This window comes from Melospiza melodia, chromosome Z, assembly GCF_035770615.1.
Source record: "Melospiza melodia melodia isolate bMelMel2 chromosome Z, bMelMel2.pri, whole genome shotgun sequence".
Taxonomy (NCBI): Eukaryota; Metazoa; Chordata; class Aves; order Passeriformes; family Passerellidae; genus Melospiza; species Melospiza melodia.
Genome location: NC_086226.1, coordinates 48,575,046 through 48,719,224, shown reverse-complemented (window position 1 = coordinate 48,719,224; position 144,179 = coordinate 48,575,046). Strand labels below are relative to the sequence as shown.

At 37.7% G+C, this 144,179-nt stretch overlaps 1 protein-coding gene across 23 annotated transcripts; it reads left to right on the top strand.

The window, feature by feature from the left end:
* Positions 1-42,123: 42,123 nt before the first annotated feature.
* Positions 42,124-136,602, top strand: MPDZ (multiple PDZ domain crumbs cell polarity complex component). 23 transcript variants are annotated; one of them, XM_063180655.1, is made up of 50 exons: positions 42,124-42,149; positions 50,159-50,229; positions 50,685-50,851; positions 59,104-59,325; positions 60,372-60,511; positions 62,325-62,538; positions 64,491-64,619; positions 65,860-66,063; positions 68,735-68,849; positions 71,233-71,321; positions 72,966-73,161; positions 74,456-74,554; positions 76,465-76,544; positions 77,246-77,392; positions 78,616-78,783; positions 79,756-79,941; positions 82,732-82,941; positions 85,355-85,471; positions 87,979-88,137; positions 90,927-91,214; positions 92,121-92,244; positions 95,266-95,464; positions 98,325-98,366; positions 102,915-103,019; positions 103,806-103,898; positions 104,397-104,574; positions 106,656-106,766; positions 107,294-107,377; positions 109,900-110,001; positions 111,189-111,260; positions 113,922-114,084; positions 114,638-114,834; positions 119,640-119,731; positions 119,996-120,086; positions 120,432-120,512; positions 121,055-121,147; positions 121,240-121,314; positions 122,671-122,848; positions 123,617-123,762; positions 124,079-124,162; positions 124,269-124,462; positions 124,718-124,865; positions 128,144-128,230; positions 129,590-129,686; positions 130,092-130,135; positions 131,201-131,323; positions 132,111-132,215; positions 132,333-132,445; positions 133,460-133,583; positions 134,348-136,602. In XM_063180655.1, exons 2-50 carry the CDS (start codon positions 50,214-50,216, stop codon positions 134,492-134,494), a joined length of 6,438 nt encoding a protein of 2,145 aa, XP_063036725.1. In that variant the 5' UTR covers positions 42,124-42,149; positions 50,159-50,213; the 3' UTR covers positions 134,495-136,602. The 23 variants fall into 23 exon arrangements, with proteins under 23 accessions (XP_063036725.1, XP_063036743.1, XP_063036729.1 ...); XM_063180659.1 differs by lacking the exon at positions 42,124-42,149 and adding an exon at positions 42,247-42,305 and having other exon boundaries at positions 74,456-74,545; XM_063180666.1 differs by lacking the exon at positions 42,124-42,149 and adding an exon at positions 42,247-42,305 and having other exon boundaries at positions 91,092-91,214.
* The last annotated feature ends 7,577 nt before the right edge of the window (positions 136,603-144,179 follow it).

Genomic DNA, 144,179 nt, shown 5'->3' with positions numbered 1-144,179 from the left:
GATGGAGAACTATAACATCTTCAAGCTTATGCTCAGTCTTTACCTCAAGAGGTGATATCAGCTCCCTCTGGCTTCTGCAAGATGAACACCTTTAGGTAAACTGAATGATGCATTTGACCATAGTTCCATCAGACACTGCACAAGACCAGTCTAACATATTCTGAATATTCCATGTCCCTCTCTGTCTATCTTACACTCCGAAAGCTGATGCTAAGCCTTCCAATGCTCCAGGCAAATCATCAAATATCTGTTCTCCCCACAGGCACCCAGACAAAAATAGTCATGGACTGCGTTGTTGATCCTGCTGTTTGTCTGCCTTGGAGATAAAACAGTTTTTGCAGATTCAGAAGTGATTTTGTTCTAAGCTGTGTTTAAACATAAGAGAGGGTTTTTGTTTGTTTGTTTTTGCTTTTTTGTTTGTTTGGTTGGTGTGGGGATTTTTTTGTTTCGTTTTGTTTTTTGAGCAGAACAATCAAAAGAGGAGTTAGAATAAAAATTATGATAGTTTGAAGACCATGATGTCAACCTATTTAGTGACACAATGCTTTAGGGAGTTGAGACAAGCACCTTGAGGAACGAAGGACATTTTTTCTTTTTTTTTTACCTTTGAAGTCCCTAGCAAGTTTCTTCCATGTAAAAATTCAGCCTGCCTCACCAGGCTGAATACAGCTGCAGCTTTATTTTGCAGTTTTTCCTTTGCCACTAGACATCCCTATAAAGTGCTCATTCACTGAGATATTTCTGCTCTGTTGTATTAGACCACTTACTAGGCCAGTTGGCTTATGATGCTTGCCAATTGTGAAGTTTTCCTCTAACTATTGAAAAGACTCTTAGAAAAAAAATTGAGACCTGTTTTCTTGCCCTACCCCTTTGTCATAGATCCCACCAGGCATTAAAAACACCCTAAAATCAAACAGCTCCTAATCTAGCTCAGGCTCTTGAGTACTAATTTGTTAAAAATGAATGTTTTTAAAACTCTTGTCTATATCAGCTACCATTGAATAAGGCTGAAAGGAAAGCAGGCAGGCAGTGATTTACACAGAAATCACAACTGATATTTCCAATATCTGAAAGAGATGCTGACTGAGATATCATCAGGCTTATTTCTTACCTGTCAAATATAATATAGGAATATATTTTTAAGTACAGCATGGATGTAGAACCTGGGATTTATTAAGTTGAGCAACTGAGCTCACTTTGTGGATCTGTGGAAAGCCCTATTCCTCTAATTATGAATCTGCTCACCAGGAGGCAGTTGTCGGCTTTGTCTTACCTGCAACTCTCAAAATGTGTGAGTTTTTTGGTGCATGCTGGTTCAGTACAGCTGACACACAACAGATGGCACAAGGGTATCCCTAGTCAGAGGGTGCATATGTGCTCATCCCCAAAGTCAAATCTGTGTTGTTATAAAACAGGGAGTTGCCAGGCAGAGCCTATGAACATGTCAGCAAGGTGCTCAGAGAAACTAGATTACTAACTTTGCTTTTTTTCCTGTGGCCTAAGGGATGCTGTAGTTTAACCAGCTGTGCTGACTCATTAGAGGTTTGCTTTCAATTCTGCCATTGTTCACTGCAACTAAAAGTATCAAAAATTAGGTACTGAGGGACAGCACAGCGGGCAGCTTTTAGTTCTTGGCTATTTTACAGCATCTAGGAGCAAACCTCTGCAGGAAGCTGAAGGGTGAGAATTAAATTTGGAACATACCTTGCAGAAAAGGTAATTTGACTTGCTTGCAAAGAAGTACCTACATAGAGGCATTTCCCATTCAAAAAGAGCCAAAGACATTCGTGACTTAAAATTTACACGGAAACCCAGGTTACTGCATGTAACCAGGAAGCAGGTGCTAGTTTTAAGCAAACCTCAGGGCTTGTTTAATTGAAGCACATCTGGTCTTTAAAAGCCAGCCCAGGTGTTTGCGTTTTAATTGCACAAATCTATCCTGCTGCCCCGTGTTATACCCCGGAAAAGTCAGAAGTCAACTCTGAGATAGCTGCACTATAAATACAGGTGTTGCTAGTTGATCACGTGCTGGTCATGAAATAACAAGTTCAGAACTATGCCATTGTCTCTGTTTACGCTTGTGGTTCTTCACCATATTTAATTTCAGAAAGATACTCTTGTTACTTTTCTACAATTTTGAGTTCCTTTGATTTTATAGTGTCAGCAGTATCTGCTGTGATCATAATTTCGTTCTATGGCTTGGCAAAATGAGTGTCATTGATATTTAGAGAGTTTGTGAAAATTCTTCGGCTATTTTTGGAATCCTTTGTGGACTAAGCTGGAAAATATGAGAGAAGGAGAAAAACATCTCTAAGTGCAAAACTTCTGATAGCATGTTGGGAAATCAGAGAAGTAAAGAGTCGTGATTTATTTGATGAAGATTATTAAACAGTCCTAAAAATAATGAAAGATAGATACATTAAATAAAATTCAGTGATGAGCAGTACAGCTGCTAATGGAACTAAAATTCCTTGGATTAAGACAAAAATATTCACTAAACCTATTTGAACCATTACTATGTACTTGGGAAGGAAAAGTGTCTGTCTAGAGAATCATTTGGACAAGAACAAAGCAGGTATTTGTAGGGAATACGGGAACACAAAAAATTGAAGGCTGGAAATAAAAGGAAAAGTTGATAGCTGTTTTAGTCAGAAGGATACTTGCATGCTGCCAAAGACTCCAACCTAAGAACCTAGAATAATATTTTAAAAAACCCAGCTAGTTTATGGATCAAAAAAACCCAGAACAGTGAGGTATGGATTTTCTGTGGATCCCTTAGTAAGGGGACTAGGGATTGTGGAGTTTTAAATCATCTAGAAAGTTAGGATATCAATGTTAAGCTACACTAACATTGCATGTTTGAAATGGGTTTTTCTTGCTTTCAAGGCTTTGTTTGTTGGGGGCAGGGAAATTGTAGGATATTTTTTTCTTTAAGTTTCAGCTCTTGAGCTGGCCTTCTGATTGCAACATATTTCTTGTAGCATCCTGTGCAGGTGGCATACTTGGAATTGAGCCGATTTAATAACTGAGGGATTTAAATCAGATTTAGAGATAAAAATAAGGATAAATTAAGTTAGGTATATTTCCTTCCTGCCTTTATCTATGTAACACTTCACTGTAGAAAAAAAATTATGGAGGAATGAGGCATTTTCAGATGAGAGTAAAGCATCCAAGAGATAAAACCATAAGTAAGGAGGGAATATATGTTTTAAAAAATATACTTGTAAAAAATGTATTCTCTTTTCAAACCTGTCCTCTTCTGATAAGTAAAGCCAGGCGAAGGGAAGGTTTCCTGTTGAATTTAGACATGGCAGAATCATCTTGAGACAATAAAAAATGCTTCTCACAGGAATATAAATCACTAAATGCATGAAACTAAGAGAGAGTCTAACAAAATCAGATGATGTTCTAAGACAAATAAATACATTTTATGGCTGAGAGAAGACAGGGGCAGGATGAGGAGCTATGCTTACACGAGAAGTTTCATGAATCTGGAGAATGCCTGACAGGCACTGAGAAAAACCAGGACTGTTTTAGCCATGGGGACCTCATTGTGAGGCTTTGACAGCACAGCAGGCTTTTTGAAAAGGATAGAAGCTGAAGTCAGAACCAAATTTAGAACCAGATTTAGGTTATTCAGCACAGTTATCATCCCAGTGACAAATGTGAGAACCGAGCAAGCATAAATACAATGGAAGGTATTTAAATTTGGATGGGTCTGAAAACAAAAGCTTGATGAGGTTCATAAATGTCAAATGAACAGATGGAGCTGAGAATGAAATCAGCAGGGAGATAAGGCAGAGATTGCTGTGTGCAGGGGTGGAAAACAGGAAACTCCAGTCGGTGGGTTACAGTGTGAGGATAAGGGATGAGGGACTGCCAAGATAAGAGCTGAGACAAAGGCAGTCCTAGGGCTGCAAGGAAGAGCAGAGGTCAGCAAAGTCAATTATGGGAAGAAAGACCCCTGTGCACCAATGCTGGGGCCGGACAGGCGGGTCAGGAGTGGGATATGTGTGGGATCCAGCTCAAGCCAGGGTGCAGGTGAGTTTCCCTGCAGATCCCTTTGGCAGTTTGTGTGTGGGATCATTGCATCCCCAGGTTTCATCACCAGCCTGTGGAGGCCCACGTGTCTCTGACAGGATGCTCCTGCCTTACACACACCTGTTGCTGTGGGATAGATTTATAAATGGCTGTGCTGCCAGAGCTCCTGGAAAGTAACAACACTTGGCGGACTGTGCTTGCATTCAAGGTCTTGTGCAACACAGCTGTGTCCTGCTCCCAAGGGCCACGTTGTGCCAGAAGGTGGATAATAAACAAACTTGCATATTTTTGTCCTGGTGAGATGAGGCCTTTTTTGGGGGGACGGGTTGGTTTTTTTTGTTTGTTTGTTGGTTGGTTTTGGTTTTGGTTTGGTTTTGGTTTTAAAGAGAAAAAGGGAAAAAAGAAAAAAAGGAAGTAGCAACTTTATTTCCTTTCAGGCCATTTGCTCCTCAACACCATGCCGTTTATGAGGATCTCTCAATCTCTTGAGATTCACCTTTAATTTTGTGCTGTCTACCATAAAAATTTAGCCTAATGAGTGCATATGCAATGCAATGAGCTGCTGGTATAGAATCCTCCCAGGGAAATGACATCTTCACTGTAAAGTTGAGCTACCTATAATCCCAATGAGCGTCTGGTCTACCTTGATGATGCTTTCCAGTAAGAAGCAGGCTACCAGCACAGATGACTATTGGGGATGGACACCTGTAATTTTCCTTCATGTGGAATGCAGCAGGTTTCAATGGGATGTTTGCTGGCTCTGAAAATTAGGCTGAGTGCACAAGTATATATTGTCTTCTCTCACAGCATCAAACAGCAAGGCTTTGTCTATGTGTTTATTTACTTTACAAGCAGACATACAATTTGTAGATTATATTTATTGTTTGGTTGGTTGATTTACTTTTACAGTCTGAATGACCATAGCACAAAAAAAAAAAAAAAAAAAGAGATGAGGGTACTGTTCCAAACCTTTACCTTTAGAAGAGACCTGCAAAATTTAAATTAATTTTTCATCTTCATAATAATTTTTTTACTTTATTCTTTTTTACTGTGTTACAACCACATTGCTTGAAAATAATCTGGCCAAAGAATAAGATGGTCATTAACATCTCTAGATTTTTTAACCAAGTTAAAATACATTGGCTATGAGCATAGTTGTTTACTGTCTTTGGACACTGTCTAGGAAAGAGTACTTAATTCTCAAGCAGCTTGTAAACTGTACTGTTATGCCTTCTGTGTCTTGGAGAATCAGATATGATTTTACACGCCTCAAAACTCAGCAGGTAAGAAATTAGGATACCACGCTGATGAATGCTGCTCCTTCACACAGTTACAGTACTGAGGCATGGTACTCAAAGCCACTTATTTTATTTTATTTTCTCTTTTTTAATAAACATTAAATTGCAATTCTGACAAAGTGCCTGTTTTTTAAATCACACACACAAAGTACAGGAAAATAAGACAGAAATAAAAATGTGCTTAATAACTCCAAACACTTTTGTGTCTAACTGCTTCTGACACAGGCATGTTTCTTTTAAGTAGTAGTGTATTAAGGCTTCTGTGATATTCTAGAATAATCACTGTATATTGTGACAAAAAATTAAGTAAAAAAAATGTTCTATAAAATGTTCTATAAATGTATTTTGCATCCAGATAAAAGCATATGTAGATGAAGGCTGCCCCAGAGTTTCTATTTCACTATAAATTGTTCTAGTCCAATATTTCACACTCCTTACACTCATTTCAAACTGAATTAAAATTCAAATTAGGATTAACCACCCATTGAGTCTGGCACGACAATAGAAGTAGTCACTACTTTTTTCCTACATGTTATTAGCAGATGGAATTTGGGTTAAAGAGGTTTACTTAGGTTACAAAAATATGACTTTTAATTCTTGACTACCTGCTTTTTTTCACTTTCTTCCCAATGACTGAAGTTTTCACACACTGCTGTAGTCCAGGTTGATCTTTATTCAATAAATATTTTAAATAGTGAGTTACAGACATGATGAACAAATGGAGAAGTGACACAGTAGGATGAATAGATTAGTTTGATTTGCTGAACTGGAGTCTAGTACTGGGAGAGAAAAAGAAGCAATTTCTCATCTACCAATCTTTCACCTTTAATCATTCAGTCAAAACTGTTAAAATTGGACAAAGACAACAAATATTCACAGATGTTTACAATGTTTGTCTTCACATTTAAGAGAACCTTTTCCTTCCTTTTTTTGAATGGTATTTTGAGTGGTTGTAGCAAAGGAATAAAGAAAATATTAAAGTCTGAATTATCAAACACAGAATTTAATGGACCAAATAGTGAGTTTTAGTACAGCCAAAGTTTCAGATGGTAATGTGTGAATGGATGGCTGAAACTTGCATATTTCAGTCAACATTAAACACAAATACAACATTAAATACAACTACATAAAATTACTGTTATTATTAAGTTGCAGAAGGAATTTTGCCAGGTTAATCAGGGTATCTGCTCATAAAATATTAATAATGAGATTATAAAGGTAATTTATCATATATACAAATATCTTCAGTAGTTTGTAGCTACAGTACAGCTGTAGCTGCAAAACATTATAGCCTGAAAATGATATGAAATAGTCTGACAAACTGCTTTATTTAAGTGATATTTGATTTATATTCAATAAAATCCCAATTGTTTTTAATAAAGATGAATTTTACCTTTGAGACAAATGCAGTGTATTATTTCCCCCAAACTGCAAGGAAACTGTGGCACTACTGGCACTACTCTGTGTTCGTGAATGAACTGTTTATCTTAATCTTCTCATCTTAAGAAGAAAGCACTGATTAGGGCGTTGCCTCCTGAAATGTGATTGAAGGCCTCATCAGAGACTGCATGGATGTGTAAGTATGGGCTGAGCAGTAACGCAACACTGGGACAAGACAGAAATAATGGGACGATTAAAACAGAAGTTTGAGAGAGATTTACAATTATTGTTTTTATTGTATTACGCATGATTTTCAACTGAATTGTTGTTGTCATACATAATTTCTTACCGATGTGTAAAAAGGTGAACTTCTTTTGAGTTTTAAGCACAACAGAAATCCCTAGCTAGGAGCTTGGTCAATTTATAAGGAGTTTCCTCCCTTTGCAGTAATAGAGATGCATTTCTAAATCTGTTCCCTCCTTTCTACTACCTAGGTTTCTGCATTCCTTTTTAATTCCTTAACAGCTAATTCTCAGTGAGGACATATACAATGTAGATTCGAGTATGAATTGTATAAGCTGTGACTGGCATCACCGGAATTGTGCAGATGGAGGGAGACTGTTTTTGTGGAACTGTAAGTAGTATCACTGGGAATTGTCAAGGGAAGATTTTGTGACCACATGCTTCTTTCCACCTTTTTTTTCCTACGGGTCATTATCGTAAAAGAAAAATAAAACCATGTGTCATTGGTAAAATCAGATTTAGAAACTAATTCTTTCTATAGTTAACATCCTATTTTACAATGAACCCTCATCTTTCAAGTTACCTCTTGCGCCAACTTGAATTTTTTTCTGAAAAATTTGCTAAGACATAATGTTCATAGAATGATAGAATTGTAGACAGTCCCCTAATTTAAAATTAAACAAAACAAATACCCCACTAAAACTGATTTCCTTAATTTTCTCTTGGCAAGTCTGCTACATTTCTATAGAATTACATCCAGTCCAGAGAACAAACTATGTAGCAGCACTTTTCTTCCAAGCATTCATAACTTCTATTGTCTTTGGATAAAATTTTCTCTTGTGCAATGAGCCTGTTTGGGACCTTACATTACCTTACATTGCATATAATATTTCTGGGGTGAGTGGTTAAACAGGACAACAGTCTTCAGCAGCATTCTGCTAATTTTCAAATTGTCCTAAAGAGCTCTTGCTTGCTCACACATGGAAGAGAAGCTTTAATATCCATCATTTGAGAACTGAGAGCTTTAACTCCTGCTTCAAGAATGAATGGTGTGTCGTCACGAGAGATAAGGCCAACATTCTTCTCCTGTATCCACGGGCATTACACATAAATTGGTTTTCAACTTAACCTTGCTTTCCGTTTGCACTCCTGGCTCATTTTTTGCATCAGATTATTGCTGAAAGCTACACATTTTAAGCGAGTATCTCCAGGTAACCAAAAAAGACTGAACTTGCAAATGTGTAATCTTTTCTGTGATGGTTGAACACAGATGGACTTAACATATTCATCATCGACTATGCGGCATAACATGCAAAATGCAAGAATGAACAGTAGATATGACTTTTAAAATATGTAACTCTTCCTTCATCAAAGTCCAAGAATTGGTTTGAGCAGCATCACAATATCATAGAATAGTTAGTGTTGGAAGAGACCTCTGGAGATCATCTAGTTCAACCCCTCTGCTACAGGAGATTCACCTAAGGCAGCGATGTTTGATGGCCACTGGCAGGGGTACTGACTGCCAGGTGAGATGTTCCTTTCCATTATCCATCCACAGCTGAGCTAGACATTAGCACAATTACTGCATGAATTGCAAGGCAGCTGAAAGTGGGTCACAACCCTTGCACTGTGAATAGGATCTGTGGTCTTGCTAGAAACCATTCAAACACATAGACTCAAGACGGCAATAGCTGGCTAGCCCTAGTCTTCCACCATCCAGTAATATGTTTAAATGGAGAATTTGGAGGATGAGTTGAGCTAGCTGATATTCTTCAGCGTAATTCCTGCACCTCTGACAAAACCTGAACAGGACAATGTTGGAGAATTTTGTTCAGACATGGCTCATAGAAAGGCCATGATCACATACAGCTGGTTAAAAAGTAAAAGGGAGCTGTGAGCAGCAAGTTCTCAGGCTTTTCCCTTGAACAGTAAATGCCGTGTCCTTGGCTAAGTGATGAGAAAAGTGTGGTGAAAAACATGGAGGCCTTGGGAATGGTCAATAACAAGTCAGCAGCAGGATGAGAAAAACAAGTATTAGCCTCAACAAGAAACCACAGGTATTGACAACAAAGGAGGGGTTGGCGTGTAATCTGTAACCAATGATGAGCTCAGGTTTTGCAATATGTATGAGCTTAATTAACACTACTATAAAAGTGTGTAAGCTGGATCAATAAATCAGAGTTCGATGCTCATCAATCGGATGGTCGTCTCCCTTCACCTTCCTCAGGACAATTTGAATTTCACATTGCTAAAGTTATAGAGGTCCAACTACTTTCTGGCAGGTGAAGTGCAAAGCAAGAATTGCACACAGGAATTTGGGAAAAACTTTCCCAGAATGCATATGATTGCAGGACTTTTGTGAATGGCTAAACTAAGAAATTTGCCAAATGAATGTTTTTCTACAAAGTATTTGCTTGTTTCTATTTAGTCTTATAAAGCTGGTTAGCCCACTTGCCTTCCAAGCTCACATTGTATTGTGGACCTACAAACAGACTGAAAATGGCTAGCTAGTTAGAGACAGATGGAATACAGGGATTTTTTCTTGTTCCTCTTTTTTTTTAATTGAAAAAACGGGTATCCAAATTAGGTGTTCAAATTACCATGACCAACTCATGTATGGTATTTGCATGACTTGCTAAGGCTTTTGCAGGTTTCAGGAAATTCATTTGCCTTTCGAAATGGAGACTTCAGTGTTCAAATAGAGCACTTACCCTTCAACTCAGTAGGTGCTTGATGGAGCTGAACAGCTGCACCAGCTTGAAAAGAGTTACTATTGTGCATTGAACATTATGGTCCTGAAAGCAAGAACTGACTGCTGCCAAACCACATGGCTCTTCACATTCACTGCTGGTAAGTACCCTCCAGTTCAGAAAGTGATGCTACCGAGCATTTTTCTCTGGCTTGCTTTTCCCCATGGATATATACCTCTATGGACAAACCTTTTCTCCTGCAGTTACCATCCTGGAGCTGGGAGAACTGCAAAGGATGCTCTCATGGGTGATACACGTGGAAGATACAGTGCTGACCTCTGATACACTGTCACCTACTCCTTGCTTTTACTCTGGCTGTAATCCCTTGATGACACCACTGCTTAGGTACCATTAAATACTCACTATCTAGTGCACACAGTCCATCCAAGGACATTGTATTGCAACGGTTGGCTCATTTTGAGTGCCAAGCGCAATAGTGCTCGTCACAAAAAAATAGTGCTATATTCAAGTGCACTCCACGTAGTTTTCTACATGCTCTTTAAAGTATTGTATTCTAACTAGGCAGGAGGCTCATGTCTGATGGTGACCAATGCTGGCTCCTTGCTCTGCCGGCTGGCAGGTGCGGGTAGTCCTGTGGAGGCAGCACAATCAACCCCTGTGGAGGAAAGAGTCCTTCACACCACTCAATGGCAATCTCTCCTGCCAATTAAGGGGATTTGTGGATGAAGTCCAAGGGGAATTGCAACCCATTTGGCTTGGCTGGGAGAATGAAGGCTCTGGTCTGTGCAGGCGGGGCTATAGAGAGCGATAAAAGAAAAGAGCTGTTTGCAAACAGCTCCCTTTTGGGAGACATAGATGAGCTGGAGGCTGTTTTAAGCTTAAAAACAAAGCAGAACTTTTGAAAGGACAAGGAGAAATTTTTAACACTTCATCTCTTGTTACACTAGCAGGCACTTGGAGCAGAGTACAGCATAGTATTTTTAAATGCTCATGTCTCCATTACAGTATATAAGTGAAACTTCACTGAGAATGTGTGCACTGTTCATTTGCTTTTTGGTCATAATGACATGATTTTGACATTCACATCATGAACACAAGTCTGGAACAAAATACAGCATCAAGGCAGATGAATAAACAGCAAAAGTAATGTCTTCTGTGGATGTAGGAAGTAGAGGGGAGCCCCAAAAGACTTAAGTTGCCCTCTGTGTTTTCCACTATCAGTCAGAGCAAAGTGAAATATCATTTAGTGATTTTAACTGTATGCATGGAATGTATCTGGAAAACGCAATATTTGACAGTCTTACCCCCAAAAAGGTAGGATTTGTGCTTTTTGGACGTTATATCTTTACACTAGCTCTTCTGCTGTTCAGCATCAGAAGAGCTGGGCTGTGCTTCTTCTCAGGTAACATCGTGGGTTAAGTGAAAACCAAGTAGAGAGAGAATTAAGACTATATCTGCCTAAAATCAGAAATGTTATCCCTCCTGCTCATTTTCACAGCTTGGCTTAGTCAGTGAGGCTGTTTTGTAGTGGTTCTCTCTGATAGATCAATAATCATTACTACTATATGTTTTACAAAATGTGAGTTTTGAGATGGCTAACTCAAAAAAAAGCCTTGCAAAACCAGGCATGGGTATGACAGTTTTTGCATGAACTGTTTTTTTTCACTTTAAAATACTGCAGGTATGGCTCACTTGCCATGAATCATTGAACCCGGTGCCTTCCCTTATGCAGTCCTGCCATCAAACTACTCTCACTCTCATATCTAGCAAAAATCAGTGGAAGTAATTTGTCCTCAGTCAACCCCAAGATGTTCTGTTTCTCAGTGGCAACATTTTTGTCTGTGTGAATGAAGGAGTAAAGGATATAACCTGCTAGTGGTTCTGCAGATTTAATCCTGCTTTCTAAAAAGGCTTGTCTCATTATATTGAATTTCAAAGTTGAAGAAAGTTGCAGTGCATAGAGGATGAATAGAGTATCCATTACACATTTTAAAAAAAATGAAATGGTTTTGCAATTTTGTGTCTTCCAGAGAGGAATTCTGCATTGGCCATCCCTACAAAAAGGATCTCCCCTTATAGTGATCTCCATCATTTTGGCTATTGAGATCTCAGAAATCCTTTTCTATTCATGGTGAGGAGTGGTAGCATAAAAATAGTATTTTAAAGAGTTAATCATAATTTTATATCTCTATCATACTTGTATGTCTCTGTTGGCACCAGGTACTAGTAGAATTAGGTCTAGTGTTACATTCTATAGTAGCATATCTTGGCTTCTAAGAGAAATACAGCTTGTATATCTGCTGTTAAGAAACAGGATGTCCTGACACAGGACCTCTAGAAGGTATCTGAACTGCTCGAGGATGTGCTTGTGTGCAGGAAAACTGCACTGTGAACACAGCATGGAATCAGCTCCTCAGAAATTCCTAACAGTGATCTTCAAATGCTCTTTGCTGCCCTCTTCCTCCACACATCCATCATCAAGAATGAGATTACTAGATTTTTTTTTTCCCTATTGAAGTGCACTGTTAATTACAGGATTATCCTGATCACTCCAGGACATGTAGGCAGCTGGTCTCACTGCTGTGTGTGGGTAATAAACACTATGCACATTTCCTGTTTCCTGATCTCACACTGAGTATATTTATAAGTATGTAGATTTGATGGTTGATTTCAACATTTATCATTGTTTCCCAGATCATTTCCGTCTTTCCTTCTCCCCAAAGAACATTCCTTCCTGAATTGTATCAAAGTGAAGTACATTTCTGGGTGGTGAGCATTTGTTTCCGGACAGGTAACACCCAGCAGAAACAGATAACTCCATAGAGCTGATGTTTTCAGCATGCAGATATTTTTGCAGAGCCTCTAAATCCCAACACAGCTCCTGCACATCCTACTAATGTTGGCATAAAACCAACTCATTGGCAGCTGGTATGGATCAAACTTTTTTACTGTTCATTTTACTTTGAGCTACAGATCATATGGCAGTTAGTGGTGTGCTTAAATGCAAAGAAAGAACAGAGATTGATCCAGACAGTGAAGTTACATCTAATCCTTCATCTTCGCCTGTACTTTCAGAGATTCATCTAGTTTTATTTCATGTCTGGCATAAATGTGATGGTTCTGCATTGCACATTGGATAATGCCTATGGCACTAACAGATGTACACAAGTTTTGTTTTATTGGAAGCTTTATTGTTATAAGCTCTACATATTATGTTTTGTTCTTTTTTGGGATAGGATTTTTCATACTCTTCAAGCTTGGGGCACTCATTTTTTTATCTTGTCTTAGGCAAGTTCTTATATTTAAAAGACAATTATTTTTCTCAAAATAAGCCCTGTTTCTGTAGAAAAAAATCTTAGTATTGGCAGAAGATGATATTTTGATGACAGTATCCACTGTCTTCTTTGTCCCAAGTAAGCTCTTCTTGTGTGGATGTGAGCCAGATCAACACACATTCATGACTCTGTATTGACCTGCTCCTGGAGGTACAGCTTTCAAAAAGAATTCCATTTGCATTTCATTTCACTTGGACAGTCTTGTTGTGGGTCCAGCTTGGATATTTAACAGTTTTTTGCCCATCTTGGAGATCTGAGAAAAGTCCATTTCATAAAGGTCACTGATTCAAATTTGTTCAGTACTGCATTCTGATTTAATTGATTTAAATTCCACATGAAGGACATTTTAGGCTATTAGTTTTCTCAAAACTTTTAACAGTCAGCCAACTTGCCTCTTCCTACTCCTCCCCAAAAAATAGTCTTCTTAACTTTTCTGTCCAAAAATTGCAAAGTAGTACTACTAAGTTTTAGTGTCAATTTTTCAAGTAGTGATGCGGAGGTGTTGTGTCTAGGTGATTATTAAAATTCCTGAAACATTTGATAAAATCCCTTCTGAAAAATATTTTAAAATTTGTGCAACAGTCAGTTTAAACCAACAAACATAAATGTAGAGCAAAGAAAATTTACTCTTGCTGGAGGGGGTTCTGGCTAGGGTACAGTTAAGTGAATTGGGCATACACAGGTTCTGGAACCTCACAAAATGTACCTATGGTTGCTGAGAGAGCTGGCCCAGGTCATTGTGTAATGACTCTTGGTTGTCTCTCCAAGGTCATGGTGATCAGGAGAGATCCCTGATGATAGGAAGAAAATAAATATCACTCCTGTCTTCAAGAAGGGCAAGAAGGAGCATCTGGAGAAACACTGCTCAGTCTCACCTTAATCTCTGAGATGATTGTGTACTAAAAACCCTGAAAACTTTTTCAAAGCATATTGAGGATAAGCAGAGTATTTCAAGAAATCCATTTGGATATATAAAGTGAGATCATGTCTGACCATTCTTGTAGTCCTCTACAATGATAAAAAGTGCTTTATGGACAAGGGCTGGGGTGGGGGAAGAAGTAGATGCTATTTAGCTTGATTTAACAAGGGTTTTTCCCCTATCACAGAAAATGCTGACAAACTCAGGAGGTAGGGGCTAGATAAATGCACAGTGAGGTGAATTGAAAGCTGTCAAAATCTCTTTACTAGACAAAGAGATGTAAAGGCAGCAGGAGCTCCAGCTGGAGGATAATCTCTACAGGTTTCCTACAGGAGTCAGTAGCTGATCCAACACTGTTTAATACCTGTTTTAATGATCTTAATGGTGGGACATGGTGCACACTCAGAGTATTTACTGAAGATACAAAACCAGGAGGCATGGCTAATTACATCAGTTGTCCTTGCTGCCATTCAGAGAGACCTGGAAACTTCACTGCAGAAGTGGAATTCAAGGAACTCCACGAATTTAAAAGGGTGAAAAGCAAAGTCTTTATCTGGTAAGGAACAATTCCATTCAGCAATAAAGACTGGGAGCCAACTAGCTGGAAGGTAGCTTTGCAGAAGGGGGTCCTGGTAGACACTATGCTGACCATGAGTCAGCAGTGTGCCCTCCCATGTGGAAATCCGACAGTGTCTGGAACTTCTTTAGAAAAAGTGTAACAAACAGGCCAAGTGATGTGATCCTTTCTCTCCAGTCAGCATTGTGAGACCATCCCTGGAATGCTGGATCCAGTGCTGGGCTTTCCTGTACAAGAAAAAAAAAAGACATACTATGGAAATTACAGTGAAAGGTCACTAAAAATTTGCTGTACTGATGCATCTATCATATGAAAACAGGCTGAAACTTCTGAAACTCTCTGCCCTAAGGAATAGTCAGGAGACACTAATCTATGTATATAATGTGTGATGGGGCACTAAAGAAGATGGAGACAGACTGTTCTCAGTTTTGATCAGTGACAGGATGAGAAGTGATGGGTACAAACTGAACTGAAATGCTGTAAATACTGCTTAAATATAAGTTTTAAAAAAACTTTTTTTTTTTTTTCCTTATGACAATCTCAGTTGAACGCTGATGAAGAGCCCACAAAGGCTGTGGCGTCTCTGTCTTTGGAGATAATCAAACCCTACTGGACATACTCCTGAGCAATGTGCTGCAGCTATCTCTGCCTCTAATACGGAGAGGTGGGACTGGGCCCTCTCTAGGGGTGCTGGCTAGCCTCAGCCACAATTTGCTTCCAAGATCCTTCTACTGGAAGGTGCCTCTGACCACAGCACAGATGTTGGAACTAGGTGACCTTTAAGGTCCCTTCTAACCCAAAGCATTCTGTGATCCTGTGATTCTTTGACTGAGACAATTAAATACAATCAAAAATAGTTTTTCTTTAAGTTTCTGGTAAATAAAAGAAAATGAAGTTTAAGAGCTGGTGTAAGTGTGTGGAAAAAAAAATTATATGAGATGAAATTATTTTTGGAAGTTGTTTCTGACCACATTAATTACAGTGAGAGAGGCAGCAGTGAGTAAATTGTAAATTCAACTCCAAATGCTGTCGTCTCTGTATTACAATTGCGAAAAAATACTTCCTTGATTGAAAAGTCCTTCTTAAGACTTTGACATTCTGCATTTGAGACCAAAGATAATAAACTACGTGCAAAACAGAAGAGATACTGTGTGTCCTTTTAGTGACTCTTCCCAAAATGCTCATTGAATGTGTTTAAGAACAAGATCACAAGATTCTGGTAGATTACTTCTGTGTTAATGTCAGCAAATTGCACATTCTGAGAAGGTGAAATTCTCCCCAAACTACAGTGAAATTATTGCTGCCAAAACTGGGTTGAATGCTTTCCAAATGTATTTCCAAATAAAACTCCTCCATTACTCACTTGGATGTTGATAAGCAGGCCAAATTTAAACTTTGGGGCTTTAAATGCAGTGAGCTGATTTGCTACATTTTCATGATGAAGGATTTTTTTTCTATTGTGTTTTAGCTACTAGAGGACATTTTCTATATTAAGAAATAAGTTGCTTGTCCTGGCTTTACTAAAGTTATCAAACTTTAGGTGATCTTACATTGAAAAAAAAGAAATGGAAAAAAAAATTACTAAGATTAATTGCCTTCTCAATTAAACTGGTAGAAGAAAAGGGTCATAATTTTGATCTATACTATTGTAACTGAGAAGATTATGCATTTTTCATTTGGAAATTTATTGTGAGTGCCTAGAAATCTAGTTAGCCTTTCATCCTTTTTTTTTTTTAAAGTGAAACTTGATCTAATGATTAAATGTTTAAGTAAATTGACTCATGACCCTACCTGTATCAAATACAACTTGTCAGGCATTGTGTGTATAACTTTGTGAGTGGAAGATTCTACTGAGTAAATGTAGCAATAAAAAATAAGAATATAAATTCAAATTATATAATTAGGAAAAAAATAGTAACCAGTTATGCACGCAATATTTTTTTATTTTTAACTCTCACTGTACTTCACAAATTTACATCTCTTATGGGTCTTTGATGCCTACCAGAACACTCTTTGCCAGATTTTGCTTTTGTGCTACTTCACTGACTCTTAGAAAAATACTTAGGAATTCATTTAGTCCCCTATGGGACACCTTTGGAAGTGGAGAGGGCAGTTGACTTTATACTGTCATTCACATTTAGCTGTGAAATTTTTAAATATGGAACACTAAATCACATTATACACGTCATGTGCTTATTTAGATAGTATGTATGGGTGTTTATGGATCTGCTGAAGACCAAATGGCTTCTCAATGACAGTTCTGTACCCGGCAAATGACTGTAATTTTCAGTCTCTGTAGATGCATTGTTTTCAATAATGGCAATCTGTGAAAGAAGGGCTTTTTAATTCCAAATATAGTGAGACTTTCAGGACGAAAAAGTGAAAGGTAGAAGGAGAGAGATTGAACTAATCCCCTCTCAAAAATGGAATTGAAATGGGGGAAAGGTCTTCACAGAAAAGAAGAATACTGAAAAATCTCAAAACACTTTGAAGAAAAGACTAGTGAAAGGCTGAGAAAAGGCTTTTTTCCCACTATTTAAGAGGGAAAAAAGCAAATTAGAATAAAAAAATCTGCCAGATGTCTGGAACAGAAAAGTAGGATGAAGCCGAATGTCCTTAATAAAACTAACTCTAAACACATATTGGAAAAAAAATATATCAAAGAAATAGATAAAGGAAAGACAAGGAGGGGAGGGAGGGAGTGGGGTGGGGGGGTGGAATTCAGGGATTGAGCTTTTATAACATACATACTGTCTGTCCTTGATTTACAGAATGACCACACAGAAAAACCTCTTTTCTTTAGATTCCCACAGTGCAGTGAACCTGCTAGAGATAGATCTGAGATCCACATCTGTTCTGTGATCTCAAACATAGCAAGATTTTATAAAATTTTCCATCTATCCATCATATTCTTCTTATTTGCCCAATGGATGAGCTGGGATTTTAGCTACACCTGGACACGGGCAAAAAATCTCCTGATCTATCCCTGCTCTTTCTTGACCCTTGTCCTTAGAAAATGCTAGCACAGCTTTTTGAAGGGCTGAAGTGAATTCTTATAAGGAAGTTTGCTGACTCTAATTCTGTTATGAAAGAAAACTGTTTTGTAGAAGGAGGGGAAAAAAGGGTAAGGAGACAAAACTGTGAGGAGACATATTTCATGTGAAGCATGTGGGAGAAGATTTTGGGGTCTGAAGCAGAGTCAGCAGGGAGCATCCCCCAACAGTATCATGCCCACTATATGGAGTTAACCACACAGTCTGCTGCTGCCACATCTCTGTACCCGTGCCTACTTTAGCATGTGTCTGCTCTCTTTTCTGCTTGCCAGGCTCTGATCCATAAATCCTCATCCTGATAATAGAGAATTATCTTTCTGTTCCTGCCTAGCTCCCACCACTTGCTTTCTCCAAAACTCATATGGAACTCTGTCCCTTGCTGCCCAGGTAGGCAATTTCAAAAGGATATCAAGTTCCCAGTCTGTGGTAAGAATCCTGATGCCAGCAACACTATAAAGTATTCATGAAAGCATCTGGAGGGCAAAGGAGCACGGCTGTAGGAGGAGGAAATGGGAGAGGGGTGAGGAGGAAAGCGCATGCAGGGCAGGCAGGGTGTGAGAGATATGGTTAGCTGTGGGAAGAAGACCAGGGAGAGGAGTTTTGTATGCTCACAGTGCCTTGCTTCACTAAGTTCAGTGTCATTTTGCACAACTATTTTCTTATTTGTTTGTTGTGACAATTTTCTGCTGCATTATATGCGTGTTTTGATTATAGCTGATGGGGCACACACCAGTCTGCTAGGATCCCTGTGGGCTAACTTTTTTATTGTTTACAGCTGGCTATGGATTCACAGGTAAATACAGAGCAGTTTTTGAAATGAAATTTCTTTTTCTTTTCAATATCTTCTCCACATAACTGAACCCGATATTTAAAAATATAACAGTGGACTGAATTATTTTTCACATAAAGATTTTTCTGACTTTCCTATCAGTGATATTGTCCCTGTTGGCTGTGTCTCAATATTCACCTCTGTCAATGTTTATGGCATTGTATATAATTTGAGCCTATGGAAGTCTGTGGAATATTGAAGTAGCATCTCAGACCTTTCTTTATCATCTGTTCTGCTTTACGAATTTCTTTTCACAGCCCCAGGCCAAGAGGGTTTAAAAAAAACCCAAAAAGTGTGTCTGTTCCCTGCACTGCTTGTGTAAAAACTGAAGTGATTAATCTGAAATAAAATTATTTTTATTATTATTGCTGTCACAGAGAAATTCTAACTATAGTACAGCTTTATGGAAAGATCATTCAGCTATGCCATAAATGTCCACATACAGACAAGCACTGAAACAGAAAGCCAAGATTTAAAAAGATCTACCCTTGCAAACCCTTTGTGTAGCTCTAGCATCTGTTCTAGGCATGCCTGCCATTGGGGACCTCTAGAGGCTACTCATGGCTTCATCCTCCTGTGCGCTGGCATCCATCATACAGGAGATGCAGCTGAATACTGCACCATCTGTGGGACAGCCATTTGCTCCCATGGTGCATACATGAAAGTCCCACAGCTTTCCCATTCTGGACCATATGCTGCTCTCATTTATATCCCATGGATTTGGAACTGAGGCATAATGTAAATGGGAAAGCTTAGTTGTCAGGATCTGCTGTTTAATTTATGCAAAACTGGGACATTGTTATTCTGCAAATCATATGGTACACATTTTAGGAATTCATCATTTACATTAAGATGGGGGTGCCCTCAAAAGTAGTATGTATGTGAAGACACATATCAGAATCCCAGAATTCACACCCAGATTTCTATTACTGCCTTGCCTCCAGACTTTGTGAGGTTCATTTCTCACTTTTGAGTTAGATCATTACAGACACAAAGACAAAATTTGCATCTGGGCTAGGTTTCCAAATGCCTTCAATGTTTGGTTGTATCTGTACTTACCAGTCAGTAACTTTCTATTCTAAAAACCTCTTTTTGTCAAAATTATATGAAGACTCTACTTTCTGTCTTTTAAAAATATGTTTTATTCATGTTTTTGTGAATTAAAATACTGAACTGGCTCTACCATGGATGTGAACTACATAAATCTGCGTTTCAAGTCAGATGATGTGTATTTTTTTTCTTTTTATGTATTTGCTTAATGGGTCTGGCCAACATGAACAGCCAAACTCATCTTATTACTTCCATCAATGCACACTCATATGCAATTCTATTACTTTCATGATGCATACTTTCAGTATGTTTAATTCTAAGTATTTTAAAGTGTTTGTACCTTTGGTTGATGCCAAGCTGTTGGGACCATAGCACTGCAGTCCTGAAGGCACCACTATGGAGAATGAGAGGAAACTGTGAACGCTGAACTTTGACCAAGCTAAGCTTGCTCACTCTTGCATGTGCCAATCTTTATTAGTTCAGCATCTGGTACTGGCTAGAAAAGAAATAAAACCAGGAGGCTGCAACAGGACAAGTTCCACATTGTATTTACTATCAATTTGTTTGTCCTTATGCTTTTGTCAGAGGACATGGCTTTTCTTCTGTTGCCCTGAATAAAGGCTAGTGCGTAATTCACCAAACTGTTAGAATAATAGAATCATAAATTATCCTGAGTTGGAAGGGACTTACAAAGGTTGTCAAAGTCCAACTACTGGCCCTGTACAGGACAACCATCAGAATCTCACTGTGAATCTGAAAATTATGCCCAAACTGTTCTTGAACTCTTTCCCCCATGAAAGAGGGGAGCCCCCTTGGGAGTCCATTCCAGTATTCAACCACCCTCTGGATGAAGAATCTTTTCCTGATATTCAACATAAACCTCCCCTGACACAACTTCAGGCCATTTCCTCAGGTTCTATCACTGGTCACCACAGAGAAAAGATCATTGCCTATCCTTCCTCTTCACCTTACAAGGAATTTTTAGACTGTAGTGAGATCTCTCCTCAGTCTTCTCCAAGCTGAAAAGACCAAGTGACCTCCACCACTCCTCATACAGCTTCCCCTCAAGGCCCTTCACCATCCTCATTGCCCTCCTTTGGACACGCTCTAGTAATTTAATGTCTTTCTTATATTGCCATGCCCATACCAGCCCCCAGCACGGGAGGTGAGGCTGCCCCAGCTCAGAGCAGAGCAGGACAATCCCCTCCTCCCTTGCCCAGCTGTGATGCTGGGCCTGATGCCCCCCAGGGCAGGGTTGGCCCTCCTGGCTGCACTGCTGACCCATGTTCAACTTGCCATAAACCAGGACCCCCAGGTCCCTTTCCAGCCCTGCTTTCTAGCCTCTCATCCCCCGTCTGTCCATACATCCAGGGTTGCCCTATGAGTGGTACAGAATCTGGCACTCTCTTTTCTAAACAATATGTCATTGAGGTTTGCTCAGCCCTTGAATTTATGAAGGTGTCTCTGCAGGGCCTTTCTGCCTTTGAGAGTCAGACAGCTCCTCTCAGTTCGGAGTCATTGGCAAACTCAAACTCAGTATCCTCTCAAGTCCTGCATACAAATCATTTTTGAAGATGTTAAAGAGCACAGAGCCAAGGGTGGAGCCCTTTGGAACCCCAATAGTGACAGGTCACCAGTCTGCTGTCACCCCATTCACTGAAATCCCCTGTGCCCAACCCATGAGCCAGTTGCTCACCCGTTTCACGAGGTGTTTGTTGTGCTGTGCACACAACATGTTCTTCCAGGAGGATACTGTGAAAGTATTGAAAGCTTTACTGAAATCCTAAAAGATTACTTATTCTGGCTCTCCTTGATTAGCTAGATATGTTACTTTGTCATAAAAGGAAATTAGATTTGACAAGCAGGACTTTCCTTTCATGAAGCCATGCTGGCTCTGATCAATACTCGCCTGTCCTTCAGGTGTTTTCTAATGAATCCCAGAAGAATAATCTTCTCCATAATTTTACCAAGCATTGAAATGAGACTGACAGGCCTGTAGTTTCCAGAATGGTCCTTCTTGCCCTTCTTGAAAACTGGGACAACGTTAGCCAGCTTTCAGTCAACTGGCATCTCTCCAGAGTCCAAGATTATTCAAAAATCATTGAGAAAGACCTTGCAATGACACTGGCCAGAAGTTTCAGTATTCTCAGATGAGTCCCACAAGCCCCCATGGACTTAGAGGGATCCAGCTGGAACAGCAGATCCTGCACAGGGCCTAAGTGTGCTTATCTTTTTCACAGTAATGGTCCTCCAGCTCAGGGCACTGGGACCCCCTTAGTTGGTCCTAAGTGTTGAAGACCTAAGCAAAGAAAGCTTTGGGCCTAGGAATTTGGTACCTAGATGCTTTATGGAATTGAACTGCAGTGCCTTCCTCCTAGTACCTGTCACGATTGCAGCTAGCTTGTAACTGCCAAATAAATTTGGTTGTATCTGTACTTATCAGTCAGTAACTCTCTATTAGACCTTCAACGTCAGCCAGCCTAGAGGTAAAACAGGTCCTCATATGAGGTGGGGATTCAAATCCAGGTTGGATTCAAATCTACACAAGGATCTCACCCACTTGTTCTTGCCTAAGCTGCAGACATCTCACTGGCCAGGAACCTGGGCTGTGAGGAGATCAGACCAATCAGTGGTTTAGACCAGGGTGTTTCAAACCCCCTATATAAATTAGGTTGGAAAAATAAAGATTGCTGCTGTCACATGAGAATCCTCTGGTGTGTGCTGTCTCTGTCTCTGACCCACTTCCCCCTTGGAACTGTTATAACAGTACCAAGCAAGTATTGCCTCTACCACTGTATCACTGAGGCAAATAATTGGAAAACCACTGTTGACACCAGATGGCACATTTATGTCTGTTGCTATGAAGAGCTTTATTAGGACAGACTGCCTTTTGTATTCCATTTGTGGATTTCTCTGATAAATCTCACTTTAAGATCCTCTTCAGTAAATGCAGTGATATATCAGTCTTCAGAAGGAAAAAGAAATTGAAGAGCTGTTACCTTCCTTATGCTACTTCTCAGTTCCTTTACTTTTTGCAACACCACCAAGTAATATAGAGGGTAAGGCGCAGAGCCATCCATTCCTGCTTAGCTTAGCCTTTGAATAAGCTATCAGTGGTGCATATCTCATCAAATTATGTCAAGTATTCATTGCAAAGCTATATAAATTGAAGAATCTTGCTATCTTAGGGCAGTGAAGAATTACTATGCTAGGTTGCTATGGGTACTTGCTGAGTTCCTAGAAAGAAATAAGCGAGATGAAGGAACCAACTTGCACACATTGTTAAAGTGATGCTACCATCTGGTGAGCTATCATTTTTCACAGCATAGCATCTTGATACTCGTCAGCAGCTGAGCAGGTACTTCAAAGGCTGTGGTTTGAGCTCAGCTCACATGTGTCTGGAAAGGTGCCTCTAAGGACTATGCTCAGGACAGCTATCTTTGGGTCAGATAGGGTGCATCAAGGAAAGCATTATTTCAGCAGTGACCAAGGGAAACATGTGACTGTGAGATCTTAGATGGGTATGATATTATCATGGAAATTTATGATTTCTCTACCGGGATAAATTTTCATACCTAGTGTTGAGATCAAGCCACCAAAGGGGTATTAAAGCCACTAAAGGTTATGAAAGATATCAAAAGATCTTGCACATGTAATAGCATGAAGATCTTGATCTTACTCTTACAGTGCAGGCAACACAAAATGAACATTAATCCAGAAAATATTAGCAAAGTCTGAATGCCTATATAGCCTGACAACTGAAAACAGGCAGCCGCCTATCAGTTTCTAAAGATATTTTTAAGTAAAAACTGATAGTGCTTAATTAAATGTAGCCTTCCCTCCCTAAAACTCTGTACTTGTGCAGTATTGTGTGAAATTTATCTTCTGCCTATGGTTCTAAACCTGCGTCTTTCTTTTCAACTTTAGTACAGAAGGGATCACATTTCTCCTTGAATTTTATCAAACTATCACTGACTAATTTGAGTTTAGCTCTTCAGAGAGTAACAAGTGGAAGCTGCTCTTTCACAGGGAGGAGCCCTTCTCATGTAGTATTGCTGTGTGATTGATAGAAGTACTGGAGAAATGGGTGAAAGGCTCTACAGTATTGTATATTATGTCCCATTTGCTTTCACAGGTCTGATGATTTTAAGAGACTAGTGCCTTCATACAGAGTATTCTTTACTTTAATCCTAACTTCATTTTCCAGGCTGTGTACTAACTAGAGTGTCTTGGGTGCCTGATTTCATCTCTTTCTTGTTCACATATCCAATCAGAGAACTTATTTTCACTGAAGCATATTCATCCCAAGCTGCATATTATGTACTTTATAAATCTTAATGTCAGCTGTCTGGTAGCGATCAGCAATGTGGGACTGACTATTGGCCTTCAGGAGAACTGGGGAGACTGTAAATAATACAGTCTGTTGAGTTTGATGAAGAGATGTTAAGCTATATATGATTCATAAAGCCAAGAAGGATGTTAGTCAATAATAGACCTGTTCCTGATTATCCTAGTGTCTTTATACAGCATTGTGCATTTCTCAAATAATTCACAAAATATTCCACCTCATTACAAGAAACTGATATTTGTGTACAGACAGGACACAGATAACAGGAGTCAGGGAGATGGGAGCATGTAGCTCGATGAAACATCTACATTTCAACTTGCTCTGTTTTGTATTCCATTGTGGGAGTTCTAACACAAGTTTCTAAAAATCCAAAGAAGTAGAACAATTTACTCATAATGGCTTTATTTTACTTGACAGTATCTTGTAGTAGTTACTTTAAGGGTCTAACTATTTAACTGTTAATATTTTTTCTTCTCTCTGCTTTTCCTTCTTTGGTTTCAGGTAGACATCTTCATGGATTTCATTCTGCCATGGGCTTTGAAGTGAGTTTTGTGTTTCTCTGTCAACAGTTAATGACATCATGAACCTCTAAATGATCATGAAGAATCAAATTGTCTGCTAAAAGTATCATGACTAGCATCAGCTATTGCAGGAAAAAATAGAGAATCACAGTCTTGGCATTTGAAAACTTAAAACAAGGAAGAACAGCATGATAAGCTATTTTAATTTTTAATGATATTCTAAACTTACCTGCCAAATTAACTAACTATATTAGCCACCATGCAGTTCACTCAGCTCTGGACTCTACCTGGAAAGATCAGAGAAAACCGCACGTATCTTTAATAAATTGTAGCTGTGCCTTTGGATGGATAATCCTAGGTTGTGTTTGGAAAAAGTCAAGTCCCAATATCTATTTCTGTTAATGCTACATATTAATGTACATTCAATAGGTTTTGAGGAGAAAAAAAGGAAAATTAGAGAATTAGGGTTGCTGTTCAGAAAGTAAAGAAGATGCATCTGACGTTTTTTGAACAAAAGATCCCTTCAAGCTTCTGAAGCTATAAATGAAACGTTGTAAGAAAAACAGACTCAGTATTTTCCCAAACCATCACACTTTTTCATGATGTAACTTTCATTAGTATGCTTTTATTTGTCTGCAGTAGTGAATATGAAGAATATATTCTCTTATAGTTGAGTTCAATGGTTACACTGACATCTACTGGTAAAATAATATTTTTAAATATTAAGTGTAGTATTTAAGGTAAAAAATTACAAGTCACATAAAAAAATTAAATGCCACTTGTGGTGTAAGAAAACATAATTTTGTGCAAGTACTTATTTCCTTTGCCCTTTTTTTCTTTTAAAACAACTATGTTATTGTCCTTGCATCTTGCTAATAATAATGGAATATATTTTAAGAATCTTTATTTTGATTGTAATTAAATATAATACATATATATATATCTGCTATAGATGTCTATGGATATCTGTTATGGATTTATAATTAAATATACCACACAATTTGGCTGCTTGGACTGGTATTTTTAGTAGGTTGATATACTGAGCAATTTGGCTGTTTTTTTAACACTCTATAGTGATGCACTGAAAGGGAATGGGGATGACACAGGATAATTTCAAAAACAAATTTCATTGCAATGACATAACAGCTATACAATGCAAATTTAACAGCAGACATGGTTTTTCAAAGTCAGGTGTAAATAGCCCTAGTTATGGCATCAGAACTGCTGTGTTATGACTCTGACAGTAGAAACATCCTGCACCACAGTGTGTACATGAGCACAGAAAAACAACAAACCCTCTCCTGCCATCACATCTGATGAAGTTGTTTTGACACTTCTTGGATGAGTTTTTTAATCTACAACTGCCCAAACACACCATGAAATGGAGTGCAATTCCATTAAAAATGAACATGCTAAAAAGCTGATAGTCAGGGAACAGTATACATGAATATTCACAAGTCGTGTCCTTAAAGCACAGAAAGACAACAAGATAGAACTTTAAAATGTAATAAAATTTCCAAGGGAACACGTCCTAAGCTATTTAAGACAGACTGACATACTGTTTTTTATATCTTTTAAACATCAATCTGTAACCTTAAAACAGATTTATTTATTATATTTTAGATGCTTTCTTCCTCAAAATCTGGGAAAGGATACATTTTAAACAATATTTCCAGCTGTATCTCTAAAAATGTCCAGTGTAGGGAATGTTATCTGATTTTGGTTGAGCCCTCTGATTGCATACCAAAGTTTTTTATCTTGACTGGATGAGGAAGACACATTGAGTACTCTGCCAGTTCAAGATGGGGAAAAAAAGACTAAGAAATAAATTCCTCTGAGATTTAATAGGAAATTTATATGCTTTGTCTCTCTACTATTCTTTGGAACAACTAGCGGAATAGTCCACTTAATAGTGAAGTTGCAGGTTTGTGGAGCAGCTGTTGCTTGATTTCTGTCTATGTTCATCATTAAATCTACATGCACAGAACACCAACATAACAGAATGGAGGACTATGCTAAGCTGGATGGAGCAACGCTTAAAAGGGCTGAGTTAGGGTTTACCCGCAGTCACACAGGAACTAGAATTTTATACACTTCTTAAACATACTTATAGTTTTTATCATGTGGTTTGGACTTTATCAAAAGTATAAGAAGTCAGTGATGAAGGTGCAGTAATCTTGATAAGTGATTAGATGCTTATTTTGGGAGGTGAAAATGCTGACAGATATCACAGAATCATAGAATTAACTAGACTGAAAAAGACTTTGAGATCATCAAGTCTAACCTATGACCAGCCACCACCTTGTCAACTAAACCACAGCACTAAGTGCCACATCCAGTCTTTTCTTAAAGAACCTCCAGGAACAGTGACTCCACCACTTCCCTGGGCAGACCACCCCAATGCCCAATCACTCTGTGATGAATTTTTCCTAATGCCGTGTCTAAACTTCCCCTGGTGCAGCTTAAGACTCTGTCCTCTCATTCAGCCAGTGGTTACCTGGGAAAAGACACTGACCCTCAGCTGGCTACAGCCTCCTTTCAGGCAATCATAGAGTAATAAGGTCACCCCTGAGCCTCCTCCTCTCCATGTTAAACAACCCCAGTGCCCTCAGGCATGCCTCATAGCACCTGTGTTCTACACTCTTCATCAGTCTTTCTGCCCGTCTTCAGACGCATTTGACTATCTCAACACCCTTCCTAAGCTGGAAAGTTGATTATCAGTAGCTTTAAATGTGAGGTTATTTTGAATGTGTGAATATATCATTTTCTTTTAAATATCATAACCAGATTCAATAAATTCTTTATGTTTCAGTAATTACAAGAACACAAAACTCACTGAGTTTGCTCAGAGAAACTGCTGACCAATACCCACTTTAAATGTTTCTCCTCTATCGTGTGCAGCTTTCTAAAACTACAGAAAAGTACAAGCAATCTGGCTGAATCTAAACATCTTGACATTACATGCTCTCATTGTAGCATTAGAACAAGGCATTAGGAGGGTAAATTTATATTAAATTGCTATTATTTTTAAAGTAATTTAAAAAATAATTGGAAAGGTGTGTAAAACACTAATTTGTTCTTCTTATAGATAGTAACAGTATGAAAGCCAGCTTTTATTTGGGGCCATCCAGCTAAATATTTCACAAATATTAGTTAAAAATATAGATCTTTTGCAGTGTTAATTAGTGAGAATTAGATTGTTTTTATGATTTTCAATGCAAAATAATCCTTACATACAATTTCATAGTCACAAAGGCTGTGGTAATGGAAAAACAAACTGATATTCTGGGCAAATAGTGAATTTATTTAAGGTATTGTTGTCATCTTATTGTAAATCTCCCACACCTTCTTGGTGATTTCTCATGGCCAGCTCCTCACAGCACTGACTCCTTCTTCACATCACACCCAACTATCTCCAGCTCTCTCCTCCACCAGCTAACCCACTCTTTTGTAGGACTCATATTCCAATTGGACACAGCTGTGCCCTATTAAAGGCAGGCCTGTTCTTAATCTTTTATGATTAGTACAGCTGCAACTCCCCAGGTGTGAGACTACCTTGTGCACTATTTTCTTACATTCTATCCCCCACAATTCCCCCTTTTCTTTTAATTACAAAGTTGCAACACCTCTGGAAAGATATGTTTGAGTGAATTGATATAACATATTCACATATCTCACTTAGGACTAACAGTATGCAAATGTTCAGGCAACAGTCACAGCAAGAACATATGTTTCTAAATTCTGATTTAGTTTTGCTTTTCACAGTCTAGAACATCAACCTAAGGCTTTTTATAAACTAATGTTGTTTTACTATCTTTTGCAGGGCCCTTTGCAAAAGATAGTAAACCCAGTACGAACATCTTTTGCATAATTTCCATTTAACTTCAGAACACATCTGTGTGCTGACCTTGATTCATTACCCAACTTACATTACATATCATCAGAAACCCTTATACTTACACTTCTAAAATATTGACAATATCAATAGCTGTACAATTTTATAAGGCAACTCACAAGAATAAGTTAAAGGCTATATTTTAGGCTACTAGCAAATCAAGAGTTGCATAATTTTATCAATAGCTATACAACTTGAACAACATCGATCCAGTATCTGTAGAGTGTACTTTATGCTTATGGAATAAAAACTTTTATACTTATACCAAATCAAAGATTAATAGTTGCAATTCACAAACAAAACACACATGTTTCATCAGCAAACAAATACACCATACTGAATGATAGAGCTACTCTGTCTCCAGCTCCAACTGCTGTTTTAATAATTCTCTTCTTCCTTTTCAAGTTCTTTGTTCTATTAGCTGGTAACTGCAAGTCTCTCTTGCCCTGCTCTGTTTTCCATGTAGATGAAACCATCTGTTCTTCACTTGATATGTTATTTCCCATTGTGTCCCCAGTGGGTCACCTGTGCCCCAGGTGTCAAAATCTGTCAGGTGCGGACCAGGCAGCATTCCCTTCTGCTCTCAATGCTTCACGGGGCTCCATCTCCCATCACTGGGCACCTTGCCCCACAGCCCAATCCCAAATCACATCAGGTTACTGTGGAGATGGCCACCATACAGTTTTAGAGGGCTTCTCTTACACATTGCCTGTGCAGGTCTGACTCTGCCTCTCAGAGCTCGATGTTGCTTTTGTTACAGAGCTCACATAGCAGTGACTTAGCAAACCTTCCCCTGTACTCCTCAGGGGCCATGCTATTGCTGAGGCACCGGCTGCTGCTGTGGCCATGCCATTTGCCTCTTCTACCACACAACTTGTGTCCTGCTGCACACACTGCCATTCAGGGGGAATCTGGCACAGTCCTGGGTCCCCTCTGGACTGCAGCCATACCTTGGCAGGGGGCTTGCTCCAAAGCACCAAAAAAGCAAAGTGTGTAGCATCCACTCTTCATATACAGCACTCTTCTTCTTGGGAGTGGTGCCTCATACATTGTCTAGACTTCTAGGTGCTCAGGTCTGCTTGGCTATAACTCATCTGGATTTTTAGGCTCTCAGGCTGCCTGACTCCACCATCTTATTTCTCTTAGGTCTGCAGTCATCTTTCTGAATCACCTTAGGATCACATCACTTAATATTTAAGTACTTTTTCCCAAACCACTGCAGGACCATGTCAGAAACACGTCCTTACTGCTCTCTCTACAGTTCTGTACCCAAATTACCATGAGATCACGTCAAGCTTACCAACTGTTGCCATCTTATTGCAAAAGCTGTATACCTTCTTGGTGATTTCTCATGGACAGTTCCTCACAGCACTGACTCCTTCTTCTTCACAGTACAGCCAACAAACTCCAACTCTCTCCTCAACCAGCTAACCCACTCTTTTGTAGCACTTGTGTTCCCATTGGACACAGCTGTGGCCTACTAAGGGCAGGCCTGCCCAATCTTGGTGATTAGTACAGCTGCAGCTCCTCAGGTGTGAGACTACCTTCTGCACTATCTTTGTTTTCCTACATTCTATCCCTCCACAAGGTATTATGGAAATGCTGGTGTAACTAGAAAGCCTAAATATTTGAAAATGAGAATTTAACAATTTAGACTTAGATTTAGAGTTTAGTCTAGTCTAAACAGACCTAGAGATCTTTTATTTTCCAGCTGTAATTGTACAGAGACAGACCATACTCTTTTCACAAGGAGACAAGAGTGAGAATAGTGGTAAGTTAGTACAAATGCTTTTAGAAACTTCATATAATTAGATAAAACATTCAAATATTTAAATTAATAACTTTTCTATCACATGCCTTATGTATTGGAAAATTTTGCCCCCTGTGGCCAAGCTACCGTGACTTTATCACAGTAGACTTGATAACCACATTTGATGGACTTTCAGTAATCAAAGCAAGGCTTCCAGCATGAACCCTTCTCAAATCACTGATGTTGTGAAGGTAATCCTTGGGAAGATAGCCCAACTTTTTCTGTAATCTGAGGTGTCAGATTTTAGATCTTTTAGAATGGGTCCAGAGGAGGGCCACAAAATTGATCAAAGGGCTGGCATATTTTTCTCTGAAGAAAGCCTGAGTGAATTCTGATTGTTCATCCTGGAGAAGAAAGGGCTCTTAGTGCAGCCTTCTAGTAATGAAAGTAGAGTTGCTTGGCAAGATAGAAAGGGTCTTTTTAATTGGGCCTGTAGTGAAAAGACAAGGTTCAAGAGTTTAAAACTGACAGAGGTTATGTTTTGTTTGGGCATGAGGAATAAATTATTTATAAGGATAATAGGACACTAGAACAAGTTGTCTAGAGAAGTCATGACTTTCCATTTCATTTCATGTGTGCTAGTACTTGCAATCGAAGAGGCCATGAACTTTTGTTTTCCACTTTCCCTTTTTATCCTCTTCTGCTCTATAGTGTTCCTCAATCAGTGTTGGCTCCCTGTATGCAAAAACTGAAGCCACTATTACAGCACCTATTGCAAGAAACATTGCACCAGTCAACTAATTTGTACATTTACAATTTCAAGAATTTTCATTACAAACATGACAATGTAATTTACAGCATTGTAAAACAGTGATATGAATTTTTCATTCCTTGCAGCACATATTTCATAGTTCAGTGTGTTTACATTATGCAACCACATGGGTATCAGGAGCAGGATCATTACATTAGCACAATGTCTAATGTACATTAGCACAGTGTCTAATCTGGGCTAAAATGCTCCATTGCCCAGAGCTAACTAGCTGAGTCATAGAATTATAGAATCATAGAATATCTTGGTTTGGGAGAGACCCCCAAGGATCATCAAGTCCAACTTTTAGCCCTATAGAGGACATCCCCAAGAGCCAAAACACATCTCTGAAACCATTGTCCAAATGATTCTTGAACACTGGCATGCTGGATGCTGCACTACTGTGCAACTAATGTCTCTGGTATCGTCACAGACATATTTTCTGAAAAATCCTTTCGCTAGGATCTTTTCTCCTGAGAAGCTGGGAAATTTCATCTTCTTCATGTTTTGCTACTTTGGAATGTGATTTAGAGAGTTGTTTACCCAGCATGTGAATTGTTTTTACTTGATGACCAATGACAGCCAGCAGTGTCGTGGCTGTGAGCAGTTACAAGATTTTATTTTTTTTTCATTCCTTTCATTGGTAGCCTTCTGATGTCTCCTTTCTCTTTCTTTAGTATAATTTTAGTATATAATTTTCTTTTAATGCAATATATACCATAAAATAATACATTAGCCTTCTGAAACATGGAGTCAAGATTCTCACCTCTTCCTTTGTTGGGGCTGCCTGCAAATTCCACATGGTGGTATCTCAGCCATCTCTGAATACCTGAAGATGGGCTGTCTCTGCAGAGCAGTGCCCCCTGGCATGTGGGCATATCTGAAGTGCTAGGTAGCAGCAAGCAGTCAGGCCCGATCACAGCAGCAGCTTGAGCCACCATGGAGACAAGCTCTGCAGAGAGACCACTAGGGACCTGAATTCTTTCCTGCTCTACAGACTTTTAATTGGTTAACCAAGCTGCTGTGATGGATACAATAAAGTTTAATGCCACTCTTTATCTGACACCTGTTAAATGTATTCCTTGACTCCTAGCTTCTCTTGGGTGTCCATATCATTTTTTTTAAAGTTTGAATAGAAATTAAGAAACCCTTACCTAAGCCATCTGCCAAATTAATTTGTAGCATAAATCTATTTTTAAAAATTCTTTCAAGTTTGTATGCCAAAAGTCTATCAGATTTATTATTTCACTCCTTGGGGAAATGCTTACTGAGATTTAAGAGGTGTTCAAATTCCTAAGAGTTTGCATTTCCCCCCCACGCCCCAGTTTTAGCAAGTGTCTTCAGTACCTCTGGATTACAAGGCACTTTTGTTCTCACAGGAAATTGGATTTCTCAAATCTCTCATCAAGGCTGAAAAATCACTTATGTTTTGCCACTCATGTAAGAAAAGTACACTTACAAGCAAGGCGTGCCTGTCACTGCTGCACTTGGAGCACAAGCTACAATCAGACTGCTGATGCTTATGGCTTAATGAAAGCCTGAGGCAGCAGACAGTCAAAAGACAAAACTGGCATTTTTTCTCAAAGCTGATTATAACTAGATATAAAAATACAGTTTTTGAATAAAATTGGAGAGGCAAAATAAGTCTTATTACATTATTCAGAAGGTTACTTTTCCTGTTAAATAATTTCAAGGATTTTCTTTATAATTCACATAAAAAAATCAAACAAACATGTTAAAGATGCTATTTTCTAACTAATAACAGAATATTCTGAGTTGGATAGGACTGACAAGGATCATCAAGTCCAACTCAAAAGTGAATGGCCCATATAGGGACCAAATCCAGGATCTTGGTATTGTTACCATCATACATATTAACATTATACCAACTGAGCTAATCTCATTTTCCCAAAATTGCGAGCATAATGTGAAATAAAAGTCCACTTGGATTTTCCAAAAAAACCAACGTAATGACTTAATGACTGTAAAGTTGCATCCGGAGCAAATACAATTCATTCAGTTTCTTATAAGTTTTCAAGTATGCTAGATGTCTATGACCTTGCTATGGCTTTCGAGGTCTTCACAGAAGTACTGAGGTATAGGCAGAGGTCATTTGTTTTCTTGGAAAATGGTGCAGGCCCTAAAGCAGCCTTAGCAAGGAAGAACACAGACAACATTACTCAGATCTTTCTCGCTTGCTGGATCGAGGCATTTCCTATTACTTCAGATTTATATATTACAAAATTCTCTGGTTATTTAATCCCTGAAATAAAGGCTTGTTCCTTTTTGTGTGGAGAAGGCATCCACATATACACAGATTAGCTTCATGGGCAGACTCCCCAGCTGGAGTGTAGCAGACTTGATCAATTATATTTCCTCTTCTTGCTACAACTGAAACTTCTCTTGATCAAGGACTCTACTGTGATGTTCCTAGAAGGAGTTAGGTAAAAGACTTTTAAATTCAGATGTCCATAATGCCATATATGAGGAGTATGATATCAAATAGTCTTGGTATCAAATGCATGAACTGTGCCCAAATCACCATAACAATAGGGTAATATAGGTTATTTTTTCAAGAAATTTAAGTTTTAACCCCTTCAAAGAGGGATGTCACTTAATTTGCCTGTGCTAAATTCTTTCTCAAAAATGAACACATAGGATTCCATTTGGTCCTTGTGGTACCTGTACAGGAACCTATCTTCTACCCAGAGAAGTTTGGGTACAGTCTCCGAAATCAGATAGAAAAACATATAGTTTAAGAATTCTAGCAGGATTTACCTAAGGGTAGACAAAAAATATATGAGGAAATAAAAATGGACTCATCTAGGTAAATTTAATATCCCACATATAACACTGGTGGCTCTTAATGTGTGAAAACTCAGGCACCAGACTTGGATGGGGCTGGGTATTGGGTGAGGCAATACTGGTAGCCTTCTCTAGGTACTCACACAGATCTGAAGAAAGACTTTTGAATCTCTCCAGCTTGAATTAATTCTATAAGAATTCTTTCTTTCTAACTTTTCTGAGAATAGTTTTAATATGCAGGTCCATAATTTATTTCTTTACACTGGAATGGAGAGTGACATTATAAGTAAAAGCACCTGCAGAAGAAATCTGCAGTAAGGGTGACCTTGGAGGCATGGATGTCTGGGAGCCCCAGAAATGTTCTTGCAGTGAAGTCCACATGAGTTGTCATGCATTAAGATTCTAGAAAAGGAGGACACATACAATGACCTGGAAGAGAGAAGGAGAAAGGCTGACTGTAGCCTCATGAGTGTAATGATGCACTCTGAGTTGCAGGGCAGGGGGTTATATACAAATTAGTGGGTCTCAGTTTGTGTACAGCTAGTTTATGCAGAGAAAAGTCGTAAAAACTATGAGCATTTTTCTACTGAAGTTTCCTCCTTACATCCAGCTTACAAGACAGATAGGGAGGTGTAGAAACATTTCTCTTGTCGGAAGCAGCTCCTTTCAGCTGTTTGAGTAGCATTTACAAACCAGTGTTTATCATGCATTGTGCACTCTTCATGTTCAAGAAGGTGTATATATGCTAAGGCAGCACTGGATTGTGAGTCAAAATAGGTTTAATGTTTCTGTTTTCTTTACCTTCATATGTTTCTGTAGTTGCCTGGGTATTTATAGTTTGTTTTCTGAAGCTCTAGTACTCAAATAATAGAGGCATGAAAAAGAAAAGCATGAGAGGAAAAGAGTGATTTTTTGCTTAGCTGTTTATTTTTGGAAATGACATTATTATTATTCATTCCTCCTACATACAAATTAGATTCAGAGTTCAAATATTATTAAGAAGAGACTTAAAATTCATCACTTTGCAGTTGTCTAATCCATTTCCTCTTGGCTTGTCCCCTTGGCAACAAAAATTAAAGGACAACCATATAATGAAAAAAACAAATTGCAGCTTATCTGAGCCAGTCTTTGCATAACGCATTTTGAGATTCTGACTGGATGTAGGCAAATGTTGTCTCAAGTTATAAAACTGAAGGAAGTCATTATAGCCTTGAGATCTCACCCTGTGCTCTGCACATTGTATGAATACTTCAAAGGCTAGAGAAAACAACAAAAAAAGCAATACCTAGCCAATAAGAACAGCTACACCATCTAGTTAGAAAACAAACTATATTTTGCATACAAGGTTTTGAGTACTGATAAGTAACTGATTAACTCCTGAAAATAAGGGATTGGGTGGCTTGGATGGAGTATTGATTCTTATTTTTACTTATATTGCCAGTTTCTGGCACTTAATGACCAGATGAGGGCAAATTTGCTCATTGAATTTCAAAGTTTTTAAGACCTCCTTATGACAATATCACTACAAGAAGGAACCTTTATCTGTAAGAGAAGCAGCTGACCTAAACCAAAGTGTATTTTAACAGAAAAAAGGCATTTACTGAAATAGTTTCCTTCTCTAACAGAGCTTTTTAATGTTGCAGTTGGACTAAATCTAAATTTGTTTCATTTGCTAGAATGATTTTCACTTAGTGTTAAATTGCTATTTAAGAACAACTAAAATGAAACTTCCATTTGTCAGATATTTGTATTAATAAGCTTATTCCAGAAACACCAACCTTTTTTACATCTTCTGGTCTGCTGAAAGCTCTTTTCTCTCTGTGTTTTTTCATAGTGTTCTTAGTACTTTCTGGTGGCTTGTAGGAATGGTGAACTCCTTTGCAGCACTTGAGTACGCACAGAGGAAGGAAAGACCTTCAATGTATCGAAGCAAACTGTAAGGAATTTATATCAGTCAACCTTACTGAAACTCCAAAAGCTTTGGCCAGTTACAGACATGCTTACTTATATCTCGGCCCATAGTCTGTAGCACATTGCATCAGAAGTTTCCTCCTTACATCCATCCAGCTGAATAGGGGATATCCTCAATAACAGAAAGGTTCTCCCCACTCTTCTTCTTTTTACAGGTGCTAATCTTACTAGACAAAATAGTTTTGATATAGCTTCAATAGCTATACAATAGCTAATAAAGCACAATAGCTAATAAAGCCTTTTTCCTGGGAAGTTCTTCAAAAAAGCAGAGTAGCCTTCCTTCGACATGTCATCTGCCATCCATAAATGACTTGGCTGATGAGCAATATTTAGTTTTCAAGTTCACAGGCAGATGGATATATTCTTTGCATGTTTAGATTCTGGACTCTCCGTACTTAGAGTCCAAAACACCAAAACACTGGTGTTTGTTTAATTCTGGTAATTCGTAGACTGTAGTAATGACATTTTCAATGCATCTATGTAATGGTATGAATGGCGGTTAATAGTAGGGGTAAATACTAATAGCTTTACTTCTGACCCAAAGCTCACCTATTCCATAAACAAGATGAAAGGACACAGATGTACATTTCTGCCTCTTCTCTACATGTAAATTAAAACTAAAAACATGCAGAGCCATGTGGAATCAGGTCTTCCAGAAAAGCAGTGGAGCAGGGTTGTTTGCTTGGTCTCTCTGTACAGAAAATGACTTGGCAAAGCTAACTGTAAAACTTTATTGCTTTCTCAAACAGACTACAGCTCCAATACTAGTCCATTACTGGGACAGTGTAGTGATACCACATTGATACCACTTTGGTTTGAAAAGACAGGTGTATGCTAAGAAAGGCAGAAGTCTTCCTTGAAATGGAAAATTTAAACCCCTTCCCTCTGAATTATTATTATTTTTAAATTAAGGGGCTCTTAGGAAAAGATATGGGAATATGAATAACAGTGCTTTACTAGGAAAATTAAAAATACAAATGTAATAATACAAAAAAAAAAAAAGAAAACAAACTACAGACAGAGTCTGAATATGGCCTGACACCCTGTTGGTCAGGGTGTTGATAGGTTTTGATAAAATGGTGGTTGATAGGTTTGATTAAATGGTCAAGTTTTGATTAAATGGTGGTAGTAATCTTTTTGGAGTGATAGATGTGGTTTTGTTGAAGCAGTGATTTTGTAGAAGGCTGTAGTTTTCTTTTGCAGTTCTGGTGGTGGTGTAGATGGGCCTGGTTTACTTCTGGAAATCTAGTGGAGAAGACAGCTATTCTTCTGCAAATCTAGTGGGAAAAGACTGCCCTAAGGTTCTATCCAGGTAGGAATGCTTGGCTCCTCCCGCTGGGTGGAGTATCTCACAGTGGGATGATACGATTTTATCAGTCATGCAGTGAGACTCAATGGCCCATCAACAGAAGATATTTCTTGGAGGTAGGATTGTTGGTGGAAGAGATAAAGAAAACTGCCTAATGAACAGAAGATAACCACCTTACTTCTAACAGATGGCAAATGTACAACCCAGCTAAATCTTTCAACCTAAGACATGGTCCAATAAGTAGAGAACTATTTATCCAAAATGGGTAATATCATGAATCTTTCTGGGAACAAAAGACCTAAGATTGCAAATTCAGAGATGTACTTTTTCTTAAGATTTCAACACTGAACATCATTGAAAGCAAAACGTTTCTTCAATTTCACATTTGGATCAGAAGCAGAGACTTGAATGCAATCTGCATCGTACACTGAACAGGGCAAGATACCAGACACTTTGATTGGTTAAATAGTGCATGCAAAGGTAAATACTTTTTGGACAATGATAAAATGCAGAGCCATACAACAAATCATTCTGTACATATTGCTGTGCTTTACTTTAGTTTTACCAATTTATCTGTCTATAAACTCCTGAACTAGACATGTCAGGTTCCTTCCATTCTAATTGTTTTAACTCTAAAGAATATGTCATGCAGGACCTCCCAATATTGCTAACACAAGAATTGCTAATAATATATTGCCCTATCTTTTCAAATATTGGAACAACTGTTGCATTGACAAGTATACCAGAGCACATGTTGCTCTGGACATCTCTTGAAAGACTTCTGAGGAAAGCTTTTAAAATTAGATTGTCTGAGAGTGGGGTCTGTCAAATATGTGGTAATCTCTAGCAAAATACAACATTTTAAAAAACCAAAACCACCATAATCTGACAAAACCAGACTCTCCTTGTAGGTATTATGTGTCTGAAGAATTATGATAAGGTCAATATGCTTTGTCACTTATTTGGCTTCACTTCTCCTCTATGGGGAAGGCCTGCGGCATTAAACAATCCTGTTTGTGTGTAAATAAATGCCTTTTTAATTTGTCATAATTGCAAGTTGTTTTGTAGTTATAAATAATTAATGTACCTTCTATGATTTTTTTACTCTGTTTTACCTTACAGAGCATACTTCCCCTTCTATTTGTATGTGTAACCTCCAACAGCAATAATAACAGCTACGAAGTATGTCCGCAGGGAAGACCATTCCCAAAGAAACTTTAAAATGTAAATCTATGCACCATTCTTGCCAACATGCATGCTTCTGTAAGTGAAACTAATATTTGCTACTTGCAGCATAATAATCCAAAACCTGTAAATTTCAAAGAGAAGTTATGAGAAAGTTTCCAATTTTAGCTCTGTATAACAACATACATGGTGCTACCTCCAGTAACAGAAGCAACTGTGTAGTTACACCATCTGGCTTTCGAAGTGTAACTTCTATGTTGAAATGAAGAAGAGTGTTATATGTAATACTGAATGCTTCTGCTAGTACAACTTATTCTACTCTTAAGAGCTCCATGAAAAAAGATGGTGATCCATCCTTGTTTGGATAAAGACAAAATGCATAACCACATACTTAATATATTTAGATTAGCAGCTATAAGTTAGGATCATAGTTACCTTTGATCTCAGATTGGTTTTCTTTACAGCTTAATTCCACTTAATGCAATGGATTACTCTTGCTTTATAGAGCCAGGAATAAAATTTGATCTATAATAAATTATTACCATTCTCTAAAAAGAAAAATGGTAATTAGTGTTTTTTAACTTGAAATTTAAGCAAATGCTGTAATGAAAAGTATAATATTGTGTCTATGTATGCATATATACATATGAATATACATTAAGAAAATTATCCTGTAATATTGAAGAGTAAGGCTATAAAAGAGAGGTACATACAATTTTTAATCAAGGTAGTACTTATGAAAAGTGTTTATTGGTCCCTTTTCAGGTTCATTTCTAAGTTCAGGGATGGAATACTTCAAGCATAGATAAAAAAATTATAAATATTCCTGAGTCCTTCCTCTCAGGGTACTTCTAGGTCCCTAAAATATTTATTCTACCCATTCTGCAGTGGAGCATGCAATAACAATGCCCATACAAAATATGATACACACAGTGATGAAACTAAACAATTATTGTTATGAACACTTTTTTTTAGGGAATAAATAGTTCTGTGTCATAAATGTAACCAAATGTGTTTCATAGGCAAAATCTTCTCAAAGTGAAGTTAGTACTTGTGACTCAGAGCAGAATCAGACTCTTATTTCATTGGCTAGATCCTGTTCCCATTACTATTTTAAAAGGCTGCATCCCCAACAGCATCCTAATGAATGATTTAATGGACACATAGCCTTGTTTCTGGTGACCCTGTTATATCTGTAAAGACTTCTTTTTTCAGTTTACTTCTCCTTCATGTTTTCCAAAAAATCTAAGCAGTGAATCATTAATATAAATATTTTATGTATTTAAGTAAATCAGCAAGGCAGGCATCTCATCCAATATTGATTTGACCATGACTATATTATAAATTGACCTGAGAAATGAAATATATCAGAATATTAATATTAGAGAACATAAAATGAGGGTTTCTTAGATCCCCTTCATCTTCTCCTTAAGTTCTTTCTGACAGAATATTTTTGTAGTCATAGTAATCTTTTGAGGAAGGCTTATGATATAAAAAATTGATTGCAATTTTTATTTACAATCACTTGAAAACCATGTGTAGACAAATCAACTATTTGTAGCTTGTTAAAACATTTAGCCTTGAAATACAAAGTAGATTCTCTCTTCTCACATTTGAAGGATCCCACAAGATTATAGAACACCAATGGCCACACTCCTTACAGTAAAAAAGCATTGACATAATTTAAAACATTGTGTGTCATTGTACCTGATGTAACCCACACTAACAAAATCATTGATACGTTGTGACACTCTTTTTCTAGGGGGAGCTGGAGAGGTCCTATTTTATAACAAAAGGAAGAAATAATTAAATATGAACGGTGGATGTCTTTCAAATTAACTTTCTAAAGCTGGTAGCAAATATATCCATGAGACCAGTTGTGTACTCTGAACCCTAAGAATTTACTTTGCTATTTGCTAGAACTGTGCCTGCATGGCTCTTCATCAGTGTCATCAGCTACTGTGTGCAAGAGGGCATTAGATTACTGTGATGCCAATTCCCATTACAGTTTCATGTTTATTGTATGTACAGTTGTATGTTTACTGAAAGGGCTCAGTTTCTCTGTACAGCTGGGTTGGCATAAATATACTCATGCAAATATTTTTAATACAGGCAAGGCCTAATGGAGCACAATGCTCTGAACTTCACTATCATCTACTTAATATATACTCCAAGGATTTGACAAAATCTGAATAGAATTTAAAATGTATGTCTACTTTAGAAAAGCAGTCTGTATGTTAAAAAATTTTCTGAAAGGTATATCCCATACAAAGCCAAATTGCACTGGGAAGAATTATTACACAAGTGATGCTGTTGTACAACATGAGTACTGCTGCACTTTTGACCATTTTTTTGTCCAAATAAACTTAATAGAATCACGGCATTTTGTTTTAGTCATATCCCATAGTTAAATCCTGAGCAACAGGAAAAATAACAATAACATTCTCATCTTGTACTTATCTAATCAACTGTGGCTTATTCATTGCACAATGATACATGGAAACAAAGTGTAACTTATCTTTTAAATTTTATTCTGGATTTAAGAAAGGCTCATGTAACACACAAAGTTGGTGGGACAGTTTCAGAGCATTCAATGTCCTAGCTATAGCAGAGCCTCTGTTTTTGATTAAAAAAGCAATATGCTTTTAGCACATGCCAGACTGAACAATGGAACCTGTGAATAAAATCTTGAAAAGTACTTTTCTTAGTTAAAAAGTGGAAGAATTATTGTTAAAAATATATATTATATAATATAAATATATATAACATAAATACGTATAACATAATATAAATATGTATATTTGAGTATTCAGCAGAGGAAAAGGCAGTTAATATTTGGAGTTTTTCAATCCACCAGCTGTAATAAGAGCAAGCAAGAGAAATATTCCTTAGTGATTCAATCTTTTTTCAGAATTTAGTTTTCCAAATAAAATAATAAAAATAAAAACAACCAAAGCATACAATGTACAAAGACCTGTGTTTCTTAAAGTTAACATGTAAAGTGGTCTGCATAAGAAAGTGTTGGTACTGGGATTGCATTTATTGATACTATTGAAAATAGATAGGGCAGTACTCCATTCTAGCTTCATAACATTAGGTTTCTTTAAAATTTTTGTATGAGCAAAAAAAAAAAAAAAACCAAAAAAAACCCAAACCACCAAACACTCAAAGAAGCCCATCAACCAAACACCACCACCACCCCTCAGCCACAAACTACTGGAACTTATGATGACACTTAAGGTTAACCTCTGTTTGGAAAAAGAACCAAACCACGCCAGAAGGCAAGAAGCAGATAAAAGCTCATGGAGCCTCTGCAGAGGCAGAGAAGCAGCCAACATGCCCAGTGGAGCAGCCGTTGTCCATCTGCAGGGGCTTTACCTCAGTTGAGCTGCCTGAGAGCATTGACACCAAAAAATAGTCTTATGTAAAGGAATAGGGGAAACCAGGACCCTGATAATATTAGTAGAAGCAATGTCAACAAATACCAAAATAATACCACCTTCAGCTGAGCTTATGTTTTTGGGTATTTTGTGGTTGCTGCAAACATCTCTACATTATGTCCTTCAGTCTTAGACATATATATGTGAAACACATAGCATCTTCCTTACTTCTAGTTAACACAATAACCAGCTGCTGCATTGAGGGAAAAGTCATCCCTTTATAAATTCTAAGACTTTATAAATCATTTTGTCTAACTTTATCATGTGTTGCTTGGTGATCTTGGTTGTTTTGTTTTTTTCAACATTTCCAAACATTTCCCATTTTCCTCCGTTCCAGGCCAGGCTCATCTTGTTGCACCAGAAGGGGTACGGCGGTGGCTGGGCTGGCAGCAAGCGGGGCCAGGCCCGGCCGCAGGCGGCACCGCACCGCTGGAGAGAGGCAGGGGCCAGCCTGCCGCCTTCACTTCGCAGGCGAACCGGAGAGCTAAGCCGGACGAGCCCGGCCTCTCGGTGTCATCCCGGCACGGCGTGCGCCCCGGCAGCCGCGGGGAAACCCACTCGGCGGGAAGGGCCGCGAGGCCACAGGCCGGCAGGGACGGGACCGGGCACCCCGAGCGTGCCCCGCTATCCCCCGGATACCCCCGCCCACCGTCGCTGCGGGCGGCCGCCCAGCCCGCCCCGGTGAGACCCGCGGGCGGGGGCTGCCGGATTAGGTTTCAGGCCGCCGGGGCGTGCCCGAGCGCGCTGCCCCCGCGGCGAGGCTCGCTCGGCGCCGCTACTCGGGGGCGGGGAGGGCGGAAAGCCGGGCCGGGCGGCGGGGCCCACCGAGCCGCTGGGGTAAGCAGGGTGCTGCTGGGCCGGGTGGCGCGGAGCGGGGCGAGCCCGTCCGAGTCGTCCCGCGGGGATGCGGGCCGGGAAGGGCGGGGAGGGTCCGCCGCGTCGCTGGAGTTCGAGCTACCATTTAAAACGCGTTTGCCTCTCGAAGTTTTATTATTGTTCATTTGATCCGAAGGGTTTTGCCGGGGGGGGGGTGGGGTGGGGGGGGCTGGAGGAGGAGAGAGGCCGTGGAGCCGCGGGCCGGGGAGCTGAGCCTGTTGCTGTGTCCCGGCACATCCCCTCTTCCTCCGCCTCAGCCGACCGCGGGCGGCGGGAGCGGCTGTGGGGGCCGGGCTGGGCCGGGGCTCTGGCTTGCGGCGGGCGGGCGGTTCGCGGGCTCTGGCGGCCTGGCGGGGCGTCGTCCTCACGTAAACAAAAGCCGAACCTCCCCTGACATCTGCAGGGAGCCCTGCTGCCCATTCACGCATTCTTTATTTATCCCCCGCGGGCATTTCGTGACGGGAGGCGGTCTCCTCATCTGCCTCCGCTGCCACCGACCTTGCTAGCGGCCGCGGCCCGCGGCCGGCACTTGTGGGCGGCGGCGTTGGCTCTCGCTCGCAGCCGGAGCCGGACCGGAGGCCCCGGCGACGCTGGCCGTGTCCTCGGGCTCCAGGCGGGGCGGTGGCCGCGGTTCTTCGGGACCTGTTGCCGTGCGGGTGTCGGCGCTGCCCGCAGGTCGGACCCCGCCAGCAGCTCCCCGGTAACAGCTTTGGCTGGGTGGAAACGGAGATGTGCTCTCGGATGAGTCTGGGTGCGCAAAGGAAAGGGATGGTTCGTGTTTCGTGTTCCCCCTTGCTGCCAGCACCTCCCTGTGTTACTGGAAAGAGTATTAGGAGGAAAGAAAGAAAAAGAAAAACTCACAAAGCCGACCTTTTGAACTCCGTGTACAGCATTTAAGAGGTTTGATTTGCCGTTTGGCAGAAAAACGTTGGTTATAATTTTTTTTCCTTTTTCTTGATTTTCCTTTTGATTTTATAAACACTGCATCGTCCAGCTATATTTTTGTGTCCTAATACGTGTAGAAGATTTTTTTTTTTAATTAAAACTGCTGGATAGGAAACGTCCTTACTGGCTTTGGTCCCTGAAAGGGTGTTGGGAGTCTGTCGCAGTAGGAAAGCAGAGATTTACTGAGATAAAGAGGAAGGGTCTGAATTCTGCAGTTGCGGAACTTGTATTGTGTGATGCCCTGTGGTTTCCGTATCACTTCTGCGTTTCCCAAGGAAACAGCAACTCCTAGGTAGGGAGGAATAAACTGGAAAAGGGGAAAGTGGTAAAATACTTTTTGGGAGTGTTACTTGATGCTTCTGTGGAAATTGAAAGTAGTTGTAACACTAGAAGAAAAGAATGCAAGTGGAAAATAACTAAGGACATACCCACCTTAACAAGCAGCATTATTAGACAGAGAACATAATTTAGAAAAAAAAAATTATCAATTTTTAGTTGCCGATTTTTATGTCTCCTATCTTGTTAACAGTAACATGCATGTAACATTTACTGATTAGCTGTGGTGTTTCTAATGGTTTCCTTAGTGCTTTGAAGAGGCTTTCACTAGGAACTGGATACATTCTCCCCCCTTCATGTGGAAGTGCACTAGGAAAGTTAGATAGCTGTCAGCACTACGGAAAGAGAGCTGCACTAGGTAGATACTAATGGATCTTTTCATTCTGTCTGGCCCTGGTGGGGCCCTGGTCTGTGAATTCTCCAGGCAAGAATGCCTTACATCTTCTCAGTCATGCAGATAGCTGTAGATGGTTTTGTTTTAACAAGTAGCACTTAATTCAGCATATTGAGAACTATTGTAAAGACCTTTTAAATCTCTGCTCCATGTTTCCAACACAAAAAAAAAAAATTAAAATTTTGTGAAGCGCATCCAGTACCCTTTCTAATTGGCTTTATATTTGAGCATCCTGGTTAAGCAGTTTTGGTTAGTATAATGCCATGCTGGGAGAATACTGTATTATTGTTGATAAGGACAGTCTTCTTTCACTGCTGGTGTTCCTGACAAGTCAATAGGAAAATATGCTATTTTTGTCTTGGCAATAATAACATATTTGTTTTGTAGGCTTTTCAGACCCTGTCCTTATATCTGAAACCCCTCACACAGTGGTCTTGTTAAACAGTGTTATGATTTAATGTATAAGTCACTTGTTATTGTCACAATACACAAAGAGAAATTTCTGTTTTCAGTTTGTAGGGAAAATGATGACTCTTTGTTGATGCTTACTAGCAGCTGTTTGGAGAGGCTTTGTGTTTATTCATTTATGTATGCCATGTCACCTCTGTGAAAATCCAATATACATTGAGGTGCAACTGTTGTAAAATCTATGCTTCATCAGGTTTAATTGAATTTAATGAATATGGTTATCATTTGCCTATGCTTGAAAACATAAAGAGCCAATATTAACCATGCCTGTATTTCAGCAATTCAGTATATTCACTGGCGTCCCCTATATTCTGTATATGCTAAAAGTTGCTTTGCACTTCCTGAAACTAATGTAAAAGGATGCCAATTGATCTAAATTTAAGATATTTACTGAAAAAAAAATTTTTTAAAAAGATGATGCATTTGTTTCATTAACAAAAAAATCCCCAACAGACCCCACCAGAAACACCCTACCTTCTATGCTGTTATTTTTGAAATGCTCTTTGCAAATCAGTTTTAAATACACTATATCACACACATTTATCAGTAGGTGCAATCATTATGGATAGTTTAGTTGCATTTCCCAGTTGCAATTATTAGCATGTCAGTTACCATGGATATTATATCTTATGCTGATATTATGTTACAGAAAATTATTAATTATACACAGGGAACAGATTGCCGGTTCATGGAAAAAGATTTTAAGTTTCTTTGATACATTAGAGTGATGCATACAGAAGATTAAAAGTAGTTGAATGTTCAAAATTCTGTTTTCATAATTAATTCAAAGTATATGGTGTTGTTCATCAGCTCTCTCACAGAACTTTTCTTCAACATATGGAACCACTACCTCTATATGCATTTTTGATGCATTCGGCATTTTGCTAAATTCAAAGAGGCTAGTAATGTTTTTTCAAAGTGCTTAGAGTCTTAATATAGGCTGTGCAATACTGCCTTTTTATTTCTGCTTTGAATGTTTCAGAACAATTTTCATTAGCATAGCTATCAAATGTAGATGTCAGGCATCTCTTGTTTGCTTGTTACATTCCAGGTAGTTGATGGAAATCTGCTTTGTTCCTTGTGGAACAGTGCACGTTAATTTTGTTTTTTCTTTTTGTTCTCTTTTTCCCCGTTGGTCATTGCTGTCTTGTATTTATTTTCACACCCTTTGTGTGCTTAAAAAAGTACTGTATGTAACAGCAAAATTGCATTGACAGAAAAGTAGCTAGAATAAAAACCAGAAAAGCATGAGATCTTTGAATTCACTGTGAATAGTTTCCACTGCCTTGATTTTCACAAGACTGCTCAGTGTCTGGGGATCCACCTCAATTTTCCTCCTGGGGTTAGTAGCCATCTTTAAGGAGGTAAGTGGGGAAAATGAAGAGCTCTTAAAATCTGCAGGCAAGGCAGAAAGTTAAGCAGTAATGAGCATCTTCCTCTTCCTGTGTGGTTTGGTTGCTGTTCCCGCACGACACGGGTGCTAACATGATATGCCTATTGGAGTGATAGCCAGAAAACTGGGGAGGAAGATGGCATGGGATAAAAATCATGTACTAAAGGATATCTCTAGCCCACACAAACACAGGCCGAAGTGTTGGATTAGAAGTTCCAAAATACTCTCTTTAGCAGCTATAAAATGCATGTTGTGGTTACCTTGCTGCTTAATTGAAATAGATTTAATTTTAATCTCATGTAACTCCAAGCCAGAGTTTGGGCCTAGAGATCGCTCTTAAGATAGGCATTTCTTCTGTATGCTCAGAGTATTTCAAGTAATGCAGGAGCTATGGGGCAAAGCCTATTACTATGCTTTCTATCTTTGGCATTGCATGCTTCCTAATCCATGCTATGACCATTAGTTTCCAAGGTATTATCTAAAATGGCTTTGTGAAGCAGTAGATGGAGTATCCGTCAATGAAACAGAGTAGGTTTCCTTGTAGAAACTAAGTGATGGATGTGAAAGAATGATCAATGGAAATGCGTTGCCTTACTATTTTCACAAATCTTTTGTCTGTTTAGCTAAATGCCTTCTGCAATTGTAGTGGAAAGGAGGTGATCAAATAAATTTCAGAAGTTAAAAAAAATTCTGCCACCTGTGCATTTTAGTGTTTCAGAAGTGGACAGATAGAAACCAGAGTTGCAACATGCCAGCTGTTTTGTGGCAACCAATATTATCAAAGAAGGGTAGCACGAAGAGTGGCAAAAAACCCCATTTTTGTTTGTTAGTGTTGGAAGAATCAAATTTCAAAAGTGCAAACTTGAAAGGGATCATCTTTAACTTTGGTTTGTTCTTAGAGTGAATATGGTGTGTTTGTCACCTTATACCTGTCTAAAATTCCTTGTGTTTTCTATTCTAATGTTCTAAAAGAACATTAGGAAAGTGAGAGAAGGTGGTGAGGTTTGATTTTTTCCTTTTTTTTTTTTTTTCTTTTTGGTTTGTTTGGCTGTTGGTTTTTTGTTTACATCACAGCTTTCAGCTACCTGTGTGTTTTGAACTTGAACATAGATTTAACTTGCTATTTGTTTAACTGTCTTTCTTCGATTTGCCTATAAAGTCTTGACTCAGACAGCCTGTGTTCTTATTACTGTGAAGAGATTAATAAACTTCAGCACTGAAATACAAAAATAGTTAAATCTACTTTGAGCTAAGCTACTAAGCTCTTTGAGGTGTGAAGATTGTTGTATCCTGTATAGAAGGGTTGGTTTTGGCTTCAGGTTCCTGTGATACAGACTGCCAGGAGATTGCAAAATGAGGAAATCAGAACTAAACTCCCCATTAGAAATCTACAAACTCCCCATCTAGAAATCTGCAATCAGAACTAAACTCCCCACTAGAACTAAACTCCCCATCTAGAAATCTACAATGCCATTATAAAAATATTCAGTATAATAGAATTAGGCCTTTCAACAAGTGATCATGCATTCCACTCTACTTCTCACTAGCACATTGTTGCTACTTAGAAGCGAGCTGGTTTAAGGGCCAGTGTGTCCTGTAGTGGGTGGTGGTGTTTATGGATATGTCTCTGCAGTGTATTTTGGAGAGATGTGTGGTTGCTTCTCCAATACTTCACTGTGTTAATGTGCCATTAAGCTGGTGCTGGCAGATCCCACTTGTTAGCATTGATGTGGCACAGCAGGAGCAGTCATGTGTCCATTTGTCCTTTCAGAGTGCAGGTGGAGCAAACAGGGGTCAGCTTGGCCTGCAACACTGTAGAGGCAAACATGAGTGCCTCAGTGCATTGCATCTGCCTCAGAGGAGGTGTCTGAGGGGAAACATTCTGATGACAGTTTTGGTCTTTCTCATGCTTATTGCTGACTTCGACAAAAGCATTAAGCTGGCCAGCTGGGAAGGGAATTCCTACTAATAGAAACCCAAATAAAGTGAATAAACGGAGAGTTCAAAATAGATTTGCTGATACTAGCATGGCACTAGAGCAGTATTCACTCCTCTCTAAAGCATGAGATAAATAGAAAGTAAGTAATGAGTGTCTTAGCAGAGCTAAGGACTTCTTTTCATTGCAAATTACATGGCATAATCTCAACCTATAGATATGTTTAGGACTTGTGTCTGCTTGTAGAAACCTCTGCTATAAGTTGTTAGAGTTCATATCTTCAGAATTACATCAACACAAAGATGATTGTGGGTACTGTCACTTGTAAAATTTACGTTTCTCAGCACAAGAAGAATGAAATTTTAGTCAAATTGAGTCATAAAATAAAACAATATCCAGCTACCCCAAAAGGTAGAGACATTTTACAACTGCATCTCTTCTTGAGGTTCTTGCAAAGCTAAAGCAGAACAGTAACCTTCTATTTTTTCCTGAGTAGTTTCATCTGTTGAACATAAGATGTCATATGCTTGTGCATATAGTGCTGTGATAAATAAAATAACTGAAAAAATACTAAATTTCTGATTTTTTGCACGGCTCTCTGGTTCCATCCACTACACAGCCCCAAGGGTAGGTATTGAGAAAGAAATGGAGCAGTGACACAGGAAAGAACTGCTGTGATTTGCATAGGTACTGAGGAAAACATCTACAAGCATGGTATAAATACCTCTGATTTTAAATAGTGGCTATGAATAGAAGTGATAGTAGTTTTTAATCTAGAAAGAAAATAAGGGTGATAAGGGTTTGGGGAAGTCAGCTTCCTTCATAACATTTAAATCTCATCCAGCCCTTCCCATGTAAAATAGACTTTGTTTTGTCCTGTTTTATAGAGTGACAAGGTGAAAAAACAAGATATTTGGGTCGTTTTTCAGATCTGGTAATCACATTTTGGGATTTTCCTTGCCAAGTAAGAAAAAAATTATAAAGGCTTATTTTTATTTAAAAGCATAATTTGGACCATGGAGTAACATTACTTTGACAAAGTCAGGTTAAGGGGTTTAATAATAATCCTAAAAAGGATGATCAATGATTCTGTATCGATGTATTGTCAAATTCAAATGCAGTCTTCAGAGAGGTTATGTACTCCCCATTCTTTTACTGGGCTGGACTGGGCTCTGAGTAACCACATCTAGTGGAAAGTTCTCTGCCCATGGCAAGGTTGGAATTAGGAAGCTTCAGGCATATTTAAACTAGGGAAGTCGTACCCATGGAACTTGAAACCATTTTAAATCCATTTGGTTTGCTTTTTCTGCACTAACTGCAAACAGTATAGGCTTGACAAAATGATCAGATTCTATAACTAATGATCCTGTTAGGCTGTCTTATTTAGTGATCTGTCAACGTCATTCCTTTTCCTCTTTTTATCCAATGTCTCAAGAAAGAATTACTTTTCTTGAGTGCTTTGAGATCACAGTTCTGCATGTTTTTAGGTTCTCCAGATTCAAGTGGGGATGCTGTACTGTTTTTTTTCCTACTATAAAGAAAACAAACTATGAAAGATAAAATCAACAGTTCATACACCTGCAATGATATTTGAGCTCCTCACTTCTCACCTATCCATCTCCATCAAACATGTTCTGTCACTGCAAATTTCTGAGCAATTGCAGATGTACATTTTTAAAAAGGCCCAAACAACCCCAAAAAGCAGCAAAAAAGAATAAGGAAAGCAATTTCAGAATTTCTTCCTCCCAATGTGGAATTTCCTTCCTGGAAACCCACACTTAGAAAAACTCAGGTATCATCCACATCTGAGTGTCAATAGCATTAGATATTAATAGTGGAGGCTCTAGTGTGAGAATCCTACAAGCTTGTAGCCTTGTGGTTTATATGACTTTTCTTTCAAAGGTGATTGTAAAAAGTGTGCTTTGGCTCATGCGCCTGAAATTGTCAACACAGAGCTTGAAAACTGATCCCGCAGGGAATGTCTTTTGTGAATCACTGAAAAGGAAAGCAGTGAAACTGTAAAATTTCAGTGGCAGCTGTGATTCATAGTGTCTGATTAAAACAGTGCAGGACATGTTGTGCAACAGTAGGCAGACAGCTGCTTTGATATGGAAATGCAAATAAGTTACAAAGTATATTCCTAAAGCAATTTTCAAGAAGATTTTGAACACCAAAGTGAGTCAGAGTTTGACTTTGAGGTTATTTTAATTATCTGTGAAGATGTTTTTTTTGTGGATCGTTATTTTGCAGTTTATTGCTTTCAAAAGTCAACCTTTTTTCTTTCCCTTCAGAGCTTAGTATTTCTATAAATGTGACCTTTTTTTTCTTCTGTTACTTTTCAGGGAAGTATTTACAGTCTCTTTCCAGTTTTGAAATAGAAGCTGAGAAGCAGAGAACATGTTGGAAACAATTGGTAATTTTTTTTTTCATTTGTATCACGATATTTTTGTGGCCACATTGAGTGTGTGTGATAGATTTGGGATATCGGTGTATACTGCTGAGAAAGGTTTTGAAAAAAAATAATATACTGTGCTTAGAAATGCTGTTGTGTTTGGGCTTTTGTATTTGAAAACAAAATTTGTACAATCATATGTTTAATGTATTTGAATTTGAGCCTGTTGTCTGGATTTCATTTTAATCTTTTCTTGAATTAAAAATTTGCATGGAAAAGAAAGATGTTTTCTATTATGACTATTTATGCCCCTATTTATTTGCAGTGGACTGTAGCCACAGTTCCTGTAACTGGATTTCAATGAAGGCTCTTTCATTTTGTAACTCACTTCTTGATGGACAAAAATACAATTTTCATTGGCTTCTGATTTATGCAGTCTAGAAACTGGTGCTGACTAGGAATGATTATTGCTACAGATACTCATCGGGCCCTCCAGGCCATGGAGCGCTTACAGACAAAACTTCGGGATCGAGGTGACGTTGCAAATGAGGAGAAACTGAGCCTATTAAAATCAGTGCTGCAGAGTCCTCTTTTTAATCAAATTCTGAGCCTTCAGACTTCTGTTCAACAACTGAGAGATCAGGTAGGACAAGTAGTCCTGCAAGGGCAAGGGGAAACTTGCTAAGGTAATGCAAATATGTTTGTGTTTCTGCTTTTTGAACAGTGAAGTAGCGTAAACTAAACATCTGATCAAAAGGTTTGGGGACATACCACATGGACTTTTTGGGAAGCTATGTTTTGTGTATGTGATTTTTATGTATATGTGATTTTTTTGTGTATCCTTCTTACTTAAAATGTGCAGGGTAGGGAAATGGTGATATGGTTGGGGGGGGTAACATAAAGCTTTTTTTCTCTGACCTTCAAAAGGAGCATGTTTTCTATGAGGTCTAGAACTTGTTTCCTAGGAGCCTTTTATTGCTCCTTTGTGTCTTACCCTGCTAAAATAAGGACGTAGAGGGAAGCTGTAGAATGGTTGACTTCTGAAGGAAATGAAGATCTATTTTGTACTTTGTATAGGAATAAAAGATCAAAGAGAAGCCAGAGCTTTTGCCTCCTTTTTGCTTGCTCAGGGTATTAAGTATTAATTTTCTGCATGTTTTCAATGAGCTTGAGAAAAGGGTCAGCAACTTGGCTAGATTGACTTTATTTGTTGCTATAATTTTCTGGTCAGCAGAATAAGAATTTGAAGAATATAAAAAGTAGTTCAGTAACTGCATTAGGACTAAACTATGTATCTGCCTTTGCAAATTGTCATTCCTGTTGACTCCTCCAAGATGGCCAGCTCTGTCGGGTATGCAGAATTGCTGGTGGGAGGGAGCAGACTCTGCGCATGGACCTTATCATCAGTGTGGAGCCTCATCTGGTCTCTGACCAGACTATGATGAGACGGATTCCTCACAATCCTCACAGTACTTCAGCTGTGCGGCAGAAGAATGCACTGTGGCCCTTTATTGCTTCTTGTGGGTCATCTTGATGCTATTTTGCACAGACAAGAAGTAAATTAGAATGGTGTCTATGTTGTATTCATCACAATGGTTTTCAAATTTTGTCTGTTTAATATTTAGAGACTTAATGACATTGGAGTAATTTAAAAAAATCTCAGGAAAAAAAAGCTGTCCTGAGGGTTTGTTTGCACTGCCATTTGGAAATGAGAATTTAACAGTGACATCCAGAAATTGTGTGAATTACATGGCGAAGACCCTAGGAACATGTAGTAAGAAGTAAAAGTATGCCTGAAACTTTAATAAAAATTTTTTAAATGGCAAATTAAATTTTCACTTTTGGACATTAGCTATGAAGTTAAAGGATGGCTATCTTTTTAAATACACTTTGCTAAATTAGACAATGAAGCAGGAGATGCTAGGATGGGTAATTTAAGGCATGTATTTTTTAAAAAGCAAATAATAATTTCACTTTCTGTCCTGACTGCAGGTTTGTCTGTGAAGTAATTTTAGTGCTCTGTGCATGTTGCATGGTATGTACCCTGTTCTGTTTGACAGGGGAGCTATTTGGATGTGAATTCCCTTTTTTTTATGTGTGCTTATATGAACACTTACACATGTAAGTATATGTTTCCAGCATTCTTAGATTTTGTCAGTTCTTCATCTTATATTTTTTCTGTAGAATTTCTTCCCTACAATTTGACATGAGATTATTTGTTTTTATTTTGTGGTAAATATTTACAAGGCATACTGAAACAGGACACAGAATAAAAGCATAAAATAGGTAGTTATGTTAAAAAAACCTGTGTTTTCATAGGGGCACTTTTGAGGACACCACTCAAGGACACCCTTTTCACAACTGTAAGGGTACTGTGCTCTTGAAGCTCTTAAGCAACAGGTTGATGAAAACTGCAAGGCATGTGAGTAGTGACCAGGTTTTTTTGGCCAAGCTGTGTCAGAATAAGGAGAGAAGTTGTATCCCTGCAGTTGCAGTCAGAGCCCTGTTCGAGACAGGATGACCAATGGTGTTGACTTGTGCAATGACAAGATGTTGCGGCTTCTACCCACTGGAGATAAGGATGGCTAATTTTTTTATGTTTAATGATGAGCTGCAGTGACAGTTTAATGGGCATTTGCTTCTTTTCGACGTGAAGTGTGACAGTCTGTTTAACTGCCCCTCTCTTTTCAATGAGTTTTTAAGCAGCTACAAGACTACTGCAAAATTCTTGAGGAGGTCATCTTTTAGGACAGTGTAGTTTGAAAAAGGGGAAGGGAGCAGGGAAGACAGAATGGCAATTTACTTTACAAGTCAAACAGATTCTTTGCAAGTATCCCAGCAGATGTAGGTCAACCAGTGAGACTTCATTGTGGACCTCTAGGGTCATCAATAAACTTCAAGGTAAAGATGTGTTCCTGGCTTGAGGCATTGTGTCTTGAAAGCACAGAGATGATAGTGAAAGTCCTGCCCTCTATTTGGGCAGTATGTGGACTGGGTGGTATGTTGCTTTATCTTGAGGCATGGTCTAAAGTCAGAAAATCTGATGCCTTGATTCTTATTAGTAGGCTTTAATGTTGAGGAGTATTTTTTTCCCTAAATGAGTGAACAGGGTTTGTTTGTACGGCTAAACTGTCATTGTGAAGTTAACTGAAGTGGAAAAGTCTAAGCACAACAAAGGGATGTTTTTTTGTGAATTACTGTTTTGACTTCAGAAGTCTCTTGAACTGGGGAGCACTGAAAGAAAAAACTATTTTTTTCTTGTCTCTTTCTGTCCTTGTTCTTCAGTTAATGCTTGTTTTCTGACGTTGAAGAGCAGTCTTGTTGTTTGAAGTTAAGACAGAGACAGAGAAGAAAAATAGAGATTGTGGTGTTTAAAATATCTTAATATTATTTTTTTTTCTTTATGAAATATTTTAAAGAAAATGATTGGACTATGTTAGCATCCCTGTCCTGCTTCTTTTCTATTCCTTTTTGTCTCTCAGTTGTTCACCTCCTCCTCTACACCTTGTCCTGTCTCCTTTCCACTCAGAGCTGTGCCAGAACAAAATATCTAGTGGTTGGCTCAGATGGCAGGGCTGCATTTCTCAGTTTTGGGGTTTTTTTTGGTTTGATAGTTTGTTTTGTTTTGTTGGTTTTTTGTTTTGGATTTTCTTTGTTGGTTATTGGTTTTTTTTGTTTTTCTGTTGTGTTTTTTGGTTTTGTTTTTTTTTGTTTTACTTGCGAGTTTGACCATAGTTTTTTCTTCACAATGTAGTGGTGGGTAGCAGCTGGGTGTCTGTACAAGGGAGGATTTAGGGAAGAAGTGGGATATTGTCTTTTTCTGTTGATGGTGAACACTTAACATTGTTAACTCAACTCTGTCGTTTGGACAACTAGAGATTTTAGTTCATGTTTTGAGCTCCTCTTGGCAACAATACTGTTTGTGCTTTTAAATGAAGTGATAACAAGAAATGCTAATTTGGGATCTACTTCATCTGCTCCGTGGATGGAGCCATAAAGGTGCAGCGAGCAGCGTGGTGCTGGTGCCAATTCCTGTTCCTGGCAGCTCAGGGCCCTTTCCTGCTGTTGTGCATGTTCTCCGGCTTGTGCTTCCTCACTTCCAGTGTGATTGCAGTTGCAGCTGGCCTTCTTGCTACTCAGGAATCTTGCAATCAGTCTTGTGCTTCTTGGGGTGTCCAGGGTTGCTGCACAGTGGATGCAGTGCAAAAATACTGAAAATTTCTTTTTGTTGAATAAGTTGAGACCTAGAGATGTTGAGGACATTGCTTTAAGTTTTGGTACAGTACAGACATGGATTGTGTTGCTTTTTTTGTTAAAGTATTTTGAGCTACTGCCTGTAAGCACTACTTGATTGTATTCTGTGTCTGTCTGTGTGACTAAAACATATGTTTTGTCATACTAAGTGGTATTTATGATTTTTCCTTTTTATCTTATGCAAATTTTGTCCATGCTGGAGATGTTTATACCATAAGGAGAAAGCCAATCAAGGAAAAACAGCATAAGCAAGCTTATAAAAAAAGCAGTAATGTCTCATTCCGTAAATATACAGTCAAGGGGCTATAAAGCTTTTTTTAATGGAATTATGGTAGTTTGCAAAAGTAGTGCAATATGTAAATTAAGAAAGTAGTGCAATTTGTAAGTTAAGAAAAATATATCATTTTAAGATTTGCGCTTGAGGTTTATTGCTCCTTCTGGAATGACCTATACTGCTGTGGTTACCAAGAATATATAGCAGTTGCGCTCTAGTTTTTCGTGCTATAAACCTGGATTTCGTGGGACATGTGGAAGAGAGTGGTCATCACATTTCTGCTTATAAATATGTCTTGGAATTCCGAACTTCTACATTAAGAACTACCGTAAATATCACTATAAATGTTTTAATAGTTCTTAAGGTGTAACTATGTCTGTTTCCAAAGAGGAGATGTGAAATGTGAGGTTTTTGCACACACACACACAGAAAACTTTATTCTGTTAACAGTTTAACTGTTTTTTAGTTTTATTGTTTCTTGGAGTTTTAGAGGTCAGATGAAATTTTATGTGAGGTTGGCTTCATGCACTAAGCACATTTTCCATTAAATATGAGCTGTGTTTGTTTAAAAAGGGTGTAATGAAAATGATATGTTGCTGTCAGTTGCTATTGATGTGACTGTGTTCAATACTGTGTTGTGGCTCTGCTGTTGTACTGAAATTTTGAGGAGAAGATTTGAGGACTAGGTATTTCTAGTCTGAACTGGAAGGTTATTTTTTCCTTTTCCTGCAATGTATATAGTATGCAAGATTTCCTTTCAGTGGTATTTTAACCATTGTGCAAATAAATATAATCCAGTTTTTTCAGAATAGTGGAGTTGTTACTGCATTATGTGTATTAGAAAAACAAGAACAGTTTCCATCTTTTGCTTTGAAAGACAATGGGAAAAGTCAGTCTATTCCTGTATATCTATTCCTGTATATCTGTATACTCAGAAAAGTATGGAGAAAGGATGAACTTTCAAATGGAGGAAATAGCCACTGTATTTGCCAGTTTGAACAGGACTTGGTCAGTGAAAACATGCAATATAGAAACTAAAAAAAAATCATCGGCGTGAAACAACTACTGCTTCAGCATGAGAATGTGCAAATTCTCTACCAGGGAGAAATCCAGAATTCCCTAAGGACATTGCCCTACCTTTTTTGAAAAAGTCCTTCAAACCTGAGTGGAGAAAAGCATGGTGATACTGGATAGATGTTCAGGTGGAAGTTGAAGTGCCCATCATGATTACTCTGCTCTTAGAACACTGTAAACAGTGCAGTGAGCTACCTAAAGCAATCAATCCACTGTCCAGTAGTACTAGGAGAACATACTTAAATCACAGTACAAGTTTGAGTGGTACAAGTAGTATTTTGGATTCAGATTAAGCATGTAATGCTAGTCATAATGGCAATATGTCATACTCTAAAACGTTTTATTTTTGATGTGTAGTTCCATTTGTTCTTTGGTGATTATAGATACAGAGAGTCTTTTATGGTATACTAGAGAAAAACCGTATCATAATGCAAACACCATTTATAACATCCATACTCTTGTAAAACGGACATAATTTTGTTTACTGTGGTTTGATGTAGATATTTATGTATGATTTTTCTAGTGCAATTTGCTCCCTACACATTTGTGTGTAAAGAAGTACTTTAGATACATGAGGAACGTAGGCTTTTTATGCCAAGAGGGGTTTCACAAACTGGGACTGTCTCTGCATTATCAGTCTGAAACATTGTGTGGTGTCGTAGAATAAATTCAAAGCAGGGGGCTCTCAGCTGCAGTCAGTTGCTGTGACATAAAATTCTGTTTCTCTCCTTTTTGGCCAATGTGGCTTGTTTTTTGTAAAGTAGAAGGTGCTCTAGCTTTCTGTACATTTCAAATTTTGCTTTTAGCATTGTTACAGAATTTTCCTTTTTTTGTCTTAGAAACTGACTACACACTCTACTCAAAGTAGGGAATTTGCACACAGTTGGGTTTTATAAGACTATCAGTAATACCAATGACTTTCTACTTCTGCCACCCTGAAATGTGAAACATCCAGAAGCTCCTGGATGAAGGAGCCCTCAGGACAGAATAATGCAGTTAGAACGGTGCTAAATGAAATTGCAGATATTTAATGTATTTTTCTCTAGGTATAATCATACTGATTGAAGTCATTACCATGCTCAGCTGCTGAGCCTGGCTTACTTAGTTTGAAGTTACCACTCCAAAAGCTGCACCAAAGTAGTTTAGTGAGCCCTCACTAATGGACATTGGATAAAATTGGTAGTTTTTACTTGTACTGTTCTGTTCTTTGTTTAGGCTAACTTTGCTGGCTTTGCCAGAGCAGGTGATAAGTTCTCTAGGGACTGCTTTGACCAAGAGTGCTCTGAGGATGGTAACTTACAGCAGAAAGGGTAACTCTGTGCTATTTTCTGCAATGACAACTGCGATTTAGAGAGAACTTGAATCTATGACTTACTAACATTTGTGATACCAGACCTGTATACTATGGCCTTTAGGTGCACATGAAAGGTGGTGTGTATCTCATATACTCTTAGGCTGTTTCATATGAATGGTTAGGTGCCATAATTTTAGATACTCCTAGGATTAATGATTTCACCAATGACCAAATTTTGTGGGAATAAGCATAGCAACAGTCTCTATCAGAAGATTTGAAGATGGAGGAGAATAAGAAATAAAGCACATAACTGACCAAGTTCAGCTATACAGTTTTATACATTGAAATGGACAACACTGTGAAGGTGGAAGTGAATTAACCTATTATACGGCCTTATGCAGATAAGAAACGCAAGTATGTTGTAGACTTTACTAGTTTCAAATCCATTCATATAATGTAAGGGGAAGTCTGACATTCTCAAAAGGGTAGAATTTGATTACGTCTCTGTGTATTGTTACGTGTGATGAACTGTGAAACAAGGCTTATCTATCTGTGCATTACAAGCTTTCCAACACAAATGTATGCAATCAAAGAAAGTGCATATGTGCACATTTTAGGTGTTACAATTTGTTTGAAACATAACCCAAATGATTCCTCACAAGTATGGATAAAGAACATAATTGTTGGGATATAAAAATCACTGAGTTCCAAACATCCAAATTTTCTTCTTTACAGTTTTTTTAGGTCAGAGCTGACTTAGAAATGCTAATGAAAACTTTTCTTTTTAATGCTGACTTGTGGTATTTTTTCTTTAACTTGAGGCCTTCCCAGCCATATAAGTTATTCAACAAATTATGTTTGTTTTATTTTCCTAAGACACTCAGATGAGATGAAATTGTATGATGGAGAACAATATTGACCATTTAATAACTGGACTGTTGGAGAACTGATATGATAAACCCAATAGATGTAAAATGCTTGAACAATTGAGACTGGTGCAGTAAATATTTTAGAATATATTTACTGTTTTGAAATTTTTATTGATACTTGAAGTATAAAGTACGACTTAAAGGAAGGGGAACCTTAGGTTTCTGTACTGTGATGCAGAATGCTAGAAAGTGTGCATTGTAAAACTATGAAAAGTATTTGAAGTTGCAATATAATAGTTAGTATGCCAGGCCAGTAGGAAGCAAATTTATCTGGAGTAAAGCAGTACCAATTGAAAGTCAACAGACATGTGAGACAAAAGACAAATGAGGGTTTCTGCTTTACCTGAGCTTTATATCACCAGCAGTTATTAGATTGGTTGGCACAGATCACTGGGAAGAGGTGATTTACTGTGGCTGTGCAAAACAGAGGTTTTTCTTTTCTGTTCTGAGAAAAGTGGCTGTAAAGTTTGTGTAAATGTATGATTGTGACTTACAGATCAGCCTGGTGATTTCAGACTTGTTCACTAATCTTATATTTAATCCTAGCTCATGCAGATAGTAACACTGGTAGGTGTAGTACATAGAGATGCAGAAACCCTGACCAGTGAAATTTGTTCTCTATGTAGCTGTGTGATTTACTTATTTTTTCATCAATTTTTGCATGCTTCTTTTTAAAATTGTAAAACAAGTGATAACATTTTTTGTTTTGTTTTTTGGGTTTTTTTTCATTAAATACTAATGTTGTAGGAAACCTTTGTTCTTGTTTACCTCTAGCATAGTGATGGAGTACTTCAAGATGCTATCGTGATGGGAACAAATGAATTTTAGACAGAGTATTGAAAATAATTTTAAGTTATTCTAATCAATTTGTTTTGTGGTTGTAGTGTGCAACTCAATTGTACTCAGTTGGGTATAAATATTGAAGGTAATTTTTCTCCTTAAAATGTCTGTTTAAAATTGCAAATTGGAATTTCAAGTGCTTTTGATGGTCAGTTGGCTTATGATAATGTCCTTACCTAAGAAGGTTTCTGCTGTGTCTATAAATCTGTGTTGCCTTCAATCTTTTACAGGTAAATATTACTCCTTCCATACATTCCAGTGGTGAATTCCCTCAGCTTCTCCATCATGGTGTGAACATGGGGTCCTTGCCACTTAATGAGTCATATTTGTTGGCTCAGCAGAATGGCAACCCAGCTAATGTGTTAGAAACATCAATGAGGTCCATTACTCCTCAGATTAATGGGAAATTCTCCAGTGATGACTTTGAGCAGCTGATCAGAAACATGTCCCAGGTAACCCTATCATATAATAACTACAAAATATGGATTACTGATTATATGAAGATTAAGGTACACGTATATTTATTTAAAAGCAATTGAGTTCCTGTACGAACCACAATACCATTTATGTATAAATAAAAGTAACCTTTTAGTTTGAGAAACAATTAGTAAGTGAGAAAGCAGTTTAAAAACTAGCCCTGACATAGTCACTCATGAGCTACTGTCCTTAGCTGACCAGTGTGTGTATTACAGATCAGTATGCCATTATTTTTTCATGCACATTGTAAAACTGCTGCTCTGTGCATGAGGGAGATACTTTGTCAGAGCCTGCTCTTGTATGCATAATTAACGAAATCTATGTGTTTCTTGGAAATAAAATGGAAAATTTTGACCTTGCTGTGCATTGTTCTCTAATCTTACTACTTTTCTGTAGTAGGCAGAAGTGGTGCACGAGTCCCTTCAGTGGCTGGAGCTGGGAGAGCCCAAGCATATTTTCTAGGATTTATCGAATTAATCTGTAAGAGAGCAGGATAGGAGAAGCCTAGTGGTGTACAGGAGAGCCTTTTTGCATAGTCCAAGTTTTTTTCATCTGTCTGAAATTCATCTATTTCTGGTTTTGCTTGAAAGTGGTCCTGTGGTCCTGTACCCTCTAAAATATATATATATATATATATATATATATATATATATATAAATTAGTATATAGTATATATATAGTATATATACTATATATATATACTATTCAGTCACTACTAAACCAAAACTTTATATATTTATCATTTTTCCCTGATTTCCTCTTCTGTGCTGTAATAATATTTATTTCTCAAACATTTTCTGTATGATAGCAAGAAATTGGAAAGGAACAACTGTGTTTCAGTTATTAGCTTGTACAGTTTTGCTCAGCTATAGTTGTTATTAATTAGTGACAACTTATTTGTTTCAAAAATTAATTTCCAGTTGTTTGCCACATTTATTGTTGCTGCTTTTCAACATATTTAACCTTTGTTCATTTTTAACCTTTTAACATTTGTACACATTTTTTAACTTTTGCTGAACAGGGTCGTCTTGTTGAGACAATTGACCTTATTAAACCTCTAAGTGGTGGTCTGGGCTTCAGTGTTGTGGGACTCAAGAGTGAAAACAGAGGAGAACTAGGAATATTTGTGCAAGAAATCCAGGAGGGAAGTGTGGCACATAGGTAACATTACTACTGAATATTTTACTATACCATGTGTGTATGTGACGCTGCAGTTCAGTTGTGTTACTGCTGTTATTTTTGTTATTTTGTTATTTTTGACCTTCTGGTACAAGGACGTGTTTACATGTTTCTCTCTTCACATTCTGAGCATCATCACAGAGGTAAAATTACTTGCCACAATTGATATGATGTTGAAACATTATGAACTGTTAGCATCATATGAACTGTTCTTATTTTACAGAAATTACAGATGGCTTTCCCTGGGATTTTTAAATAGGGAAAAAGAGGGAGCTACTGTTCTGTGTCATGTCTTTTAAAGTAGGAATACATATTTTGCCATCGTTGAATGCACTGAAGAACAATTTGATGCAAAAAAATCAGCTGTATCTGGCAGTGTTATTTGTTAGGTAGAGTCCCATTGAGCAGGTGTGAAACCCAGATTTGACATCAGGCAAGTCTTGATCTAAAGTCAGGGATATTCACAGAGATACTCAGCTGATATTACAGAAGCTCAGCAATAATGCCTTGCTGAAATTATGCTTCAGACTTAAACTCAGATTCCACAGCTAATGTTGAGAGAACTGCTGAGGAACCCCACAAACTCAAAGGTAAATGGCAGCAGCACTCATTCACTGCAGGCTAGTAAAGTGTGTCACTGGTCCAAGCTGCTTTGTGGTGTACTTTGTACGTTGTGTGGAGAGGCTGAGACATGTTGGCGCTACTTCTCACTGTGCTTTAGTGAGATATTTTCAGATTTTTTGTGATCTGAATATTCACTGTAAGTCTAATAACAACATGGGCAAGAGAGACAAGAACATGGTATACAGACTTAATTGTAGTTAATCAGGTATAAAATGCAGCTTGCTTTATACCCTACGATATTTTTTAGTCTCCTCAATTTTGTCTTTTTGTTTTCTTTTCTTTTCTTTTGGTTTAGGCGAGGTGGCTTTTTTTTGTTTGTTTGTTTTTTGGTTTTTTCTTCTGTTTGCTTGTTTCTTGTAAGTTGAAGCTAAATAGTTTTTCCCTACCTTGGTGCTCTACTTGGGTTTCTCGAGTGTGGGGGCTCACAAAGGGTGTTGTAATAGAAATTCTTGTTTTCCTTGCTGCCCTTGCTCCCCTTTTTTATCAAAGCATTCCCACTTTGGGATGCAAAGAAGTAGTGGAAGAAAGAGAGGATAATTCAGCTTCATGCACTTCCTTTGGAGTAGATCTGAGGAAGGACTCAGTATATGAATTTACAGTGATGCTTTCTTTGTCAGAAAGTGAAGAGGTTTTTTTAATTTGTTCAGGACTTTTGTTTGGTTTCTTTCTTTGTCCTTTTTTTTTCATTTATTCTCCCCCCCCGCCCCGCCTTGTTTTTCAGCAAAACAAAATTTGTTTCTGTAACATACTGATGAAAGTGTGTTCCACTCTATGGTTTGATGAATATTCAGAATGGGTACACTGAACAAAGTGGAGCACTTGGTCTGTAAAGCAAGAGGCTCAAAGTCAAGGATAAGCATAAATTCCCAGGCTGTGGTTGGGAGCAACTGAGATTAATATACTTAGTCTCGCATGGGGGTTCAGGGAGAGAAAGCTGGCTAGGGGGTAGTCACCAGGGGAAAGTAGCAGTGGGATTAGCTTCAAAGGGAGCCATCACCAGGGTGCCACATCAGCTCCTTTCAGCAACACTGCAGGGGGGATTAAAAAAGTAGGGGGAATTGAGGTTATTAAAAATCCTGTAAAATTGTCAAAATATTGCAAATTCTGTGTCAATGCTTCCTTGATTTTTCTTATTTGTTTATTTTGTCATCTGTTTACACCTGTGTGACAGAGATGGAAAGCTGAAGGAAGGAGATCAAATCCTTGCTATTAACGGACAAGCTCTTGATCAGACAATTACACATCAACAGGCTATCAGCATTTTGCAGAAGGCAAAAGATAATGTCCAGCTAGTTGTGGCTAGAGGCACTTTTCCTCAGATCATCAGTCCTGTAGTTTCCCGGTCTCCATCTGCTGCTAGCACAGTTTCAGCCCATTCCAACCCGGTGAGTATAGCTCAAACATCTGTGTATTCATTCCTGGATGTACAGGTACTTACTGCATATAGTCTTTTGAGTAATTTTTTGTAACTTGTATGTACATTCCTTCACAATTCTTGAGGTTTTTCTTCTATTTATCTTTATTATACCTTTTCCCTTTCAAGACTAGAAAATATTCTTGCTTGCTGGGGGAAAAATCTTAATCTTGGATGTATTCTATGCTCCCATCTGCCAAATTATCTGTATCCACCAGTGCAAATGCAGCATGTTTACCTTACTTGATGAAGCTTTATTTTGAGGTTGCACTAAACAGGATATTTTTTCTTTGCATTCTGCTTAAGCAAACAAATTTTTGAGGCTTTGTAATCTGATCTGCACCACCAGCTGGATGGGTGCTTTTGTGTTTATTTCTCTATTATCTGTTAGCATGGGAGCTCCAGTGAAATTACAAGATGCGCTTAAGGACTCCCTAAAAAGCAGCTCTACTACAATTCCTTTCTTATGAGGGCTTTTGCACATCTAGGTGTAGACAGCACAGTTCAGAAACATGGTGGTATCAGGCTGATATAAACTGTACTTTCTCTTCCTCTTACCTCACTCATGTAATGGATTGTCCTGGTATGAAACAGCCTATATTCAATTTTTTTATATTCAAGTTCAGTCTTCTGTGGCCCTTCTTTAAGGGAGTCAATTACCAGAAGTGTAGAGAGCAATCATTCTGGAAAAAGGAACTGTTTTTTTAATCATTAGTATAAAGCCTTTAGTGGAGGAATGTCAGAAATGTTCTTTATATCTGTGTACAGGAGGGCAGCAGACTGACCTAACTTTTCCTGCCAGCACATAGGGGAAGCCTGCTCTTTTCCAGTATTGCTGTGACAAAATTGTTATCTATGTGATTGCCTCTGTATTCGCTGAACAGCTTCCCTTGCATGAAAAGATGTTCTTTACAAACATTCCATAGCTGCTTCTGGTTTGTTTAGCATACCTTTCCCAGTTTTCATGTTCTCTTTGCTTTCAAATGCAACATACTAGGAGCCATTCTTTTTCCTTCAGGCTTTGATTTATTAGGCTGGCTTTATGTTAAGACTGGATTTCCAAACAGGTACCACAGGCCTTTGAATTTGCAATACCTTGATTATTCAAAAGAAAAGCTTATTTTAAGATTATACCTGGTGTAGCACCAGCTGTGTTTTTAAGTTTCAGGTGAGTTTACTGTAGGAGTTCTTGTTCAGAAGGAGTACCATGAGCTTCCAGCTGTCCCTTCAAGGAGTGCCCCATGCGAGTGAGATAGGATTTGCCTTTCTTTCAGAGCAGTTTTGCCCCTCTCAGAACACAGTCTGCTGTCAGAATGACTTCATTCTCGTGCTGTTGCCATCAGACAACCCAGAAGAATACTACGTGGGGCATTTCTCTTACTACCTGCCTCACAATATTTGGTTCTGCTTTCAGCCTTAGAAGTACTGAATTGGGATTTTGGTTTCTCTTTTGCTTTGTTGTAATGGCTGATGTGAACATGCCTGAAGAACAGACCTGAAAATTTTAATTTCCAGTCCTGTGTGATTTTCTAGAAGCAGTATTTACTGACTACAAAGGGGCATGAAGGTGGGCAGTGCTAGGCTGCTGCCTGTGTTCATTTAATGAGTTCTTGGAAGTTCTGACTCATTATTCAGCTCTGGTTTGTATCAGAGAAGTTCCACCTGTTATAGAATTAGTTATTTACTGATTAAATATTATGTAATATCACACCTAATAGTAAATGTTAAAAAGGTATTATATGTAAATCTTCCTCCAACTTTCCATTATTAAAAACATACTCAAAAAATAAGAGAAAATATGCTGCAAATTCCTTTATATGTATTAATAGTTTGACTTGATAATTGTAAAGGCCTTTTTACACCTGAACGATTCTATGATGCTATGTTTTTAATCATTTGCAAGCTTTTATTTTTTCCTTTTAGGTTCACTGGCAGCATGTGGAGACCATAGAGTTGGTCAATGATGGCTCAGGTCTGGGATTTGGGATAGTAGGAGGAAAGTCAACTGGCGTGATTGTTAAAACCATCCTTCCAGGAGGGGTGGCCGATCAGGTAAGTTCAACCTACCTCTCTGTTACTGTTCAGTAAGGTGTGAAGTTACTCATTACTTTTAGGTTCAGACCAAATAGTAGTAGCTTTTATCCCAATAAATGAAGGAAAAGAAACAGTAATTATGGAAAATTTTCCTCTGTAAAAGTGGCTTTAATGCAGGAGTCTGCATTTGAAATCTAAAGATTAATTAGGTTCTAAATTGCATTTTCAAATCTAGTAACATTATAAATGTTGTGTGCATTTACAGTCTTAATTCTTTCACGAGTGTACTTTCACGAGTGTACGAGGCTGTAATCAGGGGTGGTGAGGATTCCAAAGATTGACTTTCTGTGCCCTAATAGCTAAGAGCATCTGCTTTTCTCTGCTGAGCTTATTGAAGTTGGTAGTAGATATGTGGCTTCGTGTGTCTGCTTCAAGTCACGGGCTCTGCTCTTGCCTGAAGGGGTTGTGTGAATTGAATTTGGTTATCACACCTCATTTCAAGCTTGTTCATTGGACAGGTACCTTGGGCTGCATTTATGATGGTTATGGATTGAGTAGGCACAGAGACTGGTCAGTCTTCCAACAATAGTAGTAGTGGCCTGATAACAGGGCCTGGAGGGGCGTGGACAGCATTTACTGCTGTCCTCTTTCCCCTGAACAGGTAGATAGGTTCCTTTTACAAACCTGTCTTTCTAACACTCATCATATGTCCTAAATTCATATGAAGCTTTTTTATTAATTAAAGGTTAATCAGTAAGAGACTAAACAAGTGTAGATCAGTTTATATAGCTGGATCACAGGAAGAGAGAAATTAATTTTATTTTGAAGTCATGGTTAATCCTGTTGCTATTAGTAGTAGCTTTTTAGTATCAGTGCAAACCTGAACAGGCATTTGTATTCTGTTTTTTGGATGTGTGCTTGAAAATGGAACCCAAAGTTCTGCAATCTACATGCAGTTGTTAAATACCATTAGGAGCTGGTAGCTGTAGCACATTTTTGTAGCTAAGCACATTTTTTTCTCTGTGCTTGGATGGTGTCTTGTTAAAGGATCTCCTGGATATCGCTGGGGAAATTCCTAATAAAACTTGTGTGCCATTAGGCAGCCTTCTTTTCTTCTCCATGTTATCAGGATATTGGCTTGGCATCCAAAAAAAGTCACCTGATTCATCTGTCAGAAGTGACTAAAGCTATGTGCTATTTTTCTAGTTGAATAGTACATGGGAGAAATGGCATTTTTTCATCATTATTTTTCCTTCAGCATGGAAGACTGTGTAGTGGAGATCACATCTTGAAAATTGGTGATACAGACCTAGCTGGAATGAGCAGTGAGCAGGTGGCACAAGTTCTAAGGCAGTGTGGAAATAGAGTGAAATTGGTAATTGCAAGAGGTCCTGTTGAGGAACCCCTTCTACCCGCAGTTCCTCCAGGAACACCAGTACCCACCTCTACACCAGAGAAACAGGTATGCAACAGTGAACATATGTAACCCATTGCAAACTTCCTTTCTTTTTAACTGCTCTTTGAATGTCTTTTGTGTTAATGTTCTCAGAAGCTAGCATTTTGTTCCCCAGTAGCACAGTTCTGGGAGAATTTAAATGTAATGAGTCCACAGTGCAAGGAACTGTATTCTTGAAGACTTTTGGGATTAAGGTTTAGGACTTCAGTAAGTATAATCTGATTAACAACTTGTTCTGAGTTGCTTGTAAGGTATGTTATTACATTGGGACAACTGAAGCAACGCAGTCTTTTCTTCAGGACTGAGCTAGTTGAGTCTTTAGCATTTCTCTCTCTGCCTTTTTTCTGTATAATTTCATCTGTTCATCAGAACTTTTCTCCCTGTGCCAAGCAGCACACAGATGCTAATCCTTTCCTACATCACCTGTCACTGCTCATCTGCTAGATATTTTCTAAAAAAAGTAAGCCAGCTGCTGCCCTTACTCCCCTGCTGATGATTGTACTTTGTATCTTTACTCCTCTACAAGTGTCAGCCACTTAAAAAATGCTGTAAATATTATCATGACTTGTCAGCTCAAAACCTCTACAAAATAGGTAATTTACATGTTTGTAACAAAGTCTGGTTTCATGGGATTCAGAAACAGTACTGTTTTGCCACATATTGCTATGACCAGATACATTTAAATGTAAATATTTCAAGTAAATTAATGAGAGAAGAAAAGGTTTGTTGCTTTTGAGCCTATCCTTAGATAGAATTTTTTGTTTTACTTTTTCCTGTTGTTTTTCTGGACATTTTCTTCAGTTCCAATGTAGATTTGAGTCAAGTCACATATGAAGAGAAGTCCTTGCAATTTATGCATGGATATTATGTTACAATTTAGATGGTGTTACCATCCTTTTGTCTCTGTCCATTGTAGTAATATCTGTGAAAAATTAACATATATTCATCCCTTGTTTTGTGGCTATAAGGCAAAGAAAGTTGATTTTAACATTGAGATTTCTGAGCATCAAAGATAAGAAACAAACTAGTACTTTTGTGTCTTTACAGCTCAGAGATGTAAAATCTTTCTGCATTTTAGATAAAGACATTAATATTTAGCGCTAGTATTACTTGTCTGAAATGCATCTCTCAAAATAAAAGCTGAATTTGATAATTTAATCTGTGCATTATTTCTGCAGTATTTGCCTTTTTGAGGTTATATTATGCAATGTTTGAAGATCTATCTGCAGCTGCAGAATATATGTGATTTCTAATACTGACAAAATAGCAAAGGGACACAATTTGAGGTTTTTGCCACCTTCCCAATTTTAATACTTTTCAAAACCTTTTTCCTGCTACTTCTTTCCTGGCAGGAGGCAGGCTATTTTTAAACTGCTCCTGCGTACACAAAGTCACGTTCTTGGAAGGAGCACCCCTGTTAGCAGTCATGCAAAACTCATTGATTTGGGTCTGGAGTGAAGATGATGATTCAAACAGCTTGATTTTTAGTTTCTTCCTGTCCGATGCGATGTAGGTGAAGTCTTCATGATGCTCTTAAAACTATTATTGGGACCAGAATGGCTTTGCAAAATGGGCACTTCTTGTCATGTTACCTGCAGATGTCTATCTTGTATAAATTCAGGAGGCTACAGGAATTGGATCTTTTTTTAGTGGCATTACTTGTGGCCTAAATAGTTAATCATCAATGAGAGGGATGATTAATACATTAGAAATTTATTTTTTTTCTTGTGTTCAATTTGGTTTCTGGTGGAGTTGCTTGGATAAAGAACTAAAGTCAGATTCTGTTGGGAAGTAGCATCATAGCTCTCCTGAAATCTTTTTTGGCGGATACTTACCTAGTCAAACTGGCTTTAGTTAATATCTGCCTGGTTTCCATATTGGCACTTAAAAAAAATTAACTGCTATTTGGCATGCAGAAGGGGCAGAATAAAAACTTTTGATACAAACCGCCAATGTTAAAATAGGATTTTAATACATATTCCACTTTCATTAACGACAATTAATTAAATAGATCCAAAATCCATTGGTACTGAAATTCAGAGAGTTATAGCAGGTATTAATGAAGATTGTAATTATTTAGCTAGCTGGAAATATAATTGTTATGTGCTAAAATGAAATTTTTAAGCCTTTCAAAAGCAAAAAATATAATTGCCTGACTCATGACAGCTTTTAGCATATTTTAAATTAGCAAGTTTTAAAAAGACACCTATAGGTAATGAACAGAAATTTAGACAAGTAAAATAGAAAATACAATTTGGTTTTGTTTTTTTTTCTTCTTTTTAAAAACACAGCAGTCTAAAGCTAGTTCTGAGGAGGTCCCAGAAAATCGGCAAGCTACATATTCATATACATATATATGTAACTTGCGGTACAAGAAATGAATTGTTCAATTTGGGCAAATTTTGCCAATCATTTTATTAATTAAATAATGATTTGATAGGTTGAAGGTGGTATCCCAGAACAGTGAGGTGAAGGAGGACATGACCTGCCCTGCATTGCTTTACTGTGAGGAATGTTACCTACTCTTGCTTGACAGATGAACAGCAAATAAGAACAGAACCAAATTTCATACTTTCTTTTTGTGGTTTTATCTAATTTTATGTGTTACTGACATTAAAGAATGTGGTGAATCTGTAAAGAAAAAGAGCTTCCTTTCTAATCCCCCTTTTCTTTTTAGGATGATGCTTCTGTTGATAGCTGTGAGGATGGGGAGAAATTCAATGTTGAACTCACTAAAAACAACCAGGGCTTAGGAATAACTATTGCTGGTTACATTGGAGACAAGACATCAGGTAATTTTTGATTCCTGCACTTTATTATGCAGTCTATTGCATACTATGGTATATGTGCATCAATGACTTAATTTTGATATAAAAGAACCCTTAACCATTTAAAATATATTTGAAATTTGAAAAGGAGAAAGAATGGTTTTCATTTTGTAAAAAGGATGTTCAGAATGAAAGCAATTGATATTATTAAAAAATCACACCTCAGTATTTTTAAATCTCTTTTTATCTTCACTTTTGGCTAAACTCGTAGTTGTGTGTTTCTGAAAAGCAATGGTAAAATAGTTTGAGTCCTTTCTGTTAGAAGTAGCCTTCTTACAAGGCAACACAGTAGCATTCTGAGTAGTTTTTAGGGATTGTTATTAATTTTCAAACAATGTGCATAATGCTGCTTGCGCATCACAAATTCTTGACTGACTTCTGGATGTAATAAATGTTTCTTCATCTGTGTGCTGTGGCAGATAATACATAAGTTTATTTAAAGAAATAAATGCAGAAATGTTCATGGACAGTTGCTTATTTTTACTTTGTAATTTCCACTACATTTTTCACAAAAATAATCCAGAACTCTCTTAAGCTTTCTTAGGGGAAATTTGGCAAATTGAGTAATGCTAGGAAGGGATGTCTTTTGAATGTGTCATAAAACTTCTCAAAGAGCTGTTGCTTTGATTTGTATGTTGTTTGAAAAATTTATGGATTATGGTACATTCCATATTCTTGGCAGTTCTAGCTATAATTTTTTGGATGAGAGATAACTGGACTTCCATGGGACAAGACAGTCAGAGTTCATGAAAGTCCACTCTTTAGCAGCTTCCAGTTGAATTTCAAAAGACAAATTGAGATGTAGAACATGTATAGATCTGAGAGCGCATCTTGACTGATTTAGTGTTTGGGTGTCATTGGTCTTTGGTTTGAAATTACTGTGTTGCATGTACCTATGCTCGAGAATATCTGTGTCTCAGGAACTACTTAGGTAACTCAATTTTGTGGCATAACAGTTGTGGAAGAACTTGGCTGTCAGAGAAGGAGCAATAAAGCTACTGGACAACAAATAACATTTCTGTATTTTTTATAAGTGACAAATAACTTGTCATGTTATCTTACAGCTGTTACAGGATATAAGAATGCGTGGAAGTTAGGAGGACCAGCCATGTAATTATGCACAAAGCCTGGGAAAACAAAAACCCACCCCAACCCCCTGCCCCCCCCTCCCCCCCCCAAAAAAAAACCCAAAACCTGACACAAATAGAGAGACTTGTCAATGAGGTGACTTGAATATATATGTAATCTTATTTTTCCTAAGCTGAGTTGAGTCATTAACCCTCCTTCCTTATAACTTTTGTCATATTGAGGGCTAGTAAAAAGATAGCTTGAGGTCTGCAAAGGGTGTGACAGCTTTCAAAATTTTGTAGTGTATTATGTTCACATCAAGCATATTCATTTAACAGAGTAAAAACATTTGTTGAGAAAAAGTAGATGCTGTTAAGATTTCTGATACCAGTGTTACAGGCCTGAGACCATCAGAGTGATTTCATGCCTTTTTATGCTGTTATTTTTCCTGATTTAATGTAAGCTGTGCAAAATGTGCATGTAGGAACTCCATATATTTGTATTTTATTGAGCTGTTGAAGTTGTTTCAAAGCAAGTGTGTTTTTCTTGAAATGTTTTCTTTTAGTAAAATGTCCCTTCTGTAGGTGTTTTCTATGTATTATTTTCCTTTTGATTCAAAAGTAGTGACTAGTAAGTAACTAAAATGTTTTTGATGGGTGTTTTTTTGTTTAATTTTGTTGTTCTGTTTGAGTTTTTAAGACTTTGTAACCTTTTTATCAAATAGTGATAATGGCAGTTAAAAATTGATTCAAACATAAAGTTGTGTTCCTGTTCATTTATAATTTTATCAATATGGCAATTCAAACATTTTTGCAATGCAATTCATGCATTTTTTTAAGCTGTTATTAGGTACATAGAAAATTCAGAAATTACCAGATTAGTGTACTCCAGCTGAATTTTCTGTCCAAATCTGGCAAAAGTCAGAAATATGTTTTTTGTCTATGCTGGTTTCAATGTTTAGATTAAAGGAAGTTAGAATATTTCTTGTTTTGCATCAAGAATATTTCTTGTTTTGCATCGGGAATTGTGTATTTGGCATTGTAAGGTTTTGAATGAAATCTGAGCCAATGCAGACAGACAATCTGGCTCATTGTTTAAGATGATAATAATATATATGTTTTTCTAAATCATTGCCTTCTTTATGATTATTTTATTATCTTACTTAGAGATTGTTTTTTCTTTTTTATCCCCTTTTTTGATTGGTGCCTTTAGTTGCATTATTTAAATTGTTTCTAAATAAATCAGTTGATTTAATTTTCCCTGGTTTTTTTTATCCCAGAACCTTCTGGTATCTTTGTGAAAAGCATTACAAAAGGCAGTGCTGTTGAACATGATGGCAGAATCCATGTGGGAGATCAAATTATAGCTGTAAGTAAAAGCGGGATGAACTGAGATTGCTTGTCTACAAGACTCTGTTTTTTTATGTTGCAAAGAAAAGCTCATGAAGTACTTATTTAAAATACTCAGGATCCGTGTTGCAATTCTGAGTCCTTTCCTGACAGAGTATCTCACCACAAGTTTTCTGATTATGCTACCTGCATGTAACTTGTAATTCTTAAAAAAAAATTGTATGTGAGACTATATCATTATATATCCTCCTTATCAGTACAAGGTTGGTAAGTGTGAAATTTCAAAGTCTGATTCAAGTTGTGCAACTGTTTTCAAAATTATTTTAAGAAGTTGTGTCCAAAAGTTTTAGGTGTTCAGAGAAATAAGAACATATTTTCATCCGTAAACTGTTGGTTTTGTGGTGGAAATCAGGTCCTGAATGCAGGGAGTGCATTTTTGTGTCCCTCATACATCTGTCCTTGCATTTGTGTGAAAAGAGCTCTTAAGAACAGATTATGGTCTTTCTCCAGAAGTGCCTGCATGTTTGTTTGTGGAAGTACATATATTTTTTCTAATGATTTACATGCTGAATACAAATGGCTAAAATGGATTATTCCAAAGTTTGTTTTCTTCTTCTACAGCAGCTGCAGAAGGAGAAAACTATTTGAGTAATCCCAGACGCTGAAGCATAAAAAATGTTTTTTAAATATGGTTTAAGTGTGGAGGAAAAATTAAATAGTCACACCTGATTTTTAGTTACTTTAGAAGAATTTCAGAGAGGGACAACAAATGACTAAGGGTCCAGGAGATTTATTCTTCATTTAGGAGGACTTAAAATAATGAAGATTGTGTAGATAGGCAGAAACAAATACAGGAGTCACAGAGCATAGTATTGTAAGAAGTATTTGAGAAATTTAAGGCACTGTGAGGTAGATGTAGAAATAATAGAATATAATGGAGTTTTCAGGGAGAAGAAGAATAAAATATGGTGGATGCTAGGTAGGGGTAATGGGATAGAACTGAGAAATGTCAAAGTTTTGAATTTCAGAAAAAAACTCAAGTTAATGAGATAATAAAATAATTTCAAACAGAGGAGGCCAAAATTTTATTCTTTAAACTCTTAAAATGATGAACCAGCGATAATGTCTACTTGTTTGCAACAGTGTTCTGTTTGTAAATTGGGATTCATGGTGTTCATTGGTAGACTTCTCTGTATCTAAGTTTAGCTGACCTCAGAACGACTGCGCTCTGTAGGTCTTTCTGCCCTAGTGGATCAATGTGTGTCTCCTTGTTGTTTCTCCAGAACTCCTAGCCATGGCTGTGTTGTTTATTCACCCAGTATTATCCCTCAGAGGTAGGGATGGCTGAAGTGGTTGAGTGACAGGCTGTACAATATGCCCTGCACAGCACATGCTATACCCTCTCCCACCTTGCAGAGAAGATCTGCCTGGCTGCACCATGGTGGGTGCTCCTCCCCTCTTTGCTGTGGTGCTGGTTGTCACCTAGCTCTGAGCTACTCCAGTGGGTGTGCCTAGCATATCCAATTCCATAAAACTGTATAGGTTTTGTTCTTGCCCCTCCACTTGCTTTTTGCTTAGGCTAACAAATGCTTAGAGCTCACTGCATTGTTTTGCCCTGAACTTTTTCTCTGTGGGTGAGCTGAAAAGCTGCTTGATCCTGCAGGTGGATGGAACAAATCTTCAGGGTTTTACTAACCAGCAAGCAGTTGATGTTTTGCGGCACACGGGACAAACGGTTCGGCTTACTTTGATCAGAAGAGGTCTTAAACAGGAAAATCGTATTCCACCCCAGGAAGACTTCAGTGCTCCTGTTGAGCAGGACTTACTATTTCAAGCAAGGGATAGTACCACAGCCAAAGGTAATTAAAACTGGCTTTGCTGTTAAGTTGGCTTGAAGCATGTTTCTTTTCAATTGCAAACTGTAAGTAAAATGGGCCAGATTCATTCTGGGTAGCCATTACAGATGGTAATGGGTAGCTGCTGTACATGAGGGTGGAGTTTTGTCTGCAATGGTTTGATTAATCTTTTAGACACAGTGGTATTATTTGCTACATTTTCAAAGTGAGTGTTGAAAGTTCTTTCCTGCATTGCACTTCTAGCTGAATTGCTTCAAGCCTTTGATCCTGCAAATCTTTGAATGGTAAGAAGGCAGCAAATGTTTTATTCATACTCAGGAGTGAGAGCTGCATTCAAAAGCAATCAGAGAAAGGCCCTCCTTGATGGGCATAATCAATCTCATCCCCTTTTACTCTTGCTTGTTACAAGGTAGAGGAATGAGAGGAGTAGCCTGTATTTAGGGGCTGATAGGATATTCACAATGCATGTGTAAAATGTTCAGATGCCAAAGACCAGTAGTAATTTTGCTGCTGCTGAGATTAGTGCAGATTTATCTTACATACTCTGCACATATTTAAGTATATGTGCCATGTCTTGAAAGTCAGTGTTTGAATGAAAGTTATCTATCTGCATAGGGGCTGGAAGCACAAAATAGCTGCTTGTGTTATAGTTTGATGTCAGTGAAAATATGTCACAAGTAGTCAACAGAGGCTTAATCTCCATCTTGCACAAGATTTTCAAAGAGCCAGTAGTATCTTACCTGTATTTCATCCTCCCACTCCCACCATTAACAAAAGGTATAGGCCAGTGTTCAGGATGCTGTTTCTCGAGCCAACAGGTATTCAAGACACCTGACAGGTCACAACAGACAGAACAGAATTTGGTGGTAAGAGAGGTTTCCTATGTATGAAAAGTGTGCCAGGTATGCAGCTCTCCAAGGCTGAAGCATTTTTGTTTTCAATGTTAGCTTTCTGAATTCCACAGAGGAAAAAAAAAGGAAATTAATATAAGAATGTTAAAGAATGTTATATTTAGATGTATTTTTAGTCAGTCATAGAAATGCAGGTACTGATGATTGTGGTGGGTTTTTTTGTCAGATGAACTCACTGGAGAAGGCAATGCATTAACAGAAGACAATGCCTTTGAAATGTGATTTTTTTTTTTGGGCCACACATGCCAGATTCCGTTCGCCAAATACGAGTACTCTGAAGTCCAGTGAAGGAGAGAGTTGGTGTCCCAGAGCATACCTGTGAGCTTGATAAGTATTATGACATATAAAATAACTAAATAGCTGAAAAGATTTCCTCTTTTTTTCAGATAACAATGAAACAGAACAGAGATCCCCATCACTGCCATGCTGTGCCAGTGTGGTAAATATTGGAGATGACATGAAACAACAGGAAACAGGTTCTCAAGGTTTAACATTTTATTCTGTGAAAATGCCCTTCTGTGCGCTTACACAAAGATCAGGTGTTTTGTGTGTCTTTCCATCTTCTGCAAGCTCTGTAGCTGAGGTAGAACTAGAAAGTCAAAGTAGTCATACATTTAATCATGGGCTCTTAATTGTAAGTTTTGTTGGAACAGGACTACTGTATGTGACTGAAAATAATTATATGCTGAAGATATCACATGAAGCAGTCTGCTTTGGCTACTTGCTCAACCCTCTCCTAGTCTAGTTTTGCGTATTTACTCTTAGTGTAGCCTAGAAAAAAAAAATATTTCTTTCCCATTCTCTGTTATCTTTCCAGTTGTCTGCAGCTGTGCAACCACATTCCAGCACTTCTGCATCTTCTGATAAATTTCCTTTCCCCAAATTCTTGAGCTTACATTTCATTTAGTGTTCTCTGGTAATGTCTAAAATTCAGTCAGTTCTGGTTTACTGATACTCTCCAAATTTTCCCATACTTTTTGTCAAAATTCCTATTTTCTACTGTGTATGTTTTTCCTGCTTGATCTCCTAGACCACTGTTCAGCATTTTTAGAAGTCCTGTGTGATGATATGCTTTTCAGATTTAGACATAACTTGATGGGTCAACATGTTGTGGAACATTTTTGTGCTTCTGAAGTAAAAGGAGGAACTGAAAAGTTCTGCGATATATATCTTTTCATAACTCATGCTTTCTGATTATCTTGGATAGCTGAAGGAATCTCTTTTTAACTTCTTCCCTTCAAATAATGCTGTATCTTGGCTTTGGGGAAAGTATTGTCCTCTTTGAATACAATGCAACATCTGACTTTATATTTAGTAATGTCTCTGGGCAATGACTAGACTTAAAACACAGTCTGAGGCTCCTAGTCATTTTCTATTCTTACAAAAATCACTTTGAGAACTTTGTAATGAAGATTCTTCTCCTTGCTTGTGATGAGCATTCACTCTGAAGAGTTTATTTTGATACTTACTGTAGACACAGCCTAGACCATGGACCTTGAGTATGTAGGATCCTGTTAAACTTGCTGTGTTTGCTGGCTGCTGTATCCAAATACTGCTTTTTATTGGTTTCTGCCATAGAGCCTAGACAATGTGCATGAGGAGGAAATGAGCAGAAAGAAAGCATTTCTCTGTTTTTTAAACCTGCAAATAAACCTTCAGTCAAATTAAGATTTGCTGCAGTTTTCTACCTAGCCTGTCACTGTATGACTGTACTTCTCCCGCTTCCTTCCTTTCCAAGTTTGTTACTGTTCTTTAACTATTAAAATATTTTTTTTTAAAGAAGCAAAGAACTTGGACTTTTTGCATTCTGTTACTGACCTTTAGGGCTTACAGTTTCAGAAAAGTCTTTCACAGTTGCGCTCATGGTTTTAAAAATAATAATAAAAAAAGATCTCCAGATTGTGTTTTTTGGACATTCTCTATAAAATACAGGGTCTGTCCAAAAGGATCAGTGTGCATTTTTAAGTATTTTAACCATCCCCCTGAAATAATCTGATCAGCACACATGTAGTCTGATTTAACATAGGGCTTGAATACAACGTTTTCATTTCCTTTGTGTCTGTTATCTTGAAAAATTGCAAATAGTTGACTCAACTCGGAGGCTAGTATGTGTCTTTTTTCCCACCCACCAAACTATTTGACTGAACTTCATGTCTTTCAAAATACATAGTTAGTTTTTCACGATTAGAATCTTTATATTGCTTTGCAAGTTTTTGCTGTGGTAACCCCAAGCTTGGTGAGACTAAACATGCCAAGTTTTTAGTCATATCTAGGAGAGTTCTGGCATCATGGGAATGATTGTGTCGTTGTGCATGTTCCATATACTTTTATCAGTTGTAGGAGTTGACTAGTCTTTTTAATTTTTTGTCACAATAATCTTAAATATAAATTTTAGATTTCCAGCTAACTAGTACAGAAGAAGCAGCTGCAAAGATAAAATGGCAGAGGATTATGGGTTCGAATTATGAAATAGTGGTAGGTAAATTTTGTTTACTCTTGTTAATTATGCATCTCTTTCATCTGTGCATCTATTATGTTGACAACATATGGATAGAAATATGTTTGTATTGCATTTGTTCCTTCATGTAGGAAAATAACACATATGCTCCTTAGTATCTTGAAGATTATTCTAATTATAGACTTTGAATATAGATATGTATTTTTCTGTATTTTATCAAAACCATAGCAGACTTTGATGATTACTGTGCCCCTGACTATTGTTTCACTTATTTTCTAGTTTCAGGAGAATAAATGTGTTTAGAGAAAAAATATTTAATGTGAACTCCAAAGCTCACTTCATTAGCTAGGACTTGAGCCTTCATTCTCATTCTGCATACTGAATAAATGATTTCACGTAATGATCTAAATAATGCATAGAACATATACTGTAGATACAGAAGAAAAGAAGTATCTCATTTTAGGAGATCACATGTCACAGATGTAGTGTCTGCAGAACTATGTATTATTAGATACTTTGTTGTCATAAGCAGTTCCCACTTGTGTATTGCAAAGTGGTGATCAACGAGTCACTTTTTACCTGACTCACCATTTTATATGATAGTACTTCTGGTTTCTCACTTCTGGAATTTTGACCTAATTGCATGTAAATTGAAGTGGAAAGTAACAGATCTGGCTGTAAATATGAAAAATGTAACCATTTCTTCATCTTATTTTAGGTGGCTGTGGTTAACAAATTTAGTGAAAGCAGTGGATTAGGGATAAGCCTTGAAGCTACAGTGGGTCATCATTTTATTAGATCTATCTTACCTGAAGGGCCAGTTGGACGAAGTGGCAAGCTGTTCAGTGGAGATGAACTGCTAGAAGTAAGAATAAGTACTGCTTTTTCTTAATCTGCATTTAGTAAGGGTTTTGAGCAGTAAGTTTCTTCTCATAGGCTGTGACCATGGGAGTGATGTATGCCTAACAGCATGCCAGTTAGTGGTTGAGTAGTCACTTCATATGTACTTACATATATTTATGTGAGTACATGTGCTTACATACATTTCTCTGCTGGCAGCTGATTTTTTGATAGTCCAAGGTCTCTTGCGTAGTCTGAGCTCAGCTGGCCAGTAAGCACCATGCAGCCACTTGCTCACCTACCCTCCTCACCCCAGTCTGCTGGGATGAGGAGGAGAATCAAAAGTAAGACCTTGTAAGTTGAGATAACGGCAGTTTAATAATTGAAACAAAGTAAAGTATAATAATAATAATAATAATAATAGTAATATTAGAAATATTAGTAGAAAGAAGAAAAATCTTCAAGTGATGCACAATGGAAGTGTTCACCACCTGCTGACCAATGCCAGACCCTGTCCCTGAGCTCGGATCAGTGCACTTTCCAGTTAACTACTCTGTTATATACTAGGGACATGACGCTCTTGAGTGTGGAATATCCCTTTGGCCAATTTGGGTCACTTATCCCTTGTGTGTTCCTTCATAGCTTTTTTTCCTTTTTTGTACCTCCTCACAGGCAGAGCATGAAACATCAAAAACTCCTTGATTCAGCTTAGCAGCAGCCAAAACATTGGTGTGTTATCTAATGCAAAACTGAATCCAAAACACACTACTGTGCAACTAGTGAAAATAAATTAACCCTATCCCAGCTGAAACCAAGGCAGTCACCGAAAAAGAATATGTAGCGAAAGTATTAAGATTAAATAAGATTATCCCAACTCAGTGAATGGACTAAACATCTAATTACTCTTCTAAATTATTCTTTTAGAATTAAGATGTGAATTTGGTTTATATTAGTGCAAGAAACATGAAAGTTTGTTGTATATGGTGTTTGTAGGGCAGTGTCATGCATTTTAAAAGACCATACATACATTTATTTCAATATGTATCTTGGTACTGAGAACCAAATTGAGTAGAAATTAAGGGTTGGAGGTGTCTGTTAGCATGGGGATTTTTGTTGCTTTTATTTTACTTTTTTTTTAATGAGGTGATTAGTGAGTTGGGGTTGGCTTGGGTTTTTTTTTACTCATTTTTGTTATTGTGTTTCAAATACACTCTAGTTCTAATCAGTGTGTATTCTTTATTTATTGAGGTGAATGACATCTCTCTGCTCGGAGAAAACCACAAGGATGTGGTCAGTATCTTGAAAGAGCTGCCTATTAAGGTGACAATGGTGTGCTGTCGTCCGGTAGCTCCACCTGTTACTCAACCAGAAATACTAGAGAGTCTAAGCCTGTCTGAAGTTCAGCTCACAGAAAAGGTATTTTGTCTTTAAACAATGACTGAAAATGACAGTTTCCTTGCGAAAAAAAAGATTAAGTTCTTCTATATGATTAGAAATATATTTTAATATTTTTGGAATTGGAGCCAGTCTAATAGGAAACAGCAAATAATGTTTATATGCTATTTTTAGGCCCTCAGAAGATATGAATCCTGGCTGGTCATAGGCAAAATATTGTAGGATGTGGGGCTTTCTCTCTTAGTACTATGCTGCTTTTTCTGTAGGCGAGATATAGGAGTATAGCAAATTGACCTTGGGTTCTTTAGAATCTGAATGTATTTAATCTAGTTTTGAACTTTGCTACCTGGCTTTGCCTTGCACATGGTGGTGTTTGATTTCCTTGATTGACACTTTTGTCACTTGCAAGTGCACAGCTCTGGGCAGCCTGGTGAACTAAACATGTAGGAATGGCCTAGGGTGTAGGATAAAAAGCAATAGCATTTGTATGAAAAGAGAAACAGTTAACTGAGTTCTGAGCAAGGCACCAAATTCAGCTTATAGTTTCTAAACTTCTCTGTGAAACCAAGTGAAGAAAAGTCTGTGTACATATGTATGTACGTATGTATGTACATATTTGTTTGTTTTTACTTTTATTAAATATTCTGGCTACTATCAGTATGATTACATTTAATGAAGGCATATTTTATACATAATATTTAATAACATATATTTCCCAATATTTGAATGCATATACTAAAAAAGTTTTTTGAAGATTTTTATTTGACAGAATTTTGTAAATATTTTTGTTGTGCATACTTGCAGCTTGCCTATGAAGGATAATTGAATTTTGTGTGAGGTTTATCAGTGTTTGTTAAATCTCCTGAGTACTTGCATTTCTTCTGTGTTTAGAGATATCACTTAGGTCTTATCTTTTTTTTGTAATTAGGTTTTTGTCTCTAAAGATTCTCAAGTGTTTACATTTTATTGATGAACATTTACTGTTTTTCTCAGGGTCACATAGAACTTGGATTCGTTGGCTCCTCAGACACAGAGGGAACAACTTTGGAAACAGCTGATGAGGGTCAGAGTATGGAAGAGGTGCAAAGCTCATCTCTGGCAATGTGGGAAACAGAAATACAGCACATTGAGCTGGAGAAAGGGAGTATGGGGCTTGGATTTAGCATATTGGACTATCAGGTAATTTCTGCACTTCTTTGGATGCAGGACAAAATACTTCGTATTGTTTGGATCTTGCAGTATGTTCTATGCATTTTAAGGGTCAACATTAATTGAAACCAAGCAATAGAGTAGAACTAATCACAGCTGGTAAGCATTCCAGTAATTATATTACATATTTCTCTCATTGTATTAAGACTACAGTTTCTAATGATAGTAATACTGGTTCAGAAAAACAGATAATCCATTATATGCTAGGGTTTTCAGAAACCTGTCTTCTAGTGACCCAAGGACAGCAAATTATGTAGCCAGCGTATTTAGGCATTTAGCCATGTATTTTGCACCTGCAGTGAGGTGTTTAGGGCAAGATCCAATAAAGGACTTAAATGCTTAAAGCAGGATTTACTAAAATCCAGAACTGTAATTCTGAAATCCCTTGCTTAGCTGCTGTCTGTCGGGGACATGCTTAAACATCCCCATTCATTTTGTGTTTGACTTCAGAATTCCTGGATACCTAAAATATGTTTCTTGGTGTGTCCCAGTCAACAGCTCACTGCCTGTCTCTTGCCTTCACTTGGTAAGGATGCCAGAACAAATATTCCTCCTGTTCCCAGTTTTCCAGTGGATAATTTTTAATTGAATATCAAGTAATTTCTCCCTGAGGTCAATGTAGGCTTTTGCTGAGCTGTTCTGTGGTGCCATGGGGATCACATTTCTTTCCAGGTTTCCGCTCGATCTTGTCCATAGAAATGCATTTACATCTGGAGATAACTTCCATGGGGGAATTATGGCCACAGGGCACTCTTTACAGTTAAGCTTAGATTTTGCATTTGCACACTGATAAAGTGAAGAGCAGTGTAGTGTAATTGAAGGATAAAGGCATGGTAAAGTGTCATTTATGAACGCTGAGCACTGACTACTCTTTAAAGTGTTGCTCATGATGCTCTGCAGTGAGACATCACAGATTAGCCTGAGTGTTTAAGTCCATGTCAGCACACAGTAGAAGTATTTTTGCTTCAGCCTCTTCTGAGCATTAACACAAATGGTGGGTGCGTATGTGGTTAGTGACTGAATTTTTTTATGGTTAATGAATAATAGTACCAAAGGCTTGTGGGAAGTGCCTTAAGTTGGTTAATGTATTTTTCAAATATAAGGTGGTATAACTTATATTTTTCAAATAGAAGTTAGTCTTCCAGCTTTACTCAGCTTTATGACACTTAGCTTTTTTTTGATGTTGTAATATTTGGGTACTGTCATATGTTCTCTCTTTTGATGTGCATTAAAAATTCCACTTTGTCACCGAAGTTTTGCTTTCTTATAAGACTGTCAACAGTAAATTTACAGGGAGATTTACATTTCTGTTTTTCTGTTTCCATCAAATTCTCAATTTATTTTCAGTAAAGGGTGAACTAAACTTAAGGAGAATTATGCTTGTACTAATGCATTCCTTATGTTTTGTACAATGGCAGGCCTGTAGAAAGGTCTGCATAATTTCTAACCCTAAGGAGGACTGCGACATAGACCACAGAGGCTTGTTTCTTTTTTTTCCCAAATATGTGTCATGCAGTGCCATCTAAAGTGACAGTGTATTTACTGTTAAAATAGTAAGGAAGATGTCAATGCTCAGCAGCACTGCTGGTTATATTTTGACTTGGGAAGTGTTTTATTGCTCCATGGCATTTTTTTTTACTGTCATCAAGTGCTAAGTGTCTTCTTGATGTCCTTCCTTCTTTCCTTCACTCCCTCCCTCCCTCTGCTCCCTCCCTCCACTCCCTCCATCAACATTTCTCTCTCACACCAGCTTTCAGCAGTCTCCCTATTCCTGTGGCATTTTCATGTTGCTTTGATGGTGTCTGTCCTTTCAGATGTACATCTTGACATGAAAACTTGTTACAGCTGCATGCTGGTTTGTAGATGTTTGCTTTTCTCTACTTTTGCTTTCAGTAAAACTGTTACAGGGTTGCATTTTTTGGGGTTTTTTTTCTGTTCATGCTCTCAAGTGAACTGCATGTTGGAAGTGTTAACATGATGTTCCTTGTGAATGTAGTTCTGTAAGAATTGCAGCCATTTTTTGCATGTGTGATAATTGTTATAGAAGAATTATATATTCCTGTTAATAGCATTTGATGCTAGTTTTTTTGTTTTTTTTTTTAATAAAATTCAGTATATTGGAGGATGGTCACTTAAAAGCAGTTTTCTTCCTTAAAAGTAAACATCACTTTGATTTGTCTTGTTGATTAGTCTTATATTGGTATGTTCTTCTCTCATGTAAGCATTTAATTAGGCATGCACAAGACCTTGCCTCTTGAAAATGCTTTCTCATTTGAGCAATATCATGAAGTATAAGTCAGTTATTGAAAATAAGTAATTCGTTCCACTGGAGTGCATGTGTTACATTTGCCCCCCCCCCCCCCCCCCAAAATCTACATTCCCCACCTTCATCCTCTGAGTGCAAGGGAGGATGAAGTTTGCAGCACTGTTGTTACAGTAGGAAGTTTATGAGTATGAGTTTCTGATGTGCATGGATGACACTATGCACACATAGTAGCATTTTATATTGGAGATACATGATGGAACATCACCTAGACAGGAGTAATAATTTTCGCATTTAAGAATTGAAATTAATGGAGGTCTAAGTGTATGGACAGTACAGACAGGATGGTTTGCTCCTACTGAAGGTTCATCTAGAGGAGAGCAACACTTCTTAATAACACAACTCTAGTCAATAAAAGGTCATGAATAAAAATTCTCCTCTCAAGATATAAAAGAGTAAAAACAACTAAATATTTTTCTTCCCTTTTATTTAATTAGGATCCTGTTGATCCAGCAAACACTGTAATTGTAATTCGCTCATTAGTTCCCGGGGGTGTGGCTGAGCAAGATGGCAGACTTCTTCCTGGAGATCGGCTTATGTTTGTCAACGATATCAACTTGGAAAATGGCAGCCTGGAGGAAGCGGTGCAAGCACTGAAAGGAGCCCCAACAGGAACAGTTAAAATAGGAGTTGCCAAACCATTGCCTGTAAGGATTTGGGAATTCAGTGTGTATTTTTCATATAATTGAAGCTGGTACATGCTGATCCTGACCTCTCCATACATTTTGTGTGTTTTGAGGTACAGTTGGATGGCCCAACTATTATCTCACATGTAGGAGTTGCCTGGGTATTATATTGCTGGTGTAGTGATTGCAGGACCTAGCACACCTGTCTTGCAGATGAAAAAACAGCAAAGCACCTTGCAGACAGCAGAATCTTTCAGGGCTGAAAGTTGCCATAATATTGTACACTGTACACTTTACATGGTTCTCTGAATGTGTGAGATGGATACATAAAATTGTTTTTGATTTGTGTGGAATTTACTGATTCCTTTGCTTTGCAAGGTATAGTATTGTTACAGCTGCTATTCTGCTTGGGGAGGTTGTTTCATTTATTCTGGGTGTTGTGTGAGAGAAACAAGAAAACATTCAAGAGGTTCAATAACAAATTTCTACTTGTAAGCTTAAGAACATTAAGGTAGAATAATACTTGGCAAATTTTAAAATATAGGTATTTTAGTTAGAAATGCAACCATATAAAAGCAAAAAAAATAGCACTTCAGACAATGTATATGGGAAAAGAGAGAAAAAGAAGGGATAAGGGTAGAAAGGTATATAGTCACTACCCATGGATCCAGTGACAAGACTTGATTGTTGCAATTTCAGTACCCCTTCAAAGTGCTGGTCACAGTCTTGATCCACTGGAGATGGGGGAAACCCATGAAACACAAAGTTCAATGACTTAATCCATGCTCAGGCTAGGTGAGAGTGCCCAACTACCTCCCGTGAGGTGAAGAGTTTTACACTGTCTCATGTAGCACCATAGATCACAGGGCATTTCTCTCTTTGATGGTTTAGGACACCTAAGATGTTACAGCTTCCTCTCAGGTTAGCATGATGGAGCCAATTATAGCCCATGAGAAGGCATGAACACCTTCAGGCTTCATGTGAGTGTCCTGGTAGGTCTCTAGAGGAGAGTTTTCACACCTGAGCCACTTGTGTAAGGACATGGACATGATAAAAAGCACTATGGCACCTTGCAGGATTTGATTTTTACTAGCCTCTTCCCTTATCTGGCTCAAAACCCAGCTTGTAGCCTTGGGTGGTGGGTGTGCACCCCCTCTGTAGCTGGTTGGTTACTTTGTGCTTGGTCAGCAAAGTGCCTGCTCCTTCTGCAAATGTTTGATGCATTCACCGTGAACATTCCAGCCCCTCACAAGTATCTACGCAATCTTTGTATTTAAACAGCACACTTTGTTTATGTTATATTGTGTAGTCTTCAGTTTGTATACATCTAACTGGTTATTTCAGGTTTGGTTTTATAAGGTAGTCTGTTAGTTAAGGTAGTTGAAGATTACCCATGGTCACTGAGATAGTATAGCAGTAAGAATGCTAGTGAACGAGCGTTCCTGGTGGGTTAAGTTCAAATCAGGAGAATGGCATTAGTCCATACATACAAGGAAGATACCTTTCTCTATATTAGTAAGTGCAAGTACAGTTTAAGGGGTTCATTTTTGTTTTTCATAAATTTATAATCTTGTAACCCTTATGGATGTAGATACCAAATTTTCATTCTTAGTGGATCTTTGTGGAGAGAGTGGGAGGGAATGTCTGTTGTTTAAGTTCCCAGAAACCTTGCTTTTTGTAGTAAGAGAATACATTTTAACTTGCTCTGCTAAATTAATTTTTTTTTAATTGGAGACTCCATATTAATTGCAATTGAAATTTCATACTCTAGAAGATGCTACTCTAAAAGAGAAAATGCATGGGGGTTTTGTTTCCCTAAAGTTGTAAATATACAGCATTTGCACTTCAATATTTCATGTATTAAGTTTGCCAAGTGATTAAATGTTGCAAATAATCCCTGCTTCTTTTGCAGTACTGGACAAATGCACCTACTATCAAGTTATGTTGGAAAAAGGTCTTGGTTTGTAGTCAGAATTACGTTTTGTCCTCTAGAGGCTGACAGATGCAATTGTGAAACACAGAGAGTAGATGAAGTTTTCCTGCCTCCGAGCAAGATTGCTCTGTGGCTAGCAAGATTATAAAGACCGTTGCTGTTAGGCTCTTTCTCTGTTGGCAGCTGTGATGGCAGTTTTAGTATATCTTTATTAGGACCAGAAACTGAAAATGAGCCTAGACTTAAGCTGTGGGCTCTGTGGTATACCTGGACAGACCTTTTTCATTATTTGGGGTTTTAGAATGAGGTGTGAAGCTGAATCAATTCAGGTAAATTTGAAAAAAAAACCCTGAATACTGTGACTGTGATTAAAATGATCTCTTTGCTGCATTTGGAATCCATTTGCCTTTCTAAACAGCCCCCTGCCCCTCTCGCAGAATGCACACTGCACCTGCTGTGTCCAGGCCACTCATCCGACTCAGAGCTTCGTTCTCTCTGCAGCTTTCACCTGAGGAGGGCTATGTCTCTGCTAAGGAAGATTGCTTTTTCTACACTGCCCAGTCACTTGAGGAAGAGGGGCCAGCTGATGCAGCCCTCTTCCATGCTGAGCTGGCTCTGGTTAGTGGCCCAACTTACCACAGATTTCTTCAATCTTTGCATTTTGTAGTGAAAGGAGTTGCCTTGTCACTGTCCATGCTTATTTTTTAGTGTTCACTGTCTCCACATTACTCATCCACCGTAGGTGGGATGGATTCTGACTTTGTAGAAACTGGTGTCTAGAGACTTCGTCTTTTTGCATGAGCTGTGAATCTGGCCTCTGATATGTACAATGCTGGGGAAAAAAAAGTATTTTGCTGATGTTTTCAAAAGTGCATGGCTATCCACTTGTCCTTGCATGCATTGAGCAGCCCTTTGGAAATCTCATCTTTTCAGATGTGCAACTTTTTCATGTGCTTATTTTTCCATGTATCATAATACATCACTTTTCTGCTGTGGAAGGTTTTTGATATTCCCTTTTTGCATGTAATCCAGCCTTACAAGGAGTACTCTGTCTTCAAAAGCTGCAAATACTTCCTCCTAGTAATATTCTTCGGCCTTCAACATCAGTCAGTGATTATGAGATTTACAAGGTCAAAAGGTCTTCACTTGTACGAACAATGCGGCTTACCTGAGTATTCAGTGCCTTACATAGCCCAGAAGTTGCCAACAAGATCTCAGATTAAAAAGACATAGGACCTAGGGCACAGCAAAAAATCCCCCAACCTCTCCTTCCACAAAATAAAATAAAAAAAACAATGAAGCAACAACCCAGAATACACATGTATATGTATGTATTCTAAGTGTGTATTCTCATGGTTGTTTGTTCTGTTATGGGTCTGATATTGAAATTATTAGGCCCTCATTTTCTGGGGACCTGAGCAGGGAAGCAGCTTCTAAACATGAGAACTTAGTTCATTAGCGAAAAAGTCAAAGTTGAACAAAAACCTGAAATGCATCCTGTCAAGGAAAAAAATCTCTGCATTACTGCTTCCAGCAGGTTTGCTGTTTTTTTCACATTTGTATTTGGCAAGCTGATTAATAGCTTGCTTTTAAAGAAGACTGCCTGTTTTTAATTCTTCAGTTTGTTACCTTTAGCAGTTAGGTAACAGTATTTTTCTTGCTCCATTAATTTAGAAGAAGCACGAATTTTGTATTCTAAATAACCTTTAATTGAAGATGTGTTGAAATGATCAAATTAAAACTGTCTAAAAAATTTGACTTCCATCTGTGCTTCCAATCCAAAAAAACTTGTGAAAAAAGCAATGAAAATACATGACATAATAAAATTGTCAGTCAAGTTTGTCAGTTGTCTTAATTAAATGTGCAAAATGGGAAACTAAATGTGCAGTCGCCCAGCTTAAGATATGTTTTGAGAGTGCACATATGAGATACTGTTTTTCATAGACAGAACGGTACTCAGATTTTACAGATATGTTCTGAATTTTCACAATATTTTTTAGGGCATAGCTTTGGTAAAACGAATATGCTTTTTCAAGAAGATGAGCTGAGATTAAGTTACAGCAAAGAAGCAGTTTGGATTAGCAGTTAAGTCTGTAGGCTTGAAATAATAAAAAAATAATCCTTTTTACCCTGAAAAGGAATCAGTGTGTTGAATTACTGCATTTTGTTGCTACTGCTATAATGGATTTATAATATGATTAACCACAGGGGCTGAAAAACAAGTTAGATCCCATCTCAGGTGCACTCATCTGCTTCATACAAGTTTATCATACGAACATGGCTTTCAATCCAGTGATCATTTTGTTGGCCTACAATATGTTCTTGAGCTCTGCCAGGGAGATGAAATAATAATCAAAGTGTAGTGTACAAAGCACCATAAATTAGGGGTTTTAGCGCTTAATTTTATTATCGTATTTAAAAGAATATGAGTCTCTGAAAAAAATATGTTTCAGTTTTAAAGACAAAAATACTACCCGTGTCAATGTCTGAAACTTTTAAAGATTTTCTCATGTAAGCATAATAGAAATATACAAATACTTATAGTAATTTTGTTGTCAAAAGCAAAATAATTTAAAATCTGTTAAAAAAATCACATAAAGATTTTTTCATATAAATGCACTTTAAAGCTCTGTAGTTTTCAAAATTGTTTTTAAGAGAGTTTAAAAATAACTGGTCCTAAGAAGTTGAATGAAGAGAACATTCCTGACACATGCTACCAAGTGAAGTTCTCTATTTTTTCCATGCTGAAAAAAAATTAAAAAGAAAAACGAAAAAAAGCTGTAAAGAAATCAAAATATAGACACCAAAAAAATACAGTGGAATTCTCCCAACACTTTGTACTTCCATTAAGAGGCATGAGTGTGCCTCAGCCCCACAACTTATTCTGGTTCAGACTCTTGCATTACTTCAGATATTCTTTGCAACCTTTGAAGAAGTAGTAACACAGATTTACTGGAAGCAGAAAATTTTTCTACTGCACTGTGCAAATGTAATTTCAATCTAAAACATGGAATGAAACAGAAAAAGAAGAAAAGTATCAGTATGTTGTGGCTGGTGTGCATGTGTTTGAGGCTTATGTGGTGTGATGGCAACAGCCTGGCTGATTGAATTGCTTTTGTTATTAGGTGGACTCTGGCGAGGCAGATCTAGCGGATGAGTCCACCTTAGAATCACAGTATTCTCTGGAGAGAGACGTCTTCCAGGACTCAGTGACAGCTCTGCACGACAGTGCCTGTAGCGGTGAGGTGAACGACAGCTTCTCTCTTCCATTATCAACTCCCAAGGTAAAATCGAGGATGGTTTTATTGACGGCAAACTTTGATTTTAAGTGTGAGCAGGCTGTATGATCAGATAGAAACGTTTTGTGTCATCCTGGTTCAAAATGCTCTATTTGCTAGCAGGGTAAAATTTTTTTTAAAGTAGTGCTGATATCTTGCAGATGTCTTTGTTGAAGAGAGAGGCACATAGTAGGAACAAAGCTTGGATTTTTGCTAGATAAAGCATGATTTAGCCAGAGTATGGTGAACTGTTTGTAGTATTAAAGGTGTGGTGAGCAGTCTGCTAGAAAAAAATAGTTGTCATTCAAACTATAGTAAAGAGTGGTAACACAAAATTACTCTGTTGCTCTGTATTTTAGTATGAAAAACAAGAGTAAATTTTTATCCTTATTTTTACTTTTATCCTTAATAATTTGTTTGTTTCTGTGATTTTTAATGAAATTTTCATAATGATGCTGTCATGAAAAGCAAATCTGTGTATGTCGAAACTCTGCTAATTGTTTTTATGTAAAGCAATAAATGGAGATTTATTTCAGAGTAATAAGAAGATAATAGCTTTTTTGGTTCTTAGTCACATATCCATAATGACCTGATTGCGTTATCTTTATTTCCATAGTTTTTCATGGTTTTTTTAATCTTTAGATTTTAATATCAATAACCTAGAGCTTTCCAATTTCATTCTCCTAGCAGTCTTCATTGAAAACCACCGGGTTTGCAGTCTGTGGTATTGAATAGAGTAGCTGCTGCTTTTTCTGCCACACCTGAGCTGCAGTAACTCCCATTACCTTTCTGGAATATGTTTAGCTCTTATGAGATGTTGGTTAGAAAGCAAGATTAATCTTCTAATGGTTTCTCCTAATCCACAGAAGAACACATTTCTGCTGTGCCAGTGGGACAGCTTGCATTGTTTAACTCCGTAATTGTTACTTAAATGGATTATGCATTTTACATGCTTGGGAGCATTTTGTGAGATAGAGACTGGATTTACATTATATATCACATTGAGGCTCTAGAAAGACTTTAGTTATTTTCACCATTGACTTAAAAATAGCTTTACTTTGCATACTCTATTAAAATACCATGGTCCTGACTTTTCAGTGTCCGTCTCTGTAGACTAGTATGAAGTGAGTACTAAGTTCTCATCAAACAGCCTATTCATGATTCAAAAAACAAACATAGGGGGAAGATCTGTCTGATGAAGACTTTTGAAGCAAGGAAATGCTGTAAAAATTAAAACAGCACTGTTTGATGCTGTGAGGAATGCAAAGATATTTCAGTTATTTCTGGCTACAGGGCAGTTGGCTGATTCGGCCAGGTCACTTTGGTGTCGTATTTAAAATAGGTGTTGAAAAACCAATTTTAAATAATGCAGATGCTCTGGTGAGGCCACATGTTACTATAGTTACGAATTCCTGGAATTGTGTTTGTCCTAAAAAATTGTATCATTGGCTTTTCTTTAAGTGAAACAAAAATAAAAATGAGCGTATGATTCAACTCTTAATATGGCATACAAAATAAATGTCGAGTATGATTTGATGCTTGTTTTCACTGAATTGGAAATGGATATGAAACAAGCTTAAGAGTAGATGTCCCAGCTGCATTTGAAACCTTGTAAAATAATTTAAATAGATTGTAATATTGTGTTCTGTTCTCAAAAAGGTAGGAAATTATGTCATTGATTGTATCATGCAGATTAGTTGTATTTAGGCTCTACTCAATTATCTTCTCAGCTATTACTTAAACCACTTATTTACTGGTAAGCCTTTTTTGATTCTTGTCTGGGGGCAGAACAAACCTGCATGTACTTCATGAAAGTTGACAAAAATGAATTCTAGGACTCTTGAGACAAAATGTTGCAAAATATCCCCAAGCACATCTCCCCAGCTTTTTGGAGAAGCAAAAGGAGAATTAATAGGACCGGTGGATCACAAGACAGATAGATGTAGTTGATTTTGAGCTCTCTTATTGCACTTCAGAAAAAAATCTCTAATATTGATACAGAGACTCTAAGTCTAACTTCTGAGTCCTTGATATATCTTTTTAAAATCTAATGGCCTAACTATTTTTAAAATAACTTACTTTAAAAGGTCAGCTAGAGAATATTTGAAGTTTTGGGGGTTTTTTTCCAGAATGTTGTGATTGTTGGAATCCCTTGAAGCATTTCAAAGTCATGGCCTCAGAATTTTGGAAGTCTAAACAAATGTGTAGGGAACTTAGTCCTAGTACTGCAGCCATAATTGGTAGATTTGCAATAATTATTAACTAGTAACGTTCTGCAATTGCATTATTGCATTTCATTGTTGTCACATTTAAAATCCCCCATATTCATGTTTTGAGGTTTGACCCAGTTTTTACTTGTCACTCTCTAAAGGAAGAGAAGTCTGAAAGTTTCTGCTCAGTTAAATGGAAGATAACCGTACATTCTTATTGTCTGAGCTGCTTGAAATTCCTCTTTGCTTGCTAAGTGTGCTGAAAGTACTGCAGAATTCTTTCACCTGAGAAAAACAACTCTATGCTTGAATTTTAAAAACATTATGGAGTTATTCAATTTAGAGTTAGTAACTTGTACTGATTTCTGGTGTTGTAAAGCAAAAGAAATGGTCTAAGAAATCAAGTTCACTTTATAGTAGAATGAATGCCTGTAGGGAACTGCAGATAAGGTTGGTCCTGCTGATCTCACAGCAATATGTTTATATTTTATTAGATTAATTTTTTTTAAGGTTTTACAATGAAATGTGGTTTTGAATTATACTACAAATGAGTAGTGATTGTTCATTGTCTCCTGTGTTGAACAGTCTGTTGGAGAGGAATGCCCAAATGCTACAGGTGATTTCCATGTATCTGAGAAGAGTCTGTACAACATGAATCTGAATCAGAGACTGAGAGATGAAAAATCTGTAGTGGATAGTAGCCTGGAAACTGCAAGTGATTTTACTAAAATAGATCTTCTGACTCTGGAGGTTTCAGATATCAACCAGAATGAAAGTGAAAATACAGCAACATGGGCAACATCTCAGACAGCATCAGAAGTTGTACTAAATACAAGCCTTGCTACTACTACACAGCTTGATCCCAATGAAAAAGTAAATTCTTTTGCCTTTTTATTTTTTTTCAATCATTTAAAAAACATACAGAAAGGCTGTAATTAGACCAAAGAATTTTCTGCAGGAATTGTCACAAGCCAATAGCCATGTATATTTCTTTGATTATTAATTTGCTTTGAATATGTTAGCTCACGTCAAAACTTTGGGACATAGTCCTTTCCAAAGCAAGACAGAATTTATTTTACTGTCATCAAGACAGTATTTTCTCAGAGGCTGGCGGTACAGGTCTTACAAGTCTTTTCAGACCTTGCATCATTGACACTGCTGGGCACCTCCTGGACAGGATGAGAGTTTTCTTAGCCCGTGTTAACCTTCACAGGGACATGAGTGCACGTAGGAGGTGCACAGCTGGAATTGGGCCTAGGAAGCCAAGGGGGGGTGGTGTGAATGTCTTGCATCATGCTGTTCTTGTAAACCTGTGCAGTTCAGCTCACAAACTGATCTGTGATAGTGCAGTGTGCAAACATAATTTTCCTTTATATGGCAGTCACTGTGACATGTGTTTCTTGTTTATTCCATTCAGTGATTTATTAAGAAATGCTTAAAAGAGCTGCAATTTCTTACAGGATTTGTTACTTTGTACTGGCAAATTGTTAGACATCTGTGGTGAATGAATGTGAATCCCTTGAATTCATTATACTAATTTTGATATCTCTAAATTAAAAGCGTGCTTTGTGATAGATGTGGTACATTGCCTGAATGAAAACAGAATTTATGATATTTAATGAAAATATTGATCTTTGGTGAACTGACTTCTCTGTCTGTAAAAGGAATCTGACTTATTTATGTGCATGGGTTTTGTGTAAGGCAAAAGTAGTTGAGATCAGTGTGACCAATCTTTTTTATCTTGGTGAACTGAGCTGGTGTTATTTTCCCTTATATTAGGATCAATTGCTTTTAATGGAAAAGAGATGCCCAGTATCTTTGGAGGGAAATTCCACACCTCAAAATTCAGTCAAAAACATGTATGAGAAGACTATCTCTATTGCAAAAGGCAATTCAAGCCTAGGTAAGTTAGTGAACTTTTTTTGTAAACTCTTCAGGAATATGGCTGTTGGTTTCCCTTGTACGTTCTGAGTTTAATTAGTAAAAAATAAGTATTTTCCATTTAGTGGGAACAGGACATTCATTCTTTGCTGCTCTTTCCCTGTTTGACAGTGATGACACTGGATCCGTTTGCTGTCATTGTGAACACAGAAGTGAAATGTGCAGTCTAACTGACAATCTGTTCTCCCATAAAGGAGTTTAGTGTTTCCTAATTTTAATTTTAATGCATCATTTTTCAGTGTACTAATGTAGTGGATAACCAAGGTATAGCCAAGGAATGCTGTAGAGGAACACTGTGGTCAAAGAGCTGAAGATGAGGCTTTCAAATATTTGTGAACACAAAATGATCTTGCTTCCTGAGGATGGTCAGATGGGATTAAACAAGCTGCTTGCTTCCTTGCCTCAAGTTTGAATCCAAAGTACCTCAATGTTTCTAAAAATCATGTCATTGATAAATTTAATAGGCCGTATTTTTGGCTTAATAATATTATCGTTTTGTAGTGAAGTTCTAAGTTTTTTGATATCTGCAACTTCCTGAGCTTACTGACTAGAAACTTATTTTGGAGGGAGCATACACAACAGATAATGTTTTTCATTGTCCTATCCTACTCTCATGTGTGGCCCTGGGCAGTGTTAGGAGGAGAACAGGAATAGAACCCTCTGAGAGCCCATGCTTTCTGTTGAAAGGGAAGGCTTTGTGTTGAAAGGAAATGATGTATGCCTCCTGTTAGTGGCTTGTTTGTTTATTTGGTTTCATTTAGGTTCCTCGTATTGTTTCTTCCAGCCAACTGCATAATCTTGAAGACTCTTTGGGATTGGTGGGGCAGGACTTTGTGTAGGTGCTGGCTAATAACTCTGCAGACGCTTTAAAATGGGCTGTCCACAGAATTAGATGTTTATAAACAGTCCCAAGTCAGGACTTCCTTGCTGTGCAGAGGTGGATGTCAGTTTTTTACAGCTGTGATGCTGTAATTCGGTGGGCATCTTGACCTGGAATAAACTGCTTTCTGATGGCTGGATGCTCAGTCTGCCACATACCACCTTCATGAGACAGCCATCCTTCAAAATGGATCTGGTTTAAAATCAGGATCTGAAAAATAAAAAGATGTAGGAAAGGGTGATATGGGTGTAAGGTTTATCTTTCATTGGTGTAAGAGGCTTGGTTAACTACTACCTTGGTTAACTACTACTACTACCTACACTTCATACAGCCTCATTGCCAGGCTGTATGAAGTGTAGGTCACAATGCATTTCAAAGCATCTGAATTTTGTAAAAAAAATTTTCTTTGCAATAAGCTCTTCATTCAGTGGAGTAGGTTTTCATTTATGGATGAATATTTTAAGTGCAGTGAACATCAGAGCAAATTTCATCTCAAGCTTGATAAGGCATGAAAATACAAACTTCAGCAGGGTCCATATTGGCAGACATTTTATGCATAGAAAATAAGACTGGTCTTGATATGTACAAAATATGAGTGTGAATATTGCTTTCTTCTGGCTTTTGACGGAAGCGTTTTTCTTCCAGTCTGAGTGTGCTCTGGCCTGGGAAGCAACTTCAGCACAATGACCAGTTTGAGCACATGGCTGCACTGCTTTTACCCTTCATTTTTGAAAAAGCAGCTAAGTCAAGAGCTGTGAATGATGTTGCAAGCTGCAACTGCATTGATTAAATAATTGAGGGTTAGGAGCTGGCACTTCTTTTTTCCTTTCAAATGGTATCACCCGTATTTTGGAGCAGCTCTTTAATGCCAGCCACTGCTGAAGCTCTAACATTTTGACTGTGATTTTTTAAAAGATGAGAAGCACCCAAATGCAAAAGGGCTGAAATGCCATTGTCCTGAAAAAAGTTTGGCAACTTTACAGTGGAATTTGCATTTTTAATCTGAAACTGTAGGTTTCCAAAGTGTGACATCAGGCTTTCAGATCTGTAATGATGGTGTCAGCCTAGAAAAAGGGAGAGGGTGTCTGTTGTATGTGTGATGTTTTCCTAAAGTGTTGTTACACTGCCCTCAGTAATGTCTGTTACTATTTTAGCCAAACAGCAAGGTTAGGTTCAGATTTTCAAACAACATTTTGAAAAAATAAAAAGTATTTATTAAGCAGTATTAAGATAGTGGAAGTGCACTGAGTGGACTTCAGGGTTCCAGCCCTGCCTTTCCCACTGCCTTAGTGAAGAACTAAGTTTTTCCTTAAACTGTTACTATGGTCTGTTTCATGAGCACCAACTGCCCTGAAGATAACAGTGACAACTCATGTGTATAAGAACAGTCACACTAATGCATGAGGGCCATCATAAGTCAGTCCCTATAGGTTCCCCATGGGAGAGGAGAGGCCAAGAGGATATCCGGCTTATTCCCATTACTGGAAAGAAAGTGAAGTTAAAGGGTATAAATATTCAGAAGCAGTATCCTTCTGTTTCAAGTAAAATATTGGGCTGTATCCATTAGCAATATACAGACTTTCAAAGAAGTCAGAATGCTCTTCTGGGTCTAAGCTAAGGCCCACCTAGGAGAGCAGGAAGACAACCAGCATCTTAGTGGGATCAGATTCATGCTTTCTGTTGAAAATAAGTGTGTATTTGTTTTCGGCTACTAATTACCTGTTTAATCATTCCTCCTTTCCAAATAGAGTTGTCATAAACAAAAGTAAATGTGTATAAACTCAGTGAACCATTAGAAGAGTGGTGATTTTAAATGGTTTTTAAGCAATTTCATTATCTTTCTTATTTTTTTGCTTAAATATTCCACTGTCTTAATTTTTCTTGTATTGAACTGAGTATGTGAACTGATAACAAGATAAAGTTACTGTGACTGTGATTTGTAGTTGCTGTCTCAAAGGAGGAGAGTAAGAGCAATGTTTATAGGCTTGGTGATATTGGCAGGTTGGCTGGCTGACTTTTCCTTTCCCTGTGCCCCATTTCTTTATCTTGGCACCCAGAGCTGTGGCTCAAAGACATTAACTGTTTCATGTGTTTTTACTATAGGGATGACAGTAAGTTCCAATAAAGATGGTTTGGGAATGATAGTTCGCAGTGTCATCCATGGAGGCTCAATAAGTCGCGATGGACGGATTGGTGTGGGGGACTGCATCCTGTCCATTAATGAAGAGTCAACCACTAACTTAACCAATGCACAAGCCCGGGCTATGCTGAGACGACATTCGCTCATTGGACCGGACATAAAGTAGGTAAAACTAGATGATGAGTTATGGTAGGAAAAAGCTGATAATCAGTTTGGGTTTTTTTATAATTTACGCAAGTATTTTAAATGCAAATTTTGTTATTACACATCAATTTATCTTTAAGTTGCAGCATCAGATGGATATTTCACCTACAGATCACATTTCCATGGATTTCAAAGATAAGATCATTTAAGTGAGAGGCTTCAGATACTCTTAGAAATCACGGTCATGAGTATCGTCATTATTGCTGTCTTGCCTAGTTTTACTGAAAGAATAGGATTAGACAGAATTTTGCATTTATATTATGACTCTTCTGAGGAAAGTTACAATTTTCTCAAGATGTTTGTGGTTCTTGAAGGTGAACTCTCCCAGCCATTGCACAAGTAATTTCATCTAGTTTTTTTCATGGCTTTTGGTTTTGGGTGCCAGACAGAAAGTGTGAAATATGATGTCAGTGCAGAACATTAATGCTTAAAACATTTCAGTACGTCTATGACAAACATTAGAAACACTGTTTTCTGTAGGCACTTCCAATTTTTTATTAGTACATATGAATGAGCTGTTGCTCTTGTGCATAACTGTCTGCTCTTGGTAGTAGTAGTTTCAAATTTCCAATAGTTAATACAAGTTTTGAGAATCCCTTTTGAGGAGAAAGTTTCTTTTCCTCAGGTTCACAAAATTACAAAATTTTAACTGCCTTAAAGTACAATTCTTTCTAGCTGCTGTGGTTGTGGAATTAACTTTGCCTACAAGAAGCATGTGGAAATGAGGCTGTTCCTGAAGATGTGGGTAGAACTGTAGGCACACCAATGCTGAGTTTACAGCTTCAAAACCTAGTGACTATTTTCTCTGTTTAGCATGTGGTAAGATTTATTGGGTCAGATATGGAAAGTGATTAATGGAGTTGTTGGTAGTAGAAGCCTCTACTTATTGGTAAGGGTGTCCTTGAAAGAATCATTCCAGTCCTAGTGTGGTTACGGGTGTAACTGGGGTTAGAACTGGGTTCAGAATGGACAGCAGGGCATTCCATACTCACCCAGAAGTATTCTAGCTTGGAAGAGATATCTAGTGTTTTGGGAACAGGTGGGCAGAGTACCTTCACAATGGCTACTGGGGTTACTTACCTGCCCCATAGCTGTCATGCATTTAAGATTATGATTTAATGTAAGCCTGTTTAAATAAAGGAATATGCTCATAAAATGAATTACATTATTGTTAATGCTCTCAGGAATATAAGCGAGTCAGTGTTGATAAAGTCTGACATTGATTATTACTGTAGGGTTCCAAACGAAGACTCCTAGTTGTCATGATTGAAGTCAGTTGTATGTGCACATGCATGTGTATGTGTATCTGCTTAGAGACACAAATGCTGCAGCACTATTCTTCTATGAGGAGTCTTTTTTCATGCTATAGTTAGTAATCATAGTACTACATAGTATGTTCACTATTTGTGCTATGCTTTTATAGCTGCTCTATTTTATGCTGTGTGACTACAAATTTTGTTTTCTAGTCTTATACTTTTGCAGTTATGCTTGAAATACTAAAATCTTGCCTTAGGTGTGGATATTCAGATTTTCCAGAGAAAAATGCATCCCATTTCTGAAAAATATTGCAGAAAAGGAGCAATTGCTATTCATATTCTTACTCAAGATTTTTGTCTTTTGTTTTGTATTGATCTTCTTTTTTGCATTCCTGTGACAAGTTTTAGAGTTTTTTCCCTCCACTTTAGAAAGTATTTTTTCTCCACTTTAGAAACAGAAAGACTAAATCCATTGGTAGCTTCTAAAGGAGTCTTGCAAGAAAAATGACAGTATTTTTGTGACTACATAGTTTTGCTGTAGTACTATTCAGCATAATCAAACTTTTGTTTAACTTTTAACTTGAAGGAGCAGTAGAGGATCCCAGAAAAATATTATGATACAAACATGAGGCTAACACCCCAAATCAGAAATTTGGAGATGAGGAGCTTCACGTTAAGATAGTTCTTTCTGTTTGCTGAGAAGGATACACACCCCTCCCCCATTCCCCTCCCATATTTGTCAATTCAGAGCTGATGTGGTCCATCACCTTGCAGCATTTTTGATTTAAGGGTCATCATTTCAAAGATTTAAGTTGAATCTCTTTGGTGTCTTCCTTGGAGAACAAGGGTATGCTAGCACTCAGACGTGACCATCTAGATATCGTTCCTCTTAGTCCTTACTTCAAAATTTGCCCCTTGTAGATTGAGCATTTTCTGGGTAGTTGGGTGGCCCAAAAAAGTGATTAAGCAGAAGTATTTTGCTTCCAAAGCTGTATTTCAAATAGTATTTGCAGATAAAACACAAAGCTGTTCTTACCGGCCATGTAAAGGCATTCTTTAATTCTGTTAAATGGTATTTGATTTTGAATAGTTCAAGAACAAGCAGCCTGAGTTTCAGAGTTGCATATTTAATTTTTTTCTCCTCTGTGTGTAGAAAAGTGCCATACTGAATGTATTCCATTTCACTTCTCACTCTACATTGCCAGAGACTCTTGTATTTCTGTAATAAAGCCAGTGTTTTGTGCTCAGCAGCGGAGGCTTGTAGCATCTGTCAGATAATTATAAAGCTGAATTAGAATTCACCTGACTGAATGGGGGGGATGAATTCCTGATCAAGAAATGCGAGAGATTACAATTCCATTTTCCATGCCTCTTAAAGAGCAGATGTTTTCTGGGTTAGATTTAGATGAAGTGGAGGTGGAACAGGAGAAAAAAAAGAAAAGAAAAAAAACACCAGCTCACACTTCTACATACATAAGTATGTCTCTCACATTCAGCATGAGACATTGATATTAATTAACACCATTGTAAAAAGATGCTGCATCGTATGCTTCACGTTCTAGATCTTCTCCAGCACCTGCTGATGATCAGGCCCTGTGTTATGTGTGAGTATTGGCAATTCAGAAACTCATTATGGCTCTGTGTTGCAACTTGTCTGTAAAATCATTCCATGCTTTTATGACATCAATAGTAATGTCAGGGATATATCCAGATATAGGTACATATTCTCTTTCTTCTCATGTATATTTGTGTGTGCACGCGCATGTGGCTGCACATGTGGATGTGTATATATATTTTTTAATTAAGAAAGATACAACTGTGTGTGTATAATTGTATAATATATTTATATGTGGCCTTAAACTTGAAGATTGGAACGTGCTTTCTAAGTCTGGAATGAAAATACCAGAAAAAAAATATTGCTAATATATTTAAATTTCATCTATGACCGCCACCCAAGATGTGCTCAGAGCACGTGTGCATGTTGTGTGTATGTGTACATGGCTCACTTCTAGAATTGGCATGAGTACAATGTACTGATATCTGGATTAATCTCAGTGTCATATTTTCTGTGGCACTTACATTTTACTTCCTTCATATATGCAAAGGTTCAAATTGAACCTTAATTGTTAATTACAGTAATTTGTCCTAAGCATTTTCCATACTTTGTATTTTATTTGTTGGTGTTTCAAGGTTTTGTGTGGCTGTTCAGTCAAGCATGTGATAAATGTTCCTCTGTACTGCATGCAGTGTTGTGTTTACAAGATACTTTCATAAGTAAAACCATTGGTGTTTCCATTGTCACTGCTCTAGTTGCTAGTGCATATTTCTGGGGGTAGGAGAAGTGGTGATAGCTCTTAAGAAAGAAAACCAGAACACTTTTCTTTCAAGCTGTGCAGCTACAAAAGAGAAGAAGATGGTTAAACCATGCATATACTTTTCTTTGAAATTGTTAAACTTTAATTTCTCTTGCAGCAAAGAAATATGACACAGAAGTGGAGCGTACATTTATTTATTTTGTTTTCTCTGCCTTCATGTCTGTTTTCTGGCCCTTGTTTTTCTTACGTTCTTCCCTGTAGCTGTATTAAGACTATTACCAGTCTGTTTTGCAGATGAACTGGTGCCTTGGTGGGGTTTTATTTCTGCTTTACAGCACAAAGTTCAACAGAATTGGCCAGAGGAGCCAAAAACACTTCTTGTTCTGTGCCCCTCATCATCCTAGCCACAGGCTGAGCTGTTCAGGATGATGCTGAATGTCTTCAGACCTCACTTTGACCTCCAAGTGAGCTCCAGCAGCAATCCAACAAGTGATGGATTTGATAAATGTGAGGTGTCTGTCCAGGAGCATTAAGCAGGGCAATACTCTTTCATTTCAATAATAACATGCAGAACAGAGAGAGTAGGAGGACAGTCACGTCAGTAATACAGGTAATAAGAGCAGTTAACTTTGCTGTTAAGTGGACTTTAGAAATCATTAGCGAGATACAAAGATGAACTCCACACAGAATATAACTCCTCATGTATTTGATCCATGTAATTTGTTTTTCTTTTTTGTATGTTTTTTTTTTTTTTTTTTTTTGCAAAATGCAAGTGTTCTGGTTTATGTTTGTAAAACAACTGAAGTGTTACGGAGACCTAGGTAGGAATGAACATGTAGATAAGAATGAGCTGTTAAAAACATACTGAATGTTCATTTGAGTGCTTTATACTAGGCTATTAGAACTGTAGTTAAGCACTAGAATACAATTAATGTGTTTTTTCCAAAGAACTAAAATGTAACAGGTGCCAGTGAGATTATCTAAATTTTATTCCATCTGTGGAAATCTATTAGGATAATTCAGATGTTCAGCTTTAGATCCATTTTTAAAAAATGGTAGAACAACCCTATTTTCTTTATAATTCCAGTGCTGTACACAGAAAAGGAAGCTAAGGCAGCTTTACAGAAACGTTTCTAAGTAGCATTTAAAACTCTTGGAGAGCATCCTTTGAGTTGTACCTTTTTAATGATTCAGCACAATGTCAGTTATTTAATCGTATAACAAAACACAGTAGGGTATCCCATAAGTTGGAATGCATATGGTTTGCCTCCCCCTTGAGATTAGCTGAACCCAAGTACTCATCCATAGGGTAAGGACTACTGCTGTCATTGGACCTTGGCAGTCTGCATAATTGCTTGCCTTGTGCTCCTTGCAGAAAAGGACTAGACAAGAGTTGATATATAATGGCCACTGTGCTATCAGAGATCACACTCTGCTATATATATTCAGGCTGAATCTGGGATAACCTATTTCCTTGGTCGGACTGTCCCATTCTCCTTTTCATACTTATAGCTTCCTGCTTCAGTTTAGCACAAAGGACGTTGTCCAGGTGTTCTAGCCAGAAGTTCTGGTTTCTTTATTGTATCTTTCTGTGGCTACATTATTTCCTACTTATTTTTATAAGTGATGAATATAACTGAATGAATGTTACATTTTCTTATATTGAAATGTAACTTAGAGGTCTTACAGTTTTTGTAGAGGCAAGGTATTCTTGTGGACCTGTTGGGTGAAGCTGCTGCATCTGACCCATGAGAGTTTTGTGAGCGTAATGCTAGTACTTTGCTGTAGCTCTTGGACTTGGAGATGGCTGAGAAATATTAGTCATTATTCTCCAAAATTCTTTTCTCTCTTACTTCTTCCTGTTTTACTGCTGGGTCTTTGCAGAATAGATGCTGCATGTCTTTAGCATTTTGCAGTGCTAGAATGCCCTCAGGAAAGGCCGATAGTGCTTAAAGTTTGTTTCAAAGTGTATGTTAACTTCTCAGCACTCCAAAATGAAAATATGTTGTGTCAAGTGGAGTAAGACTTACTTACATTTTTGAAAAAAGGCCAATGCAGAACAGGGAGATTTATATGGATTATATTGTTTTAGAAATTTCCATTAAAAGAACTAGGAAGTTCCTTCTGTTCAGCACCGTAGACACTTCTTTTCACTTTTCTAGATACGGTAAGTGTGAGAGAAGGTAGGGAACATGCTTGGACACATACACAGATGGACAAATTAAAGTGACCCTTATAATAGTTTTTGGTATTGTTTTAGACTGATGGCATTAGTCACATAAAATTTTATTTGTATTTGTTCTGAAGCTTGATGTATTCAGCAGAAAACTACTGACATGAGGGAATCAGTGGTAATCAGGGTGTGATAAAGATGGCATCAGTCAGGAATGATGGACAGGAGACAGCTCCATATGAAAGCCTCAGACTTGAAAGGATCTCTTCCCAGCAGCTTACATATCCTCATGAAGTGGCCAAGGCCTTTTATTTTTGATTTAGCCCTGTCTCTTCTATGAGGAAATATGTGTGATGGTGTTCACAGGGGTTCTTGGATGAGGGAAGAGATGAGGATCTGACTCGGTGTTTCAGAAGACTTGATTTATTATTTTATTATATATATTACATTAAAACTATACTAAAAGAATAGAAGAAAGGACTTAATCAGAAGGCTAGCTAAGAATAGGAAGGAATAGGAAGGAATGATAACAAAAGTTTGTGGCTTAACTCTGTCCGAGCCAGCTGGGCTGTGATTGGCCATTAATTACAAACATCCAGCATGTGCCAATCAAAGATCCACCTGTTGCATTCCACAGCAGCAGATAACCATTGTTTACATTTTGTTCCTGAGGCCTCTCAGCTTCTCAGGAGGAAAAATCCTAAGGAAAGGATTTTTTATAAAAGATGTCTGTGACATATATGTTATTTTTTTCTTCGAACAATGTGATGTATAGCAAAATGGACATTTTTCCTCCATTTTTCCATCAGTCTTACTTCTTGATAGACTTTAGTATGATAGCTAAGCTGTAGTTTTTTAGAACTCAAAGCATCATTAAAGGAGGGCTACCTAAGTAGCCGTGCTTATATCGTGGAAGGTACTGTGGTATCCTTTTGCCTCCCAGATGGAAGCTTTTCAAGAAATTTTCTCCACGTCTTAATCTTTTTTCCCCTCTTTGTTTCACTCTCCCCAGTTTATTGGACTGTTTCTGGCATTCAAACATCAAGTGGAGTCTGTACATCATTTTTCTGATGAAACACAACTGTCTGACTCTTCTAAACTGGTTAGAAGTGCATGATGATCTGAGGGAAGGAGTTGAGCAGGGGATTGGTCCCTGTGGCATAGGTGGTGTGCTGTAACACATTTTTATGTCCAAACCTATGAAGCATTCTTCACCAAAAGCATAGAAATCTAAAATAAATACAAAACCACCCATAAAAGCACAAAACCTCCTACAGGCCAACTTTCAGAAACATTTTCAGCAGTCATCAAGAGGGTGGTAATTGTGCCTCAAACCTCACAGATCCTTCAATGTTTCTCTTTGCATGGGGAATCTATGTTTTGAATGAAGCTGGATTGTCTCTTGTTACTGTCACTGTTCAAGCACCATTTACTTTAATTAGAAAAAATTATGTGCTGTTCAGCTACATAATTTGACTATAGATGTATACTTGCTGAAAGTCACAAAGGATTTGTGTGAGTGCTTATTCCCTGCATACCAGCACTGTTGCTTTGAAGTCAAACAAACTAGTCTTGAGTGGCTTCCTCATATCCATAACTCACACCCACTTAAGGGAGGACTGGCGTTCCCTATGGTAGTTTAATCATGTCCCATTTTATTGCAGTATTACATATGTGCCAGCAGAAAATTTAGACGAGTACAGGGTCAGTCTGGGACAACAGACAGAGGGAACAGTGCCACTTGAACTTTTTCCTTCACACATTGCCAGGTGAGTCAAAAGGCATGCAGCTTTCTCCCAAATAGCTCGCTTTCCATACACCTTGCACATTTTGCAAGTATAAGTTTTATTTTAGAAGGGGTGAAAGATGGATGATTTTCTTCAGACCGGCAGCAAAAACAGTAAAAAGCTATTAAAAAGAGAGTTTTTTTTGTTTTGACTAGCAAATTGTTTAGCATTTTTACAAGTCTGTTTGATCTGTCCAAAAAGGAGATTGAGTTCTTTCTTATCCTAGATTTCTCTTAAATACTATGCCATTGGATTTATGGATTGCCACAAATACTGAAGTGCTTCCAACGTAAGACTTTTGTATCGATGGTTATTCCAGAACATAACTGGAAAGAATAAATTGTGTCATTCTTTTCCTTCAGTTTTTCAAAAACTCATTGCAGTTACTGTCCAAACTTTCAAAGAGATTAAGAATTGGATTTTTGCAGTTTATCTCCAAAAGCAGTAAATTTAGTTGAATGCTGCTGTTGTAATTTCTTCCATTTTGAATACAGTAAATTCCCTTTAGCTTTGTTTTGGCTGTAGTTCCAAATTGCACTTCGTTGTTTTGTGTTGTGGATAGAAACTTCATTGCAGATAAGAAGTTAATAGGGAATCCCTGAACACTGTATGTATTCTAAAAGACATCAGAAAAAAAAGTTCCTTATCTGAATCCAATGTACAAATTCTGAAACTGTCAGGGTTACTCAATATATGAAATTTTTCAGAAAAATCTAGTGATTATGTGGATTGTTTAGAAATTAGTTGCATGATTGTGTTTGTCGTTAGGGAACTTCCAGAGCTTCCAGAACGTGAAGAGGGGGAGGGAGAAGAAAGCGAACTTCAAAATGCAGCTTTCAGTAACTGGAACCAGCCCAGAAAGTAAGTGCAGATCTTGCACATTATAAAATGTTATCTGAAATTCAAAAATTCCAAAACATATTTTGAGAAGAGTAAAAAACAACAGAATCGCTGCACTTATGTATGTTGTGCATTGCTGGAGTAATTAATGATTGACTTTTACTGCCATTGGGCTAAATCCCTGCAGTCTAGAAGTGTCTTGATTGTTATAATAATTTATCTCTACTTATTCCAAGCTGACTTGCAGGGATCAAGTCAAAAAAGAAGAAGAGAAAGATTCAAAGTTTCTATTAAAACTCAAAACAAGCTGACTAATACTAGACTCAGTTACAGAATTTCTGATCAACCAGTAGATAACTTCCACTGAAAGACAAAACTTTGCAAGGAGGAGTTATTTTCAAATAATTTTTCAAAATAATTTTTCACAATAATTGTGCAAATCCAGGTGTCTTCAGTGTGCGTCTTTGTCATAATCACAACAGATTTTAATTTAGTTTGGTCCTTTTTTTATCACAAAAGGGTTGAACTCTGGAGAGAGCCTAGCAAGTCATTGGGCATCAGCATTGTTGGAGGACGAGGGATGGGAAGCCGCCTGAGCAATGGAGAAGTGATGAGAGGGATTTTTATCAAACACATCCTGGAAGACAGCCCAGCTGGCAAAAATGGAACACTGAAAACTGGAGATCGGATTGTAGAGGTACCATCTGAATGCCTTTTGTTGCAATTCCCCCAGCATCTCAGGAGTCCCTGAGATGGATGTATGGTGGGCTGACAGCTGTGCAATTGCCGCAGCTGATACCACTTGAACCACACAGACTGTAGTACCATCTGCTGATGTTTGTGTGCAAACAGCTGCCTGTTAAGTTGAATATTCAATGTGAAACATATGACTGACTGTGTGAGCAGGGGTCTACAAAGCCAGCAATTTGGCTTGCCTATTTGAAAACCAGAATGTGTAGGAAAAAGCTTAAGTTTGGTGAAACGAAAAGATTTTACACCTTTTGCACCTTTTCACTGGGTAGCAATAGAGACAGCCAGTGCAAACCATGTAAAATGAATGCCAAGATTATTTCCATCGAAATCTTAACTGATTGAAGTAGTTCTTATGCATCTTGTGCAAGAGTAAAGGGAGGCACATTTTTTTTCTCCTGACATGAAGAAATCTGTGCTTGATACTTGAGACATGAAGAACATTTTGCCCATTCCTCTGTATAATGTAGCCAGTGGTATTGCAGGGTAGAATTTATCTTCATTTCTCTTCTACTTAGCTAGTCCTGTGCTCATGCAGCCACTCCTGCTTTTGTCACTTAAAGATACTGCAGAATGAACATACTGAAGGGAACAGATCTTTCCTGTCAGACATTGCCCTATCTCCAGTGTCAGGCTAATAGATACTGCCTCCATGTAACCCTACTGAATGTCCTTAGCTGACTTTCCATCAGTAAGAAGCCCTACAAGCAGAGTGATGGAGTTGGTAATTCTGGCTCACACTGGGCTTGACTAATGGTGGTACTAAGACTGCAGTTTGCTGTTTGCTGCAGTACTGATATTGAGGAAATAATACCTTAGTATAGGTGGCACTTTCTATAACAGGAACAGTTTGCAGTGTATAAGAAGTTGGGAGGTGGAATTTTGCTTGAAGGCCACAAAGTTAAAAACATTCATTTCACCGGAATAACTGGATTTTTGTGAGTGCAGTTGTCTCTGAGAGTGATGCTTGCAGAAACTGGAATGGGTGAGTGAAAACAAAATGTTATGTTAATGTGCCTGTTTCTGAATGAACAATTTCAGTTTCTCAAGTTGTGGCATATGTAAACTTCCATCTCTGCAGTGCATACAGTTTTTCAGACATGGGAAGTCGGAGAGCATTATTGTTTTTGTTCAGTTCCTCATAGGTTTAGAATTTCTCTCAGATTGTTTTTGTGCTCTCTTATTTGCATTGGATGATAAAGTTTAAGGTAGAGTTAGACTATTGAAAAGTTTTCAGGGTAATCCTCATCATATAAGTTTGTGTGCTAGAATTGCCACTAACAAATAACCTTTTTGTGTTAGCTTCTAGCTTTTATTGTGGTCATTGTGACGATACTTTACTCATGCTAATCTCACCATAACATTGTTCTTACTTGGATAACCAGACAAAATGTTTTACACACCCATACATATACGGACATGAAAAAAAAAAAACAACCAGGTGCAAATTTGTCCTTAGCCATCCTGTATGTACATGCATTCTTCTGGAAGACAGAAAGCTTTTCAGCTCTAAAAATTTAACTTCTGAAGAAAGTGTCTAGTAGCTAAAATTAATCTTACCTTGTTTTGAAAAAAAAAAAAAGAAGGTAAAAGAAAAAAGTACACTGTATGAAAGACTTTTCAGCCCCTAACAAGTTTCAGTTTTAAAGTCTCATAAAGTCCTGGGTAATAGTTTTTTCTTAAGGTGGGATTTGCAGAATTAGTATTTGGTAAACACTCCTACTCTCTTCAGATTACTATCTCTCTTCTGTTACATTGCTTGTGGGAAAACTTACGGAGTCTGAACTAAAAATGTTGGAAAACATTTTTAAAACAGAGGAATAAGAGAATATTTATTTGATGTTCTATTCGTGCTCTTGGAAATCCCAAACCTGTGTTTGAAGGACCTCAGGCCAAGTCTGTAGAAAAGTCCATTAAAAACAGAGGGTTGGGCTTAGGTTTTAGTCAAAGTTTCCTAACCAAAACTCAGAACTGACTCATGACTCTTGTAGCTTCTTGCAATGTTAAGATGAGGCCTTCCAATTACAGGTGGATGGAATTGACCTCAGAGATGCCAGCCATGAACAAGCTGTGGAAGCCATACGGAAGGCAGGCAATCCTGTAGTCTTTATGGTACAGAGCATTATAAGCAGACCAAGGGTAAGCATAAAGAATGTGAAAAGAGATGTAATACATAGTAATAGATGAAGCAAATGTTCAAGATGGTGGTATTTGGGAATGGGATATTTAATCCTGAAAGTGCCATCTCAACTATTTTAGGAACAATGATTTGATTTAAGTATTATTTCCATTTAGAATGAAATCGATTTGGATTTGGAAATACCCTCCAGCACGCCGTCCTCAAACTATTTTGAAAAGCCTCAAGAAAGATAATTTGCTGGGGGGCAGAGTAGGAGTCTAATTAAAACCATCTGTTAGAGATTGACAGCATGTCTGAGGAGCGCATGCAGAAATACAGCACCTGTTAAAAAATTCTGTGGACATTAATGAAAGGACCTAGAAGTACACGGAAGTTTTCTGTCACTAAGCTGCATGGACATTGCAGACAAAAGCTACAGTGCTTTACTATAAATTGCTTGCATCACTAGAAACTAAACTTCCTCTTTTTAGAGTCTGTGTAAGCTGCATGTTTATTTACTAGTTGTCTCATAACTCTTGTTCCCCAGCCAGAGTCTCTTTATAGCCCTTCTTCAGCTTCTGCTCCCTGTGGGCAGAAAACTACTAACCCATTTTATCGTCAGTCATCTAAGGTAAAGTTGCATGAAAAAGCTCTCTTGAATGTTGATTATTGACACTCAAACTACTAAAGTAATGCTTTTGTATTTGCTGTGATGTGAACAGAATTGCAGCTACTGAGTGTTTAGGCCGATTTGGGATGGAAATTATGCCATTACAATATCACTACTTTTATTTAGAGAATGTTCCTTTGCTATTTTTGATTGTAGTTCTTTATTCTCTATTTTCAAATTAAGCTTGTCGGTTATTTCTTGACTGTACTAACAAACTCTTGTTTCTCTGTAAGCAGAAACATTGCAAATGCTCTTCCTGTACTCATACATTATGTTGTGATCATCATAAATGGCATTATGTTTATTATTTTCATGTTTTGAAGCTTGCATTTGTACTTAGTAAGATCCTGCTACATTATAAGAATTTCCTGCTTTCGTTCGTGTCCAGTCACCCACATAGCTAGCTGCCTGCACACATGAGCTATAATTATTATGGTACCACTATGTGTTTAACCAGGCAGTTGGTTTTAAGTGGCATGTGGTTAAGGAGTCCATTTCTTCTGTTTTGTTTCATGCAAGGTTTAGTAGTTAAGAGAGAGCCTGTGTGTACTCCAGAACAGCCTGAATAATGCAAGTGGCCTGTGCAAAGATTGTGGTAGTTTTGTTAATGGCAAGTTACCCATCAAGTCTGTGTTTCATACCTATAGCCCTCTGTGTATTTCTGAGTAAGAAACAATGTATCACTGTGATTATGGTCCCATAGTAGTGTTACAGCATTATGCTGTTTGAAATGCTAGCTAGTTTCTGATAACTTAGCATCTTGGACACATGGATAAAATTCTGAATGGAAGTTAGTTGAAAAAAGGTAATAACAGAAAGAAAAAATCCTGTTACATTAGGCTGTGTTTTGAATTTTAAAAGATAGTTAAAGAGAGAACTCCCTTTATTTAGCATTTGCTCCTCTTGTCCTAGACTGCACAAAAAGTATGCTAAACTGAACTGTTCAGGCAAATTCAAATGCCCCATATTTTATCATAATTGTCAGTTCATATTAATATAATGCTGTTGCATGGATTAGTATTAGGGCTAGTATTTTAGGACATCATGACAAAATGAAAAAGGCAAGAATTTGAATGACTGTAGCTGAACTTTTGTTGTTTTACTAGGATTGTACTGTTGATACATGAAGTGTTTGTGATACTTATTTTAATTGCCTAAAATTTCAACAAGATGTATTTTAAATTTCTATGCAGAGAACATGTAATTTTAAAGTGTAATAGGGTGATTACAGTAACAATTTACTTTTCACAAACCTTTCTTTATAGTATTAAAAATCAAATGGGAATCACATATACAGAAAATATTGTACCCTAGGGAAACAGCCTGTTGACTTTGAATGACTTGCCAGTAAAGAAACCTTGGTCATTCATGGCATTACTTTGTCACTGCTGAAGATACAGTAGAGCCAAGACATTTGCTGTCTTACCAAATGGAATTACTTTTTTGCAACATGGTATTTGAAAAGAAATGTTTAGGGATGTGTTTACTATTTGCAGGAGCATTTAAAAAAACAAATGCTTTAAGAATTTTTTTAAATAGCACTGTAACTTTTGATTAAATTACTCTTGGTATGAATGATCCTGGAAGGTTTTCACATTCCTGTCCATACTATTTTCCAGCAGTGTTAAATTTACAGCCCTTAGACTTACAGGTAATTGCCAGATAGATACAACCAGTGTAGAAATTACTTCTAAGTATACACAGTATATTTCCAACATACAATTTGAAATCAAAGCTGTTTCCTCCTTAGTAAGCAGATTCTGATCTCAAAATAGAATACAGTACAAAAACTGCATAAGGAATATAAATGGTCAAATTATATCCTTTTATCTGGTTTAAATGTGTAAACTCTTTTTCTGGTAAATAGTAATGAGAGAGTACCTTGCTTCAGGGGAAGACCGGAGTATTTTTTTTCAAGAAACTATAAATTCAGGCAGTTACACATGCATATGTGCATATACAAAGTGTTCTGTGAAATTTATTATTAGATATGAAATCTGTTTAGTGATGCCTAATATTACTAAGCCCTCACTTTTACAAAATAAACAGTGAATGTATTACCACAGAAGTTAAATCAAATTATGAGAATCTGCAGTTTTCAAAATAAGACTGAAGCTATTGCATTATTACAGATGTTTGTGTTAATCCTAACTCAGAAATCCACAATTAATTAATCTGTAAGAGTGTCCCATATGTTTGGAAAAAATTTTCAAATATCACAGCAACAGCACATAAATGCAGCATAATTCTGCACTTGATGTACTTCATGGTCTAGAACAGGTGTGAGGATTAGCCTGCTGACAGAGCATCAGAAAAACGGGGCAAATACACTTTTGCCCAATTTCACATATCTTTGGCAAGTGCAGAACTTGGACCTTGTTCGGTTAGCCCAGACAACAAAATGAATATGTTTTGGTTCATGATTAAAAAGGGTTGGTTTAAAACTTTTTTTTTGCTTAGTTTCTATTATGCTTTCCTTTTAGAACCCTTCCCTGCCTTTTCTGCAGAACAGTGTTTTCAGTAGGCCAGCTGTCTTCAGCAGCACTAACCCATTTGCTGATTCTTCTCAGTTCAACACTGCTAAGGTTGGGTGATGACATACTATCTTTTCACTCACCAAACATCCTATGTGTGCTTTTTTCCCATTGGTGTCTCTCTGCATTCAAATTCTTTTATACTAGTCTGAGTTATGTGCTGTGCTGATGAGCTTGAGAACTCTATGTAGTGAATTTAAAGACACAGACGTGCATATGCATAGAAAAGTTACGGAGAAGTTAAAAAATGCCAGCTCCAATAATCATAACCACTAAAGCTGATCTATTCAGAGCTACCAAAGGAATAGGTTTTCAATTATAAGATCAGTCCCTGATGTATATTTTAAAATATCTAAGTGTAACTCATCAGTGTAAGGGCTTTTGCTGCTATGTACTTCTTTTTGGTTTTTTGTGGTTATGACATTCCAGCTTTGATATTTCTCTTTTATTTTTGCATTAAAAAAACACCAAACTTGCAGCTTTTTTTTTATGATGCTTCATGAAAATATTTTCCCTCTGCTTCTTGAAAATTCTTTTAATGCACCATGATTAGGATGCTGAAGTCTTTGGAAATAAAAAAAAAGTTAGACTCTTTTTTGTGGGTAGTGCATAATTACTGCATGTTAATCACAATAGGAACAGCATTAATCTCTAATAAAATACTTTATCCTAATATGCATGCATTTTTGATTTAATAAAATAATTTATAGCTGGTTTTACATCTTGCAAGTGATTGTGCCCTTTGTCTATTTTCTCATGTTGTTGAAAATATTGCATGTGCAACAAACACTTATGATATGTGGTGTGTAATTGCATGTGTGTTTTGAAATCTCTTTTTGTGTTTGTTACAGTTCTGAGAAAGGGAGTAGATGTGTAACATAAACCATGACTTATGTTTTCTATATTTTTAAAAGTATTTCTGAAAAAGCATTGCATGCATTTTAAGAGAAAACATGATGATCCTGTAGTTTATGCATAATTCCTTTCTTAGCGTTGATCTAAGAATGGCCTTTTGTCATCTCTCCTTTTCTGAACTCAGGTTCATGTGTAGTGAGAAACTTTGATGAATCAGGGTCCTTAGTAACCCCTCAAATACTTTTGTCCATTTATAAATAAAGTTCATAAAGTTGTTGCAGTTAGCAAAATGAATCCGTAATTGAAAATGAGATATTGGTTAATATTGCTGTGTATTGCCAAAGATGCTATAACATGTGGATTGCTGTTTTCTGTTACTGTAGGAGGTATCGAATCCAATTAGGGTTACCTTCCGTTGTTCCCCAACTAACCCTTTTGCTCCCACACCATTCAAGGTTTGTCTTAATTCCCATCAGTTGGTCCTACTGTATGTGTGCTGTACATTTGTACATGGACTGTGATAACTTCTGGACTACTGCTTCTTTTTCTGCCTGTGCCTTCATCTTTTCAAGTTCCAGACTTGCTGCAATTTTCAGTATTTGCTTGGCTGTGATCAGAGTGACCCTGGTAGCTAAATGGGTTCGGCAGCTGTTGGGTGCTTTGCATTTTAAATGAAATACTGTGGTGTGGCACACTGAAAGTATTTCATGAGTTAAAGCCTTTTAGGTTTCTGTGTGTTGCCCGATTCAGGGAGCAAAAGTCTTATGTGTGTGTAAACTGTGGGAACTGTCTTCTGCTTCTGGCTGTTCAAGTGTGTCAGGCTGAGTTCTGCAGGCAGGACATGTTCCACTCCCCCCAAATGGCATTGTAGCAGAGTTTTTACCCTCCTACAAGGGACCTTTGCTTTTACTTTCATTTCAGCATTTCCTTAAACCTCAAAAATGTTTAGATTATGTTATGTTGTTATACATTCACAATGGTACAAAAAGATGCTTTTTTTTTGTCAGTCATATTATGGTGGCAGCAGTTAATAAGTGCTAATCTGTCAGGATGTAGCCCTGCATCCACACCTTGCAAATCTTCCAGAGATCCTTTACACCAATATATTGCTCCTTTTTTGGTTTCATTAAGTTTTGCTTTTCTTCGACACTATCACTTACAAACAGTACCTCTAAAGTAATATATTAATTTTGGTTTCAAAACATAAAAACTAAAGTTTGCTGATCTGGTTTCATCTCACACTGGTACTGGATTTGTGTTGCAAGATAATGGTAGTTGGGGAGGCTGTGGGGGGTGACTTTTGTCATATTTTTTCTCCTTTGTCCAGCTGAAGAAGGAAGTAGATAGAGCAGCTTTGGTGGGCACCTAGCCTTCAGACAGGGTAAACCCACCGTGACACCATGTTTCCTCATTTTCCCAGGATATTATTTAGCTTTAGTAAAACTCTAGAAAGACCTCTGAAAAATGAGTTTTTCTAGAATTCTCCCTTTTGCCCCTTCTCAATGTGGAGGTATTACCAACTTTTCTTTTTGTGCACACATGAATTTTTGATTGTGAAAAATAACGTTTAATGTTACTAGGCAGTGTTTCTATTGTGCTCTGATTCTGGTAGGTGACAATGTCTGTGCTAGAATTTTGTTGCTTCAGCTTAGGAATGTTAGGTGTCATCTTAGGAGGATGACATTGCCTTAGATAAATTATTTGCTTTGGGGTCACTTCCCACACTTTTGAGATTTAGTGACTTCTTAGTCAAGTTCCTCTAAGAAGTTCCTAAATGAAAGGAACTCCTTTCCTCTTTCTCAAGCAGAAGCAGAATGAGAGACATGAAATAGGGCATTTTCAATATCTTTATCTTTTGGAGTTAAGAGTGAAGATAAGTAATTTTTGTTTAGACATGGGACCTTTCGTAAATTTCAAAATGAACTAAACTGGTAATTTCCCAGATTTCTCAACACCTTCAATTTGAAAACTGATGAAGTTTTCCAAGGTGTATGTTGTTATTCATTTTACTGTTGCCTCTGATGAAGAGATTATTACCTAAGTGATTTTGCCACCTAAAGGCACAATCGGCTGTACTGTGTTCAAATTTTATGATGAAAGTAGTGAGAACTGAAATTATGAGAATAGGGTTATGAAGTGAGGGCAACACACCTGAAAACTTGAGTGTTGTAAAAACTTGGTTTTTATTTAATATTCTTGTTTACTTCAGTAGCTGATCTGCCAAGTATCAAGGTCTCTTGGGCGTACATAAGAATGATGATATTCAGAGAGAGGTTTCTTGCTTGCATGTTTACTTTAAGCAAGGAAAAATTATAAAAAATTCACGTAGTGAAATTCCTTATGAGAGTCCATATTCCTCAAGAAAACTGTCTTGAATGGAAGCTTTCAAGGCTGTGGATTTGAGCATTTAACCATTATATTGCAGCAGTAGTGTGTTTATACCTCTTAACTTTGTGTGAATATGAATAGAACACATCAAGTATCTGTCTCTTGTGATTTAACCTGTATCCTCATTTATTTGATCTTCTCTGTGCAGCTTATAAGAAACTAGTAAATGAGACTGAAAAGATCCAGTCACTATGGATTTCTTCTGTTTAATTTTGGTTTTTAACACTCCTTTCAGTTAATATGCCAATTGCTTTTTTTTTCCCTGTAGGTATTTTTGAAAGTCCCCAGTTTGGTTTTTTTTTGCTTTCTCTTTTCTCATATTTGGCTTCCTAGGCATATGATGGGAGGAAATTATTTGTGATGACTCTTAAAATTGGTTATAAATCTTTTACAAATCTGTCATTAAAACAAAAGCACTTGAGTCTTTGTCAGAGGCTTTTTCTGAAACATAAAGTGACACATAAAACTTTACTGAATTGGGCTTTTACTGTGAGTTGTTTGCTTCCAGATACATTTTGGAGTGATGTTTTTTTCTTACCTTGCCTGGTGTTTGTTTCTGTCTTTGATCTCTCTGCCTTTCTGTGCGCTGTTATTAATTTAGAGTTTCAGCTGCTTGGTATTGAAACTTTGAAGCTATAGTTATTGCCATTTTGACATTTTTGTGTACTAGTTTGCCCTACAGAGAGTCTGCATCTTCTTAACCATTTCATTTTTCTTATTCTCCACAGGCATTTGGTCAGTCTGATACAGAGCCAGAAAAGACTTCGCTTTGTAACTTGCCTCTGCCCCCTCCTTCAGCATTTTCAGGAATGAGTTCTGATGTTGCACAGTCATCTTCTATCAGAGTCCCAGAAGATGTGGAGAAGGAGGATGAGTACGGTTACAGCTGGAGTAAGTTTTTCCTGTGGTAATATTTGAAATGCTAAGTATTAAAATTGTACTGTAAAAGACACAGGTCTGGAGGCATCCAGTTTGAACTGTTTCTTTCTCATGTGCATTATGGTTTGGGTGCTAAGGTTGCTATTTTAGTTGTGCTTGGTCAGGTGCACATAGAAACAAAAAAAAGATTTTGTCCATGGTTCCAGTTCAATGTAGGACGACTTGAAGAATTTCAGTGTACTACAGGTAACAGTTTGGCAGTGATCAATATGATAGTATCTATTACCTGAAAATGTTACTGGAGAGAAGATTACTTCTTTTGTGTATGAATATTTTTTTAAAGAAAACTTAAAATATTTTCTGAAGATATAAGGAAAACAAGAAGCTAGAAATGTTATTATAAATCACCTAAGGCTTAGTTTAAAAGACTGTGTCCTTTACCCTGAAAATTTATCATCCATTTTGGGCTGCTTCTGTCAGATACTGCACACTGAGCACTGATCTTGATTCTAGGTAACTTGTGAAACTTTCTAATGTAAATCTAACCCTACACTTGTACATTTAGAAAAGATCGTGCAGCGCTATGGAAATCTGCCAGGGGAGCTACACATGATTGAGCTGGAAAAAGGAAAGACAGGTCTGGGACTTAGTCTTGCTGGTAACAAAGACCGATCCAGGATGAGTGTCTTTATAGTGGGAATTGATCCAAATGGAGCAGCTGGAAAAGATGGCAGGTTGCAGATTGCAGATGAGTTGCTAGAGGTGAGTTTTTGCAATATGTACTGAAGCCCAAATGTACTGACTTCAAATACCAGATTCTTGCTGAAATGCATAAGTTTTTCAGTAGACTTTGAAATCCCAAGTTTATCCAAGTTCATATCACTATGCTATAAGATTTTCCTTTTGATCTATGCCAAATAGGTGTAGTGGATTTTTTCCTGGTTATAATTACACCAAGTTATGGGTTAGATCCCTGTATGCACCATTCACTTAAGAGTTGGACTCAATGATCCGTGTGGGTCCCTTCCAGCTCAGAAGATTCTGCAATTATGAATGAAGGTGTGTTGAATAGAAATGTGGGACGACAGCTGTTTCTGAGTTACTGAGCTGTATGTAATGGCAGTGAATTGCAGGCCATGAAAAATATTGAAGTCCTCCAATCCATCTGTGCAGCATTCTAGACTTTCTAATTACTTCCCTGTTTACTAGAAGTGTGATAATAGCAGAATATTTTTATATTGTGTAACACAGAATGTGGAAATTAAATTGGGAAAACAGGAACAGATCTATTTTTATTATAGACTTCTAACTCATTATATGTTTGGGTGCTGTTTTCTAGTGGAGTAGAGTGACTGAACCACTAAACATGCAACTAACATTTCAAGTACATGTGTGAGCATAATTTGTTTCTATATTCCCACAGCCCAGTTGATGGTACTCGGAGATGTATTCTCTACTATAGTTTTTCCCATTCTTTCTAATAGCAGTAGGTAACATTACCCTCACAGAATTGCTTTGTGTAACTTCAAAGCTCTATGTGGAAGTGTTTGGGGATGTACTGGCAAAGTGGTACAGAGTGGTAATGGTGGAAACAGCTTGAGGGAGACATTGAGAAAGTAAATAACATTGGCTGAAATTTGCAGACTATAAAAAAAATTAAGGGATTTTTGGCTCTGTGGACCAAGTCTAATGGAGGGAACTTTGTTTCAGATTCCAGTATTGTGAGACAGTTCACTTGAAGCATCTGTTTTTAAAATCCGAAAGTGGAAGAGGTGGAATATTCTAAAAACATGTTGACACATGTCTGTCTGAAGCTATCATCTTGTGATTTCTTGGGTACTGTCCACACTAGAAACTTGCAGACTACTCCTAAGAAATTGCGTCAACCTCTTCTGAGAGGAGACGTCTGAGCTTGCTCCCTATGTGCCCAAGTAGCTGTCCGAGAGCTACTTGGGAATATAGGGCCAACAGTGAGGGCCATGTCCTATCCCTCCCACTTGGCAGTCTGACCATGTATTTTTCATACAGCTGTGGCAAACACTGGAGGGAGTGCTGCATTTGGTTTGTGAACTCCAGTGTAAAGGACAGGACTTGGAATCCCTGTAACCATGCCTGATGCACACACCCTGCATAGGAGGTGGTTGGTGTTATGCTCATCCCTCAGTACAGTGTCTTGCATCTGTTGCTTTGCTGTGTCTTGGCTTCTGTTAGTGCTACCTATATACATTTTATTACTTTCCCTTTGTGTAGGTCCAGACTGTCCCTTTTCAATCATTTCCCTTTTCTTCAGTTAACTTCAGCACTCAGAAATTTTTTTTCATTTTTTCAAGAAAAAATGCAACTAATAAAATGCAAACAAATAATGGCCTTAATCTGCAAATTCACACTGATTGCTCATCTCCTGTCTGAATTGTAGACATTTCAGGGTGTTACAGTGACTAATCTGCTCTACCAAATGGAAAAGAGATTGCCAGGTCACATCTTCAGATAACAAGTGTGGAGTCTAGAATGGCTTGGGTTGGAAGGGACCTTAAGGGTCATCTACTTGCAAGTCTTCCTCAATGGCCTGAATTGCCAGCCATGAGATCAAGTTGCTCTGTTCCCATTCAGTCTGGCCTTGAACACTTCCAGGGGTGGAGCATCCACAGCTTCTCTGGGCAACCTGTTCCAGGACCTCACTATTGTCTGGGTAAAGAGTTTTTTCCTGACATCTAATCTAAAACTTCCTTCTTTCAGTTTTAAACCATTGCCCTTTGTCATAACCCTATCACGCTGCATAAAAAGTTACTCTTCGTCTTTTTTCTAAGCCCCTTTTAAGTTCTGAAAGGCTGCAGTAATGTATCTCCAGAGTTTTCTCTTCTCCAGGCTAAACAACCAAAACTCTCAGCCTATCTTGACAGGACAGGTGCTCCAGCCCTCTGATGATATTCCTGGCCCTCCTGTGGAGCTGCACTGACAGATCCACATCTTTCTTGTGCTAAGAACTCCATAACCGGATGCAGTACTTGAGGTGGGGTCTCACGTGGGCAGAGTACAGCTTCCTTGACCTTCTAGTCACAACTCTTTGGATGCAGCCCAGGATGGCATTGGCCTTCCCAGTCCATACTCTTATTTTGGATTGTCCCAACCCAATTGTAATTGGACTTGTTGCACCTCATGAGATTCCCACAGGTCCATTTGACAAGTGTGTCTAGGTCTCTCCAGATGGCACCCCATCTTTATATTGTGTCAGCTACACCACTCATCTTCATGTCATCTGCAAATCTGATGAGGGTGTACTTGATCTCTTAATGTTTCATTGGTAAGGATATTAAAGAGCCCGTCCCAGCACAGAGCCCTAACTTGTCACAAGCCTCTACCTGGACACACAGCCATTGTTCACAACTCTATGGCTGCCTCCATCCAGCCAGTTCGTTATCCACCAAATAGTCCACCCTTCAAATCTCTCTATCTAATTTGAAGATAGGGACATTGTGTGGACCTTTGTCAAAGGCCTTGTAGAGGATTAAGTAGGTGTCACTGGCTGTGCTGGCTGAGATCATCTCCTTGTCTTCTATGTGCCTTAAAATTGCTTCCATGAGGATCTGCTTCAGGATGTTTCCAGGTACAGAGATGGGGCTTAGTGGTCCGTGGTTTCCTGGAGGTTCCTTTCTCCACTTTCAAGAAATGAGTGATATTTTCTTTTTTTCTAGTCACTGGGGACTTTATCTGACCTCTCTGACTTCTTAAGTAGGATGGAGAGTGCCTTGGCAACTACATCAGGCAGTCCCCTCAGGAACTTGGATTGCAGATCCTCAAACCCCGTTGACTTGTGCGTATTCAGTTTCATCAAGTGGTCTCAAACTTGCTTTTTGCTTACAGTGGGAGAGACTTTGCTTCTCCCAAACTCCACCTAGATGTTCAGTAACAGATGTGAGAAGCCAGACTGTCATTGAAGACTGAGGTGAAGAACTTTAGAGTTCCTCACCCTTGTCCATATCCATTGTCACCAACTGTCCATTCTTAATTGTTAGGCAGGTGCAGTCTCCTTGGTCTTTCTTTTCTGACTTCTACTTATAGAACCCCTTCTGATTTATCTTCGCATCCCTTGCCAAAGCCTCTTTCTTCTGTGCCTTAATATTCCTAAACCCCTCTCTAAACCCATCCAAACCATATCTATGTACTCTTCCCAGATCATCTGTCCCTAGTTCCACTGGCTATTCATTTCTTTCTTACTCCTTAATTTGAGGAGCAGATCCTTGTTTAGCCATGTTGGTTTCCAGCTTGCCTAAGTGGATTTCTTACACATGGGTATGGAGAATCCTCAAAAAGCTACTAGCGCTGTGAGTCCTCTATCCCTAAGGACAGTTTCTGAGGGAATCTCATCCACTAATTCTTTTAACAGAAGGAAGTCCATTATTCTAAAGATAAGGGTCAGTTCTGACTCTGCCTTTTTTCTAAGCCCATGTTCCTTGAGATCAGTAATTTAAGCAGGGCATGGTCACTACAGCCAAGGCTGCCTCCATTTCAATCTTTCTAACAAGCTTATCTGCACTGGTGAGCACCAGGTCCAGTAACACTGCCTCTCTGGTTGGTTTGGCCAATACCGGGACCAGAAAGTTGTCCTCAGAGCACTCCAGGAGTCTTCTGGATTGCTTGCAGTCAGCTGTACCACTTCCCCAGCAGACATGCAGGTGGTTGAAATCTCCCATCAGGATGAAAGCATGCAAGCATGATGATTTCTGTATCTCAAGCAAGAAGTCAACAGACTTGCAGATATCAGGCACTCTGTGGTAGACCCCAGCCACAAGGTGTCCCTCACCGATGCTGTCCTTAATTTTTACCCACAAGCTCCTGAGCTGCCCCTTCTTCCCAGCCTCTTTCTTCTGAGAAGGTTGTAGCCCTGCATTGAAATGTTCCAGTTGTGTGATTGATCCCACCAGGTTTCTATGAGTCTAGCTAGATTTGAATTGCATGATTCTGGTGCAATTGAGGAACAGGTTTCAGTTCCTCTTGCTTGTTACCCATGCTGCCCATATTGGTGTAGAGGCACTTAAGCTGGATTATCAACCTCTTCACCTTCTGAGAAGAAGCCTCCTTAGTATATCCCCTTCCCTCTTCCTCATCAAATCTCGTTTAGAACTCTGCTAAATGTACCAGTGTTCAGACTTCTGTGTATAAAGTGCCTGGCTCAGGGATTTGAAGTGCCCGAGATTCAATAAAGAATAGCAATCTCATTACAGGATGTAAGCAATTCATTTATTTGTTATGGTTGGAATTTCTCATGGCCCTGCTTAATCACCTCATCAGTCATGAAGTGATCAATGGCAAGTGAAAATAGATCATGTGCCAGGTCAACCCAATATAACTCAGAGAATGACATTTTTAGCACTGTGAAAGTGTTAGTCTGAAGTCAAACTATGGTGAATATTTTTACTGAAAAAAGGGAGTGAAAGTAAGACATAACATAACTCTTATTTTTGTACAGTTGCTGTTTAGTCAGTGATATGGATTTTTTTAAGGCTAAAAAATTAGTTTAAGTGTAATTAAAATATTTTGATAAATAATTGCTGCTTTTCCTTATCTAGATTAATGGCCAAATCCTTTATGGAAGGACTCATCAGAATGCTTCTTCAATAATCAAATGCGCACCATCTAAAGTTAAAGTAATCTTTATCAGGTAAGTTCTGGTTAAAGATTTGGCTGAAAAGGTTTAATTTTTAATGTGCTCACGTTGCACATAGCGTTTGTTATTTTTAATTTTGGTAACATAGATGTACTTTTGAAGACAATCTTACTACTCGTTAAATATATCTTGTAGTTTTCTGTTTTGATATTTGTACTGTGAGTGCCAGAAATTAAGAACCAGACTTAAACTTGTCCTAAGAAATATGGGGCGGTACTATTACCTTCTTATTACATCCTTTAACTGAATATATTGCAGAAACAAGGATGCAGTAAATCAGATGGCTGTTTGCCCTGCAAAGTCAGTAGAGGCTTCACAGTGTACTTCAGGGACACTTCAACATCAAGAGGTAAAGTAAATATTTGTTTTTCTTATTTGACCAAAATACTAACATTGTTCTGGATAGAGGAGGATCCTATCTGCTTAGTAAATACAGTAAAAGAAAAGGAAACTCATAGAAAAACAAGTGAGATTTTAGTGAAGTTGCTAAATTTAATACAGCTGTCATAAATTTTGTTTCATTTTATATTCTTTTATACTATGAAGTAAGTCTAATATTCCCATCAATAGAGTTTTAGAAGCTTAGGTGGAACTAGAAAATGAGCAGACTCACTTTAAATATTTGCGCACTACTTTGTTTTGGTGCAAAATGTTGGATATAGTCACTTACAGCTGCATTTTATTTTTCTCTTAGATTGACATCAGTGTTGCAAACCCGAGTGCATTTTCTGACTTAAGTTCATGTAAAAACATTCAGTATGTGGAACTTCCTAAGGTATGTGCTGAATTTACATCAGTCAATAGCCATTCAATTTTGTAATGCTGTCCCTCTTACAGCAAACAGACTCTCAGTTACTAGAAGCTGGAAAAGAGATTTCTAGAGATCTACTCTTCCTGTTTGGGAATGGATCTCAGAGTTTTCCTCACAGAAAGATTGTTTTTGATTTGCTAATTGCTTTGTGTCTCTGGAATAAATATTCTTTTGTTCTATTTGCCCAACTTCTTATAACCATCTCTACTGATGGTTCCTCAGGTGAGATCAATGCCTTAATTGTTCAAAGTAAAGAGTGAATAACAGTTTACCTTGTAGATTTCAAAGGAATGGATTTGAATTTAGAAGTGTTTCAGATTTATCTTGGTAGTCAGTATACTGTTTGTTTGGCAGAATCTATTCCAGAAATAGTTTAAAACACAAATATTGGTGCATTGTGGAACCTCAGACTTGATATATAAGCAGGCTTCACTAGTCTTTAGTGATTGTATTCTAACATTTTGATGTCACAATATTTAACCATTTGCATTTTCTGTTTGCCCCAGGATCAAGGAGGCTTTGGAATTGCCATCAGTGAAGACGACACAACTAATGGAGTAGTTATTAAAAGCTTAACAGATCATGGTGCAGCTGCAAAGGTGTGAGATACATTTAAAATCTAATAAGGGAATGAAGAATGTTTTTTGGAGTAGCATCCATAGTTCATATTTTTTATTTTATGTTTTTCCAGGATGGACGTATCAAAGTTGGAGATGTGATTCTGGCAGTGGATGATGAAATTGTTGTGGGATATCCTGTAGAAAAGGTGCTTCTGAAGTGTCAGGAATGTTACAGAAAGCACACTGCTTAATGTAGGAGGTGATTGTGTCTTAAATTAGTGAGGTTCTCATGACTATACTTAATTTTCAAACCTGACTAAAAAAATCAAAGATCTGCAGGCACTGTCTGGAAAAGAAAACTACTGCGAAATAAGCTAAAGCCTAATAAATTTATAGCTCAGCTGTTATTTTACATTAATGCACTACATGAATCCTCCTATCTCTGCTTCGAATGTGATTTTATTTTCCCTGTGGTTCAGACCTGATGACTGAGAGACTTAGTAGTGTGATAAAAGCCATGAATTATTGCTCAGTAATGACTCTACATAGCTAGTCCACTTTAAAGGTGTTAGAACCAGTAAAACTAGTATGTGTAAATTTGCATGAGTGAGTTGTTTCAGTGATAAATCAAGTCATAAACTATGCTTATCCATGGGAACTGTCTGTAGTAACAGTCTCATTATATTCCAAGCATGGTATTTCAAACCTTTGGAGAAAAATATCTCCATTCCTAAATAACAAAATTTATTTCTAGCTTCTAGCTCTGCAAACTCAGTTTGTGTTCTGTAGTAAATCAAGGAGGCTGTTTTTCTAGCACCCACCTTGCTACCAAGAAAAGTGATTCTTTAGGCATGAGCAGATTACTTTCTGTTTGTTAAAGGGCAATTAGGAGAGCATCAATCTTACTCTTTGGTGTGCTGCTATCTCTGAGGCAGTAAATAAATAAGAAATAGTGAAGTTGCCTGTAAGGAGGTAGGGGTAGATAAGCTTTGTAAGAACAGAGATTGAGTAAGTAATTTCTGAAAATATCTCTACTGAAATGTAAAGTCTCAAGAGGATTTGGTGTCTGTTCTGTAAGATGGCAATTGATTTTGGAGGGTCTTCAGTATCTCTTTGAACTAGATTTTGCATTACACCTTGGTGTCTATCTCTCCCTTCCATAGTTCAGGTAGTATTTTCAGGTTTTTCTTTCAGAATGACAGTTGCACATTTCTTTAGTTCACTAGATATTTTGGCATTGACTTCTGTGAGATCAGAATTGGGCTCCACCCAGCATTAAAAGGCAATACTTCTGTTTCTCCCATGATTGCTATACAATATAGTATTTTATCTAGAGAAACAATTGAAAGATTGCCATTTTGTCATCTACTATAGTTTGGCAAAGTTTCATAGAAAAAGTTTTCTTAGAAAAAACATCAATATTTGTGTTTGTTCCTTATGAGAAAATCTGCAAGATTGTGACAAGTAGCTCCAGTTTGCGGAACTGTTACTCTACTTTATTTTTGGTTTGCAACTGAACAATCCAGTAACAGTTTTCATAGGCTTTTCTCTTTATCATTCAGTTTATTGGTCTCCTGAAGACATCCAAATCTGTGGTGAGGCTTACAATCAACCCAGCAGAGACAGATAACCTGACTACAGCACCAGCCCTTCCCAGCACTGTCCCAGCAGAGAAGAGGAATATGCAACTTGCAGCAGCTGTCCCAACTTCCAGCTCACCAGAACCAGAAGCAGTCAAAAGTACTGTTTTCCTTGTGTGTCTGTATTCCTATGTGTGTCTATTACAACTGGGGTTGCAACATAAAAAAAAAGACCCAGCTTGTAAGTTTTCCCTTTTTGTGTGCACTGAGTTGTCTTCTGCATTTTCTGGTATTTCCAGATTACATACTCATATATGTATAAATAAAACATTGTGCCCCCATACTGAAGACCTACCTCTTGGCTACCTGTTGTAGAGGCAGGAGGATGAAAGATTTTCTCCTCCATCTCAGATATGCAGCAGGTGCCTCTGCTGTGGTTGTCTAGAACTAAGTGAAAGGCATTCCTTTAGGTGAGGGAGAAAAGTCATGTCAATTTTTGCAAAAAAAAGGATGTTTGAGAATGTCTTGCCATTTATGACTAGCCACATTTGGCTCTTCTCCTTCAGAGTGGAGAATCAAGATGTTTCTGATGGATGATAGTCATTGGTTAAGCAAGACACTTCAAAGTTAATAATAATTCAAGTAATGCACTCATCATATAGATGTTTAAATTAAGTTCTATCCTAAATAGAGTATGTTGTGTAGAATATCTGCCTTGGCTGTCAGGACTATAATCCAAGTACTTGATGGCATAAAAGCTACAGGAGGCATGGCAAAAAAAACCCTACAGGATAGTATTTCTCTGAGGAGGAGGGAGAATTGGGAACATCATTCTCTGTGCATCAGGTGTTCAGTTACTGCTATACAGCTGTCAGTGAACTCTGAAAAATGCTGTTACTGTAACCAGGGTGTTTCATTGTTGTTTTAGACACAAGCAGGTCTTCAACTCCAGCCATGTTAACCTCTGACCCAGCTACTTGTCCCATCATTCCTGGATGTGAAACAACCATTGATATTTCCAAAGGAAGGACTGGTCTTGGTCTGAGCATTGTTGGAGGAGCAGACACTTTGCTGGTTGGTTGGAAAAATATGTGTCACTCATGTGAAATAACAGTAATGAAAATAAAGTCTGATAGAAGAGATTTTTTTGTCGTTTGTTTCTAAAGTATTTATAGAAAGACACAAAAGAAACAAAAACAAGAAAAAACCCTTTCTAAAGTTAAAAGTAAAAATGAGCTTCATAAATATTTTGGTCATTTTTCATCATGCATCTGACTTTCATTCCATGACTTTTTCACTGATGAATTATAGTAGCAATTTTCAGTTACTTCTGGTTCAAAATGGTGGCTGTTCTTTCAACATGAAATTTTGATGTTGTTTTTGTTGTCAGGGAGCAATCATTATCCATGAGGTATATGAAGAAGGAGCAGCATCTAAAGACGGACGACTGTGGGCTGGTGATCAGATACTAGAGGCATGGTGATTTCTTTGGTTGTTTTTGTTTTCATTGCTGGCTAAGTGTTTTGTATTTGTCTGCTGGAAGAAGCTGCATGATTTGCCATTGTACACTTTCATTACAGGTGAATGGAATTGACCTCAGGAATGCCACACATGATGAGGCCATTAATGTCCTTCGTCAGACACCCCAAAAAGTTCGCCTGACTGTGTACAGAGATGAAGCCCAGTACAAGGAGGAAGACATGTATGATGTGCTGAATATAGAGCTTCAGAAGAAGCCTGGTAAAGGCCTTGGGCTGAGTATTGTTGGGAAAAGGTATGTAATGTACCTGGAGATTCAGTGTCTGCAGCTTGCTTATCATGTTTCATTGTGGTTTGGTGCTCAGATCCTGTGGTCTTGAAGGCCATGTATCTTATTTTTGTGCTTAAGCTAACCAGTCTTTCCTGGAGGAACTAAGCCAGTGTTATTCAAGAGAAAAATGAGACAATGTTTATTTGTGTTCCCAATAGCAAGCCATAAACATTGCCATCAAACAATACTTTAATGTAAAATTCATGTGTGTACTTGCAGAAATGACACAGGTGTGTTTGTGTCAGACATCGTCAAAGGAGGAATAGCAGATACAGATGGGAGATTGATGCAAGGAGACCAGATATTGACAGTGAATGGAGAAGATGTCCGAAACGCTAACCAGGAGGCTGTTGCAGCTTTGCTAAAGGTATTGGGGAAAAGATGGATAAGAGTGAAAAACTGAGATTCAGGTTTTGTGAAAGCTTTAACTTTATTCAGACTGAGATGAGACTGTTACTGAGATGTCAGTGAGATGACTTGGGGATCTAGCTTTAAGCTTCCTGAAATCTAGAGCATTCAGATTTTGATACTTTTCCTGATAAAACTGGGAGTAGTGGTGGTGCAGAAAGCCATATATTAATGAACAAGGGGCTGATAGACAACCTTTATAGAATATCATTACCTAGAACAGCTGAAAACTTAACACTGTGTTCTGTCGAACACACTGATAGCTGGTTAACTGTTTTGTATTTTCAGAAAGATATGCAGAACTGACTTTGAATGATGGAGAATTCAGCAGAGTAGTTGCGCTAGAAATTACTGCTTTCGTAGCTTATTTACAAGGCCCTGTAGTGACAGGACAAGACCATACAGTTTTAAACCAAAAGAGTAAGTTTAATTAGTTGTTAGGCCTAAATTCTTTAATGAAAGAAATGAGGAGGGAGATGAAATGGGGATGGTGAGCACTGGAATAGAATGTCCAGAGGAGCTGTGGATGCCCCATCCCTGGAAGTGTACAAGGCCAGGTTGGATGGGGCTCTGAATAACTTGGTCTACTAGGAGACATGAATCTTTTTTTTTATTGTGTTTGTTTTGTACCACCTTGCATCCATTAAATTCTACAATGCATTTTTCAGTTACCAAGCTTTCGGTGTAAGAAACTGCTTTCTCAGAGTTTGCTGAAGTAACTAACTGCAGCTCTTGGAGCCAACCTATTCTTGATAATTTTTTTTTCGGATGTCCTTCCTCTATTTGCAAATCAGAAATACAATATTTCCTGTAGTCTGCCAAGAAATCCATCTGGTTAACTGCCTTGTCTGTTTGTCAGTCCAGAGTTTTGAGACATGCTGCATGGTAAGGATTCCACTGAGTCAGCATTTTCAATGGAAAACTGTTTCACTGGAAAAAAATTACCGGTTGCTAGTTGTAGGTGTCTCTTGAATACATAGGCACATGGTCATGCTTCTTAACACTCAGATTCAAAGCTATATTTTTTCAGATCTTGAGCTCGTCCTTGAAATTTTGGATTTATTGGGGAGCAGGGGTCCTAGGGGAGAGCAGTGATCAGAAAGGGAGATATGAGAGCTTCTGTATTTTCAGTCTGCATCCATTAGTGAGAATGCCGGAACAGGATCTATGTTGTGCCACTGAACTTGTTAGTATACTCTTATTTGGTTATAGTACTTTCCCTTCTTACACGATAGTTTTTTATTTAAGAACACAGCATTTCTTCTTCACGTGCTGTACCTCTCCTCTGAATAAAAATACCTTTACATGTGGGAAATTTGTTTCATTTTGACAAGCATTCTGAAGTATCTAACTGATTCCACTTACCATTCATATATTCAAGTTTTAAGTACTTCATCATTGCTCAGTAGTAGTACTTGTAGTTAATTGTCATAGCCCTGAGGAATGGGCTTTTAAAATTCCTTATACATATTATTGTTAATAATTGTTTCGTTCACATAGTGTAAGTGGAATAAAACATGGTCACTCACATGTAGGCAGTCGCTGTTTCCTGTTCAGCTGTCCATTAGGTTTTCTTTCGTGAGAGTAGGATCTAGAGTGAATTGTCGTGAACTACCTTTTGCTAGAAAATTATTTCATAATCTTTGGAAAATTCCTGTGTATTTTAAGTAGAATGATACAAATAGAATGTGTCATCAGTCTGAGAATTCTGTCTGTTCTTGCAGTGTTTCTTTTGAAGTATCCCCTAAAGTATGTAAAAAAACTATCAGCTTTTCCCCTCACTAAACTTACTGGATCTATCAAATGGGAGAATTTAGGAAGAGGGAGAAAGGTGTAGTAAAACTAAATGTGAATTGATTTATTCAGGAGTCCCATTGGAAAGTATTAGCTCCTACTTTTACACAATTCTAAAATCTTGTTTGCGGGTTTGTGTATTCGTGAGGATGTGGTAATTTTAGGTACATATTTCCTCCATTTTCCACTTTGAATAAGAGTTGTCCATATAGTTTAATGTGACTAGATTCATACAAGCACAGAAGAATGGTTTTGAATGGTTTTGCCTGAGCTTTGATCAGGTCTTTTCCAGGACATTGAGAAATCAACATTATTTATAAAATAAAAAGCAATTTAGTAATAAATCTTTTTTAGTGTCATTCCTAAGAGAATAGCAACAGGCTATGAGGTATTGAAACTTTGTTTGAATGGATATGTCTGGTTGGTTTTGATATATTGGCCTAGTACTATGGATTTTTCTGACAAATGCATGAATCACTTTTAGGGTAATAAAGTTAAAACATGGCAAATAAAGGCAACCTCATGTATTATTAAATTAATTGAATGCAGAAGTTTCCTCTTACAACTTCCCAGTGAAAGAAAAAATCAAAATAACAGCAAAACTGAAATTTCTTTATTAATACATTGCAGATCGATGTCTTCTCTTGACACTACTTGTATTATGTTGAAAGTCTCATTTTCTTAGCCTTGTGGTAACAACTTTTCTGTTTTTTCAAAATAATGTCTTGATTTTGAAATATTTAATTGCAGGGTGAATTTTCTTCTGAGACATGCATTTTATGTAGATGTGTGAATACTCAATAGAGTAGTTAAAATCTTAAAGGCTAGTGAAAGGACTTTCCGATGTGCTGTCAATCCATATCACCCAGCTTATTGCTGGGAGTCAGATGCAGGCAGAAAATTCACTTAAACTATAGATGTTTAGGAAATTTTCTGCCCAAAATTTGTTATATTGGTGTCTATCCAGAGTAACAGATAATTTCAAAAGTTAGAGAGAGATGAGTAACTTCCAGTTCAATTACCATGTTCTCAGTCATATTAAGATAAATAATGATTAAGACTTTGGTGCAATGGTGTTACATTTTATTGTAAAAATTATATGTTGACATTTCGGTTCAGAAGCTATTCCTTATTAAGTGCAATGTAATAGAATTATTCTTCTTGTGTGATTTTCATGGCTGCATTGTAATACTGATTAATCCAGTATTAAAAAAGTACGCTGCTTGGTATTGAGTACCTTGGTGTGCTTTGGGTCTGTCACTGGTCCTGCCATGAAGGACCAGTCTGCAAAGCACTCATTTCAGGATTGCTAGTCCATGGGGGTTTTTTTCCACCTGTCCATGTGGTTTTTTTTCTTCCTCCACTTTCTAGAAAGTCACTTAAATATTGTAATTTTTACTCTTGTAAAGAGGAGAGATATGTTACAAGTAACTGTTTCTTTAGTGTTCCTTAGGTACAGTAAGACTAGAGGTTGGAAGAATAAAAGCTGGGCCATTTCACTCTGAAAGGAGAACATCCCAGAGCAGCCAGGTATGTAACTATAAAATTGGTTAATTTAGGAGAAATAATGTTAAATAATGAAAGAGTAAAGATAATAAATAATGAAAGAATAAAGAATAAAATAAAGAATTATGTTAAATAGAAAGATCTGTTTTATTATGACAATTATTTTTTACATGCCTGATCCGAGATGGAAAAATTTTGCAGCTCTTCAGTAGCCATTTTATGTTCAGTTTAGCAAATTGTATCTGTTATAAACAAGATCCAGCCAAAAATATAATCCAGAAATGACTTTGCTCCAGACTCCAGCTTGGAAGCATAGAGAACTCCAGTTCTCATCAATACCAGAAGAAGTTAAAATCAATTTTAAACTCGTCTGAGTAGTTGGCATGCAGTGGAGTTTTGCTTCAGTAAGCATAGGGAATTTCTCCATTCCTTGCATGTCCTTACTGTAATCTTGCATGCCAGAAGCAGGAAACATGTGCACTTTCTGTCAGACTTCTCTTTATTTTATTGTTGGTCTGATGGTGAATTGTTACAATCTCAAATCAATTTCTGTATTTGAAAGCATCTTCCATGGTATAACAGCTTGTACTGTGATTCTATCCAGTAGGAGCTATGGTTCTGAAAGCTTAGAAATTACCTTAATAGCTTTCCTTGATTGTGAGCTGGGGATGAAAATTATCAAGTATTAAATATAAATAGTTTTAAGACATAATTAAAATTCAAGTGAGTAGTTTAGATAGGACTGACGTTTTAGGCTATCTTCAGAATTAGTATTGTTAAATAGTATGAAAATGTGCAGACTCTGGCTGATCTTATTCTAAGATGAAGTTCACAATGTTGAATATTTTGAAAAGTGTGTCACAGTCAGTGGACTACTTTTGCTGGGAACCATGTTGTTCCTTTACTTGCCCTTCAAGTGTAGTGAAAATCATCTTGGAAATTGTGCAGGTCAAGTTGAGTGGAGAGCCTAATTTTAGTTGCAGCTGATGCAGTAGCTGAACATTTGAGAGCCCACATGAGGATGTACTGATATCTGTCTTTTGTTTTCTGTCTTTACTGTGGTACTTGTAGCTAACTTGCAGTAGAAGATCTCTATAAGGTGATAGAAGGTGCAAATACCAGGACCTTGCTGGCCCTCAGAAGAAGCACTTCAAAGATTTGCATGGGGTTGTAGAAGTACAATCTCTCTTGGTCCAATGATGCTTCAAAAAAGAGCTATCTACAGTGACCAAAAAATTTGTGTTGTTCTCTGACTCAGTTTTAACTGGGCACAAAAAAATAAAATACTGCAGAAAATAAAATTAATACAGTGAGTTACAGTTTTACTTTTAGCACCTGGGTCAGTGAATCTTGTCTCTAATCCCACTCTAACATTGTGTGTAGGTCAGTGAAGGAAGTGGAAGTCTCTCATCCTTCAGTTTCCCAGTGTCTGGGTCTGGTGCACCTGAGGTCTTTGAAAGTGGCCTAAAGAGGCATACCAGTAAGTTGTAGAGTTTTTTGGTGCTTTCAGTATTTTATACATGTGAACTGGTAGCCGAGATCTTTCTGTTATAGTTATGTTATAACTATGTGATGCTTAAATTTAGAACAAAGTTATTTCTGATCATAGTATTGCTAGAAAATAATGGGTTTTTTCTATTCCATTTGAGCTTAGCAGTCTTATTCCAAAAATTATTTAAACGGAGAAAATTATGGATTCTTTCATCTACTCTAGAAGTATTTCAATCCAATTATTGTAATGATGGTCACTATAAAAATCAGATTAAAATGTATATAACAAACAAGCAGAAAGAATCATCATATTGATTTGTATGACTTTATTGAAAAGGTTTTCTAGGAATGCTTGTTTAACTGTTTTTTTAATTTATCTTAATTCATTTGACAGCAGCTTCTGAAATACAGGGACTAAGAACAGTTGAAATAAAAAAGGTAAGTTGTAGCATAGGTAAGGTAAGATAGTGGCACATATCAGGAATAGGTTGTAGATGTTTTCAATAGTTGTCTTTACAGCATGAAGTAAGTCTAGGCCTATTCATTGTTTTAGGAAAGGAACAGGACATTAATTTGTCTGTCTTTTCAGTTTGGGACTGTACAATCTGCACTGCCTATATTTTTATGTAAAGTAGTGTGACTTATGGTATCATGTTTTGTGAGTTGTGTTGAAAGTAAACGAAGGAAGAGATACTGGGACTTAGTTTTATTGTTACCAGATTGAGTTAAGTGCAGATTCTGTTTCGGTAAAGTCAGGGGAATTGTACCAAAGTTGGAAGGCTGTTTTTTGATATTTGATATTTTTCTTCACATGTATTTTTAATTAGTAGGTTCTTGCATGACAGCTGCCAGATTTTCAAGTGTGAACTTCAGTCACCTTCATTATACATGTGTGCTTAGTCACAGACTGCATCTTTTTTTCCAAAATATTTATATGTTTTTGCTTGGCATCTAGTTCACTTGATTACACGGATTGTATTCAGTCATTCTTTTAATAGTAGAATCTGCAAATAGCAGTTTGCAATAGCAATTTTTCCAGTGAGGTATTTGGGTGTGGTACAGGGGTAAGCAGCTGGTTTCGCCCTTCAACATTTGGGCACTAGGGGGAGCATAAAGATTAATTCTAGTCTTCAGGAGATTCATAACAGGATATTCATATAGACAGTACTAAGGACAGCAATCCCATCTCGTTGGTTTTCCTTGCTCAAACCTCTGTGCTGACATTAAGAGTCAGGTGCTGAATTCTGTAATTATTTAGTTTGGTTAAGACAAAACACACAACTAAATCAGCAAATTTTCTCCTACCACTGAGAGAAAGAAACATCCATTCTGGTCTCTCTGCTTTCCTGAGGTAATGCAAAGTGTGTAAGCTTAAAAACTGGCTTGACACAGGAATTCTAATCTTCATAAAATAGAGAGTTTGGCCATCTTTTGAGGTAAGCCTGCCATTCTCTGTGTTTTTCTTTCCAGAAAAATCTAATCTTTTTTTCATTACTGTAACAGAACCCTACAGATTCACTAGGCGTGAGCATTGCTGGAGGTGTAGGAAGTCCTCTTGGAGATGTTCCTATATTTATTGCCATGATGCACCCGAATGGACTTGCAGCTCAGACTCAGAAATTAAGAGTAAGTTAATTATTAAGAAGGCTGTAAAGATTCCATGAGTAATGTGATTACTCTAGACAGGCAGTAAACTAGCAGTTCAGTGATGCAGTCATAAGTGCTTCTGGCTGTGCAAAGAATTCTTGCTGTTTGGATTGATGAAAAAGGAACTCAGATTGTTGGCATGGGAAAGTGTAATTACTGACATGTGCTAACTTAAGAAAGGAAGTCCTAAAGCAGTCTTGGATCTTAGAGTTTGTCAGCTTGTGAAAGTTAGAAGCATAGAAAGTGGTTCAAAAGCATGCATTCTATAAACAAGTGCCATTGCTGAGTGTAGTGATCATTCCTGCAAATGTAGGTGTGCAGTCTGTTTTATCTCTTGTGTTTCCTATGCTTAGGATAGAGAGAGTACATTTTAGGCTCTGAGTTAAAGAGATTTTTAAGCTGTACTTAAATGCATGCTATATCCAATATGCACCAAAAGTGGTTGAATTTGGCTCAGGTTTCTTAGAAAATGTTATTTCAAGATGAAGTCAGACAGAATCTCTGATGATAATATGCTACATCAGTCTGCCTGTCTTTAGGTGACATGCAAAATGCATCTCTGTTTTTTAACATATTTCTACAGTTTTAGGATCAGTTCTGTAAAGCATCAGTACTTTTTACACTGATTACACTAAACCAGTGTAATTTGCTAATTCTAATGTTGAATTACGTGCCTTCATACTGGGCCATTTGTAGTTCTGCTGTTGTTGAAAGTGACAAATAAATCTATGTAACTAAGTTAGATTTTCTACATTTTCTTCTGTAGGTTGGGGACAGGATTGTTAGCATCTGTGGAACATCTACTGAGGGCATGACTCATTCCCAAGCTGTTAATATCTTAAAAAATGCTTCAGGCACTATTGAGTTGCAGGTAAAAAATCCTCAGTGACATTTTGAATATTTTCTGAGTACTGTTTTGCCAGCTGCTACATTGAACTATTTTAGTGTCAGCATTCTTATGCCACTGATTTCCAACCTCTATTCCTAGGTTGTAGCTGGAGGAGAAGTGAGTGTCATAACTGGTCAGCAGCAGGATCCACCTACGCCCAGTCTTTCGTTTTCAGGACTAACTTCAACTGGCATTTTTCAGGATGATTTAGGGTCAGTAACTATAGAATGTACAGCCTCTGTAGCCTGTTACTTTGGATGATAATCAACCTATAAACCTTACAAATCTACTTAATAGTGGATGGCATTTTTGGCTTAATCATGATTAACATGTTTGGTACACATAAGACCTGTGGGCCATAGGTCCTCTTCTGTGTTTTTCATGATGAAATTTACTGTGCTGCAAATTTTTTTGACTCTCTGTAGACTTGTTGTGTGATCTGATTTCTTCTACAGCCTCTATTGTTTCACTGAGGCTGGGTAGCTAGGATTAATTGATATGCCCAGAAATTCTCTTTCCACTGTTGTGTCTGTGTTTCTGTATTGTGCTCTCTAGTGCTGTGCAATCAGGAGTGTCAGACGTTTCTGATATACAAGGTATACTGCTTCTGGTATTCTGCAAGATGCATTATGTAAACAAGTTTTGTGTCAAACTCTGTCATAAATCTGAGGCATTTTTTCTTTTAGGAAAGGGAAAAGAGAAGAAGTATTCTTTAGCCACACATACCTACTTTGAAAAGTAGAATTGCATAATTTCTTACTATCAAAATATACGTGTGGAAATACACCTATAAATGATCTATATAATAAACACATATATACAAATACACAGTCGTCTATTAGGAGAGCAGCAATTCAACCTTAATAGCATAAGCTATTTGAGCTTATTTTAGGCTTTACAGGCTTTTTAAAGTAGATGTTAGGGAATCTGGAGATACTGGTAATAATTCTCTAATTCACTACTAACCACTATTAGTGGCACATAGCAGCCATAACTATGCCCTGAGCTGTGTATTGAAATAGCTGCTTTCTTATGATAATGTGGGCATTAGGTAGTTTACAGAGTTTTACATTAACTGCAATAGCCAGTTCTTTATAACAAAACTATTTGTAGTTGTAGTGGAAAGAAAATTATATTGGTTAGCTTAAAAGGAGTAATGTTTTTTGTTGAATATTGTATGTGTTAAATCTGAAGTTCAGACAAAATACTCTTTTCCCTTTTCTTAGACCTCCTCAGTACAAGACCATTACTCTTGACAGAGGACCAGATGGCCTTGGCTTCAGTATTGTGGGTGGCTATGGCAGTCCCCATGGAGACTTACCCATTTATGTGAAGACAGTGTTTGCAAAGGTAGGTGGAAATTTGTCCAATCAATCTATTTATTAGTTCACTGCAGTTATTGTTCTAAATCTTGGCCTGGTTTTGCAGTCAAAAGATTGTTACAGTTTCTCACAGCTTTCCCTCTTTAGTGCAAAGGCTGCAAATGTGCTTGCAGCATTTGATGGCTGCAGTCTTCAAAAATTGAGAATATCCAAATATACATGATTCAGCCTATTAGCAGAGTCTTGTCCGCCTGTAGAGACTTGAATTGTGTAATACTTAGGAAGAAAAGCTCCCTTGCCTTATATTTAGAGTGTGTTTACTTCAGGTAGTAGACAAAAGTGTTTTATTGAACTCAGACTGGACCTTCAGAGAAGTTCAGATGCTGACCTGGATTTGATAATTTGGATGGCTCTAGGAAACAACAGAGAGTCAGAGAAAACTGGAATCACAAATGCTAAATTTTTAAGGTATATCTAACTGTAAAGCTGTCTTTTTGCGCCATTTGGTGAAAAGTTCTGCAGGTCTTGAAAATGTTACTTTTATAATACTAGGGTTTAAATCTTACACTAGCTGGAAAAACAGGGTTGAGGGAACCAAACAATCATGTAGTTCCAATTTCTACATGTGGAACTTAGACTGGGCAGAGTGTATTGCAAAATTGGCAGTCTTCTCAGCAATTGGTTCTATCTGTATCCCTGAAAAAGAAAAATGTTGCAGGACTGTTTTGAGGACTGTGTGTCAGGGAGAAAAAGAAATGTGTGAGTCTGCAGTTACTTATTTTATCATTCCAGGGTGCAGCAGCAGAAGATGGACGCCTCAAGAGGGGGGACCAAATCATTGCTGTGAATGGGCAGAGTTTAGAAGGGGTGACTCACGAGGAAGCAGTTGCTATTCTGAAAAGGACCAAAGGAACAGTCACTTTGACTGTGTTGTCATGAACTGGCTGCCTGACAGGCTTGGGTCAATAAGACAATATTGCTTACTTTCCACATAGTAAAGAGAATGGAAATGTTTGGGTAGTCTTCTTGCTCTTTCAGCTTCACAGGACTGTGTTACAACACTGAAGAAAAATAACATTTAAACATATTTTTGTATACATTAGAAGTACTTCTCTTCCTGTCAAACCACTGGAATGAAATTATATTGACAATGAAAACACATGGATATTTTTCCTATTAGTAATTCACCACAAAAAAAATGTTGCCATTAATAACCACACAAGAAAGTTGAAAAGCAGAGGCTGCATATTTGAATAATGTGTGAAAAATGATAAATTCACCAAGTCAGCACGGAGGTTGCAGGAGTAGCAGTAGACAGAAAACAGGAATGAATTTATAGAAGAAAGAAAATACTACTAAATCAGAGATTTGGTAGATAAGGGGAAATGTATGTAGTCTGAAGGCAGATGGTTAATAGACTAGATGGTTCTTTGGAACTAGACAATTTTTAAGGTTCCTTTCAACCCAGACTTTCCAATGACCATATTATTTCACAATGCTCAATAGGAGAAACTAGTTTGGTGACCTGGGTGGATTTTTTTGCTTGTCTTTTCTGTGTTTAAATTTTTATAAGTCATGGTGTATCTGAAAAAAAAGAAAAAAGAACACTGTGTTTCACTTGGCTTAGGTTTGAAGGTTTCATTATTTTGGTGTCAGGGGGTTGTGTTGGTAGTGGTGATGATGGATTTGTTTTGTGTTTGTTTGTTTTGTTTATGGGTTTTGTGGGACTTGTGCTCAGGACTGAAAAAATCCATTACTAGTGGAAACTTCCTGGTAATTGAGAATGCCCAACAACTGCAGTATTAGAAGAACTATATTTTTAAAGTAGGAATATTTTATAGTCCTTATGGGTGAAAACAGATTTTCTAATATGAAGTGTCTGTAAGCAAACGTTGTCCTCTTCCAATGTGCAACACCACGTACAGGGTCAGTGCAGACATTTCTGCAAGTTGTTTGCTTCAGAGCCTTGAACAAACCTCTCAGAGCAGCTCTGCTTAGCTGCCAGCAGATGTCTGGATATTGCCAGTGTGGAAGGAATTGACATTAATGGTGTTGCTGCCATTATCACTAGCAGCAAAGGCAGAGTCCTCCTTGAACTGAGGAGGCATACAGCCAGGAGTGATGGGTTGAGGTTGGGTAAAGACCTGAAAATGCCTCACAGTGGAGGTGAGTAGTAAGACAGTAGTGAGGTTTTGCATCAGTAATAAGCAGAAGAGGAGCTTTGACAGCTACAACTATTATTTTGGGGATATTAATTTTAGAGGCACAGATAAAAGCATCTAGTAAATACACTGCAACTGTGGAGCTTTCTTTGATCAGCAGCATGGTCAATAAATGCATCACTTTCTCATTACCTAAACTTTATCTAAAAACTGCACTCAATGAAACACTCAGCTGATTGTAACCTGCTTGCCCTTGCCTGCCATGCTCTTAGGTATCTGACAGATAAAGCATGCTTCTCCCTTGATTTATTTTCCTGCAGAAAGATTTAGCTGAGTCTTTTGAGAGAGGAAGATACCTGTCAAACTAGTATGATATTTAGCAGGAGAATGCTTTGTGTTAATTAGCAAAAATGGAATTTTTGCAAGAAGGCCATTATTTCAACTACCATTTACAAGAAATATGAACTGAAAATGCAGGCAATGGTCAGGCCATTATTAGGGGATAATACAAAAGACTGGCATTCATTTTAGTGGGTCTCAAAAGCAGTATTAGGCGTGTCTCTCAAATAGTATTAACAAATTGATAGCTATGTGTAAGTGAATTAACAAAAAAACCCACTCTTTGTCTTTTTAACTATTCTAGTAGTTACATTGTGGTAGGCTAAGATGCAGTAAACTAGATGGTACCATTGCTGGATGCTGCTGTTATTGATTTGCTTTTGTACTTATTCCTTGCATAGAGTGAGAAATGCCTACATTAGAGTATGTAAAGTCACTTTAAATAGTATCTATATTTGTAACAGAAGTAGTGTACAGCTATTTTGTTACTGCTCTTGTGTCACAATGGGGGATTTAAATTAATAAATTTCAAACTGTCTAGATGAAGTGAAGTGCTGGATTTGTTACTAGTTGCTTTATAATAGCATGCTTGCGTTATTCATTCTGTTGCAAAAGATTAATTCAAAACAATTTAATAGTTGAAAAAAGGCATTACTCTTGATGTAAGCCTTAAAGCATCTTCTAAAAATTGATTTTTTTTAATGGTATCTTCACTTGCAAACTCTTAGCAAATTCATGAAACCGTGAAACTGTCTTGCTTTTTTGTAACAGAGCGTTAATCATTGCTAAAAAAACCATTCCTTCAGGCATGGGATATGCCATGAGGCACAAAAATAGTGGGCCATGGAGCTTGGGGCTCAGAGAATGGGCTCTCCCCCAAGCCCCTTGCCAGGAAATTGTTGCATGACCACTACTTAGTGGCTGCCATGCACTAGACCATGTAGTAATAGGCTTTTCAGGCTTAGGATGTTTGGTTTTCTGTATCATTTTGTTTTCAGTGCAACTTTCCAGTCACAGGAGTTAGTCCTCTAAGGTGCTGTGGGCCAGTTCTGCCAAGTTTTATGGTTTTGGTTACATTTTTTCCACGTTACCATGTTACAAGTTTGGAAGGGTCTGGCATCTTAAAGGCCCCATCCCATTGTCTGGGCAGATATCCAGCCCCTTTTTTAACTCTCAGTTATGTATTGCTGAGGGGTAATCAGAGTGGTATTAATGAAAAACTTTAATTTTAGAGTGGTATTAGTGAAAGGGACTGTCACTTTTTGAAAGTATGGGTCTGAACAAAGGACAGCTTCATAGGAATGCACATATTTCATTTCTTGACAGTGAGGAGGTATTGTTGGCATGGCTGCTTTTCTGTTCATTCTTCTGTTAGATTTTATTTCTGGGTTAGCTTTATGGTAGCAGTAGTATTGTTAATTCTCAGCTGAGAGAAGGGTTGGAATTTAATAGCTATTGCTGATCCCCTTTCCTTCAATCTATTCAGTCTTTTTTTATAAGGAAAAATAAAAAAGAAACTGTATATTCTACAGACCTAGAAGAAGAAGAGAGTGTCATCCTTGTTGTTAAGTGTCAGGATGTTTTGTTTTGGTGACAGACACTTGCAAGTGATGTGGAAGTACTTAGGTCATTTAATAGTGATTTGCAAAGAAAGCCTTACCTCAAAATGGGAGTGACACTGGAAAGGGGCATTTGTAAGATTTCTACACACACTTTTGCTTGCTTTTTAAAAACAAATAGTTTGAAGCATCTAAAATATTTCTGTGTAGAGGGCACTTCTCTTTTAAGCTCCAACTGAAGCTACTTAGAATAAAGTTTTCACATTCTTTACAAATTTTATTAAAATGGTAAATATTTTTAATAGTAAACAGTATTTTCTTGTTTTGAATACAGTGGATTTTTCTTTTGTAACTGGTCACCATGCATGCTTCTCAACAGACATGTAGATCTTTAATATAATGTGTTTTAGTCCATAGCTGGTGTTGCAGGGTAATGCATTTACTTGTGAAGTTTGGCCACCTGTATTCTTGGAAGTGGCAACCATGACAGGTAAGAAGATCCAATTCAAACACTTGAGAAGAATACACCTAGTAGAAAATTATGCCCAATTAGATTGAGGTTCCTGTGTTCTTATTCTCCTGACATAAAATCTTCCTAAGCTTTCTACTCTCTGTGAAAATGATTGTTTGAAATGGGTGGAAAAAATGTACATACTGCTTCTCATGTCTCAGTAGAAAGGAGATTAAATTCTGGTAAGATATTAATTCTAAAAGCTGCATATACCTGAGCTGAAAACAACAGAATTGTCCAAACTAAATTAATTAGTTTGCAACTGAAGATTTTTTTCTTTAGTTACAGCAGCAAGTTGGTTTATGAAAGTGAGCCAAGCAGGTTTTCACTTACTATTTCACTTCAGACTACTTTCTGTTCAGTCCATTGTTTTTGATCTTCATATATGCTTAAATGCATAAATTACATAACAAATACTTTTTATTACATCAAAGGAGTGTTGGAATCACATATAAAAACAGGTAAGTTGTTTTTGTGACTGCCAGTACTACACAGATTTTTTAAGTGCTTGCAATTAGATGTCCAGTTTGTCCATAGGCAGACAAGAGACAGCTTTTTGTTTAAAAGGAGAGGCTTTGAATTTGTTAACACTTGTTAGTATTTTCTGGTATTTCAGCCTTTGGTATTTTATTAGTTACAATTGCACTTCATTAAGTGAATTCAGTTTAATTAAAACTAAAACTTTTAGGTATAACATCTACCTTGGTCAGCTTTGACTGACCAAGGTAGATGTTATACCTAAAAGAGAGTGAGTGCTCTTCTCGAGTATTTCTGTGGGATGTCGGTTGACTTTTTGAGTTCTGTGCAGCACTGTTCAACAACAGAGTGTCAGTTTGGTGTGTTGTCATAGTGTTTTGTTCATGCTCCTCACTGTCCACAGTCACAGAATAATACCAGGCCTCAGAGAACTGAGGGCATGGGGTACATTTAAATGACGCATTATCGGATTTCCACTACTGCACACCAGTTAGAGGTAATGAAGTTTCTAGTGTACGCACCTCACACAAGCACTTAGGCTGAGGCACATGAAGGGTCTTTTCAGGCTGTAACATTGAAATGCCTTGTCATCACAGGGATGCCAAAGCCGCTGTGTCCAACAGTTCAAGGTTTCATATTATTGGGAATTTTACAAGAGCTTTGGGAGCAGCACCTTGGGTAGTTAATAAGTAATAAGCTGTACTTCTTTTTGGGGGAATATTTATCAAAAACTGTCAAAAACATATACAGTTTTGACTGAAAAAAATATATTCATTACTTGTTGTTAAATGTGAATATGTCTCTTGAAAGCAGAAAGACCAGTATTGCAAATGAGAGAGATAGAGAGAGAGAGAGAGAGAGAGAGAGAGATAGATAGATAGATAGATAGATAGATAGATAGATAGATAGCCAGCCAGCCAGCCAGCCAGCCAGTCAGCCAGCCCTCAATACAGTCCTAACTGTTAAGGCAGCAGATGTTCACTGGAATTCCTGTTTGTGATAGACCACTGAGGATAGGTGATAGTAAAAGATTGTCATATGGGAAAAGCATTAACCTTTGTTACTGTCACCGAGACCAGAAGGGTAAAAATGCTAATATTCATATTTACCTCATAATATATTCACTTCATACCCTTTTTAAGCATATACATAAGGAAAAGTACTGCACTTGAATTTATTGTTAACGTAGATCTAGAGGTTGTTCTAACTAAATATGTATGTTGATTATTTCACAAAAATGTTTATGGACACACTCTCATGATAAGAGTTTTACAGCCTCTTTCACAACACTGAATGACAGTAGTGATTGCCTTTTTGCTAAATTAACAAAACCTTTGCAATAAGGACAAATCTGGGCAGGAAGGAGAATTACTTAAGACAAGGTAGGAACCTCCTGATCTGAGCTGATTTTCCTATTGTGACCGAGCATGCTCACTTCAATCTGTCCCTTATCTTCCTAGGAACAATTGGGCTTTTGTTTGTTTCAAATTGAACCTGACCATCAGAATTCTGTGTATGCAGTCTCCCTCTGAAAAAAAGCTTTTTTTCTATTGTAGTTGCTAGAGCAGGAAGAAAAAGAATACAACTGGACCTTTGCTTCAAGTGCAGATTTATGGAATATTAACATTTAGTAGAAATAGCTCATTAACAGTTTGTTTGCTGCAATATGTTCTCTACTTTCCACTCCAAGTCAGAGTCTGTTCAAGGCATGCTATTATGCCAGAAGCCAAACCATTGTTGTCTGCACTTCTCCTGCTCCCATTTCTTTTGATTGGAGTGTGTGCATTGGGCTGGGGTGGGAGGGGGAGGAAATTATGTGTGAGGGGAGGATGTCAAAGGCTCTGTGTGTGCTCGTGCACGTGTGTGCATGTGTAGATCTGGGAATAGTACTGTGTAAGTGCTAACTATTGGCCTGCAGATATTTCCTACCACATATGTTTGTTTTTTTTCCCTTACAGAAGAAATTTAAATTGGTAGTCTAATCCTATTTAATATATATATATGTTTTCAAAGGTTTTTTAGAAATAGAATAAATGTCTATTTAATGTCAGAAAAAAACTGCAGCAGAGGCATTATCTGTTTCTTCTTTGTGATTTTGTGATTTCCAGTGAACCTTTTTCTAATGTGAATGTACATCTTTTCTGTTAATCTGGTAAGTTTAACAATGGAACACGTTCCAGGTTCTGCTTTCAGGACAATGAAGTCCTATTTGAAGATGAGAAATGTTTGGGTCTGGGATATTGATGCTATGTTTCTGGGGCTAAAATCACCTCAACAAGTGAATACACTTCACAGTTCCTCACTCACAGAAGCCTTCTGTTTAGGCCCATGTGGAAGACCTCACATTCATAGAATTGTTCCTTTTATGTACAGAAATTATACTCAGTTTTACTTTACTGATGGCTTGAACTCAATGTACATATATTTTGGACTCTCACTTGAGTGTAAACCTTGAATCTGTTGGCCAAGCTAACAAATCTCTGATCAAGCCAGAACTGTGTTGGTTTCATTCTACAGGTCAAGGAGGAGGTGAACCAAACAGAAATGCTGGGCAGCCAGCAGCAAGGAGACAAAGGTATTTACTGACATCTGGCAGCCTGTGTAGTTTCTCTGTTTTGAAAGAGGGCTGCAACTGCCATAGTACGAACATCCAATTCAAAAGTGACTTGAGTTAAAAGGAGAGGGGTAAGTTAAATTAAGGTGTAGCAGGAAAGGGGAAGTGGTCACTTATTTAAGAACAAATAGGCATGGAGATGGCTCTGTGAGTGTTTCTCTTGTATTAAAAAACCAACAAGCCAAGTGTTCGTGCAGTCAGCGGCTGGTTTCAGCTTGTGCACTTAGCCTGGGAGCTCCAGGTGCTGAAGCTTTGTGGGAGAGGCTATTTGGCTCTACTGCACAGCCCCATATGCGCACTTTGAAGTCATATGTACGCATAAACCCTGTAAGAAGGACCTAAATCGGTTGATAAAAGCTGACTTGTATTTTGCTACGTTCATAGACATTAATAATTTTCAGTAATAGCCACTAGATAGCACTAGAGAATCAAGGTAAATCTCAAACTGCATGGGTTGCAGAGATTTAAACGAACACAAGCACTCCAAAACAAGCAACCACTGCAGCCTGTTGTTGGTGTTCAGCTCATATCAGCAGCCTAATGAAAATTATTCAGTCAGGTGAATGTTATTTTACCTTCTGGTGTATTTAAAATGTCTACACTGATACATTTCCAAGCAGAAAACCACATAGTAGTAGCTTCAACAGTTGCCCTATTCTGACCCTGGTTTTAATGTTTTTGAACTTTATTGAAAACCACAAGCTTCAACAAAATATGCATTAAATCCAAAATGTTCAACACTGGGCATCACAAAATGAATGCTTTAAAATAAAAACACCTCTAAAAATATCTACAGGGATATTATGCTTTCCAAAAATATGCATCAAAAAATCCTCAGTTTATTTGCAGAGAGAATAAAAAGTCTGTCACTGTCTCTAAGTTTGTCCCTTGCAAAATTATTCATCACTTTTACTTTTTCAAATATAGTTTAGGATCTTGAAGAAATCTTTACTGATGACCTATATGAGAATGCAGGGACTGATCTTTCTCATTTCTGCTATGAAAGCTATAAAGGTACTGCTTCGATTTCCTTGCTGATAGCCTTTCAAGAAGTCCCGTATGAACTTGGGTAAGGAAAGGCATAAAGGTTTTAGGAGAAATGCATGGGTTTCTGCCTGCATCTACAGTGCATTTTCATAGGTTTTGCAGTCCTCTTTGCAAACTATGTACTTAATGCACGTAGGTAATTTTGTTTTGCACGTTCATAAAGTTTTTTGTGGCAGTCTTGAGGAATACCCACAGGTATGCATGGTGCTGTAGCTGCAGTTTGAGGTAAGAACTTTGTGTCTCCTCTGAAAACTGCATTCCTCAATTCAGTTTCAAAGTAACTTCAAAGTAATCACAAATTCTTCTGTTATTTACTAACAGGGGTTTTATACCAAATGCCACATCCTCCCATGATAATGTCTTAAGAGTTTTTCACAAGGATCTAAAATCTGAAGTTTGATGGTCTTGAACTCCTGGAGTAATGTGTCCTAAATGCTTGTCTTGAAGGAGAGATTCGTAATCAGCTCAGGGCATCTACCACCTGTGCCTTGCTTCTGAAGTACGTTAAACAAACTGATATCAAACTGTGCAACTGTATTGGGGCTTGTTTGCTATAGGTGTGCTTCATCTTAGGAATGGGGACTTCAAGCACCTCAGTCTTGGCTGTCATCGATACGGGCTCACAAGAGTTCCCAGTGGACTGGGCTGATGCATATGTGAACTCATTCAGCCAGTGAACTGTTTCTTGCAGAAATGACAGCCTGTTATCAGGAGATGCATGGGCTGTCTTTGATGCTTGCTTGCACTTGCAGCACACCCAGAATATCATTACCTACCAGTTTCTATAAATTCACCTTTTCTTGACAGTATGTGAGAGGCACATGTTTAAACAAGATAAGAAATTTAACGGAACTGAAGGTTGATCATCTGTTTCTCCACAATTTAAATGAAGATTTTGCAGCTCTCCTGTTTCCTCCCACGCCAGTTCCTCAACTTCAGCTTGGAGAGCTGAACTTCCTTAGTGATAAGAGGCCATAATGCGAGGATGGAGCTGAGTAAGGTTCTCTGTCACACTTTTACACTGCTTCAGGCATCCTTTAGTAGTTGACAGCTATTTGCAGTTGCCAGGCCAGTAAAGCCTACAGGACTAGGAGGTGAACTAATGTGATGGTGCAACTAAAGCAAGACTGGCAACTGACACTGTACTAGAAATCATTCCAGCCCCTTTTTGGCCTTATAGTTATTGGACATGTAAAACCATACTAAACTTGTTACTTCATTCTCAAATGCAGCTTGTTTTGCTTCAAGTGCCAGTGGCAGGGAAGCTGTTTTTTTAAGTGCTATGAAAACAAGTTCCAGCAAAACTGATCTTTATCAGATCCCATTGAAAAAGCTGCACATACTGAATAGTGAAACAGGCCAGTTAAATTTTAATCTGGGTTACATAAAAGGCTGTTCTTAAAGTGGCACATACTGGCATTGTTCTCACACCCATTAACTTACAGCCAGACAGTGAGAAGGCCAAGAGATGTGTAAAGTCTCAGTGTGAATCCATCTGTGCATGTGTGTATAAGCAACTTCTAGGTAGGGTAAAGTACAATCTCAGAAACCTATCTGCAGCATCCTGCTTATTGCAGTTTGTTTTTTTTTTTCTATGTGGGGTGTGGGGACAGTGCTTTGCAGATTATGAGTTGTGTAATTCAATAACTCTTTTAGGGGGGAGAGTCCTTGTTTTGGAAACCTGCTGTCAGAACACTGAGAATCTTTTTCATGTGAGTTTAGAGACCTGTCAAGGCTGTGCCCATAAGCTTGTGTGTGGCTAGAGTGGGGAAGATTTCCCCAGTAAAGACAAAGGTATGAAACACTTGGGCATAAGACAACCTGTATTCAGCATATTAGAGGTTGTAAAAATTAGTTGAATTGCCAACATGCAATTCTAACCAGTTATTTTTGAAAGTTTGGAGCCTTGTTTGCC

Bases quoted from the DNA above. Each gene is read 5' to 3' on its own strand.
- MPDZ (XM_063180655.1), top strand. The intron at 120,513-121,054 runs GTATGTGCTGAA...TGTTTGCCCCAG, and splicing joins AGTATGTGGAACTTCCTAAG to GATCAAGGAGGCTTTGGAAT. The intron at 123,763-124,078 runs GTTGGTTGGAAA...TTTTGTTGTCAG, and splicing joins GAGGAGCAGACACTTTGCTG to GGAGCAATCATTATCCATGA.